Genomic DNA, 122,464 nt, shown 5'->3' on the forward strand with positions numbered 1-122,464 from the left:
ATGAGGATTGGAATGGAATGTGATTATTACACTGTGTACAATAGGAGGATTGGAATGGAATGTGATTATTACACTGTGTACAATCGGAGGATTGGAATGAAATGTGATTATTACACTGTGTACAATGAGGATTGGAATGGAATGTGATTATTACACTGTGTACAATCGGAGGATTGGAATGAAATGTGATTATTACACTGTGTACAATCGGAGGATTGGAATGAAATGTGATTATTACACTGTGTACAATGAGGATTGGAATGGAATGTGATTATTACACTGTGTACAATAGGAGGATTGGAATGGAATGTGATTATTACACTGTGTACAATCGGAGGATTGGAATGAAATGTGATTATTACACTGTGTACAATGAGGATTGGAATGGAATGTGATTATTACACTGTGTACAATGAGGATTGGAATGGAATGTGATTATTACACTGTGTACAATGAGGATTGGAATGGAATGTGATTATTACACTGTGTACAATAGGAGGATTGGAATGGAATGTGATTATCACACTGTGTACAATCGGAGGATTGGAATGGAATGTGATTATTACACTGTGTACAATCGGAGGATTGGAATGAAATGTGATTATTACACTGTGTACAATGAGGATTGGAATGGAATGTGATTATTACACTGTGTACAATGAGGATTGGAATGGAATGTGATTATTACACTGTGTACAATGAGGATTGGAATGGAATGTGATTATTACACTGTGTACAATAGGAGGATTGGAATGGAATGTGATTATCACACTGTGTACAATCGGAGGATTGGAATGAAATGTGATTATTACACTGTGTACAATGAGGATTGGAATGGAATGTGATTATTACACTGTGTACAATAGGAGGATTGGAATGGAATGTGATTATTACACTGTGTACAGTGAGGATTGGAATGGAATGTGATTATTACACTGTGTACAATAGGAGGATTTGAATGGAATGTGATTATTACACTGTGTACAATCGGAGGATTGGAATGGAATGTGATTATTACACTGTGTACAATGAGGATTGGAATGGAATGTGATTATTACACTGTGTACAATGAGGATTGGAATGGAATGTGATTATTACACTGTGTACAATGAGGATTGGAATGAAATGTGATTATTACACTGTGTACAATGAGGATTGGAATGGAATGTGATTATTACACTGTGTACAGTGAGGATTGGAATGGAATGTGATTATTACACTGTGTACAATCGGAGGATTGGAATGGAATGTGATTATTACACTGTGTACAATAGGAGGATTGGAATGGAATGTGATTATTACACTGTGTACAATCGGAGGATTGGAATGGAATGTGATTATTACACTGTGTACAATAGGAGGATTGGAATGGAATGTGATTATTACACTGTGTACAATCGGAGGATTGGAATGGAATGTGATTATTACACTGTGTACAATGAGGATTGGAATGGAATGTGATTATTACACTGTGTACAATCGGAGGATTGGAATGGAATGTGATTATTACACTGTGTACAATAGGAGGATTGGAATGGAATGTGATTATTACACTGTGTCCAATCGGAGGATTGGAATGGAATGTGATTATTACACTGTGTACAATGAGGATTGGAATGGAATGTGATTATTACACTGTGTACAATCGGAGGATTGGAATGGAATGTGATTATTACACTGTGTACAATGAGGATTGGAATGGAATGTGATTATTACACTGTGTACAATCGGAGGATTGGAATGGAATGTGATTATTACACTGTGTACAATGAGGATTGGAATGGAATGTGATTATTACACTGTGTACAATCGGAGGATTGGAATGGAATGTGATTATTACACTGTGTACAATGAGGATTGGAATGGAATGTGATTATTACACTGTGTACAATGAGGATTGGAATGAAATGTGATTATTACACTGTGTACAATGAGGATTGGAATGGAATGTGATTATTACACTGTGTACAGTGAGGATTGGAATGGAATGTGATTATTACACTGTGTACAATAGGAGGATTGGAATGGAATGTGATGATTACACTGTGTACAATGAGGATTGGAATGGAATGTGATTATTACACTGTGTACAATAGGAGGATTGGAATGGAATGTGATTATTACACTGTGTACAATGAGGATTGGAATGGAATGTGATTATTACACTGTGTACAATAGGAGGATTGGAATGGAATGTGATTATTACACTGTGTACAATGAGGATTGGAATGGAATGTGATTATTACACTGTGTACAATGAGGATTGGAATGGAATGTGATTATTACACTGTGTACAATGAGGATTGGAATGGAATGTGATTATTACACTGTGTACAATAGGAGGATTGGAATGGAATGTGATTATTACACTGTGTACAATGAGGATTGGAATGGAATGTGATTATTACACTGTGTACAATCGGAGGATTGGAATGGAATGTGATTATTACACTGTGTACAATGAGGATTGGAATGGAATGTGATTATTACACTGTGTACAATGAGGATTGGAATGAAATGTGATTATTACACTGTGTACAATGAGGATTGGAATGGAATGTGATTATTACACTGTGTACAGTGAGGATTGGAATGGAATGTGATTATTACACTGTGTACAATAGGAGGATTGGAATGGAATGTGATGATTACACTGTGTACAATGAGGATTGGAATGGAATGTGATTATTACACTGTGTACAATAGGAGGATTGGAATGGAATGTGATTATTACACTGTGTACAATGAGGATTGGAATGGAATGTGATTATTACACTGTGTACAATAGGAGGATTGGAATGGAATGTGATTATTACACTGTGTACAATGAGGATTGGAATGGAATGTGATTATTACACTGTGTACAATGAGGATTGGAATGGAATGTGATTATTACACTGTGTACAATGAGGATTGGAATGGAATGTGATTATTACACTGTGTACAATAGGAGGATTGGAATGGAATGTGATTATTACACTGTGTACAATGAGGATTGGAATGGAATGTGATTATTACACTGTGTACAATGAGGATTGGAATGGAATGTGATTATTACACTGTGTACAATGAGGATTGGAATGGAATGTGATTATTACACTGTGTACAATGAGGATTGGAATGAAATGTGATTATTACACTGTGTACAATGAGGATTGGAATGGAATGTGATTATTACACTGTGTACAGTGAGGATTGGAATGGAATGTGATTATTACACTGTGTACAATAGGAGGATTGGAATGGAATGTGATGATTACACTGTGTACAATGAGGATTGGAATGGAATGTGATTATTACACTGTGTACAATAGGAGGATTGGAATGGAATGTGATTATTACACTGTGTACAATGAGGATTGGAATGGAATGTGATTATTACACTGTGTACAATAGGAGGATTGGAATGGAATGTGATTATTACACTGTGTACAATGAGGATTGGAATGGAATGTGATTATTACACTGTGTACAATGAGGATTGGAATGGAATGTGATTATTACACTGTGTACAATGAGGATTGGAATGGAATGTGATTATTACACTGTGTACAATAGGAGGATTGGAATGGAATGTGATTATTACACTGTGTACAATGAGGATTGGAATGGAATGTGATTATTACACTGTGTACAATGAGGATTGGAATGGAATGTGATTATTACACTGTGTACAATGAGGATTGGAATGGAATGTGATTATTACACTGTGTACAATGAGGATTGGAATGAAATGTGATTATTACACTGTGTACAATGAGGATTGGAATGGAATGTGATTATTACACTGTGTACAGTGAGGATTGGAATGGAATGTGATTATTACACTGTGTACAATAGGAGGATTGGAATGGAATGTGATTATTACACTGTGTACAATGAGGATTGGAATGGAATGTGATTATTACACTGTGTACAATAGGAGGATTGGAATGGAATGTGATTATTACACTGTGTACAATGAGGATTGGAATGGAATGTGATTATTACACTGTGTACAATGAGGATTGGAATGGAATGTGATTATTACACTGTGTACAATGAGGATTGGAATCGAATGTGATTATTACACTGTGTACAATGAGGATTGGAATGGAATGTGATTATTACACTGTGTACAGTGAGGATTGGAATGGAATGTGATTATTACACTGTGTACAATGAGGATTGGAATGGAATGTGATTATTACACTGTGTACAATGAGGATTGGAATGGAATGTGATTATTACACTGTGTACAATGAGGATTGGAATGGAATGTGATTATTACACTGTGTACAATGAGGATTGGAATGGAATGTGATTATTACACTGTGTACAATATGAGGATTGGAATGGAATGTGATTATTACACTGTGTACAATGAGGATTGGAATGGAATGTGATTATTACACTGTGTACAATGAGGATTGGAATGGAATGTGATTATTACACTGTGTACAATGAGGATTGGAATGGAATGTGATTATTACACTGTGTACAATGAGGATTGGAATGGAATGTGATTATTACACTGTGTACAATGAGGATTGGAATGGAATGTGATTATTACACTGTGTACAATATGAGGATTGGAATGGAATGTGATTATTACACTGTGTACAATGAGGATTGGAATGGAATGTGATTATTACACTGTGTACAATGAGGATTGGAATGGAATGTGATTATTACACTGTGTACAATGAGGATTGGAATGGAATGTGATTATTACACTGTGTACAATGAGGATTGGAATGGAATGTGATTATTACACTGTGTACAATGAGGATTGGAATGGAATGTGATTATTACACTGTGTACAATGAGGATTGGAATGGAATGTGATTATTACACTGTGTACAGTGAGGATTGGAATGGAATGTGATTATTACACTGTGTACAATGAGGATTGGAATGGAATGTGATTATTACACTGTGTACAATGAGGATTGGAATGGAATGTGATTATTACACTGTGTACAATGAGGATTGGAATGGAATGTGATTATTACACTGTGTACAATCGGAGGATTGGAATGGAATGTGATTATTACACTGTGTACAATGAGGATTGGAATGGAATGTGATTATTACACTGTGTACAATGAGGATTGGAATGAAATGTGATTATTACACTGTGTACAATGAGGATTGGAATGGAATGTGATTATTACACTGTGTACAATAGGAGGATTGGAATGGAATGTGATTATTACACTGTGTACAGTGAGGATTGGAATGGAATGTGATTATTACACTGTGTACAATGAGGATTGGAATGGAATGTGATTATTACACTGTGTACAATAGGAGGATTGGAATGGAATGTGATTATTACACTGTGTACAATGAGGATTGGAATGGAATGTGATTATTACACTGTGTACAATGAGGATTGGAATGGAATGTGATTATTACACTGTGTACAATGAGGATTGGAATGGAATGTGATTATTACACTGTGTACAATGAGGATTGGAATGGAATGTGATTATTACACTGTGTACAATAGGAGGATTGGAATGGAATGTGATTATTACACTGTGTACAATAGGAGGATTGGAATGGAATGTGATTATTACACTGTGTACAATAGGAGGATTGGAATGGAATGTGATTATTACACTGTGTACAATAGGAGGATTGGAATGGAATGTGATTATTACACTGTGTACAATAGGAGGATTGGAATGGAATGTGATTATTACACTGTGCACAATGGGACGATTGGAATGGAATGTGATTATTACACTGTGTGCAATAGGAGGATTGGAATGGAATGTGATCATTACACTGTGGACAATCGGAGGATTGGAATGGAATGTGATTATTACACTGTGTACAATAGGAGGATTGGATTGAAATGTGATTATTACACTGTGTACAATAGGAGGATTGGAATGGAATGTGATTATTACACTGTGTACAATCGGAGGATTGGAATGGAATGTGATTATTACACTGTGTACAATAGGAGGATTGGAATGGAATGTGATTATTACACTGTGTACAATAGGAGGATTGGAATGGAATGTGATTATTACACTGTGTACAGTGAGGATTGGCATGGAATGTGATTATTACACTGTGTACAATCGGAGGATTGGAATGGAATGTGATTATTACACTGTGTACAATGAGGATTGGAATGGAATGTGATTATTACACTGTGTACAGTGAGGATTGGCATGGAATGTGATTATTACACTGTGTACAATCGGAGGATTGGAATGGAATGTGATTATTACACTGTGTACAATGAGGATTGGAATGGAATGTGATTATTACACTGTGTACAGTGAGGATTGGCATGGAATGTGATTATTACACTGTGTACAATCGGAGGATTGGAATGGAATGTGATTATTACACTGTGTACAATGAGGATTGGAATGGAATGTGATTATTGCGTTGTGCGTTGAATTCGGACAAATGAACAATTCTGAGCCGAGACAGATCTCCATGCTCTCCGAAGTTGCACGTGACGATGGGATTGGCTGGGTTTGGTGCCGTTGTCGGCCTGCTCAGTGGGAGCATGTTAGCTCGGTGTGATTTGCTCACTGTGTGATCCCATTGGGGTGCAAACCACACGGTGCTTGACAATGGGGTCTCGAGGTGCCATCAACTCCTGAAGTTTCACAAAGGTTTCACACGTCACGGGAAAGGCATTTTTCTGAAAATAAATCAGTTGCAACACCGTAATGAGACCAAATGAACCATACACATATCGCTGAATACCTGAGACATATCAGGTATCCTTGTATTGATAATGTATCTCCGGAACTTATTTTCCCCACTCCCCATCTCATACATCCCGAAGGCATCTCATTATCCCCTCTCCCCCTCCCGATGCTATCTCGGGGCCTCATTATCCCCTCTCCCCCTCCCTATGCTATCTTGGGGCCTCATTATCCCCTCTCCCCCTCCCTATGCTATCTCGGGGCCTCATTATCCCCTCTCCCCCTCCCATTGCTATCTCGGGCATCTCATTATCCTCTCTCCCCCTCCCGATGCTATCTCGGGCATCTCATTATCCCCTCTCCCCCTCCCGATGCTATCTTGGGGCCTCATTATCCCCTCTCCCCCTCCCTATGCTATCTCAAGGCCTCATTATCCCCTCTCCCCCTCCCTTTGCTATCTCGGGGCCTCGTTATCCCCTCTCCCCCTCCCATTGCTATCTCGGGGCCTCATTATCCCCTCTCCCCCTCCCTATGCTATCTCGGGCATCTCATTATCCCCTCTCCCCCTCCCTATGCTATCTCGGGCATCTCATTATCCCCTCTCCCCCTCCCTATGCTATGTCGGGGCCTCATTATCCCCTCTCCCCCTCCCATTGCTATCTCGGGCATCACATTATCCCCTCTCCCCCTCCCTATGCTATCTCGGGCATCTCATTATCCCCTCTCCCCCTCCCATTGCTATCTCGGGCATCTCATTATCCCCTCTCCCCCTCCCTTTGCTATCTCGGGGCCTCGTTATCCCCTCTCCCCCTCCCATTGCTATCTCGGGGCCTCGTTATCCCCTCTCCTCCTCCCGATGCTATCTCGGGCATCACATTATCCCCTCTCCCCCTCCCATTGCAATCTCGGGGCCTCATTATCCCCTCTCCTCCTCCCGATGCTATCTCGGGCATCACATTATCCCCTCTCCCCCTCCCTATGCTATCTCGGGGCCTCATTATCCCCTCTCCCCCTCCCATTGCTATCTCGGGCATCTCATTATCCCCTCTCCCCCTCCCATTGCTATCTCGGGGCCTCATGATCCCCTCTCCCCCTCCCTATGCTATCTCGGGCATCTCATTATCCCCTCTCCCCCTCCCATTGCTATCTCGGGGCCTCATTATCCCCTCTCCCCTTCCCATTGCTATCTCGGGGCCTCATTATCCCCTCTCCCCCTCACTCTGCTATCTCACCGCCTCATTATCCCCTCTCCCCCTCCCTATGCTATCTCGGGCATCTCATTATCCCCTCTCCCCCTCCCATTGCTATCTCGGGGCCTCATTATCCCCTCTCCCCCTCCCATTGCTATCTCGGGGCCTCATTATCCCCTCTCCCCCTCACTCTGCTATCTCACGGCCTCATTATCCCCTCTCCCCCTCCCTATGCTATCTCGGGCATCTCATTATCCCCTCTCCCCCTCCCATTGCTATCTCGGGGCCTCATTATCCCCTCTCCCCCTCCCATTGCTATCTCGGGGCCTCATTATCCCCTCTCCCCCTCCCATTGCTATCTCGGGGCCTCATTATCCCCTCTCCCCCTCCCATTGCTATCTCGGGGCCTCATTATCCCCTCTCCTCCTCCCTATGCTATCTCGGGCATCTCATTATCCCCTCTCCCCCTCCCAATGCTATCTCGGGGCCTCGTTATCCCCTCTCCCCCTCCCTATGCTATCTCAAGGCCTCATTATCCCCTCTCCCCCTCCCATTGCTATCTCGGGGCCTCATTATCCCCTCTCCCCCTCCTGATGCTATCTCGGGGCCTCATTATCCCCTCTCCCCCTCCCATTGCTATCTCGGGGCCTCATTATCCCCTCTCCCCCTCCCTCTGCTATCTCGGGCATCTCATTATCCCCTCTCCCCCTCCCTATGCTATCTCGGGCATCTCATCATCCCCTCTCCCCCTCCCTCTGCTATCTCACGGCCTCATCATCCCCTCTCCCCCTCCCTATGCTATCTCGGGCATCTCATTATCCCCTCTCCCCCTCCCATTGCTATCTCGGGCATCTCATTATCCCCTCTCCCCCTCCCATTGCTATCTCGGGGCCTCATTATCCCCTCTCCCCCTCCCTATGCTATCTCCGGCATCTCATTATCCGCTCTCCCCCTCCCTATGCTATCTCCGGCATCTCATTATCCCCTCTCCCCCTCCCATTGCTATCTCGGGGCCTCATTCGCCCCTCTTCCCCTCTCCCCCTCCCTCTGCTATCTCACGGCCTCATTATCCCCTCTCCCCCTCCATATGCTATCTCGGGCATCTCATTATCCCCTCTCCCCCTCCCATTTCTATCTCGGGGCCTCATTATCCCCTCTCCCCCTCCCTATGCTATCTCGGGGCCTCATTATCCCCTCTCCCCCTCCCATTGCTATCTCGGGGCCTCATTATCCCCTCTCCCCCTCCCTATGCTATCTCACGGCCTCATTATCCCCTCTCCCCCTCCCTATGCTATCTCGGGCATCTCATTATCCCCTCTCCCCCTCCCTATGCTATGTCGGGGCCTCATTATCCCCTCTCCCCCTCCCTATGCTATCTCGGGCATCTCATTATCCCCTCTCCCCCTCCCTATGCTATCCCGGGCATCTCATTATCCCCTCTCCCCCTCCCATTGCTATCTCGGGGCCTCATTATCCCCTCTCCCCCTCCCTATGCTATCTCGGGCATCTCATTATCCCCTCTCCCCCTCCCTATGCTATCCCGGGCATCTCATTATCCCCTCTCCCCCTCCCATTGCTATCTCGGGGCCTCATTATCCCCTCTCCCCCTCCCTCTGCTATCTCACGGCCTCATCATCCCCTCTCCCCCTCCCGCTGCTATCTCACGGCCTCATCATCCCCTCTCCCCCTCCCTATGCTATCTCGGGCATCTCATTATCCCCTCTCCCCCTCCCATTGCTATCTCGGGCATCTCATTATCCCCTCTCCCCCTCCCATTGCTATCTCGGGGCCTCATTATCCCCTCTCCCCCTCCCTATGCTATCTGGGGGCCTCATTATCCCCTCTCCCCCTCCCTCTGCTATCTCACGGCCTCATTATCCCCTCTCCCCCTCCCTATGCTATCTCGGGGCCTCATTATCCCCTCTGCCCCCTCCCTATGCTATCTCGGGGCCTCATTATCCCCTCTCCCCCTCCCTATGCTATCTCGGGGCCTCGTTATCCCCTCTCCCCCTTCCTATGCTATCTCGGGGCCTCATTATCCCCTCTCCCCCTCCCTATGCTATCTGGGGGCCTCATTATCCCCTCTCCCCCTCCCTCTGCTATCTCACGGCCTCATTATCCCCTCTCCCCCTCTCATTGCTATCTCGGGGCCTCATTATCCCCTCTGCCCCCTCCCTATGCTATCTCGGGGCCTCATTATCCCCTCTCCCCCTCCCTATGCTATCTCGGGCATCTCATTATCCCCTCTCCCCCTCCCATTGCTATCTTGGGCATCTCATTATCCCCTCTCCCCCTCCCTATGCTATCTCGGGGCCTCATTATCCCTTCTCCCCCTCCCTATGCTATCTCACAGCCTCATTATCACCTCTCCTCCTCCCTATCCTATCTCGGGGCCTCATTATCCCCTCTCCACCTCCCATTGCTATCTCGGGGCCTCATTATCCCTTCTCCCCCTCCATTCTCTATCTTGGAGTATCATGAAGGGGAACTGGAGGCAATATATTGTTGAGAGGAATCAGATGTAGTGGGGATAACTGAAAAATGGCTCCATAAAACACAGGATTGGCAGTTAAATATTGCATTATCCATCGTATTTAGAAATGATAGGGAAGGAAGAAGGCGAGGTGGGGTAGCTGTACTAATTACAGACAACATAATGGCAATAGAAAAACGGAATCCATCTGAATTGATGAAGGATCAGAAGGGACCGATCACACTAATAGCGTCATTCTACAGATCACCTCATAGTGGAAAGGAGCTGGAGGGAAGGAATATGCAGGCAAATCTATAAAATGAGTACAAGAAATCGAATCATAATCATGGGAGATTTCAATTATCCCCAAATAAACTGGCAAGAAGAGGGGAAAAGGGAATGTAGTTTTTACAGTGTCACCGAGAACGTAAGAAGCCCAACAAGAGAGGAAATCACTGCTGGATCTCATAATGGAAAATGAACCAGAGCAGATAAGAGAAGTAAGCGTAGGGGAGCATCAAGGCAATAGCGATCACAACATCAGTTTTAAGATAATGATTGAGGAAGACATAATAAGCAAGTCAAAGCCCAAAGTAATAGATTGGAATTTGAGGGAATGAGAGTGGAACTACAGAAGATAAACTGGGAAAGAATTTTGACAAACAAAGAGCTCGAACATATTTAAAAGGTGATCAATAAGAGTTCAGGAGAAATATATTCCGCTAAAATACAACAACAAACCAGCCAATAATGGAACATCATTGATAAATAAAGAATTAAGGACAAAATTGAAACAAAAGGGAAAGGCGTGCACTGAGTGGACAGACAGTGAAGGAGAGGAGGAGAAAAGGGAATAGGAAGAGGTTCAGAAACAAGTCAAAAGTAACAATTCGGAAAGCGAAGGGGAATTACAGAATTAAATGATCCAAGAATATCAATAGAAATAGTCAAGTATTCTACAGACACATAAATAACAAAAGGAAAATCAGGATAGGGATCGGGCCACTAAGAGATACACACGATACACTCACAGGGACTGACAGTGAAATGGAAGAAATATTCAATAGTAAGTTTGCCTCAGTATTTCCCAGGGAGTTTAACATGGTGGGCTTGATATTAGAAAAAGAGATCAAAAAAGATAAAACATTTAAAATATGAAGGGGGAGATAATTGATAAACTAATCAAACTTAGAGAGGATAAACATAATTTAATTGGACAAAGTCAGCATGGCTTTACGAAGGGGAAGTCATGTCTGACAAATTTGCTTGAGTTCTTTGAGGACGTAACGTACAGGGTGGATAAAGGGGAACCAGTGGACGTAGTGTATTTAGACTTCCAGAAGGCATTCGACAAGGTGCCACATAAAAGATTATTGCTCAAGATAAAGAATCACTGGATTGGGGGTAATATTCTGGCATGGGTGGAGGATTGGTTATCTAACAGGAAGCAGAGAGTTGGGATAAATGGTTCATTCTCGGACTGGCAACCAGTAGCCAGTGGTGTTCCGCAGGGGTCGGTGCTGGGTCCCCAACTCTTTCCAATCTATATTAACGATTTGGAGGAGGGGACCAAGTGTAACATATCAAAGTTTGCAGATGATACAAAGATGGGAGGGAAAGTAGAGAGTGAGGAGGACATAAAAAACCTACAAGGGGATATAGACAGGCTGGGTGAGTGGGCAGAGATTTGACAGATGCAATACAATATTGGAAAATGTGAGGTTATGCACTTTGGCAGGAAAAATCAGAGAGCAAGTTATTATCTTAATGGCGAGAAACTGGAAAGTACTGCAGTACAAAGGGATCTGGGGGTCCTAGTGCAAGAAAATCAAAAAGTTAGTATGCAGGTGCAGCAGGTGATCAAGAAGGCCAACGGAATGTTGGCTTTTATTGCTAGGGGGATAGAATATAAAAACAGGGAGGTATTGCTGCAGTTATATAAGGTATTGGTGAGACCGCACCTGGAATACTGCATACAGTTTTGGTCTCCATACTTAAGAAAAGACATACTTGCTCTCGAGGCAGTACAAAGAAGGTTCACTCGGTTAATCCCGGGGATGAGGGGGCGGACATATGAGGAGAGGTTGAGTAGATTGGGACTCTACTCATTGGAGTTCAGAACAATGAGAGGCGATCTTATTGAAACTTATAAGATTGTGAAGGGGCTTGATCGGGTGGATGCAGTAAGGATGTTCCCAAGGATGGGTGAAACTAGAACTAGGGGGCATAATCTTAGAATAAGGGGCTGCTCTTTCAAAACTGAGATGAGGAGAAACTTCTTCACTCAGAGGGTGGTAGGTCTGTGGAATTTGCTGCCCCAGGAAGCTGTGGAAGCTACATCATTAAATAAATTTAAAACAGAAATAGACAGTTTCCTAGAAGTAAAGGGAATTAGGGGTTACGGGGAGCGGGCAGGAAATTGGACATGAAGCTGAGTTCGGATCGGTCAATGCCCTGTGGGTGGCGGAGAGGGCCCAGGGGCTGAGTGGCCGGGTCCTGCTCCGACTTCTTGTATTCTTTAGATTTGAGGTTAGGATCAGATCAGCCATGATCTTATTGAATGGTGGAGCAGGCTCGAGGGGCCGATTGGCCTACTCCTGCTCCAATTTCTTATGTTCTTATGTTGTTATCTGGGGGGACAGATACAGAAATCATGAAAAGTATCAACACAGGTTAATAAGGCCAAAAAAAAGCAAACCAAGCACTGGGTTTTATTTCTAGAGGGATAGAATTGAAAAGCAGAGAAGTTATGTTAAACTTGTATCGAACCTTGGTTAGACCACACTTGCACTACTGTGCACAGCTCTGGTCTCCATATTATAAAAAGGATATAAAAGGATATTTAATGCAGAGAAATGTGAAGTGATGCATTTGGAAGGATAAGCAGAGGCAATATGAACTAAATGGTAACATTTTAAAGGTGGTGCAGGAACAGAACCTGGGGGTTTGTGTATAGAAATCTTTGAAAGGTGACAGGACAGGTTGAGAAGGTTGTTAAAGCATACAGGATCCGAGACTTTATAAATAGAGGCATACACTACAAAAGCAAGGAGGTTTTGCTGAACCTTTATAAATCACTGGTTGGGCCCCAGATGGAGTATTGTGTCCAATTCTGGGCACCGCACTTTAGGAAGGATGTCACGGCCTTGGAGAGGGTGCAGAGGGGATTTACTAGAATGGTACCAGGGATGAGGGACTTCAGTTATGTGGAGAGACTGGAGAAGCTGGGATTGTTCTCCTTAGAGCAGAGAAGATTAAGAGGAGATTTAATCGAGGGGTTCAAAATCATGAGGGGTTTTGATAGAGTAAATAAGGAGAAACTGTTTCCAGTGGCAGAAGGGTCGGGAATGAGAGGACACAGATTTCAGGTGATCGGCAAAAGAGCCAGAGGGGGAGATGGGCAGAAACTTTTTTATGCAGCGAGTTGTTCTGATCTGGAATTCGCTGCCTGAAAGGGCGGTGGAAGCAGATTCAATAATAACTTTCAAAAGGGAATTGGAGAAATACTTGAAGGGGAAAAATGTGGAGGACTATGGGGAAAGAGCTGGCACAGGTACGATGGGCTGAATGGCCTCCTTCTGTGCTGTAAGATTCCATGAGTCTAAGCACGGGAGAAGGTGCAAAAAAGATTCACAAGGATGATACCAGAACTGAGAGGTTATAACTATCAGGAAAGGCTGAACAGGCTGGGGCTCTTTTCTCTAGAAAAGAGAAGACTGAGGGGTGACCTGATAGAGGTCTTTAAAATTATTAAAGGGTTTGATAGGGTAAACGTAGAGAAGGTGTTTCCACTTGTGGGGGAGATCAGAACTAGGGGGCCATAAATATAAGATAGTCACTAATAAATCCAATCGGGAATTCAGGAGAAACCTCTTTACCCAGAGAGTGGTGAGAATGTGGAACTCACTCCCACATGGAGTGGTTGAGGTGAATAACAGAGATGGATTTAAGGGGAAGCTGGATAAACACATGAGGGAGAAAGGAATAGAAGGATAGGGGGAGAGGGGGAGATGGAGTAGGGAGGGAGGAGGCTCGTGTGGAGCACAAACACCAGCATCGACCAGTTGGGCCGAATGGCCTGTTTCTGTGCTGTACAATCTATGTAATGATCTCCACTCACCATCCCACGCCTAGCTAGGGAACTCAGTACTCTCTCTCTTCTGATACTTTGCCCACAGCAGGTGTTAGGTTCATTTCACAAGAATGAATAATTATAAAAAATAGAGCATCTGCTATCCCTTGATGACTGAAACTGTAACATTTTAACACCCCCCCGTGTGCCCTCTAAATTCCCACCCCCATCCCGTGTGCCCTCTAACCTCCCCGTGTGCCCTCTAAACTCCCACCCCACCCCGTGTGTCCTCTAAACTCCCACCCCACCCCGTGTGCCCTCTAACCTTCCCGTGTGCCCTCTAAATTCCCACCCCACCCCGTGTGCCCTCTAACCCTCCCCATGTGCCCTCTAACCTTCCTGTGTGCCCTCTAAATTCCCACCCCACCCCGTGTGCCCTCTAACCTCCCAGTGTGCCCTCTAACCTCCCCGTGTGCCCTCTAAATTCCCACCCCCACCCCGTGTGCCCTCTAACCTCCCCGTGTGCCCTCTAAATTCCCACCCCACCCCGTGTGCCCTCTAACCTCCCCATGTGCCCTCTAACCTCCCCGTGTGCCCTCTAACCTCCCCGTGTGCCCTCTAACCTCCCCGTGTGCCCTCTAACCTCCCCGTGTGCCCTCTAACCTCCCCGTGTGCCCTCTAAATTCCCACCCCCACCCCGTGTGCCCTCTAACCTCCCCGTGTGCCCTCTAAATTCCCACCCCCACCCCGTGTGCCCTGTAACCTTCCCGTGTGCCCTCTAAACTCCCACCCCCACCCCATGTGCCTTCTAACCCCCGTGTGCTCTTTAAACCTCCCGTGTGCCCTCTAAACCCCCTCCCGCTGTGTGCCCTCTAAACCCCCTCCCGCTGTGTGCCCTCTAAACCCCCTCCCGTTGTGTGCCCTCTAAACCCCCTCCCGTTGTGTGCCCTCTAAACCCCCTCCCATTGTGTGCCCTCTAAACCCCCTCCCGCTGTGTGCCCTCTAAACCCCCTCCCGCTGTGTGCCCTCTAAACCCCCTCCCGTTGTGTGCCCTCTAAACCCCCTCCCGCTGTGTGCCCTCTAAACCCCCTCCCGCTGTGTGCCCTCTAAACCCCCTCCCGCTGTGTGCCCTCTAAACCCCCTCCCGTTGTGTGCCCTCTAACCCTCCTGGTTTGCTCTCTGACTACACCCACACTTTCACCATGTAAACCCAAGGCAGAGTAAAGAGGTGACTCACCGTTATGGCCAGCCGCAGCAGTCCACTCGTGCTCCTGCCGTCAGGGCTTGGATGCCCACTATCTATCTGATCTTTAATTGTTTTCAGAAAAGCCTTCAGACCAGTCTCTGTAATCTGGTTATCTAATGCAGCAAGAGAAGAAGTCAGCACTGGTAACTCATTTAACCAGCAGGGTCACCACTGGTAACTCATTTAACCAGCCTTTGCTGTGTCCAGTGCACTCAGCAATTTCTTAATATCAGGTGGAGTGAATGGAATTGGCTAAAGACTGGTGTTGGTGATGGTGGGACCTCAGGAGGACGCCCTTCTGGCTGAAGATGGTTGCAAACGCTTCAGCCTTGTCTTTTGCACTCATGTGCTGGACTCCGCCATCATTGAGGATGGGGATGTTTACAGAGCCTCCTCCTCCCGTTAGTTGTTTAATTGTCCACTACCATTTACGACTGGATGTGGCAGGACTGCAGAGCTTTGATCTGATCCGTTGGTTGTGGAATTGCTTAGCTCTGTCTATAGCATGTTGCTTCCGCTGTTTAGCATGCATGTAGTCCTGTGTTGTCACTTCACCAAGTTGGCACCTCATTTTTAGGTACGCCTGGTGCTGCTCCTGGCATGTTCTTCTACACTCCTCATTGAACCAGGGTTGATCCCCTGGCTTGTTGGTAATGGTAGAGTGAGGAATATGCCGGGCCATGAGGTTACAGATTGTGCTGGAATACAATTCTGCTGCTGCTGATGGCCCACAGCGCCTCATGGATGCCCAGTTTTGAGCTGCTAGATCTGTTCTGAATCTATCCCATTTAGCACGGTGACAGTGCCACACAACACGTTGGATGGTGTCCTCAGCGCGAAGACGGGACTTCGTCTCCACGAGGACTGTGCGGTGGTCACTCCTACCAATACTGTCATGGACAGATGCATTTGCGACAGGTAGATTGGTGAGGACGAGGTCAAGTAGGTTTTTCCCTTGTGTTGGTTCGCTCACCACCTGCCACAGGCCCAGTCTGGCAGCGATGTCCTTCAGGGCTCGGCCAGCTTGGTCATTAGTGGTGCTACCGAGCCACTCTTGGTGATGGACATTGAAGTCCCCCACCTAGAGTACATTTTGTGCCCTTGCTACCCTCAGTGCTTCCTCCAAGTGGTGCTCAACATGGAGGAGGACTGATTCATCAGCTGAGGGAGGGCGGTAGGTGGTAATCAGCAGGAGGTTTCCTTGCCCATGTTTGACCTGATGCCATGAGATTTCATGGGGTCCGGAGTCAATGTTGAGGACTCCCAGGGCCACTCCCTCCTGACTGTATATCACTGTACCGCCACCTCTGGTGGGTCTGTCCTGCCGGTGGGACAGGACATACCCAGGGATGGTGATGGAAGAATCTGGGACGTTGGCTGAAACGTATGATTTCTGTGAGTATGGCTATGTCAGGCTGTTGCTTGACTAGTCTGTGGGACAGCTCTCCCAATTTTGCTACCAGTCCCCAGATGTTAGTGCAGGGTCAACTGGGCTGGGTGTGACTTTGCCACATCGCAGACGAATGGTCCATCCAGTTTGAATATTTTGTTCCTTTCTCGCGGGTTTGATACAACCGAGTATCTTTCTGGGTCACTTCAGAGGGCAGTTAAGAGTCAACCATGCTGGTGTGGGACTGGAGTCACGGATAGGCAGCAGACTCACCACTGGCTGTTTCATTTAAGTAGTTCAGTCTCTGTCCGACAGCCTGGATTATGAGAGAGGAAGTCAGAAAAGAGCTAACAGTGCCAGGGAGTGCTGAGTGGATGTGTAACCGAGGCACACACCTGGGAACACATGGGGGGTGCAGGGCAGATTCACCAGAATGATACCGGGGTTAAAAGGGTTAAATTACGAGGCCAGGTTGCACAGACTGGGCTTGTATTCCCTCGAGTGTAGAAGATTAAGGGGTGATCTAATCGAGGTGTTTAAGATGATTAAAGGATTTGATAGGGTCGATAGAGAGAAACTATTTCCTCTGGTGGGGGGAGTCCAGAACAAGGGGGCAGAACCTTAAAATTAGAGCCAGGCCGTTCAGGGGTGATGTCAGGAAGCACTTCTTCACACAAAGGGGAGTGGGAATCTGGAACTCTCTCCCCCAAAAAGCTGTTGAGGCTGGGGGTCAATTGGAAATTTCAAAACTGAGATTGATAGAATTTTGTTGGGGAAGGGGATTAAGGGATTTGGAGCAAAGGCAGGAAAATGGAGTTGAGATACAGATCAGCCAAGATCTGATTGAATGGCAGAACAGGCTCGAGGGGCCGGAATCGCTCTGACCGAGGGCCGGAATCGCTCTGACCGAGGGCCGGAATCGCTCTGACCGAGGGCCGGAATCGCTCTGACCGAGGGCCGGAATCGCTCTGACCGAGGGCCGGAATCGCTCTGACCGAGGGCCGAAATCGCTCTGACCGAGGGCCGGAATCGCTCTGACCGAGGGCCGGAATCGCTCTGACCGAGGGCCGGAATCGCTCTGACCGAGGGCCGGAATCGCTCTGACCGAGGGCCGGAATCGCTCTGACCGAGGGCCGGAATCGCCACCGATGCGGGTCGGAGGGGGACCAGGCTGATCGCCTCGACCCCACCCTGACCCCAACCCAATTGCCTGGGTAGAGTCATTACACGTAGTCGAGGCTGGACTTTGAGCAGTGACTCTGTTGTCTGGAGAGGGAGCCCAGCACTGCCAGTGGTGTTGGAGTGGGGCACTCAGAGCAAACACCTGATTGAGGTGGCGGGGTGGGGGGAGAAGGAGGAGAAGGGTGGGGGGCGGAGGAGAAGCGGGGGGGCGGAGGAGGAGAAGGGTGGGGGGCGGAGGAGGAGAAGGGTGGGGGGCGGAGGAGAAGGGTGGGGGGAGGAGGAGGAGAAGGGTGGGGGGCGGAGGAGAAGCGGGGCGGCGGAGGAGGAGAAGGGTGGGGGGCGGAGGAGGAGAAGGGTGGGGGGCGGAGGAGGAGAAGCGGGGGGGCGGAGGAGGAGAAGGGTGGGGGGCGGAGGAGAAGCGGGGGGGGCGCGATCAAAATCCAATGGGGGCTGAAGACCCCTGAAGGATTGGAGCAATTTGTGTGAAAGGACGGTAAATAAGCCAGTATCTCAGCGTCAGGAGGTGATGGAGCTCGACCTCCCTCACTCAGGGCCGACGACAATCTTCCCACCACTGCCTCCATCAGTACCACCAGTCCCGACCTGCTCTTATCTCGGGTCTGAGGTGAGGAGGGGTGGGTACATACCAGGAAAATCAGTCGCTTTCCCCAGCCTGGTCCTGGCACCAAGGAGAGGGCAGCCGCTCCCTGCTCGAGAGGGGAAGGGGTTAGGGGAACCTGTCTCATGCCCGCCCTCCCTGAGGGGAAGAGGTTGGGGGAACCTGTCTCATGCCCGCCCTCCCCGAGGGGAAGAGGTTGGGGGAACCTGTCTCATGCCCGCCCTCCCCGAGGGGAAGAGGTTGGGGGAACCTGTCTCATGCCCGCCCTCCCCGAGGGGAAGAGGTTGGGGGAACCTGTCTCATGCCCGCCCTCCCCGAGGGGAAGGGGTTGGGGGAACCTGTCTCATGCCCGCCCTCCCCGTTTCAGGCTGTATATCGGAGGGAGATCAAGGCCTCACTGATTGGAAAAAGCCAGACTGAGAAGTATCACTGAGATCAAGTGAATTGAAATAATGTTAGATTTAAAGGAAGCAGCGACTTAACCACAAATTGGAACAAGGCGCTCAAGATGTTGGTGTTTGAAAATGAACCCAACCAGATCCGCCTTCAGACAACAGCCTGATAATGCCAGCAGGTTTAGCGGGTAGTGCTGGACCATCACTCCATGCTTGAAGCTGGCTCTGAACCCTTGCTCCACCCGGGACAGAGCGCCTCAGCACAAGTCAAAGCACAGGCCAAAATGCTCAATGTTTGTCTCCCACATCACCGAGTAATCAAACCTACGTGTCAAGTTAATGTTCAGGAGGCAGAAGTTTCCCAACAGATAGATTTTACCGTCCCGATGTTCACCAAACTCCAGTAACGGGGGCAAAAACGCAACAATCTGCAAGAAAGATACAGGACTCAGTGAGAGTGAGAGATAATCGACCCAGTGAGACTCAGTGAAAGTGAGAGATAATCAACCCAGTGAGACTCAGTGACGGTGAGAGATAATCGATCCAGTGAGACTCAGTGAGAGTGAGAGATAATCGACCCAGTGAGACTCAGTGACGGTGAGAGATAATCGATCCAGTGAGACTCAGTGAGAGTGAGAGATAATCGACCCAGTGAGACTCAGTGACGGTGAGAGATAATCGATCCAGTGAGACTCAGTGAGAGTGAGAGATAATCGACCCAGTGAGACTCAGTGACACTGAGAGATAATCGACCCTGTGAGACACAGTGAGAGTGAGAGATAATCGACCCAGTGAGACTCAGTGACAGTGAGAAATAATCGACCCAGTGAGACTCAGTGAGAGTGAGAGATAATCGACCTAGTGAGACTCAGTGACAGTGAGAAATAATCGACCTAGTGAGACTCAGTGACGGTGAGAGATAATCGACCCAGTGAGAATCAGTGACAGTGAGAGATAATCGACCCAGTGAGACTCAGTGACAGTGAGAGATAATCGATCCAGTGAGACTCAGTGAGAGTGAGAGATAATCGACCCAGTGAGACTCAGTGAGAGTGAGAGATAATCGATCCAGTGAGACTCAGTGAGAGTGAGAGATAATCGACCCAGTGAGACTCAGTGAAAGTGAGAGATAATCGACCCAGTGAGACTCAGTGAGAGTGAGAGATCATCGACCCAGTGAGACTCAGTGAGAGTGAGAGATAATCGATCCAGTGAGACTCAGTGACAGTGAGAGATAATCGACCCAGTGAGACTCAGTGACACTGAGAGATAATCGACCCAGTGAGACTCAGTGACAGTGAGAGATAATCGACCCAGTGAGACTCAGTGAGAGTGAGAGATAATCGACCCAGTGAGACTCAGTGACAGTGAGAGATAATGAACCCAGTGAGATTCAGTGACGGTGAGAGATAATCGACCCAGTGAGACTCAGTGACACTGAGAGATAATCGTCCCAGTGAGACTCAGAGAGAGTGAGAGATAATCGACCCAGTGAGACTCAGTGACAGTGAGAGATAATCGACCCAGTGAGACTCAGTGAGAGTGAGAGATAATCGACCCAGTGAGACTCAGTGAGAGTGAGAGATAATCGACCCAGTGAGACTCAGTGAGAGTGAGAGATAATCGACCCAGTGAGGCTCAGTGAGAGTGAGAGATAATCGACCCAGTGAGACTCAGTGACAGTGAGAGATAATGAACCCAGTGAGATTCAGTGATGGTGAGAGATAATCGACCCAGTGAGACTCAGTGACACTGAGAGATAATCGTCCCAGTGAGACTCAGAGAGAGTGAGAGATAATCGACCCAGTGAGGCTCAGTGACGGTGAGAGATAATCGACCCAGTGAGACTCAGTGAGAGAGAGAGATAATCGACCCAGTGAGGCTCAGTGACACTGAGAGATAATCGATCCAGTGAGGCTCAGTGACGGTGAGAGATAATCGACCCAGTGAGACTCAGTGAGAGTGAGAGATAATCGACCCAGTGAGACTCAGTGACGGTGAGAGATAATCGACCCAGTGAGACTCAGTGACAGTGAGAGATAATCGACCCAGTGAGACTCAGTGACAGTGAGAGATAATCGACCCAGTGAGACTCAGCGACGGTGAGAGATAATCGACCCAGTGAGACTCAGTGACAGTGAGAGATAATCGACCCAGTGACACACGGCATTAATACCGAACCCTCACACACTCCATTAATACTGAACACTGACACACTCCATTAATACTGAACACTCACACACTCCATTAATACTGAACACTCACACACTCCATTAATACTGAACACTCACACACTCCATCAATACTGAACATTCACACACTCCATTAATACTGAACGCTCACACACTCCATCAATACTGAACATTCACACACTCCATTAATACTGAACACTCACACACTCCTTTAATACTGAACATTCACACACTCGTTTAATACTGAACACTCACACACTCCATTAATACTGAACATTCACGCACTCCATTAATACTGAACATTCACACACTCCTTTAATACTGAACACTCACACACTCCATTAATACTGAACACTCACACACTCCATTAATACTGAACACTCACACACTCCATTAATACTGAACACTCACACACTCCATTAATACTGAACGCTCACACACTCCATTAATACTGAACACTCACACACTCCATTAATACTGAACACTCACACACTCCATCAATACTGAACACTCACACACTCCATGAATACCGAACACTCACACACTCCATTAATACTGAACACTCACACACTCCATTAATACTGAACACTCACACACTCCATTAATACTCAACACTCACACACTCCATTAATACTGAACACTCACACACTCCATTAATACCGAACATTCACACACTCCATTAATACTGAACATTCACACACTCCATTAATACTGAACACTCACACACTCCATCGATACTGAACACTCACACACTCCATTAATACTGAACACTCACACACTCCTTTAATACTGAACACTCACACACTCCATTAATACTGAACACTCACACACTCCATTATTACTGAACACTCACACACTCCATTAATACTGAACATTCACACACTCCATTAATACTGAACACTCACACACTCCATCAATACTGAACACTCACACACTCCATTAAAACTGAACACTCATACACTCCATTATTACTGAACACTCACACACTCCATTAATACTGAACATTCACACACTCCATTAATACTGAACACTCACACACTCCATCAATACTGAACACTCACACACTCCATTAATACTTTACATTCACACTCTCCATTAATACTGAACATTCACACACTCCATTAATACTGAACGCTCACACACTCCATCAATACTGAACATTCACACACTCCATTAATACTGAACGCTCACACACTCCATCAATACTGAACATTCACACACTCCATTAATACTGAACACTCACACACTCCTTTAATACTGAACATTCACACACTCCATTAATACTGAACACTCACACACTCCATTAATACTGAACATTCACGCACTCCATTAATACTGAACATTCACACACTCCTTTAATACTGAACACTCACACACTCCATTAATACTGAACACTCACACACTCCATTAATACTGAACACTCACACACTCCATTAATACTGAACACTCACACACTCCATTAATACTGAACACTCACACACTCCATTAATACTGAACACTCACACACTCCTTTAATACTGAACACTCACACACTCCATTAATACTGAACATTCACACACTCCATTAATACTGAACACTCACACACTCCATTAATACTGAACACTCACACACTCCATTAATACTGAACACTTACACACTCCATTAATACTGAACGCTCACACACTCCATTAATACTGAACATTCACACACTCCATTAATACTGAACGCTCACACACTCCATTAATACTGAACATTCACACACTCCTTTAATACTGAACACTCACACACTCCATTAATACTGAACACTCACACACTCCATTAATACTGAACACTCACACACTCCATTAATACTGAACGCTCACACACTCCATTAATACTGAACACTCACACACTCCATTAATACTGAACACTCACACACTCCATCAATACTGAACACTCACACACTCCATGAATACCGAACACTCACACACTCCATTAATACTGAACACTCACACACTCCATTAATACTGAACACTCACACACTCCATTAATACTGAACACTCACACACTCCATTAATACTGAACACTCACACACTCCATTAATACTGAACACTCACACACTCCATTAATACCGAACATTCACACACTCCATTAATACTGAACATTCACACACTCCATTAATACTGAACACTCACACACTCCATCGATACTGAACACTCACACACTCCATTAATACTGAACACTCACACACTCCTTTAATACTGAACACTCACACACTCCATTAATACTGAACACTCACACACTCCATTATTACTGAACACTCACACACTCCATTAATACTGAACATTCACACACTCCATTAATACTGAACACTCACACACTCCATTAATACTGAACACTCATACACTCCATTAATACTGAACACTCACACACTCCTTTAATACTGAACACTCACACACTCCATTAATACTGAACACTCACACACTCCATTAATACTGAACACTCACACACTCCTTTAATACTGAACACTCACACACTCCATTCATACTGAACACTCACACACTCCATCAATACTGAACACTCACACACTCCATTAATACCGAACATTCACACACTCCATTAATACTGAACATTCACACACTCCATTAATACTGAACACTCACACACTCCATCGATACTGAACACTCACACACTCCATTAATACTGAACACTCACACACTCCTTCAATACTGAACACTCACACACTCCATTAATACTGAACACTCACACACTCCATTAATACTGAACATTCACGCACTCCATTAATACTGAACATTCACACACTCCTTTAATACTGAACACTCACACACTCCATTAATACTGAACACTCACACACTCCATTAATACTGAACACTCACACACTCCATTAATACTGAACACTCACACACTCCATTAATACTGAACACTCACACACTCCATTAATACTGAACACTCACACACTCCATTAATACTGAACACTCACACACTCCTTTAATACTGAACACTCACACACTCCATTAATACTGAACGCTCACACACTCCATTAATACTGAACGCTCACACACTCCATTAATACTGAACGCTCACACACTCCATTAATACTGAACATTCACACACTCCATTAATACTGAACACTCACACACTCCATTAATACTGAACGCTCACACACTCCATTAATACTGAACACTTACACACTCCATTAATACTGAACGCTCACACACTCCATTAATACTGAACATTCACACACTCCATTAATACTGAACGCTCACACACTCCATTAATACTGAACATTCACACACTCCTTTAATACTGAACACTCACACACTCCATTAATACTGAACACTCACACACTCCATTAATACTGAACACTCACACACTCCATTAATACTGAACGCTCACACACTCCATTAATACTGAACACTCACACACTCCATTAATACTGAACACTCACACACTCCATCAATACTGAACACTCACACACTCCATGAATACCGAACACTCACACACTCCATTAATACTGAACACTCACACACTCCATTAATACTGAACACTCACACACTCCATTAATACTGAACACTCACACACTCCATTAATACTGAACACTCACACACTCCATTAATACTGAACACTCACACACTCCATTAATACCGAACATTCACACACTCCATTAATACTGAACATTCACACACTCCATTAATACTGAACACTCACACACTCCATCGATACTGAACACTCACACACTCCATTAATACTGAACACTCACACACTCCTTTAATACTGAACACTCACACACTCCATTAATACTGAACACTCACACACTCCATTATTACTGAACACTCACACACTCCATTAATACTGAACATTCACACACTCCATTAATACTGAACACTCACACACTCCATCAATACTGAACACTCACACACTCCATTAATACTGAACACTCATACACTCCATTATTACTGAACACTCACACACTCCATTAATACTGAACATTCACACACTCCATTAATACTGAACACTCACACACTCCATTAATACTGAACATTCACACTCTCCATTAATACTGAACGCTCACACACTCCATCAATACTGAACATTCACACACTCCATTAATACTGAACGCTCACACACTCCATCAATACTGAACATTCACACACTCCATTAATACTGAACACTCACACACTCCATTAATACTGAACACTCACACACTCCATTAATACTGTACACTCACACACTCCTTTAATACTGAACATTCACACACTCCATTAATACTGAACACTCACACACTCCATTAATACTGAACATTCACGCACTCCATTAATACTGAACATTCACACACTCCTTTAATACTGAACACTCACACACTCCATTAATACTGAACACTCACACACTCCATCAATACTGAACACTCACACACTCCATTAATACTGAACACTCACACACTCCATTAATACTGAACACTCACACACTCCATTAATACTGAAGACTCACACACTCCTTTAATACTGAACACTCACACACTCCATTAATACTGAACACTCACACACTCCATTAATACTGAACACTCACACACTCCATTAATACTGAACACTCACACACTCCATTAATACTGAACACTCACACACTCCATTAATACTGAACACTCACACACTCCTTTAATACTGAACACTCACACACTCCATTAATACTGAACATTCACACACTCCATTAATACTGAACACTCACACACTCCATTAATACTGAACACTCACACACTCCATTAATACTGAACACTTACACACTCCATTAATACTGAACGCTCACACACTCCATTAATACTGAACATTCACGCACTCCATTAATACTGAACATTCACACACTCCTTTAATACTGAACACTCACACACTCCATTAATACTGAACACTCACACACTCCATTAATACTGAACACTCACACACTCCATTAATACTGAACACTCACACACTCCATTAATACTGAACACTCACACACTCCATTAATACTGAACACTCACACACTCCTTTAATACTGAACACTCACACACTCCATTAATACTGAACATTCACACACTCCATTAATACTGAACACTCACACACTCCATTAATACTGAACACTCACACACTCCATTAATACTGAACACTTACACACTCCATTAATACTGAACGCTCACACACTCCATTAATACTGAACATTCACACACTCCATTAATACTGAACGCTCACACACTCCATTAATACTGAACATTCACACACTCCTTTAAAACTGAACACTCACACACTCCATTAATACTGAACACTCACACACTCCATTAATACTGAACACTCACACACTCCATTAATACTGAACGCTCACACACTCCATTAATACTGAACACTCACACACTCCATTAATACTGAACACTCACACACTCCATCAATACTGAACACTCACACACTCCATGAATACCGAACACTCACACACTCCATTAATACTGAACACTCACACACTCCATTAATACTGAACACTCACACACTCCATTAATACTGAACACTCACACACTCCATTAATACTGAACACTCACACACTCCATTAATACCGAACATTCACACACTCCATTAATACTGAACATTCACACACTCCATTAATACTGAACACTCACACACTCCATCGATACTGAACACTCACACACTCCATTAATACTGAACACTCACACACTCCTTTAATACTGAACACTCACACACTCCATTAATACTGAACACTCACACACTCCATTATTACTGAACACTCACACACTCCATTAATACTGAACATTCACACACTCCATTAATACTGAACACTCACACACTCCATTAATACTGAACACTCATACACTCCATTAATACTGAACACTCACACACTCCTTTAATACTGAACACTCACACACTCCATTAATACTGAACACTCACACACTCCATTAATACTGAACACTCACACACTCCTTTAATACTGAACACTCACACACTCCATTCATACTGAACACTCACACACTCCATCAATACTGAACACTCACACACTCCATTAATACTGAACACTCACACACTCCATTAATACTGAACACTCACACACTCCTTTAATACTGAACACTCACACACTCCATTAATACTGAACACTCACACACTCCATTAATACTGAACACTCACACACTCCATTAATACTGAACGCTCACACACTCCATTAATACTGAACACTCACACACTCCATCAATACTGAACACTCACACACTCCATTAATACCGAACACTCACACACTCCATTAATACTGAACACTCACACACTCCATTAATACTGAACACTCACACACTCCATTAATACTGAATACTCACACACTCTATTAATACCGAACACTCGCACACTCCATTAATACTGAACATTCACACACTCCATTAATACTGAACACTCACACACTCCATCAATACTGAACACTCACACACTCCATTAATACTGAACACTCACACACTCCATTAATACTGAACACTCACACACTCCATTAATACTGAACACTCACACACTCCATTAATACTGAACACTCACACACTCCATTAATACTGAACATTCACACACTCCATTAATACTGAACACTCACACACTCCATTAATACTGAACACTCACACACTCCATTAATACTGAACACTGACACACTCCATTAATACTGAACACTCACACACTCCATTAATACTGAACACTCACACACTCCATTAATACCGAACGCTCACACACTCCATTAATACTGAACCCTCACACACTCCATTAAAACTGAACACTCACACACTCCATTAATACCGAACGCTCACACACTCCATTAATACTGAACGCTCACACACTCCATTAATACTCAACACTCACACACTCCATTAATACCGAACACTCACACACTCCATTAATACTGAACGCTCACACACTCCATTAATACTGAACCCTCACACACTCCATTAATACTGAACACTCACACACTCCATTAATACCGAACACTCACACACTCGATTAATACTGAACACTCACACACTCCGTTAATACCGAACACTCACACACTCCATTAATACTGAACATTCACACACTCCATTAATACTGAACACTCACACACTCCATTAATACTGAACGCTCACACACTCCTTTAATACTGAACGCTCACACACTCCATTAATACTGAACGCTCACACACTCCTTTAATACTGAACGCTCACACACTCCATTAATACTGAACGCTCACACACTCCATTAATACTGAACACTCACACACTCCATCAATACTGAACACTCACACACTCCATCAATACTGAACACTCACACACTCCGTTAATACCGAACACTCACACACTCCATTAATACTGAACGCTCACACACTCCATTAATACTGAACATTCACACACTCCATTAATACTGAACACTCACACACTCCATTAATACTGAACACTCACACACTCCATTAATACTGAACACTCACACACTCCTTTAATACTGAACACTCACACACTCCATTCATACTGAACACTCACACACTCCATCAATACTGAACACTCACACACTCCATTAATACTGAACACTCACACACTCCATTAATACTGAACACTCACACACTCCTTTAATACTGAACACTCACACACTCCATTAATACTGAACACTCACACACTCCATTAATACTGAACACTCACACACTCCATTAATACTGAACGCTCACACACTCCATTAATACTGAACACTCACACACTCCATCAATACTGAACACTCACACACTCCATTAATACCGAACACTCACACACTCCATTAATACTGAACACTCACACACTCCATTAATACTGAACACTCACACACTCCATTAATACTGAATACTCACACACTCTATTAATACCGAACACTCGCACACTCCATTAATACTGAACATTCACACACTCCATTAATACTGAACACTCACACACTCCATCAATACTGAACACTCACACACTCCATTAATACTGAACACTCACACACTCCATTAATACTGAACACTCACACACTCCATTAATACTGAACACTCACACACTCCATTAATACTGAACACTCACACACTCCATTAATACTGAACATTCACACACTCCATTAATACTGAACACTCACACACTCCATTAATACTGAACACTCACACACTCCATTAATACTGAACACTGACACACTCCATTAATACTGAACACTCACACACTCCATTAATACTGAACACTCACACACTCCATTAATACCGAACGCTCACACACTCCATTAATACTGAACCCTCACACACTCCATTAAAACTGAACACTCACACACTCCATTAATACCGAACGCTCACACACTCCATTAATACTGAACGCTCACACACTCCATTAATACTCAACACTCACACACTCCATTAATACCGAACACTCACACACTCCATTAATACTGAACGCTCACACACTCCATTAATACTGAACCCTCACACACTCCATTAATACTGAACACTCACACACTCCATTAATACCGAACACTCACACACTCGATTAATACTGAACACTCACACACTCCGTTAATACCGAACACTCACACACTCCATTAATACTGAACATTCACACACTCCATTAATACTGAACACTCACACACTCCATTAATACTGAACGCTCACACACTCCTTTAATACTGAACGCTCACACACTCCATTAATACTGAACGCTCACACACTCCTTTAATACTGAACGCTCACACACTCCATTAATACTGAACGCTCACACACTCCATTAATACTGAACACTCACACACTCCATCAATACTGAACACTCACACACTCCATCAATACTGAACACTCACACACTCCGTTAATACCGAACACTCACACACTCCATTAATACTGAACGCTCACACACTCCATTAATACTGAACATTCACACACTCCATTAATACTGAACACTCACACACTCCATTAATACTGAACACTCACACACTCCTTTAATACTGAACACTCACACACTCCATTAATACTGAACACTCACACACTCCATTAATACTGAACACTCACACACTCCATTAATACTGAACACTCACACACTCCTTGAATACTGAACACTCACACACTCCATAAATACTGAACACTCACACACTCCATTAATACTGAACACTCACACACTCCATTAATACCGAACGCTCACACACTCCATTAATACTGAACGCTCACACACTCCATTAATACTCAACACTCACACACTCCATTAATACCGAACACTCACACACTCCATTAATACTGAACGCTCACACACTCCATTAATACTGAACCCTCACACACTCCATTAATACTGAACACTCACACACTCCATTAATACCGAACACTCACACACTCGATTAATACTGAACACTCACACACTCCGTTAATACCGAACACTCACACACTCCATTAATACTGAACATTCACACACTCCATTAATACTGAACACTCACACACTCCATTAATACTGAACGCTCACACACTCCTTTAATACTGAACACTCACACACTCCATTAATACTGAACGCTCACACACTCCTTTAATACTGAACGCTCACACACTCCATTAATACTGAACGCTCACACACTCCATTAATACTGAACACTCACACACTCCATCAACACTGAACACTCACACACTCCATCAATACTGAACACTCACACACTCCGTTAATACCGAACACTCACACACTCCATTAATACTGAACCCTCACACACTCCATTAATACTGAACACTCACACACTCCATTAATACTGAACACTCACACACTCCATTAATACTGAACACTCACACACTCCTTTAATACTGAACACTCACACACTCCATGAATACTGAACACTCACACACTCCTTTAATACTGAACACTCACACACTCCATTAATACTGAACACTCACACACTCCATTAATACTGAACACTCACACACTCCATTAATACTGAACACTCACACACTCCTTTAATACTGAACACTCACACACTCCATGAATACTGAACACTCACACACTCCTTTAATACTGAACACTCACACACTCCTTTAATACTGAACACTCACACACTCCATGAATACTGAACACTCACACACTCCATTAATACTGAACACTCACACACTCCTTTAATACTGAACACTCACACACTCCATGAATACTGAACACTCACACACTCCTTTAATACTGAACACTCACACACTCCATGAATACTGAACCCTCACACACTCCATTAATACTGAACACTCACACACTCCATTAATACTGAACGCTCACACACTCCATTAATACTGAACACTCACACACTCCTTTAATACTGAACACTCACACACTCCATTAATACTGAACACTCACACACTCCATTAATACTGAACACTCACACACTCCTTTAATACTGAACACACACACACTCCATTAATACTGAACACTCACACACTCCGTTAATACCGAACACTCACACACTCGATTAATACTGAACACTCACACACTCCATTAATACTGAACACTCACACACTCCATTAATACTGAACGCTCACACACTCCATTAATACTGAACATTCACACACTCCATTAATACTGAACACTCACACACTCCTTTAATACTGAACACTCACACACTCTATTAATACTGAACACTCACACACTCCATTAATACCGAACGCTCACACACTCCATTAATACTGAACATTCACACACTCCATTAATACTGAACACTCACACACTCGATTAATACTGAACACTCACACACTCCATTAATACTGAACACTCACACACTCGATTAATACTGAACACTCACACACTCCATTAATACTGAACACTCACACACTCCATTAATACTCAACACTCACACACTCCATTAATACTGAACGCTCACACACTCCATTAATACTGAACACTCACACACTCCTTTAATACTGAACACTCACACACTCCATTAATACCGAACACTCACACACTCCATTAATACTGAACACTCACACACTCCATTAATACTGAACACTCACACACTCCATTAATACTGAATACTCACACACTCTATTAATACTGAACACTCGCACACTCCATTAATACTGAACATTCACACACTCCATTAATACTGAACACTCACACACTCCATCAATACTGAACACTCACACACTCCATTAATACTGAACACTCACACACTCCATTAATACTGAACACTCACACACTCCATTAATACTGAACACTCACACACTCCATTAATACTGAACACTCACACACTCCATTAATACTGAACATTCACACACTCCATTAATACTGAACACTCACACACTCCATTAATACTGAACACTCACACACTCCATTAATACTGAACACTCACACACTCCATTAATACTGAACACTCACACACTCCATTAATACTGAACACTCACACACTCCATTAATACCGAACGCTCACACACTCCATTAATACTGAACCCTCACACACTCCATTAAAACTGAACACTCACACACTCCATTAATACCGAACGCTCACACACTCCATTAATACTGAACGCTCACACACTCCATTAATACTCAACACTCACACACTCCATTAATACCGAACACTCACACACTCCATTAATACTGAACGCTCACACACTCCATTAATACTGAACCCTCACACACTCCATTAATACTGAACACTCACACACTCCATTAATACCGAACACTCACACACTCGATTAATACTGAACACTCACACACTCCGTTAATACCGAACACTCACACACTCCATTAATACTGAACATTCACACACTCCATTAATACTGAACACTCACACACTCCATTAATACCGAACGCTCACACACTCCATTAATACTGAACGCTCACACACTCCATTAATACTCAACACTCACACACTCCATTAATACCGAACACTCACACACTCCATTAATACTGAACGCTCACACACTCCATTAATACTGAACCCTCACACACTCCATTAATACTGAACACTCACACACTCCATTAATACCGAACACTCACACACTCGATTAATACTGAACACTCACACACTCCGTTAATACCGAACACTCACACACTCCATTAATACTGAACATTCACACACTCCATTAATACTGAACACTCACACACTCCATTAATACTGAACGCTCACACACTCCTTTAATACTGAACACTCACACACTCCATTAATACTGAACGCTCACACACTCCTTTAATACTGAACGCTCACACACTCCATTAATACTGAACGCTCACACACTCCATTAATACTGAACACTCACACACTCCATCAATACTGAACACTCACACACTCCATCAATACTGAACACTCACACACTCCGTTAATACCGAACACTCACACACTCCATTAATACTGAACGCTCACACACTCCATTAATACTGAACATTCACACACTCCATTAATACTGAACACTCACACACTCCATTAATACTGAACACTCACACACTCCTTTAATACTGAACACTCACACACTCCATTAATACTGAACACTCACACACTCCATTAATACTGAACACTCACACACTCCATTAATACTGAACACTCACACACTCCTTTAATACTGAACACTCACACACTCCATAAATACTGAACACTCACACACTCCATTAATACTGAACACTCACACACTCCATTAATACCGAACGCTCACACACTCCATTAATACTGAACGCTCACACACTCCATTTATACTCAACACTCACACACTCCATTAATACCGAACACTCACACACTCCATTAATACTGAACGCTCACACACTCCATTAATACTGAACCCTCACACACTCCATTAATACTGAACACTCACACACTCCATTAATACTGAACACTCACACACTCCATTAATACCGAACACTCACACACTCGATTAATACTGAACACTCACACACTCCGTTAATACCGAACACTCACACACTCCATTAATACTGAACATTCACACACTCCATTAATACTGAACACTCACACACTCCATTAATACTGAACGCTCACACACTCCTTTAATACTGAACACTCACACACTCCATTAATACTGAACGCTCACACACTCCTTTAATACTGAACGCTCACACACTCCATTAATACTGAACGCTCACACACTCCATTAATACTGAACACTCACACACTCCATCAATACTGAACACTCACACACTCCATCAATACTGAACACTCACACACTCCGTTAATACCGAACACTCACACACTCCATTAATACTGAACCCTCACACACTCCATTAATACTGAACACTCACACACTCCATTAATACTGAACACTCACACACTCCATTAATACTGAACACTCACACACTCCATTAATACTGAACACTCACACACTCCTTTAATACTGAACACTCACACACTCCATTAATACTGAACACTCACACACTCCTTTAATACTGAACACTCACACACTCCATTAATACTGAACACTCACACACTCCATTAATACTGAACACTCACACACTCCTTTAATACTGAACACTCACACACTCCATTAATACTGAACACTCACACACTCCGTTAATACCGAACACTCACACACTCGATTAATACTGAACACTCACACACTCCATTAATACTGAACACTCACACACTCCATTAATACTGAACACTCACACACTCCATTAATACTGAACACTCACACACTCCATTAATACTGAACACTCACATACTCGATTAATACTGAACACTCACAGACTCCATTAATACTGAACACTCACACACTCCATTAATACTGAACACTCACACACTCCGTTAATACCGAACACTCACACACTCGATTAATACTGAACACTCACACACTCCATTAATACTGAACACTCACACACTCCTTTAATACTGAACACTCACACACTCCTTTAATACTGAACGCTCACACACTCCATTAATACTGAACATTCACACACACCATTAATACTGAACACTCACACACTCCTTTAATACTGAACGCTCACACACTCCGTTAATACTGAACATTCACACACTCCATTAATACTGAACACTCACACACTCCATTAATACTGAACACTCACACACTCCATTAATACCGAACGCTCACACACTCCATTAATACTGAACATTCACACACTCCATTAATACTGAACACTCACACACTCGATTAATACTGAACACTCACACACTCGATTAATACTGAACACTCACACACTCCGTTAATACCGAACACTCACACACTCGATTAATACTGAACACTCACACACTCCATTAATACTGAACACTCACACACTCCTTTAATACTGAACGCTCACACACTCCATTAATACTGAACATTCACACACTCCATTAATACTGAACACTCACACACTCCTTTAATACTGAACACTCACACACTCCATTAATACCGAACGCTCACACACTCCATTAATACCGAACACTCACACACTCCTTTAATACTGAACGCTCACACACTCCATTAATACTGAACATTCACACACTCCATTAATACTGAACACTCACACACTCCTTTAATACTGAACACTCACACACTCCATTAATACTGAACACTCACACACTCCATTAATACTGAACACTCACACACTCCATTAATACTGAACACTCACACACTCCATTAATACTGAACACTCACACACTCCATTAATACTGAACGCTCACACACTCCATTAATACTGAACGCTCACACACTCCATTAATACTGAACGCTCACACACTCCATTAATACTGAACGCTCACACACTCCATTAATACTGAACGCTCACACACTCCGTTAATACTGAACACTCATACACTCCATTAATACTGAACACTCACACACTCCATCAATACTGAACACTCACACACTCCATCAATACTGAACACTCACACACTCCATTAATACTGAACACTCACACACTCCATTAATACTGAACATTCACGCACTCCTTTAATACTGAACACTCACACACTCCATTAATACTGAACGCTCACACACTCCATTAATACTGAACACTCACACACTCCATTAATACTGAACACTGACACACTCCATTAATACTGAACATTCACACACTCCTTTAATACTGAACACTCACACACTCCATTAATACTGAACGCTCACACACTCCATTAATACTGAACACTCACACACTCCATTAATACTGAACCCTCACACACTCCATTAATACTGAACATTCACACACTCCTTTAATACCGAACACTCACACACTCCATTAATACTGAACACTCACACACTCCATTAATACTGAACACTCACACACTCCATTAATACTGAACACTCACACACTCCATTAATACTGAACACTCACACACTCCATTAATACTGAACACTCACACACTCCATTAATACTGAACACTCACACACTCCATTAATACTGAACATTCACACACTCCATTAATACTGAACACTCACACACTCCATTAATACTGAACGCTCACACACTCCATTAATACTGAACGCTCACACACTCCATTAATACTGAACACTCACACACTCCATCAATACTGAACACTCACACACTCCATCAATACTGAACACTCACACACTCCGTTAATACCGAACACTCACACACTCCATTAATACTGAACGCTCACACACTCCATTAATACTGAACACTCACACACTCCATCAATACTGAACACTCACACACTCCATCAATACTGAACACTCACACACTCCGTTAATACCGAACACTCACACACTCCATTAATACTGAACGCTCACACACTCCATTAATACTGAACATTCACACACTCCATTAATACTGAACACTCACACACTCCATTAATACTGAACACTCACACACTCCATCAATACTGAACACTCACACACTCCATCAATACTGAACACTCACACACTCCGTTAATACCGAACACTCACACACTCCATTAATACTGAACACTCACACACTCCTTTAATACTGAACGCTCACACACTCCATTAATACTGAACGCTCACACACTCCATTAATACTGAACACTCACACACTCCATCAATACTGAACACTCACACACTCCATCAATACTGAACACTCACACACTCCGTTCATACCGAACACTCACACACTCCATTAATACTGAACGCTCACACACTCCATTAATACTGAACACTCACACACTCCATTAATACTGAACACTCACACACTCCTTTAATACTGAACGCTCACACACTCCATTAATACTGAACGCTCACACACTCCATTAATACTGAACACTCACACACTCCTTTAATACTGAACGCTCACACACTCCATTAATACTGAACGCTCACACACTCCATTAATACTGAACACTCACACACTCCATCAATACTGAACACTCACACACTCCGTTAATACCGAACACTCACACACTCCATTAATACTGAACGCTCACACACTCCATTAATACTGAACATTCACACACTCCATTAATACTGAACACTCACACACTCCATTAATACTGAACACTCACACACTCCATTAATACTGAACACTCACACACTCCATTAATACTGAACACTGGAGAGGCAGGGACTAATTAGGAACAGTCAGCATGGTTTTGTGAGAGGAAAATCATGTCTCACGAATTTGATTGAGTTTTTTGAAGGGGTAACCAAGAAGATAGATGAGGGCTGTGCAGTAGACGTGGTCTACATGGACTTCAGCAAAGCATTTGACAAGGTACCGCATGGTAGGTTGTTACATAAGGTTAAATCTCATGGGATCCAAGGTGAGGTAGCCAATTGGATACAAAATTGGCTTGACGACAGAAGACAGAGGGTGGTTGTCGAGGGTTGTTTTTCAAACTGGATGCCTGTGTCCAGCGGTGTGCCTCAGGGATCGGTGCTGGGTCCGCTGTTATTTGTTATTTATATTCATGATTTGGATGAGAATTTAGGAGGCATGGTTGGTAAGTTTGCAGATGACACCAAGATTGGTGGCATTGTGGACAGTGAAGAAGGTTATCTAGGATTGCAACGGGATCTTGATAAATTGGGCCAGTGGGCCGATGAATGGCAGATGGAGTTTAATTTAGATAAATGTGAGGTGATGCATTTTGGTAGATCGAATCGGGCCAGGACCTACTCCGTTAATGGTAGGGCGTTGGGGAGAGTTATAGAACAAAGAGATCTAGGAGTACAGATTCATAGCTCCTTGAAAGTGGAGTCACAGGTGGATAGGGTGGTGAAGAAGGCATTCAGCATGCTTGGTTTCATTGGTCAGAACATTGAATGCAGGAGTTGGGATGTCTTGTTGAAGTTGTACAGGGCATTGGTGAGGCCACACTTGGAGTACTGTGTACAGTTCTGGTCACCCTATTATAGAAAGGATATTATTAAACTAGAAAGAGTGCAGAAAAGATTTACTAGGATGCTACCGGGACTTGATGGTTTGACTTACAGGGAGAGGTTAGACAGACTGGGACTTTATTCCCTGGAGAGTAGGAGGTTAAGGGGTGATCTTATAGAAGTCTATAAAATAATGAGGGGCAGAGATAAGGTCGATAGTCAAAATCTTTTCCCAAAGGTAGGGGAGTCTATAACGAGGGGGCATAGATTTAAGGTGAGAGGGGAGAGATACAAAAGGATCCAGAGGGGCAATTTTTTCACTCAAAGGGTGGTGAGTGTCTGGAACGAGCTGCCAGAGGCAGTAGCAGAGGCGGGTACAATTTTGTCTTTTAAAAAGCATTTGGACAGTTACATGGGGAAGATGGGTATCGAGGGATATGGGCCAAGTGCAGGCAATTGGGACTAGCTTCGTGGTATAAACTGGGCGACATGGACATGTTGGGCCGAAGGGCCTGTTTCCATGTTGTAACTTCTATGATTCTATGATTCTATGACTCACACACTCCATTAATACTGAACACTCACACACTCCATTAATACTGAACACTCACACACTCCTTTAATACTGAACACTCACACACTCCATTAATACTGAACACTCACACACTCCGTTAATACCGAACACTCACACACTCCATTAATACTGAACACTCACACACTCCTTTAATACTGAACACTCACACACTCCATTAATACCGAACACTCACACACTCCATTAATACTGAACACTCACACACTCCATTAATACTGAACACTCACACACTCCATTAATACTGAACACTCACACACTCCGTTAATACTGAACACTCACACACTCCATTAATACTGAACGCTCACACACTCCATTAATACTGAATGCTCACACACTCCATTAATACTGAACACTCACACACTCCGTTAATACTGAACACTCATACACTCCATTAATACTGAACACTCACACACTCCATCAATACTGAACACTCACACACTCCATTAATACTGAACACTCACACACTCCATTAATACTGAACATTCACACACTCCTTTAATACTGAACACTCACACACTCCATTAATACTGAACGCTCACACACTCCATTAATACTGAACACTCACACACTCCATTAATACTGAACATTCACACACTCCTTTAATACTGAACACTCACACACTCCATTAATACTGAACGCTCACACACTCCATTAATACTGAACACTCACACACTCCATTAATACTGAACCCTCACACACTCCATTAATACTGAACATTCACACACTCCTTTAATACCGAACACTCACACACTCCATTAATACTGAACACTCACACACTCCATTAATACTGAACACTCACACACTCCATTAATACTGAACACTCACACACTCCATTAATACTGAACACTCACACACTCCATTAATACTGAACACTCACACACTCCATTAATACTGAACACTCACACACTCCATTAATACTGAACACTCACACACTCCATTAATACTGAACGCTCACACACTCCATTAATACTGAACATTCACACACTCCATTAATACTGAACACTCACACACTCCTTTAATACTGAACATTCACACACTCCATTAATACCGAACGCTCACACACTCCATTAATACTGAACACTCACACACTCCATTAATACTGAACACTCACACACTCCATTAATACTGAACATTCACACACTCCTTTAATACCGAACACTCACACACTCCATTAATACTGAACAATCACACACTCCATTAATATTGAACACTCACACACTCCATTAATACTGAACACTCACACACTCCATTAATACTGAACACTCACACACTCCATTAATACTGAACACTCACACACTCCATTAATACTGAACGCTCACACACTCCATTAATACTGAACATTCACACACTCCATTAATACTGAACACTCACACACTCCTTTAATACTGAACATTCACACACTCCATTAATACCGAACGCTCACACACTCCATTAATACTGAACACTCACACACTCCATTAATACTGAACACTCACACACTTCATTAATACCGAACACTCACACACTCCATTAATACTGAACACTCACACACTCCTTTAATACTGAACACTCACACACTCCATTAATACTGAACACTCACACATTCCATTAATACTGAACGCTCACACACTCCATTAATACTGAACACTCACACACTCCTTTAATACTGAACACTCACACACTCCATTAATACTGAACACTCACACACTCCATTAATACCGAACACTCACACACTCCATTAATACTGAACACTCACACACTCCTTTAATACTGAACACTCACACACTCCATTAATACTGAACATTCACACACTCCATTAATACTGAACGCTCACACACTCCTTTAATACAGAACGCTCACACACTCCATTAATACTGAACGCTCACACACTCCATTAATACTGAACGCTCACACACTCCATTAATACTGAACACTCACACACTCTGTTAATACTGAACACTCACACACTCCATTAATACTGAACACTCACACACTCCATTAATACTGAACGCTCACACACTCCATTAATACTGAACACTCACACACTCCATTAATACTGAACCCTCACACACTCCATTAATACTGAACATTCACACACTCCTTTAATACCGAACACTCACACACTCCATTAATACTGAACACTCACACACTCCATTAATACTGAACACTCACACACTCCATTAATACTGAACACTCACACACTCCATTAATACTGAACACTCACACACTCCATTAATACTGAACGCTCACACACTCCATTAATACTGAACATTCACACACTCCATTAATACTGAACACTCACACACTCCATTAATACTGAACACTCACACACTCCATTAATACTGAACACTCACACACTCCATTAATACCGAACACTCACACACTCCTTTAATACTGAACACTCACACACTCCATTAATACTGAACACTCACACACTCCATTAATACTGAACACTCACACACTCCATTAATACTGAACACTCACACACTCCATTAATACTGAACACTCACACACTCCTTTAATACTGAACACTCACACACTCCATTAATACTGAACACTCACACACTCCATTAATACTGAACACTCACACACTCCATTAATACTGAACACTCACACACTCCATTAATACTGAACACTCACACACTCCATTAATACTGAACACTCACACACTCCATTAATACTGAACACTCACACACTCCATTAATACTGAACACTCACACACTCCATTAATACTGAACACTCACACACTCCTTTAATACTGAACACTCACACACTCCATTAATACTGAACACTCACACACTCCATTAATACTGAACGCTCACACACTCCATTAATACTGAACATTCACACACTCCATTAATACTGAACACTCACACACTCCTTTAATACTGAACATTCACACACTCCATTAATACCGAACGCTCACACACTCCATTAATACTGAACACTCACACACTCCATTAATACTGAACACTCACACACTCCATTAATACTGAACATTCACACACTCCTTTAATACCGAACACTCACACACTCCATTAATACTGAACAATCACACACTCCATTAATACTGAACACTCACACACTCCATTAATACTGAACACTCACACACTCCATTAATACTGAACACTCACACACTCCATTAATACTGAACACTCACACACTCCATTAATACTGAACGCTCACACACTCCATTAATACTGAACATTCACACACTCCATTAATACTGAACACTCACACACTCCTTTAATACTGAACATTCACACACTCCATTAATACCGAACGCTCACACACTCCATTAATACTGAACACTCACACACTCCATTAATACTGAACACTCACACACTTCATTAATACCGAACACTCACACACTCCATTAATACTGAACGCTCACACACTCCATTAATACTGAACATTCACACACTCCATTAATACTGAACACTCACACACTCCATTAATACTGAACACTCACACACTCCTTTAATACTGAACACTCACACACTCCATTAATACTGAACACTCACACATTCCATTAATACTGAACGCTCACACACTCCATTAATACTGAACACTCACACACTCCTTTAATACTGAACACTCACACACTCCATTAATACTGAACACTCACACACTCCATTAATACCGAACACTCACACACTCCATTAATACTGAACACTCACACACTCCTTTAATACTGAACACTCACACACTCCATTAATACTGAACATTCACACACTCCATTAATACTTAACACTCACACACTCCATTAATACTGAACACTCACACACTCCATTAATACTGAACGCTCACACACTCCATTAATACTGAACGCTCACACACTCCATTAATACTGAACACTCACACACTCTGTTAATACTGAACACTCACACACTCCATTAATACTGAACACTCACACACTCCATTAATACTGAACGCTCACACACTCCATTAATACTGAACGCTCACACACTCCATTAATACTGAACACTCACACATTCCATGAATACTGAACCCTCACACACTCCATTAATACTGAACATTCACACACTCCTTTAATACCGAACACTCACACACTTCATTAATACTGAACACTCACACACTCCATTAATACTGAACACTCACACACTCCATTAATACTGAACACTCACACACTCCATTAATACTGAACACTCACACACTCCATTAATACTCAACACTCACACACTCCATTAATACTGAACGCTCACACACTCCATTAATACTGAACATTCACACACTCCATTAATACTGAACACTCACACACTCCTTTAATACTGAACATTCACACACTCCATTAATACCGAACGCTCACACACTCCATTAATACTGAACACTCACACACTCCATTAATACTGAACACTCACACACTCCATTAATACTGAACACTCACACACTCCATTAATACTGAACACTCACACACTCCATTAATACTGAACACTCACACACTCCATTAATACTGAACACTCACACACTCCATTAAACCGAACACTCACACACTCCTTTAATACTGAACACTCACACACTCCATTAATACTGAACACTCACACACTCCATTAATACTGAACACTCACACACTCCATTAATACTGAACACTCACACACTCCTTTAATACTGAACACTCACACACTCCATTAATACTGAACACTCACACACTCCATTAATACTGAACACTCACACACTCCATTAATACTGAACACTCACACACTCCATTAATACTGAACACTCACACACTCCTTTAATACTGAACACTCACACACTCCATTAATACTGAACACTCACACACTCCATTAATACTGAACACTCACACACTCCATTAATACTGAACACTCACACACTCCATTAATACTGAACACTCACACACTCCATTAATACTGAACACTCACACACTCCATTAATACTGAACACTCACACACTCCATTAATACTGAACACTCACACACTCCATTAATACTGAACACTCACACACTCCTTTAATACTGAACACTCACACACTCCATTAATACTGAACACTCACACACTCCATTAATACTGAACACTCACACACTCCATTAATACTGAACACTCACACACTCCATTAATACTGAACACTCACACACTCCATTAATACTGAACGCTCACACACTCCATTAATACTGAACATTCACACACTCCATTAATACTGAACACTCACACACTCCTTTAATACTGAACATTCACACACTCCATTAATACCGAACGCTCACACACTCCATTAATACTGAACACTCACACACTCCATTAATACTGAACACTCACACACTTCATTAATACCGAACACTCACACACTCCATTAATACTGAACGCTCACACACTCCATTAATACTGAACATTCACACACTCCATTAATACTGAACACTCACACACTCCATTAATACTGAACACTCACACACTCCTTTAATACTGAACACTCACACACTCCATTAATACTGAACACTCACACATTCCATTAATACTGAACGCTCACACACTCCATTAATACTGAACACTCACACACTCCTTTAATACTGAACACTCACACACTCCATTAATACTGAACACTCACACACTCCATTAATACCGAACACTCACACACTCCATTAATACTGAACACTCACACACTCCTTTAATACTGAACACTCACACACTCCATTAATACTGAACATTCACACACTCCATTAATACTGAACACTCACACACTCCATTAATACTGAACACTCACACACTCCATTAATACTGAACGCTCACACACTCCATTAATACTGAACGCTCACACACTCCATTAATACTGAACACTCACACACTCTGTTAATACTGAACACTCACACACTCCATTAATACTGAACACTCACACACTCCATTAATACTGAACGCTCACACACTCCATTAATACTGAACGCTCACACACTCCATTAATACTGAACACTCACACATTCCATGAATACTGAACCCTCACACACTCCATTAATACTGAACATTCACACACTCCTTTAATACCGAACACTCACACACTTCATTAATACTGAACACTCACACACTCCATTAATACTGAACACTCACACACTCCATTAATACTGAACACTCACACACTCCATTAATACTGAACACTCACACACTCCATTAATACTCAACACTCACACACTCCATTAATACTGAACGCTCACACACTCCATTAATACTGAACATTCACACACTCCATTAATACTGAACACTCACACACTCCTTTAATACTGAACATTCACACACTCCATTAATACCGAACGCTCACACACTCCATTAATACTGAACACTCACACACTCCATTAATACTGAACACTCACACACTCCATTAATACTGAACACTCACACACTCCATTAATACTGAACACTCACACACTCCATTAATACTGAACACTCACACACTCCATTAATACTGAACACTCACACACTCCATTAAACCGAACACTCACACACTCCTTTAATACTGAACACTCACACACTCCATTAATACTGAACACTCACACACTCCATTAATACTGAACACTCACACACTCCATTAATACTGAACACTCACACACTCCATTAATACTGAACACTCACACACTCCTTTAATACTGAACACTCACACACTCCATTAATACTGAACACTCACACACTCCATTAATACTGAACACTCACACACTCCATTAATACTGAACACTCACACACTCCATTAATACTGAACACTCACACACTCCTTTAATACTGAACACTCACACACTCCATTAATACTGAACACTCACACACTCCATTAATACTGAACACTCACACACTCCATTAATACTGAACACTCACACACTCCATTAATACTGAACACTCACACACTCCATTAATACTGAACACTCACACACTCCATTAATACTGAACACTCACACACTCCATTAATACTGAACACTCACACACTCCATTAATACTGAACACTCACACACTCCTTTAATACTGAACACTCACACACTCCATTAATACTGAACACTCACACACTCCATTAATACTGAACGCTCACACACTCCATTAATACTGAACATTCACACACTCCATTAATACTGAACACTCACACACTCCTTTAATACTGAACATTCACACACTCCATTAATACCGAACGCTCACACACTCCATTAATACTGAACACTCACACACTCCATTAATACTGAACACTCACACACTCCATTAATACTGAACATTCACACACTCCTTTAATACCGAACACTCACACACTCCATTAATACTGAACAATCACACACTCCATTAATACTGAACACTCACACACTCCATTAATACTGAACACTCACACACTCCATTAATACTGAACACTCACACACTCCATTAATACTGAACACTCACACACTCCATTAATACTGAACGCTCACACACTCCATTAATACTGAACATTCACACACTCCATTAATACTGAACACTCACACACTCCTTTAATACTGAACATTCACACACTCCATTAATACCGAACGCTCACACACTCCATTAATACTGAACACTCACACACTCCATTAATACTGAACACTCACACACTTCATTAATACCGAACACTCACACACTCCATTAATACTGAACGCTCACACACTCCATTAATACTGAACATTCACACACTCCATTAATACTGAACACTCACACACTCCATTAATACTGAACACTCACACACTCCTTTAAGACTGAACACTCACACACTCCATTAATACTGAACACTCACACATTCCATTAATACTGAACGCTCACACACTCCATTAATACTGAACACTCACACACTCCTTTAATACTGAACACTCACACACTCCATTAATACTGAACACTCACACACTCCATTAATACCGAACACTCACACACTCCATTAATACTGAACACTCACACACTCCTTTAATACTGAACACTCACACACTCCATTAATACTGAACATTCACACACTCCATTAATACTGAACGCTCACACACTCCTTTAATACAGAACGCTCACACACTCCATTAATACTGAACGCTCACACACTCCATTAATACTGAACGCTCACACACTCCATTAATACTGAACACTCACACACTCTGTTAATACTGAACACTCACACACTCCATTAATACTGAACACTCACACACTCCATTAATACTGAACGCTCACACACTCCATTAATACTGAACACTCACACATTCCATTAATACTGAACCCTCACACACTCCATTAATACTGAACATTTGCACACTCCTTTAATACCGAACACTCACACACTCCATTAATACTGAACACTCACACACTCCATTAATACTGAACACTCACACACTCCATTAATACTGAACACTCACACACTCCATTAATACTGAACACTCACACACTCCATTAATACTCAACACTCACACACTCCATTAATACTGAACGCTCACACACTCCATTAATACTGAACATTCACACACTCCATTAATACTGAACACTCACACACTCCTTTAATACTGAACATTCACACACTCCATTAATACCGAACGCTCACACACTCCATTAATACTGAACACTCACACACTCCATTAATACTGAACACTCACACACTCCATTAATACTGAACACTCACACACTCCATTAATACTGAACACTCACACACTCCATTAATACTGAACACTCACACACTCCATTAATACTGAACACTCACACACTCCATTAAACCGAACACTCACACACTCCTTTAATACTGAACACTCACACACTCCATTAATACTGAACACTCACACACTCCATTAATACTGAACACTCACACACTCCATTAATACTGAACACTCACACACTCCATTAATACTGAACACTCACACACTCCTTTAATACTGAACACTCACACACTCCATTAATACTGAACACTCACACACTCCATTAATACTGAACACTCACACACTCCATTAATACTGAACACTCACACACTCCATTAATACTGAACACTCACACACTCCATTAATACTGAACACTCACACACTCCATTAATACTGAACACTCACACACTCCATTAATACTGAACACTCACACACTCCTTTAATACTGAACACTCACACACTCCATTAATACTGAACACTCACACACTCCGTTAATACCGAACACTCACACACTCCATTAATACCGAACACTCACACACTCCTTTAATACTGAACACTCACACACTCCATTAATACTGAACGCTCACACACTCCATTAATACTGAACACTCACACACTCCTTTAATACTGAACACTCACACACTCCATTAATACTGAACATTCACACACTCCTTTAATACTGAACGCTCACACACTCCATTAATACTGAACGCTCACACACTCCATTAATACTGAACGCTCACACACTCCATTAATACTGAACGCTCACACACTCCATTGATACTGAACACTCACACACTCCGTTAATACTGAACACTCATACACTCCATTAATACTGAACACTCACACACTCCATCAATACTGAACACTCACACACTCCATTAATACTGAACACTCACACACTCCATTAATACTGAACATTCACGCACTCCTTTAATACTGAACACTCACACACTCCATTAATACTGAACGCTCACACACTCCATTAATACTGAACACTCACACACTCCATTAATACTGAACACTGACACACTCCATTAATACTGAACATTCACACACTCCTTTAATACTGAACACTCACACACTCCATTAATACTGAACGCTCACACACTCCATTAATACTGAACACTCACACACTCCATTAATACTGAACCCTCACACACTCCATTAATACTGAACATTCACACACTCCTTTAATACCGAACACTCACACACTCCATTAATACTGAACACTCACACACTCCATTAATACTGAACACTCACACACTCCATTAATACTGAACACTCACACACTCCATTAATACTGAACACTCACACACTCCATTAATACTGAACACTCACACACTCCATTAATACTGAACATTCACACACTCCATTAATACTGAACACTCACACACTCCATTAATACTGAACACTCACACACTCCATTAATACTGAACACTCACACACTCCATTAATACTGAACACTCACACACTCCATTAATACTGAACCCTCACACACTCCATTAAAACTGAACACTCACACACTCCATTAATACCGAACGCTCACACACTCCATTAATACTGAACGCTCACACACTCCATTAATACTCAACACTCACACACTCCATTTATACCGAACACTCACACACTCCATTAATACTGAACGCTCACACACTCCATTAATACTGCACCCTCACACACTCCATTAATACTGAACACTCACACACTCCATTAATACCGAACACTCACACACTCGATTAATACTGAACACTCACACACTCCGTTAATACCGAACACTCACACACTCCATTAATACTGAACATTCACACACTCCATTAATACTGAACACTCACACACTCCATTAATACTGAACGCTCACACACTCCTTTAATACTGAACACTCACACACTCCATTAATACTGAACGCTCACACACTCCTTTAATACTGAACGCTCACACACTCCATTAATACTGAACGCTCACACACTGCATTAATACTGAACACTCACACACTCCATTAATACTGAACACTCACACACTCCTTTAATACTGAACACTCACACACTCGATTAATACTGAACACTCACACACTCCTTTAATACTGAACCCTCACACACTCCATTAATACTGAACACACACACACTCCATTAATACTGAACATTCACACACTCCATTAATACTGAACACTCACACACTCCATTAATACTGAACATTCACACACTCCGTTAATACTGAACACTCACACACTCCATTAATACTGAACACTCACACACTCCATTAATACTGAACACTCACACACTCCTTTAATACTGAACACTCACACACTCCTTTAATACTGAACACTCACACACTCCATTAATACTGAACACTCACACACTCCTTTAATACTGAACACTCACACACTCCATTAATACTGAACACTCACACACTCCATTAATACTGAACACTCACACACTCCGTTAATACCGAACACTCACACACTCCATTAATACTGAACACTCACACACTCCATTAATACTGAACACTCACACACTCCTTTAATACTGAACACTCACACACTCCATTAATACTGAACACTCACACACTCCGTTAATACCGAACACTCACACACTCCATTAATACTGAACACTCACACACTCCATTAATACTGAACACTCACACACTCCATTAATACTGAACGCTCACACACTCCATTAATACTGAACATTCACACACTCCATTAATACTGAACACTCACACACTCCTTTAATACTGAACATTCACACACTCCATTAATACCGAACGCTCACACACTCCATTAATACTGAACACTCACACACTCCATTAATACTGAACACTCACGCACTCCATTAATACTGAACATTCACACACTCCTTTAATACTGAACACTCACACACTCCATTAATACTGAACGCTCACACACTCCATTAATACTGAACACTCACACACTCCATTAATACTGAACCCTCACACACTCCATTAATACTGAACATTCACACACTCCTTTAATACCGAACACTCACACACTCCATTAATACTGAACACTCACACACTCCATTAATACTGAACACTCACACACTCCATTAATACTGAACACTCACACACTCCATTAATACTGAACACTCACACACTCCATTAATACTGAACACTCACACACTCCATTAATACTGAACACTCACACACTCCATTAATACTGAACATTCACACACTCCATTAATACTGAACACTCACACACTCCATTAATACTGAACACTCACACACTCCATTAATACTGAACACTCACACACTCCATTAATACCGAACGCTCACACACTCCATTAATACTGAACCCTCACACACTCCATTAAAACTGAACACTCACACACTCCATTAATACCGAACGCTCACACACTCCATTAATACTGAACGCTCACACACTCCATTAATACTCAACACTCACACACTCCATTAATACCGAACACTCACACACTCCATTAATACTGAACGCTCACACACTCCATTAATACTGAACCCTCACACACTCCATTAATACTGAACACTCACACACTCCATTAATACCGAACACTCACACACTCGATTAATACTGAACACTCACACACTCCGTTAATACCGAACACTCACACACTCCATTAATACTGAACATTCACACACTCCATTAATACTGAACACTCACACACTCCATTAATACTGAACGCTCACACACTCCTTTAATACTGAACGCTCACACACTCCATTAATACTGAAAATTCACACACTCCATTAATCCTGAACACTCACACACTCCATTAATACTGAACATTCACACACTCCATTAATACTGAACACTCACACACTCCATTAATACTGAACATTCACACACTGCATTAATACTGAACACTCACACAATCCATTAATACTGAACATTCACACACTCCATTAATACTGAACACTCACACACTCCATTAATACTGAACATTCACACACTCCATTAATACTGAACACTCACACACTCCTTTAATACTGAACACTCACACACTCCATTAATACTGAACATTCACACACTCCATTAATACTGAACACTCACACACTCCATCAATACTGAACACTCACACACTCCATCAATACCGAACACTCACACACTCCGTTAATACCGAACACTCACACACTCCATTAATACTGAACGCTCACACACTCCATTAATACTGAACATTCACACACTCCATTAATACTGAACACTCACACACTCCATTAATACTGAACACTCACACACTCCTTTAATACTGAACACTCACACACTCCATTAATACTGAACACTCACACACTCCTTTAATACTGAACACTCACACACTCCGTTAATACCGAACACTCACACACTCCATTAATACTGAACGCTCACACACTCCATTAATACTGAACATTCACACACTCCATTAATACTGAACACTCACACACTCCATTAATACTGAACACTCACACACTCCTTTAATACTGAACACTCACACACTCGATTAATACTGAACATTCACACACTCCATTAATACTGAACACTCACACACTCCATTAATACTGAACACTCACACACTCCTTTAATACTGAACACTCACACACTCCATTAATACTGAACATTCACACACTCCATTAATACTGAACATTCACACACTCCATTAATACTGAACACTCACACACTCCTTTAATACTGAACACTCACACACTCCATTAATACTGAACACTCACACACTCCATTAATACTGAACACTCACACACTCCTTTAATACTGAACACTCACACACTCCATTAATACTGAACATTCACACACTCCATTAATACTGAACATTCACACACTCCATTAATACTGAACACTCACACACTCCTTTAATACTGAACACTCACACACTCCATTAATACTGAACACTCACACACTCCGTTCATACTGAACACTCACACAGTCGATTAATACTGAACACTCACACACTCCTTTAATACTGAACACTCACACACTCGATTAATACTGAACACTCACACACTCCTTTAATACTGAACACTCACACACTCCATTAATACTGAACATTCACACAATCCATTAATACTGAACGCTCACACACTCCATTAATACTGAACGCTCACACACTCCATTAATACTGAACACTCACACACTCCTTTAATACTGAACACTCACACACTCCGTTAATACTGAACACTCACACACTCCATTAATACTGAACACTCACACACTCCTTTAATACTGAACACTCACACACTCGATTAATACTGAACACTCACACACTCCATTAATACTGAACACTCACACACTCCTTTAATACTGAACACTCACACACTCGATTAATACTGAACACTCACACACTCGATTAATACTGAACACTCACACACTCCTTTAATACTGAACACTCACACACTCCTTTAATACTGAACACTCACACACTCGATTAATACTGAACACTCACACACTCCATTAATACTGAACACTCACACACTCCATTAATACTGAACATTCACACACTCCTTTAATACTGAACACTCACACACTCCATTAATACTGAACGCTCACACACTCCATTAATACTGAACACTCACACACTCCATTAATACTGAACACTGACACACTCCATTAATACTGAACATTCACACACTCCTTTTATCCTGAACACTCACACACTCCATTAATACTGAACGCTCACACACTCCATTCATACTGAACACTCACACACTCCATTAATACTGAACCCTCACACACTCCATTAATACTGAACATTCACACACTCCTTTAATACCGAACACTCACACACTCCATTAATACTGAACACTCACACACTCCATTAATACTGAACACTCACACACTCCATTAATACTGAACACTCACACACTCCATTAATACTGAACACTCACACACTCCATTAATACTGAACGCTCACACACTCCATTAATACTGAACATTCACACACTCCATTAATACTGAACACTCACACACTCCTTTAATACTGAACATTCACACACTCCATTAATACCGAACGCTCACACACTCCATTAATACTGAACACTCACACACTCCATTAATACTGAACACTCACACACTCCATTAATACTGAACATTCACACACTCCTTTAATACCGAACACTCACACACTCCATTAATACTGAACAATCACACACTCCATTAATACTGAACACTCACACACTCCATTAATACTGAACACTCACACACTCCATTAATACTGAACACTCACACACTCCATTAATACTGAACACTCACACACTCCATTAATACTGAACGCTCACACACTCCATTAATACTGAACATTCACACACTCCATTAATACTGAACACTCACACACTCCTTTAATACTGAACATTCACACACTCCATTAATACCGAACGCTCACACACTCCATTAATACTGAACACTCACACACCCCATTAATACTGAACACTCACACACTTCATTAATACCGAACACTCACACACTCCATTCATACTGAACGCTCACACACTCCATTAATACTGAACATTCACACACTCCATTAATACTGAACACTCACACACTCCATTAATACTGAACACTCACACACTCCTTTAATACTGAACACTCACACACTCCATTAATACTGAACGCTCACACACTCCATAATACTGAACGCTCACACACTCCATTAATACTGAACACTCACACACTCCATTAATACTGAACGCTCACACACTCCATTAATACTGAACGCTCACACACTCCATTAATACTGAACGCTCACACACTCTGTTAATACTGAACACTCACACACTCCATTAATACTGAACACTCACACACTCCATCAATACTGAACACTCACACACTCCATTCATACTGAACACTCACACACTCCATTAATACTGAACACTCACACACTCCATTAATACTGAACATTCACACACTCCTTTAATACTGAACACTCACACACTCCATTAATACTGAACGCTCACACAATCCATTAATACTGAACACTCACACACTCCATTAATACTGAACACTCACACACTCCATTAATACTGAACATTCACACACTCCTTTAATACTGAACACTCACACACTCCATTAATACTGAACGCTCACACACTCCATTAATACTGAACACTCACACACTCCATTAATACTGAACCCTCACACACTCCATTAATACTGAACATTCACACACTCCTTTAATACCGAACACTCACACACTCCATTAATACTGAACACTCACACACTCCATTAATACTGAACACTCACACACTCCATTAATACTGAACACTCACACACTCCATTAATACTGAACACTCACACACTCCATTAATACTGAGCACTCACACACTCCATTAATACTGAACGCTCACACACTCCATTAATACTGAACATTCACACACTCCATTAATACTGAACACTCACACACTCCTTTAATACTGAACATTCACACACTCCATTAATACCGAACGCTCACACACTTCATTAATACTGAACACTCACACACTCCATTAATACTGAACACTCACACACTCCATTAATACTGAACACTCACACACTCCATTAATACTGAACACTCACACACTCCATTAATACTGAACACTCACACACTCCATTAATACTGAACACTCACACACTCCATTAATACTGAACACTCACACACTCCATTAACACTGAACACTCACACACTCCATTAATACCGAACACTCACACACTCCTTTAATACTGAACACTCACACACTCCATTAATACTGAACACTCACACACTCCATTAATACTGAACACTCACACACTCCATTAATACTGAACACTCACACACTCCATTAATACTGAACACTCACACACTCCATTAATACTGAACACTCACACACTCCATCAATACTGAACACTCAAACACTCCATTAATACTGAACCCTCACACACTCCATTAATACCGAACACTCACACACTCCATTAATACTGAACGCTCACACACTACATTAAAACTCAACACTCACACACTCCATTAATACCGAACACTCACACACTCCATTAATACTGAACGCTCACACACTCCATTAATACTGAACCCTCACACACTCCATTAATACTGAACACTCACACACTCCATTAATACCGAACACTCACACACTCGATTAATACTGAACACTCACACACTCCATTAATACTGAACGCTCACACACTCCATTAATACTCAACACTCACACACTCCATTAATACCGAACACTCACACACTCCATTAATACTGAACGCTCACACACTCCATTAATACTGAACCCTCACACACTCCATTAATACTGAACACTCACACACTCCATTAATACCGAACACTCACACACTCGATTAATACTGAACACTCACACACTCCGTTAATACCGAACACTCACACACTCCATTAATACTGAACGCTCACACACTCCATTAATACCGAACACTCACACACTCCATTAATACCGAACACTCACACACTCCATTAATACTGAACGCTCACACACTCCTTTAATACTGAACACTCACACACTCCATTAATACTGAACACTCACACACTCCATTAATACTGAACGCTCACACACTCCATTAATACTGAACGCTCACACACTCCATTAATACTGAACGCTCACACACTCCATTAATACTGAACGCTCACACACTCCATTAATACTGAACGCTCACACACTCCATTAATACTGAACACTCACACACTCCGTTAATACTGAACACTCATACACTCCATTAATACTGAACACTCACACACTCCATTAATACTGAACGCTCACACACTCCTTTAATACTGAACACTCACACACTCCATTAATACTGAACGCTCACACACTCCATTAATACTGAACCCTCACACACTCCATTAATACTGAACACTCACACACTCCATTAATACTGAACGCTCACACACTCCTTTAATACTGAACACTCACACACTCCATTAATACTGAACGCTCACACACTCCATTAATACTGAACACTCATACACTCCATTAATACTGAACACTCACACACTCCATTAATACTGAACGCTCACACACTCCTTTAATACTGAACACTCACACACTCCATTAATACTGAACGCTCACACACTCCATTAATACTGAACCCTCACACACTCCATTAATACTGAACACTCACACACTCCATTAATACTGAACGCTCACACACTCCATTAATACTGAACACTCACACACTCCGCTAATACTGAACACTCATACACTCCATTAATACTGAACACTCACACACTCCATCAATGCTGAACACATACACACTCCATCAATACTGAACACTCACACACTCCATTAATACTGAACACTCACACACTCCATTAATACTGAACATTCACACACTCCTTTAATACTGAACACTCACACACTCCATTAATACTGAACGCTCACACACTCCATTAATACTGAACACTCACACACTCCATTAATACTGAACACTCACACACTCCATTAATACTGAACATTCACACACTCCTTTAATACTGAACACTCACACACTCCATTAATACTGAACGCTCACACACTCCATTAATACTGAACACTCACACACTCCATTAATACTGAACCCTCACACACTCCATTAATACTGAACATTCACACACTCCTTTAATACCGAACACTCACACACTCCATTAATACTGAACACTCACACACTCCATTAATACTGAACACTCACACACTCCATTAATACTGAACACTCACACACTCCATTAATACTGAACACTCACACACTCCATTAATACTGAACACTCACACACTCCATTAATACTGAACATTCACACACTCCATTAATACTGAACAGTCACACACTCCATTAATACTGAACACTCACACACTCCATTAATACTGAACACTCACACACTCCATTAATACTGAACCCTCACACACTCCATTAATACCGAACACTCACACACTCCATTAATACTGAACGCTCACACACTCCATTAATACTCAACACTCACACACTCCATTAATACCGAACACTCACACACTCCATTAATACTGAACGCTCACACACTCCATTAATACTGAACCCTCACACACTCCATTAATACTGAACACTCACACACTCCATTAATACCGAACACTCACACACTCGATTAATACTGAACACTCACACACTCCGTTAATACCGAACACTCACACACTCCATTAATACTGAACGCTCACACACTCCATTAATACCGAACACTCACACACTCCATTAATACCGAACACTCACACACTCCATTAATACTGAACGCTCACACACTCCTTTAATACTGAACACTCACACACTCCATTAATACTGAACACTCACACACTCCATTAATACTGAACGCTCACACACTCCATTAATACTGAACGCTCACACACTCCATTAATACTGAACGCTCACACACTCCATTAATACTGAACGCTCACACACTCCATTAATACTGAACGCTCACACACTCCATTAATACTGAACGCTCACACACTCCATTAATACTGAACACTCACACACTCCGTTAATACTGAACACTCATACACTCCATTAATACTGAACACTCACACACTCCATCAATACTGAACACTCACACACTCCATCAATACTGAACACTCACACACTCCATTAATACTGAACATTCACACACTCCATCAATACTGAACACTCACACACTCCATTAATACTGAACACTCACACACTCCATTAATACTGAACGCTCACACACTCCATCAATACTGAACACTCACACACTCCATTAATACTGAACGCTCACACACTCCATCAATACTGAACACTCACACACTCCATTAATACTGAACACTCACACACTCCATTAATACTGAACGCTCACACACTCCATCAATACTGAACACTCACACACTCCATTAATACTGAACGCTCACACACTCCATTAATACTGAACACTCACACACTCCGTTAATACTGAACACTCATACACTCCATTAATACTGAACACTCACACACTCCATCAATACTGAACACTCACACACTCCATTAATACTGAACACTCACACACTCCATCAATACTGAACACTCACACACTCCATTAATACTGAACATTCACACACTCCATCAATACTGAACACTCACACACTCCATCAATACTGAACACTCACACACTCCATCAATACTGAACACTCACACACTCCATTAATACTGAACACTCACACACTCCATCAATACTGAACACTCACACACTCCATCAATACTGAACACTCACACACTCCATTAATACTGAACATTCACACACTCCATCAATACTGAACACTCACACACTCCATCAATACTGAACACTCACACACTCCATTAATACTGAACATTCACACACTCCATTAATACTGAACACTCACACACTCCTTTAATACTGAACACTCACACACTCCATTAATACTGAACATTCACACACTCCATCAATACTGAACACTCACACACTCCATCAATACTGAACACTCACACACTCCATTAATACTGAACATTCACACACTCCATTAATACTGAACACTCACACACTCCTTTAATACTGAACACTCACACACTCCATTCATACTGAACACTCACACACTCCATCAATACTGAACACTCACACACTCCATTAATACTGAACATTCACACACTCCATCAATACTGAACACTCACACACTCCTTTAATACTGAACACTCACACACTCCATTAATACTGAACACTCACACACTCCATTAATACTGAACACTCACACACTCCATTAATACCGAACACTCACACACTCCATTAATACCGAACACTCACACACTCCTTTAATACTGAACACTCACACACTCCATTAATACTGAACACTCACACACTCCATTAATACTGAACACTCACACACTCCATTAATACTGAACACTCACACACTCCATTAATACTGAACACTCACACACTCCATTAATACTGAACACTCACACACTCCATTAATACTGAACACTCACACACTCCATTAATACTGAACACTCACACACTCCATGAATACTGAACACTCACACACTCCATGAATACTGAACACTCAGACACTCCATTAATACCGAACACTCACACACTCCATTAATACTGAACACTCACACACTCCATTAATACTGAATGCTCACACACTCCATTAATACTGAACACTCACACACTCCATTAATACTGAACACTCACACACTCCATTAATACTGAACGCTCACACACTCCATTAATACTGAACACTCACACACTCCATTAATACCGAACGCTCACACACTCCGTTAATACCGAACACTCACACACTCCATTAATACTGAACACTCACACACTCCATGAATACTGAACACTCACACACTCCATGAATACTGAACACTCAGACACTCCATTAATACCGAACACTCACACACTCCATTAATACTGAACGCTCACACACTCCATGAATACTGAACACTCACACACTCCATGAATACTGAACACTCAGACACTCCATTAATACCGAACACTCACACACTCCATTAATACTGAACACTCACACACTCCATTAATACTCAACACTCACACACTCCGTTAATACTGAACACTCACACACTCCATTAATACTGAACACTCACACACTACATTAATACTGAACACTCACACACTGCATTAATACTGAACGCTCACACACTCCATTAATACTGAACGCTCACACACTCCGTTAATACTGAACGCTCACACACTCCGTTAATACTGAACACTCACACACTCGATTAATACTGAACACTCACACACTCCATTAATACTGAACACTCACACACTCCATTAATACTGAACACTCACACACTCCATTAATACTGAACACTCACACACTCCATTAATACTGAACACTCACACACTCCATTAATACTGAACACTCACACACTCCTTTAATACTGAACCCTCACACACTCCATTAATACTGAACCCTCAGACTGATCAATTACAAAGCCTACAGACTCTGATGATTTCCTGAAGTCTCCCACACTCTGCAAATACTGAAGCTCCCAGTCACTGAATCCCGTGACAGTAAATGTTTGATTGTGGGTCGGGTGGTAATGAGGAGAATGTTGGGCTGTGCTCGAACCTCTTGCTCCACCATTGTGTTCCGTTTTTCCTTGTTTCCTGACCTTGATACTTTTGTCTTGCTGGCCTTCATGTCCGAAGTAAGAGAACCTGAAAGGGCAACAAGAGTACAATTTTCAGGGGCAAGATTAACAGATATAAAAATCAGCTCTGGGGCGGTGCGTGTCCGAGTCTGGGCCGGTGTGAGCATGAGTCTAGGCCGGTGTGAGCATGAGTCTGGGCCGGTGCGTGTCCGAGTCTGGGCCGGTGTGAGCATGAGTCTAGGCCGGTGTGAGCATGAGTCTAGGGCGGTGCGTGTCCGAGTCTGGGCCGGTGTGAGCATGAGTCTAGGCCGGTGTGAGCATGAGTCTGGGCCGGTGCGTGTCCGAGTCTGGGCCGGTGCGTGTCTGAGTCTGGGCCGGTGCGTGTCTGAGTCTGGGCCGGTGCATGTCCGAGTCTGGGCCGGTGCGTGTCCGAGTCTAGGGCGGTGCGTGTCTGAGTCTAGGGCGGTGCGTGTCTGAGTCTGGGCCGGTGCGTGTCCGAGTCTAGGGCGGTGCGTGTCTGAGTCTAGGGCGGTGCGTGTCTGAGTCTGGGCCGGTGCGTGTCCGAGTCTGGGCCGGTGAGTGTCCGAGTCTGGGCCGGTGAGTGTCCGAGTCTGGGCCGGTGCGTGTCCGAGTCTGGGCCGGTGAGTGTCCGAGTCTGGGCCGGTGAGTGTCCGAGTCTGGGCCGGTGCGTGTCCGAGTCTGGGCCGGTGAGTGTCCGAGTCTGGGCCGGTGAGTGTCCGAGTCTGGGCCGGTGCGTGTCCGAGTCTGGGCCGGTGAGTGTCCGAGTCTGGGCCGGTGAGTGTCCGAGTCTGGGCCGGTGAGTGTCCGAGTCTGGGCCGGTGCGTGTCCGAGTCTGGGCCGGTGAGTGTCCGAGTCTGGGCCGGTGCGTGTCCGAGTCTGGGCCGGTGAGTGTCCGAGTCTGGGCCGGTGCGTGTCTGAGTCTGGGCCGGTGTGAGCATGAGTCTGGGCCGGTGCGTGTCTGAGTCTGGGCTGGTGTGAGCCCAAGTCTGGGCGGTGCTTGGGTGAGTCTGAGTCTGGGCCAGTGTGAGTGTGAGTCTGGGCCGGTGCATGTCTGAGTCTGGGCCGGTGTGAGCATGAGTCTGGGCCGGTGCGTGTCTGAGTCTGGGCCGGTGTGAGCCCAAGTCTGGGCGGTGCTTGGGTGAGTCTGAGTCTGGGCCAGTGTGAGTGTGAGTCTGAGTCTGGGCCAGTGTGAGTGTGAGTCTGAGTCTGGGCCAGTGTGAGTGTGAGTCTGAGTCTGGGCCAGTGTGAGTGTGAGTGTGAGTCTGGGCCAGTGTGAGTGTGAGTGTGAGTCTGGGCCAGTGTGAGTGTGAGTCTGAGTCTGGGCCAGTGTGAGTGTGAGTGTGAGTCTGGGCCGGTGTGAGTGTGAGTCTGAGTCTGGGCCAGTGTGAGTGTGAGTCTGAGTCTGGGCCAGTGTGAGTGTGAGTGTGAGTCTGGGCCGATGTGAGTGTGAGTCTGGGCCAGTGTGAGTGTGAGTCTGAGTCTGGGCCAGTGTGAGTGTGAGTGTGAGTCTGGGCCGATGTGAGTGTGAGTGTGAGTCTGGGCCAGTGTGAGTGTGAGTCTGGGCCAGTGTGAGTGTGAGTGTGAGTCTGGGCCAGTGTGAGTGTGAGTCTGAGTCTGGGCCAGTGTGAGTGTGAGTGTGAGTCTGGGCCAGTGTGAGTGTGAGTGTGAGTCTGGGCCAGTGTGAGTGTGAGTCTGGGCCAGTGTGAGTGTGAGTCTGAGTCTGGGCCAGTGTGAGTGTGAGTCTGAGTCTGGGCCAGTGTGAGTGTGAGTCTGAGTCTGGGCCAGTGTGAGTGTGAGTCTGAGTCTGGGCCAGTGTGAGTGTGAGTCTGAGTCTGAGTCTGGGCCGGTGTTTGGGTGAGTGTGAGTCTGGGACAGTGTGAGTGTGAGTCTCAGTCTGGGCCGATGTGAGTGTGAGTGTGAATGTGAGTCTGGGCCAGTGTGAGTGTGAGTCTGGGCCGGTGTGAATGTGAGTCTGGGCCAGTGTGAGTGTGAGTGTGAGTCTGGGCCGGTGTTTGGGTGAGTGTGAGTGTGAGTGTGAGTCTGGGCCGATGTGAGTGTGAGTGTGAGTCTGGGCCAGTGTGAGTGTGAGTCTGAGTGTGGGCCAGTGTGAGTGTGAGTGTGAGTCTGGGCCGGTGTTTGGGTGAGTGTGAGTCTGGGACAGTGTGAGTGTGAGTGTGAGTCTGGGCCGATGTGAGTGTGAGTGTGAGTGTGAGTCTGGGCCAGTGTGAGTGTGAGTGTGAGTCTGGGCCAGTGTGAGTGTGAGTGTGAGTCTGGGCCAGTGTGAGTGTGAGTCTGAGTCTGGGCCAGTGTGAGTGTGAGTGTGAGTCTGGGCCGATGTTTGGGTGAGTGTGAGTCTGGGCCAATGTGAGTGTGAGTCTGGGCCAGTGTGAGTGTGAGTGTGAGTCTGGGCCAGTGTGAGTGAGAGTGTGAGTCTGGGCCAATGTGAGTGTGAGTGTGAGTCTGGGCCAGTGTGAGTCTGAGTCTGGGCCGGAGTGAGTGTGATTGAGAGTCTGGGCTGGTGTGAGTGTGAGTGTGAGTCTGGGCCGGTGTGAGTGTGAGTCTGAGTCTGAGTCTGGGCCGGTGTTTGGGTGAGTGTGAGTCTGGGACAGTGTGAGTGTGAGTCTCAGTCTGGGCCGATGTGAGTGTGAGTGTGAATGTGAGTCTGGGCCAGTGTGAGTGTGAGTCTGGGCCGGTGTGAATGTGAGTCTGGGCCAGTGTGAGTGTGAGTGTGAGTCTGGGCCGGTGTTTGGGTGAGTGTGAGTGTGAGTGTGAGTGTGAGTCTGGGCCGATGTGAGTGTGAGTGTGAGTCTGGGCCAGTGTGAGTGTGAGTCTGAGTGTGGGCCAGTGTGAGTGTGAGTGTGAGTCTGGGCCGGTGTTTGGGTGAGTGTGAGTCTGGGCCACTGTGAGTGTGAGTGTGAGTGTGAGTCTGGGCCGATGTGAGTGTGAGTGTGAGTGTGAGTCTGGGCCAGTGTGAGTGTGAGTGTGAGTCTGGGCCAGTGTCAGTGTGAGTGTGAGTCTGGGCCAGTGTGAGTGTGAGTCTGAGTCTGGGCCAGTGTGAGTGTGAGTGTGAGTCTGGGCCGATGTTTGGGTGAGTGTGAGTCTGGGCCAATGTGAGTGTGAGTCTGGGCCAGTGTGAGTGTGAGTGTGAGTCTGGGCCAGTGTGAGTGAGAGTGTGAGTCTGGGCCAATGTGAGTGTGAGTGTGAGTCTGGGCCAGTGTGAGTCTGAGTCTGGGCCGGAGTGAGTGTGATTGAGAGTCTGGGCTGGTGTGAGTGTGAGTGTGAGTCTGGGCCGGTGTGAGTGTGAGTCTGAGTCTGGGCCAGTGTAAGTCTGAGTCTGAGTCTGGGCCAGTGTGAGTGTGAGTCTCAGTCTGGGCCGATGTGAGTGTGAGTGGGAATGTGAGTCTGGGCCAGTGTGAGTGTGAGTCTGGGCCGGTGTGAGTGTGAGTGTGAGTCTGGGCCAGTGTGAGTGTGAGTGTGAGTCTGGGCCCGTGCTTGGGTGAGTGTGAGTCTGGGCCAGTGTGATTGCGAGTGTGAGTCTGGGCCGGTGTGAGTGTGAGTCTGGGCCAGTGTGAGTGTGAGTCTGGGCCAGTTTGAGTGTGAGTGTGAGTCTGGGCCAGTGTGAGTGTGAGTGTGAGTCTGGGCCGGTGTTTGGGTGAGTCTGAGTCTGGGCCGGTGTGAGTGTGAGTGTGAGTCTGGGCCGGTGTGAGTGTGAGTCTGAGTCTGGGCCGGTGTGAGTGTGAGTGAGAGTCTGGGCCGGTGTGAGTGTGAGTCTGAGTCTGGGCCAGTGTGAGTGTGAGTCTGAGCCAGGGACAGTGTGAGTGTGAGTCTGAACCTGGGCTGGTGCGAGTGTGAGTCTGAGTCTGGGCCAGTGTGAGTGTGAGTCTGGGCCGGTGTGAGTGTGAGTCTGGGCCAGTGTGAGTGTGAGTGTGAGTCTGGGCCGGTGTTTGGGTGAGTGTGAGTGTGAGTGTGAGTCTGGGCCGATGTGAGTGTGAGTGTGAGTCTGGGCCAGTGTGAGTGTGAGTGTGAGTCTGGGCCGGTGTTTGGGTGAGTGTGAGTCTGGGCCGTTGTTTGGGTGAGTGTGAGTCTGGGCCAGTGTGAGTGTGAGTCTGGGCCGATGTGATTGTGAGTGTGAGTGTGAGTCTGGGCCAGTGTGAGTGTGAGTCTGGGCCAGTGTGAGTGTGAGTGTGAGTCTGGGCCAGTGTGAGTGTGAGTCTGAGTCTGGGCCGGTGTGAGTGTGAGTCTGAGTCTGGGCCGATGTTTGGGTGAGTGTGAGTCTGGGCCAATGTGAGTGTGAGTCTGGGCCAGTGTGAGTGTGAGTCTGGGCCAGTGTGAGTGTGAGTGTGAGTCTGGGCCAATGTGAGTGTGAGTGTGAGTCTGGGCCAGTGTGAGTCTGAGTCTGGGCCGGAGTGAGTGTGATTGAGAGTCTGGGCCGGTGTGAGTGTGAGTCTGGGCCGGTGTGAGTGTGAGTCTGAGTCTGGGCCAGTGTAAGTCTGAGTCTGAGTCTGGGCCAGTGAGATTGTGAGTCTGAGTCTGAGTCTGGGCCAGTGTGAGTGTGAGTGTGAGTCTGTGTGAGTGTGAGTCTCAGTCTGGGCCGATGTGAGTGTGAGTGGGAATGTGAGTCTGGGCCAGTGTGAGTGTGAGTCTGGGCCAGTGTGAGTGTGAGTCTGGGCCGGTGTGAGTGTGAGTGTGAGTCTGGGCCAGTGTGAGTGTGAGTCTGGGCCCGTGTTTGGGTGAGTGTGAGTCTGGAACAGTGTGATTGTGAGTGTGAGTCTGGGCCGGTGTGAGTGTGAGTCTGGGCCAGTGTGAGTGTGAGTGTGAGTCTGGGCCAGTTTGAGTGTGAGTGTGAGTCTGGGCCAGTGTGAGTGTGAGTGTGAGTCTGGGCCGGTGTTTGGGTGAGTCTGAGTCTGGGCTGGTGTGAGTGTGAGTGTGAGTCTGGGCCAGTGTGAGTGTGAGTGTGAGTCTGGGCCGGTGTGAGTGTGAGTCTGCGCCGGTGTGAGTGTCAGTGTGAGTCTGGGCCGGTGTGAGTGTGAGTCTAAGTCTGAGTTTGGGCCAGTGTGAGTGTGAGAGTGAGTCTGGGCCAGTGTGAGAGTGAGTCTGGGCCGGTGTGAGTGTGAGTGTGAGTCTGGGCCAGTGTGAGTGTGAGTCTGAGTCTGTGCCGGTGTTTGGGTGAGTGTGAGTCTGGGCCAGTGTGAGTGTGAGTCTGAGTCTGGGCCAGTGTGAGTGTGATTGTGAGTCTGGGCCGGTGTTTGGGGGAGTGTGAGTCTGGGCCAATGTGAGTGTGAGTCTGAGTCTGGGCCGGTGTGAGTGTGAGTCTGAATCTGGGCTGGTGCGATTGTGAGTGTGTGTCTGACTCTGGGCCAGTGTGAGTATGAGTCTGAGTCTGGGCCGGTGTGAGTGTGAGTCTGGGCGAGTGTGAGTGTGAGTCTGGGCACCGGTGTGAGTGTGAGTGAGAGTCTGGGCCTGTGTGAGTGTGAGTCTGAGTCTGGGCTGGTGTGAGTGTCAGTGTGAGTCTGGGCCAGTGTGAGTGTGAGTGTGAATCTGGGCCAGTGTGAGTGTGAGTGTGAGTCTGGGCCAGTGTGAGTGTGAGTCTGAGTCTGGGCCAGTGTGAGTGTGAGTCTGAGTCTGGGCCGGTGTTTGGGTGAGTGTGAGTCTGGGCCAGTGTGAGTGTGAGTCTGAACCTGGGCTGGTGCGAGTGTGAGTCTGAGTCTGGGCCAGTGTGAGTGTGAGTCTGAGTCTGGGCCAATGTGAGTGTGAGTGTGAGTCAGGGCCAGTGTGAGTGTGAGTGTGAGTCTGGGCCAGTGTGAGTGTGAGTCTGAGTCTGGGCCGGTGTTTGGGTGAGTGTGAGTCTGGGCCAGTGTGAGTGTGAGTCTGAACCTGGGCTGGTGCGAGTGTTAGTCTGAGTCTGGGCCGATGTGAGTGTGAGTGTGAGTCTGGGCCGGTGTGAGTGTGAGTCTGAGTCTGGGCCGGTGTGAGTGAGAGTCTGGGCCGGTGTGAGTGTGAGTGTGAGTCTGGGCCAGTGTGAGTCTGAGTCTGAGTCTGGGCCAGTGTTTGGGTAAGTCTGGGCCGGTGTGAGTCTGGGCCGGTGTGAGTGTGAGTGTGAGTCTGAGTTTGGGCCAGTGTGAGTGTGAGAGTGAGTCTGGGCCGGTGTGTGTGTGAGTGTCAGTCTGGGCTGGTGTGAGTGTGAGTCTGGGCCGGTGTGAGTGTGAGTGTGAGTCTGGGCCAGTGTGAGTGTGAGTCTGGGCCAGTGTGAGTGTGAGTCTGAGTCTGGGCCGGTGTTTGGGTGAGTGTGAGTCTGGGCCAGTGTGAGTGTGAGTCTGAACCTGGGCTGGTGCGAGTGTGAGTCTGAGTCTGGGCCAGTGTGAGTATGAGTCTGAGTCTGGGCCGATGTGAGTGTGAGTGTGAGTCTGGGCCGGTGTGAGTGTGAGTCTGAGTCTGGGCCGGTGTGAGTGTGAGTGAGAGTCTGGGCCGGTGTGAGTGTGAGTCTGAGTCTGGGCCAGTGTGAGTGTGAGTCTGAGCCAGGGCCAGTGTGAGTGTGAGTCTGAACCTGGGCTGGTGCGAGTGTGAGTCTGAGTCTGGGCCAGTGTATGAGTCTGAGTCTGGGCCGATGTGAGTGTGAGTGTGAGTCTGGGCCGGTGTGAGTGTGAGTGTGAGTCTGGGCCAGTATGAGTCTGAGTCTGAGTCTGGGCCAGTGTTTGGGTAAGTCTGGGCCGGTGTTTGGGTGATTGTGAGTCTGGGCCGGTGTGAGTGAGAGTGTGAGTTAGGGCCGGTGTGAGTGCGAGTGTGAGTCTGGGCCGGTGTGAGTGTGAGTCTGAGTTTGGGCCAGTGTGAGTGTGGGCCAGTGTGAGTGTGAGTGTGTGTCTGGGCCGGTGTGAGTGTGAGTCTGGGCCGGTGTGAGTGTGTGCGTGAGTCTGGGCCGTTGTGAGTGTGAGTCTGGGCCGGTGTGAGTGTGAGTCTGAGTTTGGAACAGTGTGAGTGCGAGTGTGTGTCTGGGCCGGTGCGAGTGTGAGTCTGGGCCGGTGCGAGTGTGAGTCTGGGACGGTGCGAGTGTGAGTCTGGGCTGGTGTGAGTGTGAGTGTGAGTCTGGGCCGGTGTGAGTGTGAGTGTGAGTCTGGGCCGGTGTGAGTGTGAGTGTGAGTCTGGGCCGGTGTGAGTGTGAGTGTGAGTCTGGGCCGGTGTGAGTGTGAGTCTGAGTTTGGGCCTGTGTGAGTGTGAGTGTGTGTCTGGGCCGGTGTGAGTGTGAGTCTGGGCCGGTGTGAGTGTGAGTCTGAGTCTGGGCCGGTGTGAGTGTGAGTGAGAGTCTGGGCCGGTGTGAGTGTGAGTCTGAGTCTGGGCCAGTGTGAGTGTGAGTCTGAGCCAGGGCCAGTGTGAGTGTGAGTCTGAACCTGGGCTGGTGCGAGTGTGAGTCTGAGTCTGGGCCAGTGTATGAGTCTGAGTCTGGGCCGATGTGAGTGTGAGTCTGGGCCGGTGTGAGTGTGAGTCTGAGTCTGGGCCGGTGTGAGTGTGAGTGAGAGTCTGGGCCGGTGTGAGTGTGAGTGTGAGTCTGGGCCGGTGTGAGTGTGAGTGTGAGTCTGGGCCAGTATGAGTCTGAGTCTGAGTCTGGGCCAGTGTTTGGGTAAGTCTGGGCCGGTGTTTGGGTGATTGTGAGTCTGGGCCGGTGTGAGTGAGAGTGTGAGTTAGGGCCGGTGTGAGTGTGAGTGTGAGTCTGGGCCGGTGTGAGTGTGAGTCTGAGTTTGGGCCAGTGTGAGTGTGGGCCAGTGTGAGTGTGAGTGTGTGTCTGGGCCGGTGTGAGTGTGAGTCTGGGCCGGTGTGAGTGTGTGCGTGAGTCTGGGCCGTTGTGAGTGTGAGTCTGGGCCGGTGTGAGTGTGAGTCTGAGTTTGGAACAGTGTGAGTGCGAGTGTGTGTCTGGGCCGGTGCGAGTGTGAGTCTGGGCCGGTGCGAGTGTGAGTCTGGGACGGTGCGAGTGTGAGTCTGGGCTGGTGTGAGTGTGAGTGTGAGTCTGGGCCGGTGTGAGTGTGAGTGTGAGTCTGGGCCGGTGTGAGTGTGAGTGTGAGTGTGAGTCTGGGCCGGTGTGAGTGTGAGTCTGAGTTTGGGCCTGTGTGAGTGTGAGTGTGTGTCTGGGCCGGTGTGAGTGTGAGTCTGGGCCGGTGTGAGTGTGAGTCTGGGCCGGTGTGAGTGTGAGTGTAAATCTGGGCCAGTGTGAGGGTGTGTGTGAGTCTGGGCCGGTGTGAGTGAGAGTGTGAGTGTGGGCCAGTGTGAGTGTGAGTCTGGGCCGGTGTGAGTGTGAGTGTGGGCCAGTGTGAGTGTGAGTGAGAGTCTGGGCCGGTGTGAGTGTCAGTGTGAGTCTGGGCCGGTGTGAGTGTGAGTGTGAGTTTGGGCCAGTGTGAGTGTGAGTCTGAGCCGGTGTGAGTGTGAGTGTGAGTCTGGCCAGTGTGAGTGTCAGTGTGAGTCTGGGCCGGTGTGAGTGTGACTGTGAGTCTGGGTCGGTGTGAGTGTGAGTCTGGGCCGGTGTGAGTGTGAGTGTGAGTCTGGGCCGGTGTGAGTGTGAGTGTGAGTCTGGGCCAGTGTGAGTGTCAGTGTGAGTCTGGGCCAGTGTGAGTGTGAGTGTGAATCTGGGCCGTTGTGAGTGTGAGTCTGAGTCTGGGCCGGTGTGAGTGTGAGTCTGGGCAGGTGTGAGTGTGAGTCTGGGCCAGTGTGAGTGTGAGTCTGGGCCGGTGAGAGTGTCACTGTGAGTCTGGGCCGGTGTGAGTGTGAGTCTGAGTTTGGGCCAGTGTGAGTGTGAGAGTGAGTCTGGGCTGGTGTGAGTGTGAGTGTGAGTCTGGGCCGGTGTGAGTGTCAGTGTGAGTCTGAGTTTGGGCCAGTGTGAGTGTGAGTCTGAGTCTGGGCCAGTGTGAGTGTGAGTGTGTGTCTGGGCCGGTGTGAGTGTGAGTGTGAGTGTGAGTCTGGGCCGGTGTGAGTGTGAGAGTGAGTCTGGGCCGGTGTGAGTGTGAGTGTGAGTCTGGGCCAGTGTGAATGTGAGTGTGAGTCTGGGCCGGTGTGAGTTTGGGCCAGTGTGAGTGTGAGAGTGAGTCTGGGCCGGTGTGAGTGTGAGTCTGGGCCGGTGTGAGTTTGAGTCTGAGTCTGGGCCAGTGTGAGTGTGAGTGTGAGTCTGGGCCGGTGTGAGTGTGAGTCTGAGCCGGTGTGAGTGTGAGTGTGAGTCTGGGCCAGTGTGAGTGTGAGTCTGAGTCTGGGCCGGTGTGAGTGTCAGTCTGGGCCGGTGTTTGGGTGAGTGTGAGTCTGGGCCGTTGTTTGGGTGAGTGTGAGTCTGGGCCAGTGTGAGTGTGAGTCTGGGCCGATGTGATTGTGAGTGTGAGTGTGAGTCTGGGCCAGTGTGAGTGTGAGTCTGGGCCAGTGTGAGTGTGAGTGTGAGTCTGGGCCAGTGTGAGTGTGAGTCTGAGTCTGGGCCGGTGTGAGTGTGAGTCTGAGTCTGGGCCGATGTTTGGGTGAGTGTGAGTCTGGGCCAATGTGAGTGTGAGTCTGGGCCAGTGTGAGTGTGAGTCTGGGCCAGTGTGAGTGTGAGTGTGAGTCTGGGCCAATGTGAGTGTGAGTGTGAGTCTGGGCCAGTGTGAGTCTGAGTCTGGGCCGGAGTGAGTGTGATTGAGAGTCTGGGCCGGTGTGAGTGTGAGTCTGGGCCGGTGTGAGTGTGAGTCTGAGTCTGGGCCAGTGTAAGTCTGAGTCTGAGTCTGGGCCAGTGAGATTGTGAGTCTGAGTCTGAGTCTGGGCCAGTGTGAGTGTGAGTGTGAGTCTGTGTGAGTGTGAGTCTCAGTCTGGGCCGATGTGAGTGTGAGTGGGAATGTGAGTCTGGGCCAGTGTGAGTGTGAGTCTGGGCCAGTGTGAGTGTGAGTCTGGGCCGGTGTGAGTGTGAGTGTGAGTCTGGGCCAGTGTGAGTGTGAGTCTGGGCCCGTGTTTGGGTGAGTGTGAGTCTGGAACAGTGTGATTGTGAGTGTGAGTCTGGGCCGGTGTGAGTGTGAGTCTGGGCCAGTGTGAGTGTGAGTGTGAGTCTGGGCCAGTTTGAGTGTGAGTGTGAGTCTGGGCCAGTGTGAGTGTGAGTGTGAGTCTGGGCCGGTGTTTGGGTGAGTCTGAGTCTGGGCCGGTGTGAGTGTGAGTGTGAGTCTGGGCCGGTGTGAGTGTGTGAGTGTGAGTCTGGGCTGGTGTGAGTGTGAGTGTGAGTCTGGGCCAGTGTGAGTGTGAGTGTGAGTCTGGGCCGGTGTGAGTGTGAGTCTGCGCCGGTGTGAGTGTCAGTGTGAGTCTGGGCCGGTGTGAGTGTGAGTCTAAGTCTGAGTTTGGGCCAGTGTGAGTGTGAGAGTGAGTCTGGGCCAGTGTGAGAGTGAGTCTGGGCCGGTGTGAGTGTGAGTGTGAGTCTGGGCCAGTGTGAGTGTGAGTCTGAGTCTGTGCCGGTGTTTGGGTGAGTGTGAGTCTGGGCCAGTGTGAGTGTGAGTCTGAGTCTGGGCCAGTGTGAGTGTGATTGTGAGTCTGGGCCGGTGTTTGGGGGAGTGTGAGTCTGGGCCAATGTGAGTGTGAGTCTGAGTCTGGGCCGGTGTGAGTGTGAGTCTGAATCTGGGCTGGTGCGATTGTGAGTGTGTGTCTGACTCTGGGCCAGTGTGAGTATGAGTCTGAGTCTGGGCCGGTGTGAGTGTGAGTCTGGGCGAGTGTGAGTGTGAGTCTGGGCACCGGTGTGAGTGTGAGTGAGAGTCTGGGCCTGTGTGAGTGTGAGTCTGAGTCTGGGCTGGTGTGAGTGTCAGTGTGAGTCTGGGCCAGTGTGAGTGTGAGTGTGAATCTGGGCCAGTGTGAGTGTGAGTGTGAGTCTGGGCCAGTGTGAGTGTGAGTCTGAGTCTGGGCCAGTGTGAGTGTGAGTCTGAGTCTGGGCCGGTGTTTGGGTGAGTGTGAGTCTGGGCCAGTGTGAGTGTGAGTCTGAACCTGGGCTGGTGCGAGTGTGAGTCTGAGTCTGGGCCAGTGTGAGTGTGAGTCTGAGTCTGGGCCAATGTGAGTGTGAGTGTGAGTCAGGGCCAGTGTGAGTGTGAGTGTGAGTCTGGGCCAGTGTGAGTGTGAGTCTGAGTCTGGGCCGGTGTTTGGGTGAGTGTGAGTCTGGGCCAGTGTGAGTGTGAGTCTGAACCTGGGCTGGTGCGAGTGTTAGTCTGAGTCTGGGCCGATGTGAGTGTGAGTGTGAGTCTGGGCCGGTGTGAGTGTGAGTCTGAGTCTGGGCCGGTGTGAGTGAGAGTCTGGGCCGGTGTGAGTGTGAGTGTGAGTCTGGGCCAGTGTGAGTCTGAGTCTGAGTCTGGGCCAGTGTTTGGGTAAGTCTGGGCCGGTGTGAGTCTGGGCCGGTGTGAGTGTGAGTGTGAGTCTGAGTTTGGGCCAGTGTGAGTGTGAGAGTGAGTCTGGGCCGGTGTGTGTGTGAGTGTCAGTCTGGGCTGGTGTGAGTGTGAGTCTGGGCCGGTGTGAGTGTGAGTGTGAGTCTGGGCCAGTGTGAGTGTGAGTCTGGGCCAGTGTGAGTGTGAGTCTGAGTCTGGGCCGGTGTTTGGGTGAGTGTGAGTCTGGGCCAGTGTGAGTGTGAGTCTGAACCTGGGCTGGTGCGAGTGTGAGTCTGAGTCTGGGCCAGTGTGAGTATGAGTCTGAGTCTGGGCCGATGTGAGTGTGAGTGTGAGTCTGGGCCGGTGTGAGTGTGAGTCTGAGTCTGGGCCGGTGTGAGTGTGAGTGAGAGTCTGGGCCGGTGTGAGTGTGAGTCTGAGTCTGGGCCAGTGTGAGTGTGAGTCTGAGCCAGGGCCAGTGTGAGTGTGAGTCTGAACCTGGGCTGGTGCGAGTGTGAGTCTGAGTCTGGGCCAGTGTATGAGTCTGAGTCTGGGCCGATGTGAGTGTGAGTGTGAGTCTGGGCCGGTGTGAGTGTGAGTGTGAGTCTGGGCCAGTATGAGTCTGAGTCTGAGTCTGGGCCAGTGTTTGGGTAAGTCTGGGCCGGTGTTTGGGTGATTGTGAGTCTGGGCCGGTGTGAGTGAGAGTGTGAGTTAGGGCCGGTGTGAGTGCGAGTGTGAGTCTGGGCCGGTGTGAGTGTGAGTCTGAGTTTGGGCCAGTGTGAGTGTGGGCCAGTGTGAGTGTGAGTGTGTGTCTGGGCCGGTGTGAGTGTGAGTCTGGGCCGGTGTGAGTGTGTGCGTGAGTCTGGGCCGTTGTGAGTGTGAGTCTGGGCCGGTGTGAGTGTGAGTCTGAGTTTGGAACAGTGTGAGTGCGAGTGTGTGTCTGGGCCGGTGCGAGTGTGAGTCTGGGCCGGTGCGAGTGTGAGTCTGGGACGGTGCGAGTGTGAGTCTGGGCTGGTGTGAGTGTGAGTGTGAGTCTGGGCCGGTGTGAGTGTGAGTGTGAGTCTGGGCCGGTGTGAGTGTGAGTGTGAGTCTGGGCCGGTGTGAGTGTGAGTGTGAGTCTGGGCCGGTGTGAGTGTGAGTCTGAGTTTGGGCCTGTGTGAGTGTGAGTGTGTGTCTGGGCCGGTGTGAGTGTGAGTCTGGGCCGGTGTGAGTGTGAGTCTGAGTCTGGGCCGGTGTGAGTGTGAGTGAGAGTCTGGGCCGGTGTGAGTGTGAGTCTGAGTCTGGGCCAGTGTGAGTGTGAGTCTGAGCCAGGGCCAGTGTGAGTGTGAGTCTGAACCTGGGCTGGTGCGAGTGTGAGTCTGAGTCTGGGCCAGTGTATGAGTCTGAGTCTGGGCCGATGTGAGTGTGAGTCTGGGCCGGTGTGAGTGTGAGTCTGAGTCTGGGCCGGTGTGAGTGTGAGTGAGAGTCTGGGCCGGTGTGAGTGTGAGTGTGAGTCTGGGCCGGTGTGAGTGTGAGTGTGAGTCTGGGCCAGTATGAGTCTGAGTCTGAGTCTGGGCCAGTGTTTGGGTAAGTCTGGGCCGGTGTTTGGGTGATTGTGAGTCTGGGCCGGTGTGAGTGAGAGTGTGAGTTAGGGCCGGTGTGAGTGTGAGTGTGAGTCTGGGCCGGTGTGAGTGTGAGTCTGAGTTTGGGCCAGTGTGAGTGTGGGCCAGTGTGAGTGTGAGTGTGTGTCTGGGCCGGTGTGAGTGTGAGTCTGGGCCGGTGTGAGTGTGTGCGTGAGTCTGGGCCGTTGTGAGTGTGAGTCTGGGCCGGTGTGAGTGTGAGTCTGAGTTTGGAACAGTGTGAGTGCGAGTGTGTGTCTGGGCCGGTGCGAGTGTGAGTCTGGGCCGGTGCGAGTGTGAGTCTGGGACGGTGCGAGTGTGAGTCTGGGCTGGTGTGAGTGTGAGTGTGAGTCTGGGCCGGTGTGAGTGTGAGTGTGAGTCTGGGCCGGTGTGAGTGTGAGTGTGAGTGTGAGTCTGGGCCGGTGTGAGTGTGAGTCTGAGTTTGGGCCTGTGTGAGTGTGAGTGTGTGTCTGGGCCGGTGTGAGTGTGAGTCTGGGCCGGTGTGAGTGTGAGTCTGGGCCGGTGTGAGTGTGAGTGTAAATCTGGGCCAGTGTGAGGGTGTGTGTGAGTCTGGGCCGGTGTGAGTGAGAGTGTGAGTGTGGGCCAGTGTGAGTGTGAGTCTGGGCCGGTGTGAGTGTGAGTGTGGGCCAGTGTGAGTGTGAGTGAGAGTCTGGGCCGGTGTGAGTGTCAGTGTGAGTCTGGGCCGGTGTGAGTGTGAGTGTGAGTTTGGGCCAGTGTGAGTGTGAGTCTGAGCCGGTGTGAGTGTGAGTGTGAGTCTGGCCAGTGTGAGTGTCAGTGTGAGTCTGGGCCGGTGTGAGTGTGACTGTGAGTCTGGGTCGGTGTGAGTGTGAGTCTGGGCCGGTGTGAGTGTGAGTGTGAGTCTGGGCCGGTGTGAGTGTGAGTGTGAGTCTGGGCCAGTGTGAGTGTCAGTGTGAGTCTGGGCCAGTGTGAGTGTGAGTGTGAATCTGGGCCGTTGTGAGTGTGAGTCTGAGTCTGGGCCGGTGTGAGTGTGAGTCTGGGCAGGTGTGAGTGTGAGTCTGGGCCAGTGTGAGTGTGAGTCTGGGCCGGTGAGAGTGTCACTGTGAGTCTGGGCCGGTGTGAGTGTGAGTCTGAGTTTGGGCCAGTGTGAGTGTGAGAGTGAGTCTGGGCTGGTGTGAGTGTGAGTGTGAGTCTGGGCCGGTGTGAGTGTCAGTGTGAGTCTGAGTTTGGGCCAGTGTGAGTGTGAGTCTGAGTCTGGGCCAGTGTGAGTGTGAGTGTGTGTCTGGGCCGGTGTGAGTGTGAGTGTGAGTGTGAGTCTGGGCCGGTGTGAGTGTGAGAGTGAGTCTGGGCCGGTGTGAGTGTGAGTGTGAGTCTGGGCCAGTGTGAATGTGAGTGTGAGTCTGGGCCGGTGTGAGTTTGGGCCAGTGTGAGTGTGAGAGTGAGTCTGGGCCGGTGTGAGTGTGAGTCTGGGCCGGTGTGAGTTTGAGTCTGAGTCTGGGCCAGTGTGAGTGTGAGTGTGAGTCTGGGCCGGTGTGAGTGTGAGTCTGAGCCGGTGTGAGTGTGAGTGTGAGTCTGGGCCAGTGTGAGTGTGAGTCTGAGTCTGGGCCGGTGTGAGTGTCAGTCTGGGCCGGTGTTTGGGTGAGTGTGAGTCTGGGCCGTTGTTTGGGTGAGTGTGAGTCTGGGCCAGTGTGAGTGTGAGTCTGGGCCGATGTGATTGTGAGTGTGAGTGTGAGTCTGGGCCAGTGTGAGTGTGAGTCTGGGCCAGTGTGAGTGTGAGTGTGAGTCTGGGCCAGTGTGAGTGTGAGTCTGAGTCTGGGCCGGTGTGAGTGTGAGTCTGAGTCTGGGCCGATGTTTGGGTGAGTGTGAGTCTGGGCCAATGTGAGTGTGAGTCTGGGCCAGTGTGAGTGTGAGTCTGGGCCAGTGTGAGTGTGAGTGTGAGTCTGGGCCAATGTGAGTGTGAGTGTGAGTCTGGGACAGTGTGAGTCTGAGTCTGGGCCGGAGTGAGTGTGATTGAGAGTCTGGGCCGGTGTGAGTGTGAGTCTGGGCCGGTGTGAGTGTGAGTCTGAGTCTGGGCCAGTGTAAGTCTGAGTCTGAGTCTGGGCCAGTGAGATTGTGAGTCTGAGTCTGAGTCTGGGCCAGTGTGAGTGTGAGTGTGAGTCTGTGTGAGTGTGAGTCTCAGTCTGGGCCGATGTGAGTGTGAGTGGGAATGTGAGTCTGGGCCAGTGTGAGTGTGAGTCTGGGCCAGTGTGAGTGTGAGTCTGGGCCGGTGTGAGTGTGAGTGTGAGTCTGGGCCAGTGTGAGTGTGAGTCTGGGCCCGTGTTTGGGTGAGTGTGAGTCTGGAACAGTGTGATTGTGAGTGTGAGTCTGGGCCGGTGTGAGTGTGAGTCTGGGCCAGTGTGAGTGTGAGTGTGAGTCTGGGCCAGTTTGAGTGTGAGTGTGAGTCTGGGCCAGTGTGAGTGTGAGTGTGAGTCTGGGCCGGTGTTTGGGTGAGTCTGAGTCTGGGCCGGTGTGAGTGTGAGTGTGAGTCTGGGCCGGTGTGAGTGTGTGAGTGTGAGTCTGGGCTGGTGTGAGTGTGAGTGTGAGTCTGGGCCAGTGTGAGTGTGAGTGTGAGTCTGGGCCGGTGTGAGTGTGAGTCTGCGCCGGTGTGAGTGTCAGTGTGAGTCTGGGCCGGTGTGAGTGTGAGTCTAAGTCTGAGTTTGGGCCAGTGTGAGTGTGAGAGTGAGTCTGGGCCAGTGTGAGAGTGAGTCTGGGCCGGTGTGAGTGTGAGTGTGAGTCTGGGCCAGTGTGAGTGTGAGTCTGAGTCTGTGCCGGTGTTTGGGTGAGTGTGAGTCTGGGCCAGTGTGAGTGTGAGTCTGAGTCTGGGCCAGTGTGAGTGTGATTGTGAGTCTGGGCCGGTGTTTGGGGGAGTGTGAGTCTGGGCCAATGTGAGTGTGAGTCTGAGTCTGGGCCGGTGTGAGTGTGAGTCTGAATCTGGGCTGGTGCGATTGTGAGTGTGTGTCTGACTCTGGGCCAGTGTGAGTATGAGTCTGAGTCTGGGCCGGTGTGAGTGTGAGTCTGGGCGAGTGTGAGTGTGAGTCTGGGCACCGGTGTGAGTGTGAGTGAGAGTCTGGGCCTGTGTGAGTGTGAGTCTGAGTCTGGGCTGGTGTGAGTGTCAGTGTGAGTCTGGGCCAGTGTGAGTGTGAGTGTGAATCTGGGCCAGTGTGAGTGTGAGTGTGAGTCTGGGCCAGTGTGAGTGTGAGTCTGAGTCTGGGCCAGTGTGAGTGTGAGTCTGAGTCTGGGCCGGTGTTTGGGTGAGTGTGAGTCTGGGCCAGTGTGAGTGTGAGTCTGAACCTGGGCTGGTGCGAGTGTGAGTCTGAGTCTGGGCCAGTGTGAGTGTGAGTCTGAGTCTGGGCCAATGTGAGTGTGAGTGTGAGTCAGGGCCAGTGTGAGTGTGAGTGTGAGTCTGGGCCAGTGTGAGTGTGAGTCTGAGTCTGGGCCGGTGTTTGGGTGAGTGTGAGTCTGGGCCAGTGTGAGTGTGAGTCTGAACCTGGGCTGGTGCGAGTGTTAGTCTGAGTCTGGGCCGATGTGAGTGTGAGTCTGAGTCTGGGCCGGTGTGAGTGTGAGTCTGAGTCTGGGCCGGTGTGAGTGAGAGTCTGGGCCGGTGTGAGTGTGAGTGTGAGTCTGGGCCAGTGTGAGTCTGAGTCTGAGTCTGGGCCAGTGTTTGGGTAAGTCTGGGCCGGTGTGAGTCTGGGCCGGTGTGAGTGTGAGTGTGAGTCTGAGTTTGGGCCAGTGTGAGTGTGAGAGTGAGTCTGGGCCGGTGTGTGTGTGAGTGTCAGTCTGGGCTGGTGTGAGTGTGAGTCTGGGCCGGTGTGAGTGTGAGTGTGAGTCTGGGCCAGTGTGAGTGTGAGTCTGGGCCAGTGTGAGTGTGAGTCTGAGTCTGGGCCGGTGTTTGGGTGAGTGTGAGTCTGGGCCAGTGTGAGTGTGAGTCTGAACCTGGGCTGGTGCGAGTGTGAGTCTGAGTCTGGGCCAGTGTGAGTATGAGTCTGAGTCTGGGCCGATGTGAGTGTGAGTGTGAGTCTGGGCCGGTGTGAGTGTGAGTCTGAGTCTGGGCCGGTGTGAGTGTGAGTGAGAGTCTGGGCCGGTGTGAGTGTGAGTCTGAGTCTGGGCCAGTGTGAGTGTGAGTCTGAGCCAGGGCCAGTGTGAGTGTGAGTCTGAACCTGGGCTGGTGCGAGTGTGAGTCTGAGTCTGGGCCAGTGTATGAGTCTGAGTCTGGGCCGATGTGAGTGTGAGTGTGAGTCTGGGCCGGTGTGAGTGTGAGTGTGAGTCTGGGCCAGTATGAGTCTGAGTCTGAGTCTGGGCCAGTGTTTGGGTAAGTCTGGGCCGGTGTTTGGGTGATTGTGAGTCTGGGCCGGTGTGAGTGAGAGTGTGAGTTAGGGCCGGTGTGAGTGCGAGTGTGAGTCTGGGCCAGTGTGAGTGTGAGTCTGAGTTTGGGCCAGTGTGAGTGTGGGCCAGTGTGAGTGTGAGTGTGTGTCTGGGCCGGTGTGAGTGTGAGTCTGGGCCGGTGTGAGTGTGTGCGTGAGTCTGGGCCGTTGTGAGTGTGAGTCTGGGCCGGTGTGAGTGTGAGTCTGAGTTTGGAACAGTGTGAGTGCGAGTGTGTGTCTGGGCCGGTGCGAGTGTGAGTCTGGGCCGGTGCGAGTGTGAGTCTGGGACGGTGCGAGTGTGAGTCTGGGCTGGTGTGAGTGTGAGTGTGAGTCTGGGCCGGTGTGAGTGTGAGTGTGAGTCTGGGCCGGTGTGAGTGTGAGTGTGAGTCTGGGCCGGTGTGAGTGTGAGTGTGAGTCTGGGCCGGTGTGAGTGTGAGTCTGAGTTTGGGCCTGTGTGAGTGTGAGTGTGTGTCTGGGCCGGTGTGAGTGTGAGTCTGGGCCGGTGTGAGTGTGAGTCTGAGTCTGGGCCGGTGTGAGTGTGAGTGAGAGTCTGGGCCGGTGTGAGTGTGAGTCTGAGTCTGGGCCAGTGTGAGTGTGAGTCTGAGCCAGGGCCAGTGTGAGTGTGAGTCTGAACCTGGGCTGGTGCGAGTGTGAGTCTGAGTCTGGGCCAGTGTATGAGTCTGAGTCTGGGCCGATGTGAGTGTGAGTCTGGGCCGGTGTGAGTGTGAGTCTGAGTCTGGGCCGGTGTGAGTGTGAGTGAGAGTCTGGGCCGGTGTGAGTGTGAGTGTGAGTCTGGGCCGGTGTGAGTGTGAGTGTGAGTCTGGGCCAGTATGAGTCTGAGTCTGAGTCTGGGCCAGTGTTTGGGTAAGTCTGGGCCGGTGTTTGGGTGATTGTGAGTCTGGGCCGGTGTGAGTGAGAGTGTGAGTTAGGGCCGGTGTGAGTGTGAGTGTGAGTCTGGGCCGGTGTGAGTGTGAGTCTGAGTTTGGGCCAGTGTGAGTGTGGGCCAGTGTGAGTGTGAGTGTGTGTCTGGGCCGGTGTGAGTGTGAGTCTGGGCCGGTGTGAGTGTGTGCGTGAGTCTGGGCCGTTGTGAGTGTGAGTCTGGGCCGGTGTGAGTGTGAGTCTGAGTTTGGAACAGTGTGAGTGCGAGTGTGTGTCTGGGCCGGTGCGAGTGTGAGTCTGGGCCGGTGCGAGTGTGAGTCTGGGACGGTGCGAGTGTGAGTCTGGGCTGGTGTGAGTGTGAGTGTGAGTCTGGGCCGGTGTGAGTGTGAGTGTGAGTCTGGGCCGGTGTGAGTGTGAGTGTGAGTGTGAGTCTGGGCCGGTGTGAGTGTGAGTCTGAGTTTGGGCCTGTGTGAGTGTGAGTGTGTGTCTGGGCCGGTGTGAGTGTGAGTCTGGGCCGGTGTGAGTGTGAGTCTGGGCCGGTGTGAGTGTGAGTGTAAATCTGGGCCAGTGTGAGGGTGTGTGTGAGTCTGGGCCGGTGTGAGTGAGAGTGTGAGTGTGGGCCAGTGTGAGTGTGAGTCTGGGCCGGTGTGAGTGTGAGTGTGGGCCAGTGTGAGTGTGAGTGAGAGTCTGGGCCGGTGTGAGTGTCAGTGTGAGTCTGGGCCGGTGTGAGTGTGAGTGTGAGTTTGGGCCAGTGTGAGTGTGAGTCTGAGCCGGTGTGAGTGTGAGTGTGAGTCTGGCCAGTGTGAGTGTCAGTGTGAGTCTGGGCCGGTGTGAGTGTGACTGTGAGTCTGGGTCGGTGTGAGTGTGAGTCTGGGCCAGTGTGAGTGTGAGTGTGAGTCTGGGCCGGTGTGAGTGTGAGTGTGAGTCTGGGCCAGTGTGAGTGTCAGTGTGAGTCTGGGCCAGTGTGAGTGTGAGTGTGAATCTGGGCCGTTGTGAGTGTGAGTCTGAGTCTGGGCCGGTGTGAGTGTGAGTCTGGGCAGGTGTGAGTGTGAGTCTGGGCCAGTGTGAGTGTGAGTCTGGGCCGGTGAGAGTGTCACTGTGAGTCTGGGCCGGTGTGAGTGTGAGTCTGAGTTTGGGCCAGTGTGAGTGTGAGAGTGAGTCTGGGCTGGTGTGAGTGTGAGTGTGAGTCTGGGCCGGTGTGAGTGTCAGTGTGAGTCTGAGTTTGGGCCAGTGTGAGTGTGAGTCTGAGTCTGGGCCAGTGTGAGTGTGAGTGTGTGTCTGGGCCGGTGTGAGTGTGAGTGTGAGTGTGAGTCTGGGCCGGTGTGAGTGTGAGAGTGAGTCTGGGCCGGTGTGAGTGTGAGTGTGAGTCTGGGCCAGTGTGAATGTGAGTGTGAGTCTGGGCCGGTGTGAGTTTGGGCCAGTGTGAGTGTGAGAGTGAGTCTGGGCCGGTGTGAGTGTGAGTCTGGGCCGGTGTGAGTTTGAGTCTGAGTCTGGGCCAGTGTGAGTGTGAGTGTGAGTCTGGGCCGGTGTGAGTGTGAGTCTGAGCCGGTGTGAGTGTGAGTGTGAGTCTGGGCCAGTGTGAGTGTGAGTCTGAGTCTGGGCCGGTGTGAGTGTCAGTCTGGGCCGGTGTGAGTGTGAGTGTGAGTCTGGGCCGGTGTGAGTGTCAGTGTGAGTCTGGGCCGGTGTGAGTGTCAGTGTGAGTCTGGGCCGGTGTGAGTGTGAGACTGGGCCAGTGTGAGTGTGAGTGTGTGTCTGGGCCGGTGTGAGTGTGAGTCTGAGTTTGGGCCAGTGTGAGTGTGAGAGTGAGTCTGGGCCAGTGTGAGTGTGAGTCTGGGCCGGTGTGAGTGTCAGTGTGAGTCTGGGCCGGTGTGAGTGTGAGTGAGAGTCTGGGACGGTGTGAGTGTGAGTGAGAGTCTGGGCCGGTGTGAGTGTCAGTGTGAGTCTGGGCCGGTGTGAGTCTGAGTGTGTGTCTGAGTTTGGGCCAGTGTGAGTGTGAGAGTGAGTCTGGGCCGGTGTGAGTGTGAGTGTGAGTCTGGGCCGGTGTGAGTGTGAGTCTGGGCCGGTGTGAGTGTCAGTGTGAGTCTGAGTTTGGGCCAGTGTGAGTGTGAGTGTGAGTCTGAGCCAGTGTGAGTGTGAGTGTGAGTCTGGGCCAGTGTGAGCGTGATTGTGTGTCTGGGCCGGTGTGAGTGTCAGTGTGAGTGTGAGTCTGGGCCGGTGTGAGTCTGAGTCTGGGCCGGTGTGAGTGTCAGTGTGAGTCTGGGCCGGTGTGAGTCTGAGTGTGAGTCTGAGTTTGGGCCAGTGTGAGTGTGAGAGTGAGTCTGGGCCGGTGTGAGTGTGAGTGAGAGTCTAGGCCGGTGTGAGTGTGAGTCTGAGTTTGGGCCAGTGTGAGTGTGAGAGTGAGTCTGGGCCGGTGTGAGTGTGAGTATGAATCTGGGCCGGTGTGAGTGTCAGTGTGAGCGTGAGTCTGGGCCGGTGTGAGTGTGAGTCTGAGTCAGTGTGAGTGTGAGTGTGAGTCTGGGCCGGTGTGAGTGTGAGTCTTGGCCGGTATGAGTGTGAATGTGAGTCTGGGCCAGTGTGAGTGTGAGTCTGGGCCAGCGTGTGTATCAGTGTGAGTCTGAGTTTGGGCCAGTGTGAGTGTGAGTGTGAGTCTGAGCCGGTGTGAGTGTGAGTGTGAGTCTGGGCCAGTGTGAGTGTGAGTGTGTGTCTGGGCCGGTGTGAGTGTGAGTGTGAGTCTGGGCCGGTGTGAGTGTGAGTGTGAGTCTGGGCCTGTGTGAGTGTGAGTGTGTGTCTGGGCCAGTGTGAGTGTGTGTCTGGGCTGGTGTGAGAGTGAGTGTGAGTTTGGGCCGGTGTGAGTGTCAGTGTGAGTCTGGGCCGGTGTGAGTGTCAGTGTGAGTCTGGGCCGGTGTGAGTGTGAGTCTGGGCCAGTGTGAGTGTGAGTGTGTGTCTGAGTTTGGGCCAGTGTGAGTGTGAGAGTGAGTCTGGGCCGGTGTGAGTGTGAGTGTGAGTCTGGGCCGGTGTGAGTGTCAGTGTGAGTCTGAGTTTGGGCCAGTGTGGGTGTGAGTGTGAGTCTGAGCCAGTGTGAGTGTGAGTGTGAGTCTGGGCCAGTGTGAGTGTGAGTGTGAGTGTGTGTCTGGGCCGGTAAGAGTGTGAGTGTGAGTGTGAGTCTGGGCCGGTGTGAGTGTGAGAGTGAGTCTGGACCAGTGTGAGTGTGAGTCTGGGCCAGTGTGAGTGTGAGTGTGTGTCTGGGCCGGTGTGAGTGTGAGTGTGAGTGTGAGTCTGGGCCGGTGTGAGTGTGAGAGTGAGTCTGGGCCGGTGTGAGTGTGAGTGTGAGTCTGGGCCAGTGTGAATGTGAGTGTGAGTCTGGGCCGGTGTGAGTGTGAGTGTGAGTTTGGGCCAGTGTGAGTGTGAGAGTGAGTCTGGGCCGGTGTGAGTGTGAGTCTGGGCCGGTGTGAGTTTGAGTCTGAGTCTGGGCCAGTGTGAGTGTGAGTGTGAGTCTGGGCCGGTGTGAGTGTGAGTGTGAGTCTGGGCCGGTGTGAGTGTGAGTCTGGGCCGGTGTGAGTGTGAGTGTGAGTCTGAGCCGGTGTGAGTGTGAGTGTGCGTGTGAGTCTGGGCCAGTGTGAGTGTGAGTCTGAGTCTGGGCCGGTGTGAGTGTCAGTCTGGGCCGGTGTGAGTGTGAGTGTGAGTCTGGGCCGGTGTGAGTGTGAGTGTGAGTCTGGGCCGGTGTGAGTGTCAGTGTGAGTCTGGGCCGGTGTGAGTGTCAGTGTGAGTCTGGGCCGGTGTGAGTGTGAGACTGGGCCAGTGTGAGTGTGAGTGTGTGTCTGGGCCGGTGTGAGTGTGAGTCTGAGTTTGGGCCAGTGTGAGTGTGAGAGTGAGTCTGGGCCAGTGTGAGTGTGAGTCTGGGCCGGTGTGAGTGTCAGTGTGAGTCTGGGCCGGTGTGAGTGTGAGTGTGAGCCTGGGCCGGTGTGAGTGTGAGTGAGAGTCTGGGCCGGTGTGAGTGTGAGTGAGAGTCTGGGCCGGTGTGAGTGTCAGTGTGAGTCTGGGCCGGTGTGAGTCTGAGTGTGTGTCTGAGTTTGGGCCAGTGTGAGAGTGAGTCTGGGCCGGTGTGAGTGTGAGTCTGAGTTTGGGCCAGTGTGAGTGTGAGCCTGGGCCGGTGTGAGTGTGAGTGAGAGTCTGGGCCGGTGTGAGTGTGAGTGAGAGCGTGAGTCTGGGCCGGTGTGAGTGTGAGTCTGAGTCAGTGTGAGTGTGAGTCTGGGCCGGTGTGAGTGTGAGTGTGAGTCTTGGCCGGTGTGAGTGTGAGCCTGGGCCGGTGTGAGTGTGAGTGAGAGTCTGGGCCGGTGTGAGTGTGAGTGTGAGTGAGAGCGTGAGTCTGGGCCGGTGTGAGTGTGAGTCTGGGCCGGTGTGAGTGTGAGTCTGAGTTTGGGCCAGTGTGAGTGTGAGAGTGAGTCTGGGCCGGTGTGAGTGTGAGTCTGGGCCGGTGTGAGTGTGAGTCTGGGCCGGTGTGAGTGTCAGTGTGAGTCTGAGTTTGGGCCAGTGTGAGTGTGAGTGTGAGTCTGAGACAGTGTGAGTGTGAGTGTGAGTCTGGGCCAGTGTGAGCGTGATTGTGTGTCTGGGCCGGTGTGAGTGTGAGTGTGAGTCTGGGCCGGTGTGAATGTGAGTCTGGGCCGGTGTGAGTGTCAGTGTGAGTCTGGGCCGGTGTGAGTCTGAGTGTGAGTCTGAGTTTGGGCCAGTGTGAGTGTGAGAGTGAGTCTGGGCCGGTGTGAGTGTGAGTATGAATCTGGGCCGGTGTGAGTGTCAGTGTGAGCGTGAGTCTGGGCCGGTGTGAGTGTGAGTCTGAGTCAGTGTGAGTGTGAGTGTGAGTCTGGGCCGGTGTGAGTGTGAGTGTGAGTCTTGGCCGGTGTGAGTGTGAGTCTGGGCCGGTGTGAGTGTGAGTGTGAGTCTGGGCCAGTGTGAGCGTGAGTCTGGGCCAGTGTGTGTATCAGTGTGAGTCTGAGTTTGGGCCAGTGTGAGTGTGAGTGTGAGTCTGAGCCGGTGTGAGTGTGAGTGTGAGTCTGGGCCAGTGTGAGTGTGAGTGTGTGTCTGGGCCGGTGTGAGTGTGAGTGTGAGTGTGAGTCTGGGCCGGTGTGAGTGTGAGTGTGAGTCTGGGCCTGTGTGAGTGTGAGTGTGTGTCTGGGCTGGTGTGAGAGTGAGTGTGAGTCTGGGCCGGTGTGAGTGTCAGTGTGAGTCTGGGCCGGTGTGAGTGTCAGTGTGAGTCTGGGCCGGTGTGAGTGTGAGTCTGGGCCAGTGTGAGTGTGAGTGTGTGTCTGAGTTTGGGCCAGTGTGAGTGTGAGAGTGAGTCTGGGCCGGTGTGAGTGTAAGTGTGAGTCTGGGCCGGTGTGAGTGTCAGTGTGAGTCTGAGTTTGGGCCAGTGTGAGTGTGAGTGTGAGTCTGAGCCAGTTTGAGTGTGAGTGTGAGTCTGGGCCAGTGTGAGTGTGAGTGTGAGTGTGTGTCTGGGCCGGTGTGAGTGTGAGTGTGAGTGTGAGTCTGGGCCGGTGTGAGTCTGAGTGTGAGTCTGAGTTTGGGCCAGTGTGAGTGTGAGAGTGAGTCTGGGCCGGTGTGAGTGTGAGTGAGAGTCTAGGCCGGTGTGAGTGTGAGTGTGAGTGTGAGTCTGGGCCGGTGTGAGTGTCAGTGTGAGTCTGGGCCGGTGTGAGTGTCAGTGTGAGTCTGGGCCGGTGTGAGTGTGAGTCTGGGTCAGTGTGAGTGTGAGTGTGTGTCTGGGCCGGTGTGAGTGTGAGTGTGTGTCTGAGTTTGGGCCAGTGTGAGTGTGAGAGTGAGTCTGGACCAGTGTGAGTGTGAGTCTGGGCCGGTGTGAGTGTGAGTGTGAGTCTGGGCCGGTGTGAGTGTGAGTGTGTCTGAGTTTGGGCCAGTGTGAGTGTGAGAGTGAGTCTGGGCCGGTGTGAGTGTGAGTGTGAGTGTGAGTCTGGGCCGGTGTAAGTGTCAGTGTGAGTCTGAGTTTGGGCCAGTGTGAGTGTGAGTCTGAGCCAGTGTGAGTGTGAGTGTGAGTCTGGGCCAGTGTGAGTGTGAGTGTGTGTCTGGGCCGGTGTGAGTGTGAGTGTGAGTGTGAGTCTGGGCCGGTGTGAGTGTGAGTCTGGGCCGGTGTGAGTGTGAATGTGAGTCTGGGCCGGTGTGAGTGTGAGTGTGAGTCTGGGCCGGTGTGAGTCTGAGTGTGAGTCTGAGTTTGGGCCAGTGTGAGTGTGAGAGTGAGTCTGGGCCAGTGTGAGTGTGAGTATGAATCTGGGCCGGTGTGAGTGTCAGTGTGAGCGTGAGTCTGGGCCGGTGTGAGTGTGAGTGTGAGTCTGGGCCAGTGTGAGTGTGAGTGTGAGTCTGGGCCGGTGTGAGTGTGAGTCTGAGTCTGGGCCGGTGTGAGTGTGAGTCTGGGCAGGTGTGAGTGTGAGTGTGAGTCTGGGCCGGTGTGAATGTGAGTCTGGGCCGGTGTGAGCGTGAGTCTGGGCCAGTGTGAGTGTGTGTCTGGGCCGGTGTGAGTGTGAGTGTGAGTTTGGGTCGGTGTGAGTGTGAGTGTGAGTCTGGGCCAGTGTGAGTGTGTGTCTGGGCCGGTGTGAGTGTGAGTGTGAGTTTGGGTCGGTGTGAGTGTGAGTGTGAGTCTGGGCCAGCGTGAATGTGAGTCTGGGCCGGTGTGAGTGTCAGTGTGAGTCTGGGCCGGTGTGAGTGTGAGTGTGAGTTTGGGCCAGTGTGAGTGTGAGAGTGAGTCTGGGCCGGTGTGAGTGTGAGTCTGAGTCTGGGCCAGTGTGAGTGTGAGTGTGAGTCTGGGCCGGTGTGAGTGTGAGTGTGAATCTGGGCCAGTGTGAGTGTCAGTGTGAGTCTGAGTTTGGGCCAGTGTGAGTGTGAGTGTGAGTGTGAGCTGGTGTGAGTGTGAGTCTGGGCCAGTGTGAGTGTGAGTGTGAGTGTGTGTCTGGGCCGGTGTGAGTGTGAGTCTGGGCCAGTGTGAGTGTGAGTGTGAGTCTGGGCCGGTGTGAGTGTGAGTGTGAGTCTGGGCCGGTGTGAGTGTGAGTGTGAGTCTGGGCCGGTGTGAGTGTGAGTCTGAGTCTGGGCCGGTGTGAGTGTGAGTGTGAGTCTGGGCCAGTGACCCACCAACACCCGAACTCACTGTGAGGACCAGTGACAGCAAAACGTGTGCAGGCCCGTTTACACTTGATGAACCCGAGGAGATCCCCTGGAGAGATGGCACTCGAAATCGCAACATCACACCTCGCAAAAGGAAAGGTTCTGACTTGCAATTCCCTCCCCTCCCTGTCCCAACTCTGACCCCCCACCCGCCATGACGTGCATTGATACTGCCAAACTCCAGCTGTGGACCGAGGCTGCCAAACTCCAGCTGTGGACCGAGGCTGCCAAACTCCAGCTGTGGACCGAGGCTGCCAAACTCCAGCTGTGGACCGAGGCTGCCAAACTCCAGCTGTGGACCGAGGCTGCCAAACTCCAGCTGTGGACGGAGGCTGCCAGAATGTGTTGAACTTTAACAGGAGACTTGCAGGTGGAGATATGGACGAAGACCCTTCCTTCAATACACTGAACTGTCTTTTGCCTTTCCAGATGCACACAGGCCTCACTTGCTTCATGAAACTTACCCCTTTTTGCGATCTTGAAATCGTCTTTTTTCACCGCGAGCTGAGTTATTGACATCGTCGGCTTGTCTTGGCCTGCAACTTCTTTCTTTGTGGAATCCTGAGAAAAAGATAAAATATTATTGGTTAGAAATGCAAAGGTACAGGAACAAAAATGGGTCTCAGGCACAACAAACCCGGACATTTGTGATAGGTCAGCCCCCAGTCATCTCCCCATATCCTCAATCCCACCGACTGAACTCCTCCCCATATCCCCCAAACCAACCGACCCACCTCCTCCCCATATCCCCCAAACCAACCTACCCACCTTCTCACCACATCCCCCAAACCAACCTACCCACCTTTTCCCCATTTCCCTTAATCCCACCTACCCACCTTCTCACCACATCCCTCAATCCCACCAACCCACCACATCCCCCAACCCCACCTACCCACCTTCTCACCATATCCCTCAATCTCACCTACCCACCTTCTCACCATAAGGACATCACTGAGAGGGTGCAGAACATTTTGAGGGGGTAAGGGGAGCAGCCAGAAGTCGTGGTCCATGTGGGAACCAATGGCAGAGGAAGGGAAGGGGATGAGGTCCTGCAGTCAGAGTTTCAGGAGCTAGGGAGGAAGTTAAGAAGCAGGACCTCGAAGGTAGTAATCTCTGGATTACTCCCAGTGCCACACTAGTGAGTATAGGAATAGTAGAGTAAGGCAGGTTAATGTGTGGCTGGAGACATGGTGCAGGAGGGAGGGCACCAGATTCCTGGGGCATTGGGACCAGTTCTGGGGCAGGAGGGATCTGTGGTCGGGTGGCACCTCAACAGAGCTGGGACCAATGTCCTCGCAGGAAGGTTAATTAGTGCTATCGGGGAGAGTTTAAACCAATTTGGCAGGGAGATGGACACCAGGATGAAGCATTAGAGAGGAGAAACAAGATGCACAGAGGACTGGGGTGAACAAATAAAGCTCGAGTAAGGTATAGTTCAGAAAGAGGAGGGATCAAACAGGAGGGAAATGCGAGACAGTCTAAGATGAGATTGGAGTGCATGTGTGTAAATGCACGTAACCTGGTAAATAAGGTTGGTGAGCTGCAGGATCAAGTCGCCACATGGGACTGCAGAATCATGGAATGGTTACAGCACAGAAAGAGGCCATTCGGCCAGTCGAGCCCGTGCCGGCTCTCTGCAAGAGCAATCCAGCCAGTCCCACTCCCCTGCCCTATCCCCGTAGCCCTGCAAATCTTTTCCCTTCAAGTACTTATCCAGTTCCCTTTTGAAGGCCATGATTGAATCTGCCTCCACCCCCTCGGGCAGTGCATTCCAGATCCTAACCACTCGCTGGGTAAAAAAATTTTTCCTCATGTCATCTTTGGTTCTTTTGCCAATCACCTTAAATCTGTGACCTCTGGTTCTTGACCCTTCCGCCAATGGGAACAGTTTCTCTCTATCAACTCTGTCTAGACCCCTCATGATTTTGAACACCTCGATCAAATCTCCTCGCAAACGTCTCTGTTCCAAGGAGAACAATTCCAGCTTCTCCAGTCTATCCACGTAACTGAAGTCCCTCATCCCTGGAACCAGTCGAGTAAAACTCTTCAGCACCCTCTCTAAGGCCTTCACATCCTAAGATAAAGTGGGAATAACAGAGGCCTGGCTCAAAGCGGAGGGATGGGTACTTAATATTCCCGGCTACAAGGTATTTTGGAAAGATAGGGAAGGAAAGAAAGGAGAGGGGGGGCAGTATTGATCAAAGAAACTATTATAGCACTGGAAAGGGATGGTGTAGTTGAGGGGTGAAAGACAGAATCTATTTGGTTTGAATTAAGGAACAAAACAGGAACGATTACACTACTGGGTGTATACTATATGTGACCAACTATTGGGAAGGAGATAGAGGAGCAAATTTACAGGCAAATTACAGAAAGATGCAAGAACTATAGAGTGGTGATAAGGGGGGACTTTAATTATCCCAATATAGACTGGGACAGTAATAGTGTGAAGGGCAATGAGGGGGAGGAATTCCTGAAATGTATACAAGGGAACTTTCTTGATCAGTGTGTTTCTAGCCCAACGAGGAAGGAAGCCTGTTTCAATGGGGGAGCATTTGGGGAACAGTGATCACAATATCATTAGGTTTAGAGTAGTTATGGAAAAGGACAAGGAACAATCAAATGTGAAAATACTCAACTGGAGGAGGGTTAATTTCAGGGAGTTAAAAAGGGATCTTCCCCAGGTGGATTGGAGTCAAAAATTGGATAGGCAAAACAATAATTGAACAATGGGAGATCTTCAAGGAGGAGCTTGTTCGGGTACAGAGCAGACACATTCCCACAAGGGGGAAAGGAAAGGACATCCAAAGCTAGAGCTCCCTGGATGACTAAAGATATAGATTAAAATCAAACAGAAAAAGGAGGCTTATGACAAATGTAAGGTTGATAATACAGTAGAGAACCAGGCTGAATACAGAAAGTACAGAGGCGATCGAAAAAAGAGAATAAGAGGGGCAAAGAAAGAGTACGAGAATAGATTAGAGAAGAGGATGCTGCCATTGTAGCAGTGAAGGGGGAGGTAGTAGCGATATTGGAGAGGAGAATAATAGATAAAGGAGGTACTTAAAAGATTGACAGTACTGGAAGTGGAAAAGTCACCCAGTCCTGATGGGATGAACCTCGGTTACTGAGGGGAGTAAGGGTGGAAATTGCGGAGGCTCTGGCCACAATCTTCCAATCCTCCTTCGATATGGGGGCGGTGCCAGATGTTACACCCCTGTTCAAAACAGGGGAGAGGGATAAACCCGACAATTACAGGCCGGTCAGCCTAACGTCGGTGTGGGGAAACTTTTAGGTACAATAATCCGGGACAAAATTAATTAGCACTGGGAAAAGTCTGGGCCAATAAATGGAAGTCAGCACGGATTAAATGAAGGAAAATCGTGTCTCACTAACTTGCTTGAGATCTTTGATGAAGTAACGGAGAGGGTTGATGAGGGGAGTCCGGTGGATGTTGTGTATATGGACTTTCAAAAGGTATTTGATAAAGTGCCACATAATAGACTTGTTGGCAAAATTAAAGCCCCTGGGATTAAAGTGACAATAGCAGCAACCCCGCCTTCCCACCCAAACCCTCGACCCCGCCTTCCCACTCAAACCCTCGACCCCGCCTTCCCACCCAAACCCTCGACCCCGCCTTCCCACTCAAACCCTCGACCCCGCCTTCCCACCCAAACCCTCGACCCCGCCTTCCCACCCAAACCCTCGACCCCGCCTTCCCACCCAAACCCTCGACCCCGCCTTCCCACCCAAACCCTCGACCCCGCCTTCCCACCCAAACCCTCGACCCCGCCTTCCCACCCAAACCCTCGACCCCGCCTTCCCACCCAAACCCTCGACCCCGCCTTCCCACCCAAACCCTCGACCCCGCCTTCCCACTCAAACCCTCGACCCCGCCTTCCCACCCAAACCCTCGACCCCGCCTTCCCACTCAAACCCTCGACCCCGCCTTCCCACCCAAACCCTCGACCCCACCATCCCACCCAAACCCTCGACCCCACCATCCCACCCAAACCCTCGACCCCGCCTTCCCACCCAAACCCTCGACCCCGCCTTCCCACCCAAACCCTCGACCCCGCCTTCCCACTCAAACCCTCGACCCCGCCTTCCCACTCAAACCCTCGACCCCACCATCCCACCCAAACCCTCGACCCCGCCTTCCCACCCAAACCCTCGACCCCGCCTTCCCACCCAAACCCTCGACCCCGCCTTCCCACTCAAACCCTCGACCCCGCCTTCCCACCCAAACCCTCGACCCCGCCTTCCCACCCAAACCCTCGACCCCGCCTTCCCACCCAAACCCTCGACCCCGCCTTCCCACCCAAACCCTCGACCCCACCTTCCCACTCAAACCCTCGACCCCGCCTTCCCACTCAAACCCTCGACCCCACCTTCCCACTCAAAACCCTCGACCCCACCTTCCCACTCAAACCCTCGACCCCGCCTTCCCACCCAAACCCTCGACCCCACCATCCCACCCAAACCCTCGACCCCACCTTCCCACTCAAACCCTCGACCCCACCATCCCACCCAAACCCTCGACCCCACCTTCCCACTCAAACCCTCGACCCCGCCTTCCCACCCAAACCCTCGACCCCACCTTCCCACTCAAACCCTCGACCCCACCATCCCACCCAAACCCTCGACCCCACCTTCCCACCCAAACCCTCGACCCCACCTTCCCACTCAAACCCTCGACCCCACCTTCCCACTCAAACCCTCGACCCCGCCTTCCCACCCAAACCCTCGACCCCACCTTCCCACTCAAACCCTCGACCCCACCATCCCACCCAAACCCTCGACCCCACCTTCCCACTCAAACCCTCGACCCCGCCTTCCCACCCAAACCCTCGACCCCGCCTTCCCACTCAAACCCTCGACCCCGCCTTCCCACTCAAACCCTCGACCCCGCCTTCCCACTCAAACCCTCCACCCCACCATCCCACCCAAACCCTCCACCCCACCATCGCATCCAAACCCTCAACCCCACCATCCCACCCAAACCCTCAACCCCACCATCGCATCCAAACCCTCCACCCCACCATCCCACCCAAACCCTCCACCCCACCATCCCACCCAAACCCTCAACCCCACCATCCCACCCAAACCCTCAACCCCACCATCCCACCCAAACCCTCAACCCCACCATCGCATCCAAACCCTCAACCCCACCATCGCACCCAAACCCTCAACCCCACCATCCCACCCAAACCCTCAACCCCACCATCCCACCCAAACCCTCAACCCCACCATCGCATCCAAACCCTCAACCCCACCATCGCATCCAAACCCTCAACCCCACCATCCCACCCAAACCCTCAACCCCACCATCCCACCCAAACCCTCAACCCCACCTTCCCACCCAAACCCTCAACCCCACCTTCCCACCCAAACCCTCAACCCCACCTTCCCATCCAAACCCTCAACCCCACCATCCCACCCAAACCCTCAACCCCACCTTCCCACCCAAACCCTCAACCCCACCTTCCCATCCAAACCCTCAACCCCACCATCCCATCCAAACCCTCAACCCCACCTTCCCACCCAAACCCTCAACCCCACCATCCCACCCAAACCCTCAACCCCACCTTCCCACCCAAACCCTCAACCCCACCATCGCACGCAAACCCTCAACCCCACCATCGCACCCAAACCCTCGACTCCGCCATCCCACTCAAACCCTCGACCCCGCCTTCCCACCCAAACCCTCAACCCCATCATCCCACTCAAACCCTCGACCCCGCCTTCCCACTCAAACCCTCAACCCCGCCATCCCACTCAAACCCTCGACCCCGCCTTCCCACTCAAACCCTCAACCCCATCATCCCACTCAAACCCTCAACCCCGCCATCCCACTCAAACCCTCAACCCCGCCTTCCCACTCAAACCCTCGACCCCGCCTTCCCACTCAAACCCTCAACCCCGCCATCCCACTCAAACCCTCGACCCCGCCTTCCCACTCAAACCCTCAACCCCATCATCCCACTCAAACCCTCAACCCCGCCTTCCCACCCAAACTATCAACCCCGCCTTTCCACCTTCTCACCATATCCGAAACAAAGGAAGGAAGGAAAACAAGAATGTAGGGACGCAGCAATGAAGGAACATGAACACAGGAATGTAGGAAGGCAGAAACACAATGATGCAGGAAGAGGGGAGTGCAGAAATGAACCCCAGTGCTTTGTTTGCATGTTTCATGGCCATATTAACCTGTGTTGCTACTTTTAGTGATTTGTGTATCTGTCCCCCCAGATCCCTCTGCTCCAATAACCCATTTAGACTCTTATTATCCGAGCAGTGTGTGACCTCCTTATTCTTCCGACCGTAAAGCACCACCTCACACTGATCGAGATTGAAATTAATTTGCCAATTACACGCCCATTCTGCAAGTTTATTGCTGCCTTCCTGTATTTTGTCGCATTCTTCCTTTGTATTCACTACACTTCCCAATTCGGTGTCATCCGCAAATTTTGAAATTGTACTTCTCAATCTTTATTTTAAACCTGTTATGATCGCTATTGCCTAGATGTTCCCCTACGTTTACTTCTCTTATCTGCTCTGGTTCATTTCCCATCACTAAATCCAGCAGTGCTTCCTCCTTTGTTGGGCTTTTTACATAATGGGTAAGAAAGGAGTCCTGCACACATTGGAAAAACCCCATTCCCTGTTCCCCTTTACCTACCTCTTCTTGCCAGTTTGTTTGGGGGTCATGAAAATCTCCCATGATTGTTATTCGAAGTCCTTTACTCATTTCACATATTACCTCCTCCACCTCCTTTCCACTCACCTCCTGTTTCTTTCATCATTGGGCTCCTGTTATTTTCACCAGATCTCTCCACCCATCTTACTGGTTTCAAGTCTTATGCACCGCTCAAATTAACCTTTCTGCTCGGACTCTGGTCCCATTCCGGTTCAGGAAGAGCCTGTCCCAGTGGTGCAGTTCCTTCCTGTCCCAGTACTGGTGGTCAGTGTCCCATCAAACGGAACCCCTCCTTCCCACACCACTCTTTCAGCCACGCGACCACCTTTCAAATCTGCCTGTCCCTTTACATGTGGCTCGGGTAATGAGTCTGAGATTACAACCAGTGAGGTCCTACTTTTTAATTTAGTTCCTATTTCCCGGTATTCCCTCAGGAGGACCTCCTCCCTTTTCTTCCCGACATGGACGATGACAACTGGATCTTCCCCCTCCCTTTCCAAGTTACTCCCCAGTTGCTCCGAGATGTCCTTTCCGCTTGCAACAGGTGGGCAACACACCCTCCTGGAGACACAGTTAAGAAGATTCTATCTCCAGCCCTAATTATCGAAGCACCTATGACTACAACCTTTCTATTCAACTCCTCTCCCCGCCTCGGACTGCCTTCTGCTCCTCAGATTGGGAAGCAATGAGTTAACGATGCCCTCAGTTACAGGCAGGGCAGGAATTATCAGCAATCAGATCTCTACCTTCTCCTTCTTCTTGGAAGTAGTCCTGCCACTTCGCTGGGACTTCTCCAGCTTTTCAATGTTGGTGCTGCTGCCCAACTGGCTATTGCTGCGATCGCTCTTCGAATCAGGGCGCCTGGTGAATAAAGGCTGGTGTGTGCAACAAAACGGGTACAGATCAATCAAATATAATATACACAGGGGTTATCAATCTCTAATACACACAGGGGTTACTATTCTCTATAATATACACTGGGGTTACTATTCTATAATACACACAGGGGTTACTATTCTCTAAAATATACACTGGGGTCACTATTCTCTATAATATACACTAGGGTTGCTATTCTCTATAATACACACAGGGGTTACTATTCTCTAAAATATACACTGGGGTCACGATTCTCTACAATATACACTGGGGTCACTATTCTCGATAATATACACTGGAGTCACTATTCTCGATAATATACACAGCGGTTACTATTCTCTATCATATACACTGGGGTTACTATTCTCTATAATATACACTGGGGTCACTATTCTCTATAATATACACTGGGGTTACGATTCACTATAATATACACTGGGGTTACTAATCTCTATAATGTACACTGGGGTTACTATTCACCATAATATACACTGGGGTTACTAATCTCTATAATGTACACTGGGGTTACTATTCTCCATATTATGCACTGGGGTTACTATTCTATAATATACACTGGGGTTACTATTCTCTATAATAGACACTGGGGTTACTAATCTCGATAATATACACTGGGGTTACGATTCTATGTAATATAGACAGGGGTGAGAATTCTCTCAAACATACACAGGGGTTAGAATTCTCTACAATATACACTGGGGTTACTATTCTCTATAATATACACTGGGGTTACTATTCTCTATAATATACACTGGGGTTACTATTCTCTATCATATACACTGGGGTACTATTCTCTATCATATACACTGGGGTTACTATTCTCTATAATATACACTGGGGTTACTATTCTCTATAATATACACTGGGGTTACTATTCTCTATAATATACACTGGGGTTACTATTCTCTACAATATACATTGGGGTTACTATTCTCCATAATACACACTGAGGTTTCTATTTTCTATCATACACATTGGGGTCACTATTCTCAAAAATATACACGAGGGTCACTATTCTCTATAATATACACTGGGGTTACTATTCTCAATAATATACACTAGGGTCACTATTCTCAAAAATATACACTGGGGTTACTATTCTCTATAACATACACTGGGGTCATTATTCTCTATAATATACACTGGGGTTACTATTCTTTATAATATACACTGGGGTCACTATTCTTTATAATATACACTGGGGTTACTATTCTTTATAATATACACTGGGGTCACTATTCTTTATAATATACACTGGGGTCACTATTCTCTGTAATATACACTGGGGTTACTATTCTCTGTAATATACACTGGGGTCACTATTCTCTATAATATACACTGGGGTGAGAATTCTCTCAAATATACACTGGGGTTATTATTCTCCATAATATACACTGGGGTTAGAATTCTCTATAATATACAGATGGGGTTACTATCCTCAAAAATATACACTGAGATTACTATTCTCGATAATATACACTGGGGTCACGATTCTCTATAATATACACTGGAGTCACTATTCTCTATAATATACACTGGGGTTACTTTTCTCGATAATATACACAGGGGTTACTATTCTCTATAATATACACTGGGTTCACTATTCTCTATAATATACACTGAGGTTTCTATTTTCTATAATATACACTGGGGTCACTATTCTCGATAATATACACTGGGGTCACTATTCTCTATAATATACACAGGGGTAAGAATTCTCTTAAATATACACAAGGGCTACTATTCTCTATAATATACACTGGGGTTACTATTCTCTATAATAGACACTGGGGTTACCAATCTCGATAATATACACTGGGGTTACGATTCTATGTAATATACACAGGGGTGAGAATTCTCTCAAATATACACAGGGGTTAGAATTCTCTACAATATACACTGGGGTTTCCATTCACGACAATATACACTGGGGTTACTATTCTCCATAATATACACTGGGGTTACTATTCTCTATAATATACACTGGGGTTACTATTCTCTATAATATACACTGGTGTTACTATTCTCTATCATATACACTGGGGTACTATTCTCTATAATATACACTGGGGTTACTATTCTCTATAATATACACTGGGGTTACTATTCTCTATAATATACATTGGGGTTACTATTCTATGTAATATACACAGGGGTGAGAATTCTCTCAAATATACACAGGGGTTAGAATTCTCGACAATATACACTGGGGTTACTATTCTCCATAATATACACTGGGGTTACTATTCTCTATAATATACACTGGGGTTACTATTCTCCATAATACAAACTGAGGTTTCGATTTTCTATCATACACATTGGGGTCACTATTCTCTATAATATACACTGGGGTCACTATTCTCCATAATATACACTGGGGTTACGATTCTATGTAATATACACAGGGGTGAGAATTCTCTCAAATATGCACAGGGGTTAGAATTCTCTACAATATACACTGGGGTTACCATTCACGACAATATACACTGGGGTTACTATTCTCTATAATATACACTGGGGTTACTATTCTCTATAATATACACTGGGGTCACTATTCTCTGTAATATACACTGGGGTTACTATTCTCTGTAATATACACTGGGGTCACTATTCTCTGTAATATACACTGGGGTTACTATTCTCTGTAATATACACTGGGGTCACTATTCTCTGTAATATACACTGGGGTCACTATTCTCTATAATATACACTGGGGTTACTATTCTTTATAATATACACTGGGGTCACTATTCTCTGTAATATACACTGGGGTCACTATTCTCTATAATATACACTGGGGTTACTATTCTTTATAATATACACTGGGGTCACTATTCTTTATAATATACACTGGGGTCACTATTCTTTATAATATACACTGGGGTCACTATTCTCTGTAATATACACTGGGGTTACTATTCTCTGTAATATACACTGGGGTCACTATTCTCTGTAATATACACTGGGGTCACTATTCTCTATAATATACACTGGGGTTACTATTCTCTGCAATATACAGTGGGGTCACTATTCTCTATAATATACACTGGGGTGAGAATTCTCTCAAATATACACTGGGGTTATTATTCTCCATAATATACACTGGGGTTACTATTCTCTATAATATACACAGGGATTACTATTCTCTGTAATATACACAGGGGTTACTATTCTCAAAAATATACACTGAGATTACTATTCTCTATAATATACACTGGGGTCACGATTCTCTATAATATACACTGGAGTCACTATTCTCCATAATATACACTGGGGTTACTTTTCTCTACAATATACACTGGGGTTACTTTTCTCTATAATATACACTGGGGTCACTATTCTCTATAATATACACTGGGGTTACTTTTCTCTATAATATACACTGGGGTCACTATTCTCTATAATATACACAGGGATTACTATTCTCTGTAATATACACAGGGGTTAATATTCTCAAAAATATACACTGAGATTACTATTCTCTATAATATACACTGAGGTTTCTATTTTCTATAATATACACTGGGGTTACTATTCTCTCTAATATACACTGGGGTTACTATTCTCCATAATATACACAGGGGTTACTATTCTCAAAAATATACACTGAGATTACTATTCTCTATAATATACACTGGGGTCACGATTCTCTATAATATACACTGGAGTCACTATTCTCTATAATATACACTGGGGTTACTTTTCTCTATAATATACACTGGGGTTACTATTCTTTATAATATACACTGGGGTCACTATTCTTTATAATATACACTGGGGTCACTATTCTTTATAATATACACAGGGATTACTATTCTCTGTAATATACACAGGGGTTACTATTCTCAAAAATATACACTGAGATTACTATTCTCTATAATATACACTGGGGTCACGATTCTCTATAATATACACTGGGGTTACTAATCTCTATAATGTACACTGGGGTTACCATTCTCTATAATATACACTGAGGTTTCTATTTTCTATAATATACACTGGGGTTACTAATCTCGATAATATACACTGGGGTTACTATTCTCCATAATACACACTGAGGTTTCTATTTTCTATCATACACATTGGGGTCACTATTCTCTATAATATACACTGGGGTCACTATTCTCTATAATATACACTGGGGTTACTATTCTCTATAATATACACTGGGGTTACTATTCTCAATAATATACACTAGGGTCACTATTCTCAAAAATATACACTGGGGTCACTATTCTCTATAACATACACTGGGGTCATTATTCTCTATAATATACACTGGGGTTACTATTCTCTGTAATATACACTGGGGTCACTATTCTCTATAATATACACTGGGGTCACTATTCTCTGTAATATACACTGGGGTCACTATTCTCTATAATATACACTGGGGTTACTATTCTTTATAATATACACTGGGGTCACTATTCTCTGTAATATACACTGGGGTTACTATTCTCTGTAATATACACTGGGGTCACTATTCTCTGTAATATACACTGGGGTCATTATTCTCTATAATATACACTGGGGTTACTATTCTCTGTAATATACACTGGGGTCACTATTCTCTATAATATACACTGGGGTCACTATTCTCTGTAATATACACTGGGGTCACTATTCTCTATAATATACACTGGGGTTACTATTCTTTATAATATACACTGGGGTCACTATTCTTTATAATATACACTGGGGTCACTATTCTCTGTAATATACACTGGGGTTACTATTCTCTGTAATATACACTGGGGTCACTATTCTCTGTAATCTACACTGGGGTTACTATTCTCTGCAATATACAGTGGGGTCACTGTTCTCTATAATATACACTGGGGTCACTATTCTCTATAATATACACTGGGGTTAGAATTCTCTCAAATATACACTGGGGTTACTATTCTCCATAATATACACTGGGGTTACTATTCTCTATAACATACACAGGGGTTACTATTCTCTGTAATATTCACTGGGGTTACTATTCTCCATAATATACACCAGGGTTGCTGTTCTGTACAAAAAACACTGAGGTTAATATTCTCCATAATATACACTGGGGTTACTATTCTCCATAATATACATTGGGGTTACTATTCTCTATAATATACACAGGGATTACTATTCTCTGTAATATACACAGGGGTTACTATTCTCAAAAATATACACTGAGATTACTATTCTCGATAATATACACTGGGGTGACTGTTCTCTTTCATATAAAGATGGGTTACTATTCTCTATAATATACACAGGGGTTACTATTCTCTCCAATATACACTGGGGTTACGGTTCTCCAGTCCTCTGGCTCAGGGGATGTGCCAGAGGACTGGAGAACCGCTAATGTAACACCATTATTCAAGAAGGGGAGTAGGGAAAAACCGGGGAACTGCAGGCCAGTGAGCCTAAGATCAGTGGTAGGAAAATTATTGGAAAAAATTCTGAAGGACAAAATTAGTCTCCACTTGGAGAAGCAAGGATTAATCAGGGATAGTCAACATGGCTTTGTCAAGGGAAGATCATGTCTGACTAATTTGATTGAATTTTTTGAGGGGGTGACTTAGGCGTGTGGATGAGGGTAACGCAGTGGATGTGGTATACATGGATTTCAGTAAGGCCTTCGATAAAGTCCCCCACAGGAGACTGGTCAAGAAGGTACGAGCCCATGGAATCCAGGGTGCCTTGGCACTTTGGATACAAAACTGGCTTAGTGACAGAAGGCAGAGGGTGATGGTCGAAGGTTGTTTTTGTGACTGGAAGCCTGTGGCCAGTGGGGTACCACAGGGATCTGTGCTGGGGCCCTTGCTGTTTGTGGTCTACATTAACGACTTGGATATGAATGTAAAAGGTATGATCAGTAAGTTCGCTGATGATACAAAGATTGGTAGGGTGGTAAATAGCGAGGAGGATAGCCTCAGTCTGCAGGACGATATAGATGGGTTGGTCAGATGGGCGGAACAGTGGCAAATGGAATTTAACCCGGAAAAGTGCGAGGTGATGCACTTTGGAGGGACTAACAAGGCAAGGGAATACACAATGAATGGGAGGACCCTAGGCAAGACAGAGGGTCAGAGGGATCTTGGTGTGCAAGTTCACAGATCCCTGAAGGCGGCGGAACAGGTAGATAAGGTGGTAAAGAAGGCATATGGGATACTTGCCTTTATTAGCCGAGGCATAGAATATAAGAGCAAGGAGGTTATGATGGAGCTGTATAAAACACTGGTTAGGCCACAGCTGGAGTACTGTGTGCAGTTCTGGTTGCCGCACTACAGGAAGGATGTGATCGCTTTGGAGAGGGTGCAGAGGAGATTCACCAGGATGTTACCAGGGCTGGAGCGCTTCAGCTATGAAGAGAGACTGGGAAGATTGGGTTTGTTTTCCTTGGAGCAGAGGAGGCTGAGGGGGGACATGATTGAGGTGTACAAAATTATGAGGGGCATAGATAGGATGGATACTAAGGAGCTATTTCCCTTCGTTGAGGGTTCTATAACAAGGGGGGATAGATTCAAGGTAAAAGGCGTGAGGTTTGGAGGGGATTTGAGAAAGAACTTTTTCACCCAGAGGGTGGTTGGAGTCTGGAACTCACTGCCTGAAAGGGTTGTGGAGGCAGGAACCCTCACAACATTCAAGAAGCATTTGGATGAGCACTTGAAATGCCATAGCATACAAGGCTACGGACCAAATGCTGGAATATGGGAGTAGATTAGACTGGGCTTGATGGCCGGCGCGGACACGATGGGCCGAAGGGCCTCGATCCGTGCTGCATAACTCTATGACTCTCTAATATACACTAGGGTCACTATTCTCTATAATATACACTGGGGATACTATTCTCTGTGATATGCAGAGGGGTTAGAATTCTCTCAAATATACACTGGGGTTACTATTCTCTATAATATACATATTGGTTACGATTCTCTGTAATATACACAGGGGTTAATATTCTCCATAATGTACACTGGGGTTACTATTCTCTATAATATACACTGGGGTTACTATTCTCTATAATATACACTGGGGTTACTATTCTCTATAATATACTCTGGGGTTACTATTCTCTATAATATACACTGAGGTTACGATTCTCCATAATATACACAGTGGTTTACTATTCTCTATAATATACACTGGGGTTACTATTCTCCGCAATATACAGATGGGTTACTATTCTCTATAATATACACTGGGGTTACTATTCGCTATAATATACACTGGGGTTACTATTCTCTATAATATACAGATGGGTTACTATTCTCTATAATATACACAGGGGTTACTATTCTCTATAATATACTCTGGGGTTACTATTCTCTATAATATACACTCGGGTCACTATTCTCTATAATATACACTGGGGTTACTATTCTCTATAATATACACAGGGATTACGATTCTCTATAATATATACAGGGGTTACTATTCTCGAAAATATACACTGAGGTTACTATTCTCCATAATATACACTGGGGTTACGATTCTCTATCATATACACTGGGGTTACTATTCTCTCTAATATACACTGGGGTTACTATTCTCTCTAATATACACAGTGGTTACTATTCTCTACAATATACACTGGGGTTACTATTCTCTATAATATACACTGGGGTTACGATTCTCTATCATATACACTGGGGTTACTATTCTCTCTAATATACACTGGGGTTACTATTCTCTCTAATATACACAGTGGTTACTATTCTCTACAATATACACTGGGGTTACTATTCTCCATCATATACACTGGGGTAACTATTCTCCATAATATACACTGGGGTTGCTATTCTCCATAATATACACTGGGGTTACTATTCTCTATAATATACACTGGGGTTACTAATCTCTATAATATACACTGGGATTACTATTCTCCATAATATACACAGTGGTTACTATTCTGTATAAAACACACTGGGGTAACTATTCTCTTATATACACTGGGGTTACTATTCTCTGTGATATACACTGGGGTTACTATTCTCTGTGATATACACTGGGGTTACTATTCTCCATAATATGATGGAATACTCTCCACTTGCCTGGATGAGTGCAGCTCCAACAACACTCAAGAAGCTCGACACGATCCAAGATAAAGCAGCCCGCTTGATTGGCACCCCATTCACCACCCTAAACATTCACTCCCTTCACCACCGGCGTACTGTGGCTGCAGTGTGTACCATCCACAGGATGCACTGCAGCAACTCGCCAAGGCTTCTTCGACAGCACCTCCCAAACCCGCGACCTCTACCACCGAGAAGGACAAGAGCAGCAGGCGCATGGGAACAACACCACCTGCAACACCACCTGCACCCTCCAAGTCACACACCATCCCGACTTGGAAATATATCGCCGTTCCTTCATCGTCGCTGGGTCAAAATCCTGGAACTCCCTTCCTAACAGCACTGTGGGAGAACCGTCACCACACGGACTGCAGCAGTTCAAGAAGGCGGCTCACCACCACCTTCTCGAGGGCAATTAGGGATGGGCAATAAATGCTGGCCTCGTCAGCGACGCCCACATCCCATGAACGAATAAAAAAAAAACACTGGGGTTACTATTCTCTGTAATATTCACTGGGGTGACTGTTCTCTATAATATACTCTGGGGTTACTATTCTCTGTAATATACACTGGGGTTACTATTCTCTATAATATACTCTGGGGTTACTATTCTTTATAATATCCACTGGGGTTACCATTCTCCATAATATACAGATGGGTTACTATTCTCTATAATATACACTGGGGTTACTATTCTCTATAATATACACTCGGGTCACTATTCTCTATAATATACACTGGGGTTACTATTCTCTATAATATACACAGGGATTACGATTCTCTATCATATACACTGGGGTTACTATTCTCGATAATATACAGAGGGGTGACATTTCTCCATAATATACACTGGGGTTACTATTCTCTCGAATATACACTGGGGTTACTATTCTCTCTAATATACACAGTGGTTACTATTCTCTGCAATATACACTGGTGTTACTATTCTCCATCATATACACTGGGGTAACTATTCTCCATAATATACACTGGGGTAACTATTCTCCATAATATACACTGGGGTTGCTATTCTCCATAATATACACTGGGGTTACTATTCTCTATAATATACACTGGGGTTACTATTCTGTATAAAACACACTGGGGTAACTATTCTCCATAATATACACTGGAGTTATATTCTCTTATATACACTCGGGTTACTATTCTCTATGATATACACAGGGGTTACTATTCTCTCTAATATCCACTGGGGTTACTATTCTCTGTGATATACACTGGGGTTACTATTCTCTATCATATACACTGGGGTAACTATTCTCCATAATATGATGGAATACTCTCCACTTGCCTGGATGAGTGCAGCTCCAACAACACTCAAGAAGCTCGACACGATCCAAGATAAAGCAGCCCGCTTGATTGGCACCCCATCCACCACCCTAAACATTCACTCCCTTCACCACCGGCGCACTGTGGCTGCAGTGTGTACCATCCACAGGATGCACTGCAGCAACTCGCCAAGGCTTCTTCGACAGCACCTCCCAAACCCGCGACCTCTACCACCGAGAAGGACAAGAGCAGCAGGCGCATGGGAACAACACCACCTGCAACACCACCTGCACCCTCCAAGTCACACACCATCCCGACTTGGAAATATATCGGACGTTCCTTCATCGTCGCTGGGTCAAAATCCTGGAACTCCCTTCCTAACAGCACTGTGGGAGAACCGTCACCACACGGACTGCAGCAGTTCAAGAAGGCGGCTCACCACCACCTTCTCGAGGGCAATTAGGGATGGGCAATAAATGCCGGCCTCGCCAGCGACGCCCACATCCCATGAACGAATAAAAAAAAAACACTGGGGTTACTATTTTCTGTAATATTCACTGGGGTTACTATTCTCTATAATATACACTGGGGTTACTATTCTCTGTAATATTCACTGGGGTTACTATTCTCTATAATATACAATGGGGTTACTATTCTCGACAATATACACTGGGGTTACTATTCTCTATAATATACACTGGGGTTACTATTCTCTGTAATATTCACTGGGGTTACTATTCTCTATAATATACAATGGGGTTACTATTCTCTACAATATACACTGGGGTTACTATTCTCTATAATATACACTGGGGTTACTATTCTCTGTAATATGCACTGGGGTTACTATTCCCCATAATATACTCTGGGGTTACTATTCTCTATAATATACACTGGGGTTACTATTCTCTGTAATATGCACTGGGGTTACTATTCCCCATAATATACTCTGGGGTTACTATTCTCTATAATATACACTGGGGTTACTATTCTCTATGATATACACTGGGGTTACTATTCTCTGTAATATGCACTGGAGTTATATTCTCGATAATATACACCGGGGTAACCATTCTCCATAATATACACTGGAGTTATATTCTCGATAATATACACTGGTGTTACTATTCTCCATCATATACACTGGGATTACAATTCTCTATAATAGACACTGGGGTTACTATTCTCTATAATATACACAGGGGTTACTATTCTCTATGATATACACTGGTGTTACTATTCTCCATCATATACACTGGGGTTACTTTTCTCTATAATACACACTCGGGTCACTATTCTCGAAAATGTACACTGGGGTTACTATTCTCTATAATATACACTGGGGATACTATTCTCTATAATATACACTGGGGTTGCTATTCTCTATAATATACACAGTGGTTACTATTCTCTATGATATACACTGGGGTTACTATTCTCCATAATATACACTGGGGTTACAATTCTCTTTCATATACACTGGGGTCACTATTCTCGAAAATATACACTGGGGTTACTATTCTCTATAATATACTCTTGGGTTACGATTCTCTATAATATACACAGGGATTACTATTCTCCACAATATACACAGGGGTTACTATTCTCGAAAATATACACTGAGGTTACTGTTCTCTATAATATACACTGGGGTGACTATTCTCTCGAATATACACTGGCGTTACTATTCTCTCTAATATACACTGGGGTTACTGAAGTGTTAGTGAGGGATCACTTTGGGACCAGTGAATCATAATTCCATTAGTTTTAAGATAGCTATGGAGAAGGATAGGTCTGGCCCAAAAGTTAAAATTCTAAATTGGGGAAAGGCCAATTTTGATGGTATTCGACAGGAACTTTCAGAAGTTGATTGGGAGAGTCTGTTGGCAGGCAAAGGGACGTCTGGTAAGTGGGAGGCTTTCAAAAGTGTGTTAACCAGGGTTCAGGGTAAGCACATTCCTTATCAAGTGAAGGGCAAGGCTGGTAGAAGTAGGGAACCTTGGATGACTCGGGAGATTGAGGCACTAGTCAAAAAGAAGAAGGAGGCATATGACATGCATAGGCAGCTGGGATCAAGTGGATCCCTTGAAGAGTATAGAGATTGCCGGAGTAGAGTTAAGAGAGAAATCAGGAGGGCAAAAAGGGGATATGAGATTGCTTTGGCAGATCAGGCAAAGGTGAATCCAAAGAGCTTCTACAAATACATAAAGGGCAAAAGGGTAACTAGGGAGAGAGTAGGGCCTCTTAAGGATCAACAAGGTCATCTATGTGCGGAACCACAAGAGATGGGTGAGATCCTGAATGAATATTTCACATCGGTATTTACGGTTGAGAAAGGCATGGATGTTAGGGAACTTGGGGAAATAAATAGTGATGTCTTGAGGAGTGTACATATTACAGAGAGGGAGGTGCTGGAAGTCTTAACGCGCATCAAGGTAGATAAATCTCCGGGACCTGATGAAATGTATCCCAGGACGTTATGGGAGGTTAGGGAGGAAATTGCGGGTCCTCTAGCAGAGATATTTGAATCATCCACCGCTACAGGTAAGGTACCTGAAGATTGGAGGGTAGCAAATGTTGTGCCTTTGTTTAAGAAGGGTGGCAGGGAAAAGCCTGGGAACTACAGACCAGTGAGCCTGACATCTGTAGTGGGTAAGTTGTTAGAGGGTATTCTGAGGGACAGGATCTACAGGCATTTGGAGAGGCAGGGACTAATTAGGAACAGTCAGCATGGTTTTGTGAGAGGAAAATCATGTCTCACGAATTTGATTGAGTTTTTTGAAGGGGTAACCAAGAAGATAGATGAGGGCTGTGCAGTAGACGTGGTCTACATGGACTTCAGCAAAGCATTTGACAAGGTACCGCATGGTAGGTTGTTACATAAGGTTAAATCTCATGGGATCCAAGGTGAGGTAGCCAATTGGATACAAAATTGGCTTGACGACAGAAGACAGAGGGTGGTTGTAGAGGGTTGTTTTTCAAACTGGATGCCTGTGTCCAGCGGTGTGCCTCAGGGATCGGTGCTGGGTCCGCTGTTATTTGTTATTTATATTAATGATTTGGATGAGAATTTAGGAGGCATGGTTAGTAAGTTTGCAGATGACACCAAGATTGGTGGCATTGTGGACAGTGAAGAAGGTTATCTAGGATTGCAACGGGATCTTGATAAATTGGGCCAGTGGGCCGATGAATGGCAGATGGAGTTTAATTTAGATAAATGTGAGGTGATGCATTTTGGTAGATCGAATCGGGCCAGGACCTACTCCGTTAATGGTAGGGCGTTGGGGAGAGTTATAGAACAAAGAGATCTGGGAGTACAGATTCATAGCTCCTTGAAAGTGGAGTCACAGGTGGATAGGGTGGTGAAGAAGGCATTCAGCATGCTTGGTTTCATTGGTCAGAACATTGAATGCAGGAGTTGGGATGTCTTGTTGAAGTTGTACAGGGCATTGGTGAGGCCACACTTGGAGTACTGTGTACAGTTCTGGTCACCCTATTATAGAAAGGATATTATTAAACTAGAAAGAGTGCAGAAAAGATTTACTAGGATGCTACCGGGACTTGATGGTTTGACTTACAGGGAGAGGTTAGACAGACTGGGACTTTTTTCCCTGGAGAGTAGGAGGTTAAGGGGAGATCTTATAGAAGTCTATAAAATAATGAGGGGCATAGATAAGGTCGATAGTCAAAATCTTTTCCCAAAGGTAGGGGAGTCTATAACGAGGGGGCACAGATTTAAGGTGAGAGGGGAGAGATACAAAAGGGTCCAGAGGGGCAATTTTTTCACTCAAAGGGTGGTGAGTGTCTGGAACGAGCTGCCAGAGGCAGTAGTAGAGGCGGGTACAATTTTGACTTTTAAAAAGCATTTGGACAGTTACATGGGTAAGATGGGTATCGAGGGATATGGGCCAAGTGCAGGCAATTGGGACTAGCTTAGTGGTATAAACTGGGCGACATGGACATGTTGGGCCGAAGGGCCTGTTTCCATGTTGTAACTTCTATGATTCTATGATTCTATATACACTGGGGTTACTATTCTCTATAATATACACTGGGGTTACTATTCTCTATCATATACACTGGCGTTACTATTCTCTATAATATACACAGTGATTACTATTCTCGATAATATACACTGGGGTTACTATTCTCCATAATTTTCACTGGCGTTACTGTTCTCTATCATCTCCACTGGGGTTACTATTCTCTATAATATACACTGGAGTTATATTTTCTATAATATACACTGGGGTTACTATTCTCTATGATATACACTGGGGTTACTATTCTCTACAATATACACTGGGGTTACTATTCTCCATAATATACACTGGGGTTACTATTCTTTATAATACACACTGGGGTAACTATTCTCCATAATATACACTGGGGATACTATTCTCTGTAATATACAGTGGGGTTACTATTCTCTATAATATACACTGGGGTTACTATTCTCTGTAATATACACTGGGGTTACTATTCTCTATAATATACACTGGGGTTACTATTCTCTATAATATACACTGGGGTTACTATTCTCTATAATATACACTGGGGTTACTGTTCTCTATAATATACACTGGGGTTACTATTCTCTATGATATACACTGGGGTTACTATTCTCTATAATATACACTGGGGTTACTATTCTCTATAATATACACTGGGGTTACTATTCTCTATAATATACAGTGGGGTTACTATTCTCTATAATATACACTGGGGTTACTATTCTCTGTAATATACACTGGGGTTACTATTCTCTATAATATACACTGGGGTTACTATTCTCTATAATATACACTGGGGTTACTATTCTCTATAATATACACTGGGGTTACTGTTCTCTATAATATACACTGGGGTTACTATTCTCTATAATATACACTGGGGTTACTGTTCTCTATAATATACACTGGGGTTACTATTCTCTATGATATACACTGGGGTTACTATTCTCTATAATATACACTGGGGTTACTATTCTCTATAATATACACTGGGGTTACTATTCTCTATAATATACAGTGGGGTTACTATTCTCTATAATATACACTGGGGTTACTATTCTCTGTAATATACACTGGGGTTACTATTCTCTATAATATACACTGGGGTTACTATTCTCTATAATATACACTGGGGTTACTATTCTCTATAATATACACTGGGGTTACTGTTCTCTATAATATACACTGGGGTTACTGTTCTCTATAATATACACTGGGGTTACAATTCTCTATAATATGCTCTGGGGTTACTATTCTCGAAAATATACACTGGGGTTACTATTCTCTATAATATACACAGGGGTTACTATTCTCGAAAATATACACTGGGGTTACTATTCTCTATAATATACACAGGGGTTACTATTCTCGAAAATATACACTGAGGTTACTGTTCTCTATAATATACACTGGGGTTACTATTCTCGAAAATATACACTGAGGTTACTATTCTCTATAATATACACTGGGATTACTATTCTCCATAATATACACAGTGGTTACTATTCTCTATAATATACACTGGGGTTACTATTCTCTATGATATACACAGGGGTTACTATTCTCGATAATATACACCGGAGTTATATTCTCTGTAATATACACTGAGGTTACTATTCTCTGTAATATACACTGGGGTTACTATTCTCCATAATACACACTGGGGTTACTATTCTCTATAATATACACTGGGGTTACTATTCTCTATCATACACACTGGGGTAACTATTCTCCATAATATACACTGGGGTTACTATTCTCTATAATATACACTGGGGTTACTATTCTCTATAATATACACTGGGGTTACTATTCTCTATAATATACACTGGGGTTACTATTCTCTATAATATACACTGGGGTTACTATTCTCTGTAATATACACAGGGGTTACTATTCTCTATAATACACACTGGGGTTACTATTCTCTATAATATACACTGGGGTTCCTCTTCTCTATCATACACACTGGGGTAACTATTCTCCATAATATACACTGGGGTTACTATTCTCCATAATATACACTGGGGTTACTATTCTCTATAATATACACTGGGGTTACTATTCTCCATAATTTTCACATTGCTGTTCTCTATCATCTCCACTGGGGTTACTATTCTCTATAATATATACTGGGGTTACTATTCTCTACAATATACACTGGTGTTAATATTCTCTATCATATACACTGGGATTACTATTCTCTATGATATACACTGGGGTTACTATTCTCTATAATATACACTGGGGTTACTATTCTCTATCATATACACTGAGGTTACTATTCTCTATAATATACACTGGGGTTACTATTCTCTATAATATACACTGGGGTTACTATTCTCTATAATATACACTGGGGTTACTATTGTCTACAATAAACACTGGTGTTACTATTCTCTATGATATACACTGGGGTTACTATTGTCTATAATATACACTGGGGTTACTATTGTCTACAATAAACACTGGTGTTACTATTCTCTATGATATACACTGGGGTTACTATTCTCTATAATATACACTGGGGTTACTATTCTCTATCATATACACTGGAGTTACTATTCTCTATCATATACACTGAGGTTACTATTCTCTATAATATACACTGGGGTTACTATTCTCTATAATATACACTGGGGTTACTGTTCTCTATAATATACACTGGGGTTACTATTCTCTATAATATACACTGGGGTTACTATTCTCTATAATATACACTGGGGTTACTATTCTCTATAATATACACTGGGGTTACTATTGTCTACAATAAACACTGGTGTTACTATTCTCTATCATATACACTGGGGTTACTATTCTCTATCATATACACTGAGGTTACAATTCTCTATAATATACACTGGGGTTACTATTCTCTATAATATACACTGGGGTTACTATTCTCTATAATATACACTGGGGTTACTATTCTCTATAATATACAGTGGGGTTACTATTCTCTATAATATACACTGGGGTTACTATTCTCTGTAATATACACTGGGGTTACTATTCTCTATAATATACACTGGGGTTACTATTCTCTATAATATACACTGGGGTTACTATTCTCTATAATATACACTGGGGTTACTGTTCTCTATAATATACACTGGGGTTACTATTCTCTATAATATACACTGGGGTTACTATTCTCTATAATATACACTGGGGTTACTGTTCTCCTTCATATGCACAGGGATTTCTGCGCCCTCTGTGTTATCAGTTGTTCATAAAATACTCAATATCTTCTCTCTGTTCAATCTTCTTTATGCTCCACTTAACCAATTTTTTTCTATTATCATCAAACCTTTTTGTCAAATTCTCCACTAAAAATGTATTCTGTTCACCGGAGAAATAGCCATTGTAAAATCATCACCCTGATTGCAGAATCTGGCCACTGGGTTTGAACAAATCTCTCAGAATCATTTCAGAAAGTTTTTTCATGCACCATTTTTTTCCTCAGCAAATGTAATTTGCACCGTCCAAAATAACAATTTCATTAACATTTAGAAAAACCACCTATTTCAAAACCACCATGATTATATTGATTTATTGAATTTTTCTTGTCTTTAAAGCTGTCATTAATGTATTTACTTGAAAGCCTCAGTCGTTCCCAAAAGTCTGGGCTTGGAGCTGATATTTCACTCAGACCTGTAACTCGGCTGAATTTGGATCATGTCGTACACCTAATTTCCAAGGGTGTATCAGTGCCGTTCAGTCAGCGATACTGAGGAAATTCTTTCTTCAACTTGGAATGCTTCAGCACAGAAGAAGGCCATTTGGCCCATCCTGCTTCTAGCAGTTTCTGCTCAAAAGTTTTTCAAAATTGTTTGGAGAAACAAATCTTGAAAGCTTTGCTGAGGTAAAGTGGATCAGACTTTTTTTTAAAATGGGAGTCTGTGTATGTGTGTAGGAAGAGGTAGAAAAAATGTTTAATTACAGACCTGTTATAATCTTTGTTGAATGTAGTATCAACATTTGAAAGTGAAAAGGAGAGAAGAGGAGAGCCGAAGGGGAGAAAGAATGCGAGCCATGTACTTTTATTTCAATTTTCAAAGAAAAGTTGAATTCTGAAGCCAAATAATTACCTCACCGCGGTTTGGTTGACAGTTAGAAAAGGTTATTGCTCATGCTAGAGAGTCTCATCTCCAGCATTTATCAGGCAGAGAGGGAGAGCACGTGAGAAACAGAGATAAAGGCATAAATAGAGAGAAAGGCGGACGGCCAGTTTCTTTCCTCATTCTAATTTGATTTCTCTTTGGCTCAGCATCTGATTTTCCGTACTCCTCTGTCAAGCGCCATGGGACGTTTTACTACATTAAAGGCACGATATAAATGCAAGTTGTTCGTTGTGGAGTGAGATTAGGATGCCTAATTGGCTGACAGTCAACCAGAAGGTGGCAAGACGAGTTCTCAAAGCCAAAACCCAGAGCTTTTGGGGACCTGGAGCAGAGGCACCACTGCAGCTCAGAGACTTCAGGGAGTGGCAAGCCCAGACTCTGGGCTGGGATTAAAGGATCCAGCGGGATTGTGTGGAGAACCGACGCACGATTACTCTCCCCGTCGCTCACTCTCAGAGTCTCCCCGGGAGTCAGGGCATCTCTGCTTTTACTGGCGAAGCCGAAGGAGAGAAAGCCTCGGCTCTCAGACTGGACATACAGTCACAGGATCTCAACTGTAAAAGGCATGAAGGGCCATATTCCCTTACACGCAATCTCAACAGCGGGTTGAATGAATGAGGAAAGATATCAGCTCCGAGCCAAACTGCAGCTCATAGTTGTAGAGCTGAGGGAACAAGCAGTGACTGACCTTAGATAGTGTACCAATAACTCTCTCTCAAACCTTCTCAGGGCAATTAGGGACAGGCAATAAATGTGGGCTCGACAGCGACACCCGCATCCCGAGAACCAGCTTTAACAAGATTAACAGTGAGTGTTAGTGAGCATGGGGTGAAAGGGAAGTGAAGCTTTACCGATCTCTGCCTCTCCTGAGACTCTAACAGAAGGTGCCTCCTTGCCACGATCTCCTCATGGGTCAGGGCGAATGGACCAAGGACCTACAGTGAAGGGAAGAAAGGTGAGTTTGGTAATGTGAGAGGGAAGTACACAAATTATAATCACCAAATATCTGGGTACACAGAACTCATGTACACCGACACACCCCACCTGCACCGACACACCCCACCTGTACCGACAGACCAGTGCACAGTGTTCAGTTCCATTCGCAACCCCTCAAATAATGAAGCAGTCTGAGCCCGCATGCAGCAAAACCTGGACAACATCCAGGCTTGGGCTGATAAGTGGGAAGTAACATTCGCACCAGACAAGTGCCAGGCAATGACCATCTCCAACAAGAGAGAGACTAACCACCTCCCCTTGACATTCAATGGCATTACCATCGCCGAATCCCCCACCATCAACATCCTGGGGGTCACCATTGACCAGAAACATAACTGGACCAGCCATATAAATACTGTGGCTACAAGAGCAGGTCAGACGCTGGGTATTCTGCAGTGAGTGTCTCACCTCCTGACTCCCCAAAGCCTTTCCACCATCTAGAAGGCACAAGTCAGGAGTGTGATGGAAAACTCTCCACTTGCTTGGATGAGTGCAGCTCCAACAACACTCAATAGGCTCGACCATCCAGGACAAAGCAGCCGCTTGATTGGCACCTCATCCACCACCCTAAACATTCACTCCCTTCACCACCGGCGCACTGTGGCTGCAGTGTGTACCATCCACAGGATGCACTGCAGCAACTCGCCAAGGCTTCTTCGACAGCACCTCCCAAACCCGCGACCTCTACCACCTAGAAGGACAAGGGCAGCAGGTACATGGGAACAACACCACCTGCACGTTCCCCTCCAAGTCACACACCATCCCGACTTGGAAATATATCGGCCGTTCCTTCATCGTCGCTGGGTCAAAATCCTGGAACTCCCTTCCTAACAGCACTGTGGGAGAACCTTCACCACACGGACTGCAGCGGTTCAAGAAGGCGGCTCACCACCACCTTCTCAAGGGCAATTAGGGATGGGCAATAAATGCCGGCCTCGCCAGTGATGCCCACATCCCATAAACGAAGAAAAAAAGACCCCACCTGCACCGACAGGGGGATAGTCTCCACACGTCCTGACTCGGGGGAATCTATCGTCCTCTCCTTTTCTGTTGAGGATAGAGTTTCTCTCAGTGTTCATCTGGTGGGTCCACATCTCACCCACCTGTGAGGCGTCTCTCAGCCACTCACCTCTGCTAGTTTCACGGCTCCCTTATCTCCGATTTGATTGTAAGCCAGAGAGAGCCACAGAAGAGTCCGATTCAAACGTAAACCCTGCGGAGAAAGGGAACAGAAATCTGCACATGAACCATCTCCACAGACTGCAGGGTGCGTGTGGGGAGAGAGAGACTGCAGGGTGTGTGTGTGGAGAGAGAGAGACTGCAGGGTGTGTGTGGGGAGAGAGAGACTGCAGGGTGTGTGTGGGGAGAGAGAGACTGCAGGGTGTGTGTGGGGAGAGAGAGACTGCAGGGTGTGTGGGGAGAGAGAGAGACTGCAGGGTGTGTGGGGAGAGAGAGACTGCAGGGTGTGTGTGGGGAGAGAGAGACTGCAGGGTGTGTGTGGGGAGAGAGAGACTGCAGGGTGTGTGGGGAGAGAGAGAGACTGCAGGGTGTGTGGGGAGAGAGAGACTGCAGGGTGTGTGTGGGGAGAGAGAGACTGCAAGGTGTGTGGGGAGAGAGAGAGACTGCAGGGTGTGTGGGGAGAGAGAGACTGCAGGGAGGGTGTGGGGAGAGAGAGAGAGACTGCAGGGTGTGTGTGGGGAGAGAGAGAGACTGCAGGGTGTGTGTGGGGAGAGAGAAACTGCAGGGTGTGTGTGGGGAGAGAGAGACTGCAGGGTGTGTGGGGAGAGAAAGAGACTGCAGGGTGTGTGGGGAGAGAGACTGCAGGGTGTGTGTGGGGAGAGAGAGAGACTGCAGGGTGTGTGTGTGGGGAGAGAGAGAGACTGCAGGGTGTGTGTGGGGAGAGAGAGACTGCAGGGTGTGTGGGGAGAGAGAGAGACTGCAGGGTGTGTGGGGAGAGAGAGAGACTGCAGGGTGTGTGGGGAGAGAGAGAGACTGCAGGGTGTGTGTGGGGAGAGAGAGAGACTGCAGGGTGTGTGTGGGGAGAGAGAGAGACTGCAGGGTGTGTGTGGGGAGAGAGAGAGACTGCAGGGTGTGTGTGGGGAGAGAGAAACTGCAGGGTGTGTGGGGAGAGAGAGAGACTGCAGGGTGTGTGTGGGGAGAGAGAGAGAGACTGCAGGGTGTGTGTGGGGAGAGAGAGAGAGACTGCAGGGTGTGTGTGGGGAGAGAGAGAGAGACTGCAGGGTGTGTGGGGAGAGAGAGAGAGACTGCAGGGTGTGTGTGGGGAGAGAGAAACTGCAGGGTGTGTGGGGAGAGAGAGAGACTGCAGGGTGTGTGTGGAGAGAGAGAGAGACTGCAGGGTGTGTGTGGGGAGAGAGAAACTGCAGGGTGTGTGTGGGGAGAGAGAAACTGCAGGGTGTGTGGGGAGAGAGAGACTGCAGGGTGTGTGTGTGTGGAGAGAGAGAGAGACTGCAGGGTGTGTGTGGAGAGAGAGAGACTGCAGGGTGTGTGTGGGGAGAGAGACTGCAGGGTGTGTGTGGGGAGAGAGAGAGACTGCAGGGTGTGTGTGGGGAGAGAGAAACTGCAGGGTGTGTGGGGAGAGAGAGAGACTGCAGGGTGTGTGTGGGGAGAGAGAGAGACTGCAGGGTGTGTGTGTGTGGAGAGAGAGAGACTGCAGGGTGTGTGTGGGGAGAGAGACTGCAGGGTGTGTGTGGAGAGAGAGCGACTGCAGGGTGTGTGGGGAGAGAGAGAGAGACTGCAGGGTGTGTGTGGGGAGAGAGACTGCAGGGTGTGTGTGGGGAGAGAGAGACTGCAGGGTGTGTGTGGGGAGAGAGACTGCAGGGTGTGTGGGGAGAGAGAGACTGCAGGGTGTGTGTGGGGAGAGAGAGACTGCAGGGTGTGTGTGGGGAGAGAGAGACTGCAGGGTGTGTGTGTGGAGAGAGAGAGACTGCAGGGTGTGTGGGGAGAGAGAGACTGCAGGGTGTGTGTGGGGAGAGAGAGACTGCAGGGTGTGTGTGGGGAGAGAGAAACTGCAGGGTGTGTGGGGAGAGAGAGAGACTGCAGGGTGTGTGTGTGTGGAGAGAGAGAGACTGCAGGGTGTGTGTGGGGAGAGAGACTGCAGGGTTTGTGTGGAGAGAGAGAGACTGCAGGGTGTGTGGGGAGAGAGAGAGACTGCAGGGTGTGTGTGGGGAGAGAGACTGCAGGGTGTGTGTGGAGAGAGAGAGAGACTGCAGGGTGTGTGTGGGGAGAGAGAGAGACTGCAGGGTGTGTGTGGGGAGAGAGAGAGACTGCAGGGTGTGTGGGGAGAGAGAGACTGCAGGGTGTGTGTGGGGAGAGAGAGACTGCAGGGTGTGTGTGGGGAGAGAGAGACTGCAGGGTGTGTGGGGAGAGAGAGACTGCAGGGTGTGTGGGGAGAGAGAGACTGCAAGGGTGTGTGTGTGGGGAGAGAGAGAGACTGCAGGGTGTGTGTGTGGGGAGAGAGAGACTGCAGGGTGTGTGGGGAGAGAGAGACTGCAGGGTGTGTGTGGGGAGAGAGAGAGACTGCAGGGTGTGTGTGTGGGGAGAGAGAGACTGCAGGGTGTGTGTGGGGAGAGAGACTGCAGGGTGTGTGTGGGGAGAGAGAGAGACTGCAGAGTGTGTGTGGGGAGAGAGAGACTGCAGGGTGTGTGTGTGGGGAGAGAGAGACTGCAGGGTGTGTGTGGGGAGAGAGAGAGACTGCAGGGTGTATGTGTGGGGAGAGAGAGACTGCAGGGTGTGTGTGTGTGGGGAGAGAGAGAGACTGCAGGGTGTGTGTATGTGGAGAGAGAGAGACTGCAGGGTGTGTGTGGGGAGAGAGACTGCAGGGTGTGTGTGGAGAGAGAGAGACTGCAGGGTGTGTGGGGAGAGAGAGAGAGACTGCAGGGTGTGTGTGGGGAGAGAGAGAGAGACTGCAGGGTGTGTGTGGGGAGAGAGAGAGAGACTGCAGGGTGTGTGGGGAGAGAGACTGCAGGGTGTGTGTGTGGAGAGAGAGACTGCAGGGTGTGTGTGGGGAGAGAGAGACTGCAGGGTGTGTGTGGGGAGAGAGAGACTGCAGGGTGTGTGTGGGGAGAGAGAGACTGCAGGGTGTGTGTGGGGAGAGAGAGACTGCAGGGTGTGTGTGGGGTGAGAGAGACTGCAGGGTGTGTGTGGGGAGAGAGAGAGACTGCAGGGTGTGTGGGGAGAGAGAGACTGCAGGGTGTGTGTGGGGAGAGAGAGACTGCAGGGTGTGTGTGGGGAGAGAGAGACTGCAGGGTGTGTGTGGGGAGAGAGACTGCAGGGTGTGTGTGGAGAGAGAGAGACTGCAGGGTGTGTGTGGGGAGAGAGAGACTGCAGGGTGTGTGGGGAGAGAGAGAGACTGCAGGGTGTGTGTGTGTGGAGAGAGAGAGACTGCAGGGTGTGTGTGGGGAGAGAGACTGCAGGGTGTGTGTGGAGAGAGAGAGACTGCAGGGTGTGTGGGGAGAGAGAGAGACTGCAGGGTGTGTGTGGGGAGAGAGACTGCAGGGTGTGTGTGGAGAGAGAGAGAGACTGCAGGGTGTGTGTGGGGAGAGAGAGAGACTGCAGGGTGTGTGGGGAGAGAGAGACTGCAGGGTGTGTGTGGGGAGAGAGAGACTGCAGGGTGTGTGTGGGGAGAGAGAGACTGCAGGGTGTGTGTGGGGAGAGAGACTGCAGGGTGTGTGTGGAGAGAGAGAGACTGCAGGGTGTGTGTGGGGAGAGAGAGACTGCAGGGTGTGTGGGGAGAGAGAGACTGCAGGGTGTGTGGGGAGAGAGAGACTGCAAGGGTGTGTGTGTGGGGAGAGAGAGAGACTGCAGGGTGTGTGTGTGGGGAGAGAGAGACTGCAGGGTGTGTGGGGAGAGAGAGACTGCAGGGTGTGTGGGGAGAGAGAGACTGCAGGGTGTGTGTGGGGAGAGAGAGAGACTGCAGGGTGTGTGTGTGGGGAGAGAGAGACTGCAGGGTGTGTGTGGGGAGAGAGACTGCAGGGTGTGTGTGGGGAGAGAGAGAGACTGCAGAGTGTGTGTGGGGAGAGAGAGACTGCAGGGTGTGTGTGTGGGGAGAGAGAGACTGCAGGGTGTGTGTGTGGGGAGAGAGAGAGACTGCAGGGTGTGTGTGTGGGGAGAGAGAGACTGCAGGGTGTGTGTGTGGGGAGAGAGAGAGACTGCAGGGTGTGTGTGTGGGGAGAGAGAGAGACTGCAGGGTGTGTGTGTGGGGAGAGAGAGACTGCAGGGTGTGTGTGTGGGGAGAGAGAGAGACTGCAGGGTGTGTGTGGGGAGAGAGAGACTGCAGGGTGTGTGGGGAGAGAGAGACTGCAGGGTGTGTGTGGAGAGAGAGAGACTGCAGGGTGTGTGGGGAGAGAGAGAGACTGCAGGGTGTGTGTGGGGAGAGTGAGACTGCAGGGTGTGTGGGGAGAGAGAGACTGCAGGGTGTGTGGGGAGAGAGAGACTGCAAGGGTGTGTGTGTGGGGAGAGAGACTGCAGGGTGTGTGTGGGGAGAGAGAGACTGCAGGGTGTGTGGGGAGAGAGACTGCAGGGTGTGTGTGGGGAGAGAGACTGCAGGGTGTGTGTGGGGAGAGAGAGAGACTGCAGGGTGTGTGGGGAGAGAGAGAGACTGCAGGGTGTGTGGGGAGAGAGAGAGACTGCAGGGTGTGTGGGGAGAGAGAGAGACTGCAGGGTGTGTGGGGAGAGAGAGAGACTGCAGGGTGTGTGGGGAGAGAGAGACTGCAGGGTGTGTGGGGAGAGAGAGAGACTGCAGGGTGTGTGTGGGGAGAGAGAGACTGCAGGGTGTGTGTGTGGAGAGAGAGACTGCAGGGTGTGTGTGGGGAGAGAGAGACTGCAGGGTGTGTGTGGGGAGAGAGAGAGACTGCAGGGTATGTGTGTGGAGAGAGAGACTGCAGGGTGTGTGTGGGGAGAGAGAGACTGCAGGGTGTGTGTGGGGAGAGAGAGACTGCAGGGTGTGTGTGGGGAGAGGGAGAGACTGCAGGGTGTGTGTGGGGAGAGAGAGACTGCAGGGTGTGTGTGTGGGGAGAGAGACTGCAGGGTGTGTGGGGAGAGAGAGAGACTGCAGGGTGTGTGTGGGGAGAGAGAGAGACTGCAGGGTGTGTGTGTGTGTGAGAGTAGAGGTGTGTGTGAGGGTGTGTGTGAGTGGGCGTTTGAGTGGGTGTGAGAGTGGGTGTGTGAGAGTGGGTGTGTGAGAGTGGGTGTGAGAGTGGGTGTGAGAGTGGGTGTGAGAGTGGGTGTGGGGAGACTGCAGTGTGAGTATGTGAGTGAGTGTGAGAGTGGGTGTGAGAGTGGGTGTGAGAGTGGGTGTGAGAGTGGGTGTGAGTGGGTGTGAGAGTGGGTGTGAGTGGGTGTGAGAGTGGGTGTGAGTGGATGTGTGAGAGTGGGTGTGAGAGTGGGTGTGAGAGTGGGTGTGGGGAGACTGCAGTGTGAGTATGTGAGTGAGTGTGAGAGTGGGTGTGAGAGTGGGTGTGTGAGAGTGGGTGTGAGAGTGGGTGTGAGTGGGTGTGTGAGAGTGGGTGTGAGAGTGGGTGTGAGAGTGGGTGTGAGAGTGGGTGTGAGTGGATGTGTGAGAGTGGGTGTGAGAGTGGGTGTGAGAGTGGGTGTGAGTGGATGTGTGAGAGTGGGTGTGAGAGTGGGTGTGTGAGAGTGGGTGTGAGAGTGGGTGTGAGTGGATGTGTGAGAGTGGGTGTGAGAGTGGGTGTGAGTGGATGTGTGAGAGTGGGTGTGAGAGTGGGTGTGAGTGGGTGAGAGTGGGTGTGAGTGGGTGTGAGAGTGGGTGTGTGAGAGTGGGTGTGAGAGTGGGTGTGAGTGGATGTGTGAGAGTGGGTGTGAGAGTGGGTGTGAGAGTGGGTGTGAGTGGATGTGTGAGAGTGGGTGTGAGAGTGGGTGTGAGAGTGGGTGTGAGAGTGGGTGTGAGAGTGGGTGTGAGAGTGGGTGTGAGAGTGGGTGTGAGTGGATGTGTGAGAGTGGGTGTGAGAGTGGGTGTGAGTGGGTGAGAGTGGGTGTGAGAGTGGGTGTGAGAGTGGGTGTGAGAGTGGGTGTGAGTGGGTGTGTGAGAGTGGGTGTGAGTGGGTGTGAGAGTGGGTGTGAGAGGGTGTGAGAGTGGGTGTGAGAGTGGGTGAGAGTGGGTGTGAGAGTGGGTGTGAGAGTGGGTGTGAGTGGGTGTGAGAGTGGGTGTGAGTGGGTGTGAGAGTGGGTGTGAGAGTAGGTGTGAGTGGGTGAGAGAGTGGGTGAGAGTGCGTGTGAGAGTGGGTGTGAGAGTGGGTGTGAGTAGGTGTGAGAGTGGGTGTGAGTGGGTGTGAGAGTGGGTGTGAGTGGGTGAGAGTGGGTGTGAGTAGGTGTGAGAGTGGGTGTGAGAGTGGGTGTGTGAGTAGGTGTCAGAGTGGGTGTGAGTGTGGGTGTGAGTGGGTGTGAGTGGGTGTGAGAGTGGGTGTGAGTGGGTGTGAGAGTGGGTGTGGGGAGACTGCAGTCTCCCAGCTCTGCCGATAATATCAGTTTTGGGAAATCCCGTTCCTTACGTCTGCAATGTACCCGGCTCCTTGGTCTGTGATGTGATTGAAGGCGAGGCTTAACGACAGCAGGTTCTTGTTGTGTTTTTTAATGGTGGAGAGTGCCTCTCCGATCAGCTTCGCACCAACATCGTCGATATTGTTGTTTCTCAACGTTACATGTTGGATTCTGCAAAATAAAGGAGACCAGAATGGGATGGTGACCCGGGGACCGGGCTATCAGCTCACTTGGCTTAGCACTGACTGCAATATTGCGAACACGGGTACAGAAAACAGTCCAATATGGGCTCAGCCTTGGCTCAGTGGCAGCGCGCTCGCCTCTGAGTGAGAAGGTCATAGGTCAAAGAATCACAGAATCTTACAGCACAGGAGGCCATTCAGCCCATCGTGCCTGTACCAGATCTTTGAAAGAGCTATCCCATTAATCCCACTGCCCTGCTTTTTCCCCATATCCCTGCAAATTAGCCCTCTTCCAGCACATGTCCAATTGCCTTTTGAAAGTTCCTATGGAATCTGCTCCCACCACCCTTTCAGGGAGTGCCTTCCAGATCATAACAACCCTCTGAGTGCAAACATTTCTCCTCGTTTCCCCTCAAGGTCGTTTGCAAATTATCTTCAATCTGTGTCCTCTGGTTCCCGACCCTCCTGCCACTGGAAACAGTTTCTCCTTATTTACTCTATCAAAACCCCTCATGATTTTGAACCCCTCGATTAAATCTCCCCTTAACCTTCTCTGCTCGAAGGAGAACAATCCCAGCTTCTCCAGTCTCTCCACATAACTGAAGTCCCTCATCCCTGGTACCATTCTAGTAAATCTCCTCTGCACCCTCTCCAAGGCCTTGACATCCTTCCTAAAGTGTGGTGCCCAGAATTGGACACAATACTCCAGCTGGGGACTAACCAGTGATTTATAAAGGTTTAGTATAACGTCCTTGTTTTTATATTCAATGGCCCTATATATAAAGCCAAGTGTCCCATACACTTTCTTAACCACCTTAACAACTCACCCTGCCACCTTCAAAGATTTGTGAATAAGCACCCCAGGTCCCTCTGCTCTTGCACCCCCCTCAATATGGTACCATTTCGATTCTACAGCCTCTCCATGTTGTTCCTCCCAAACTTCACACTTCTCCGCATTAAATTTCATCCGCCATGTGTCTGCCCATTTCACCAGTCTGTCTCTGTCCTCCTGAAGTCTGTTACTATCCTCCTCGCTGTTTACTACGTTGCCAAGTTTTATGTCATCTTCAAACTTTGAAATTGTACTCCCTATACCCAAGTCCAGGTCATTAATATATAACAAGAAAAGCAGTGGTCCTAATACCGACCCCTGGGGGACCCCACTGTATACTTCCCTCCGGTCAGAAAAACATCCATTCACCACTACTCTCTGCCTCCTATCCCTGAACCAATTACGTACCCAAGTTACCACTGGCCCTTTAATCCCACGTGTTTCTATTTTTTGAATAAGTCTCTTATGTGGCACTTTATCAAATGCCTTTTGAAAGTCCATATACACATCTACCGCACTCCCCTCATCAACCCTCTGTTACTCATCAAAGAACTCAATCAGATTAGTCAGACATGAGTTGCCTTTTACAAATCCGTGCTTTCTGCCCATGCCTCTCCAAGTGAGAATTAATTTGTCCTTGACGATGGTCTCGAGTAGTTTTCCCACCACTGATGTTAGATTGACTGGCCTGTAGTTACCAGGTTTATCCCTCTCCCCCTTTTTGAACAGGGGTGTAACATTTTACAATCGTCCAGTCCTCTGGCACCACTCCCATATCCAAGGTAGCTTCTGCTATCTCCACCCTTACTACCCTCAGCAACCTCGGATGCATCCCATCTGGACCGGGTGACTGGATAACTTTGGAAGATGCCAACCTGTTTAGCACCTCCTTTCTATCTATTCTTATCCTTTTTCAATTTCCCCCTGCACTCTCTGTATTCGGCCTGGTTCTCTACTGTATTCTGTACCTGATATTTGTCATAAACCTCCTTTTTCTGTTTTATTCTAACCTCTATTTCCTGTCATCCAGGGAGCTCTAGCTTGGGATGCCCCATCTATCCTCCTTATGGGAATGTGCTTGGTCTGTACCCTTGAAGACCTGCCATTGCTCATTTACTGTTTTATTGGCCAACCTTTGTTTCCAGTCCTCCTGTGCTCGATCCCTCCTCAAATCACTGAAATGGACTCTCTTCCAGTTGGGTATTTTCACCGATGATTTTTCTTTGTCCCTTTCAGTAACTACTTTAAACCGAATTATATTATGATAGATACATGAAACACAAAAAGTCAACATACAGGTGCAGCAGGTAATCCGGAAGGCAAACGGAATATTGGCCTTTATTTCTAGGGGGATGGAGTGTAAAAGCAGGGAAGTCATGCTACAACTGTACAGGGTGCTGGTGAGACCACACCTGGAGTACTGCGTACGGTTCTGGTGCCCTTATTTAAGGAAGGACATACTTGCATTGGAGGCAGTTCAGAGAAGGTTCACTAGGTTGATTCCGGGTATGGAAGGGTTGTCTTATGAGGAAAGATTGAACAGGTTGGGTCTCTACTCATTGGAGTTTAGAAGAATGAGAGGAGATCTTATTGAAACATACAAGATTCTGAGGGGACTCGATAGGGGAGATGCTGAGAGGATGTTACCCCTCATGGGGGAATCTAAAACTAGGGGGCATAGTCTCGGAATAAGGGGTCGCCCG

The 122,464-nt window shown here is 46.8% G+C and overlaps 1 protein-coding gene across 1 annotated transcript; it reads right to left on the reverse strand.

Moving 5' to 3' along the window:
- Positions 1–6,520: 6,520 nt before the first annotated feature.
- Positions 6,521–120,896, reverse strand: LOC137310130 (leucine-rich repeat-containing protein 71-like). The gene is made up of 10 exons (XM_067978100.1): positions 120,757–120,896; positions 119,759–119,918; positions 113,362–113,445; positions 112,088–112,171; positions 93,596–93,724; positions 86,614–86,698; positions 60,772–60,860; positions 19,558–19,657; positions 15,635–15,756; positions 6,521–6,655 (listed from the first exon to the last, which is right to left on the reverse strand). Exons 1-10 carry the CDS (start codon positions 120,894–120,896, stop codon positions 6,521–6,523), a joined length of 1,128 nt encoding a protein of 375 aa, XP_067834201.1.
- Between the last annotated feature and the right edge of the window lie 1,568 nt (positions 120,897–122,464).

This window comes from Heptranchias perlo, unplaced genomic scaffold, assembly GCF_035084215.1.
Source record: "Heptranchias perlo isolate sHepPer1 unplaced genomic scaffold, sHepPer1.hap1 HAP1_SCAFFOLD_223, whole genome shotgun sequence".
In the NCBI taxonomy this organism is placed as follows: Eukaryota; Metazoa; Chordata; class Chondrichthyes; order Hexanchiformes; family Hexanchidae; genus Heptranchias; species Heptranchias perlo.

Bases quoted from the DNA above. Each gene is read 5' to 3' on its own strand.
- LOC137310130 (XM_067978100.1), bottom strand. From the start codon at position 120,896: ATGAAATTTAATGCGGAGAAGTGTGAAGTTTGGGAGGAACAACATGGA. The intron at 60,861-86,613 runs GTAAGTTTCATG...TTGCCCTTTCAG, and splicing joins TTTCAAGATCGCAAAAAGGG to GTTCTCTTACTTCGGACATG. The intron at 19,658-60,771 runs GTTCGAGCACAG...TCTTTCTTGCAG, and splicing joins ACACAATGGTGGAGCAAGAG to ATTGTTGCGTTTTTGCCCCC.